Source organism: Scleropages formosus, chromosome 7 (assembly GCF_900964775.1).
Source record: "Scleropages formosus chromosome 7, fSclFor1.1, whole genome shotgun sequence".
Lineage (NCBI taxonomy): Eukaryota > Metazoa > Chordata > Actinopteri > Osteoglossiformes > Osteoglossidae > Scleropages > Scleropages formosus.
The window spans coordinates 22,631,352-22,775,530 of record NC_041812.1 but is presented as its reverse complement, the minus strand read 5'-3'; the positions used below and the strand labels follow the sequence as shown (position 1 = coordinate 22,775,530).

The following is a 144,179-nucleotide window of genomic DNA, read 5'->3' as shown; positions in this document are numbered from 1 at the left end:
TGAACAGGTTTTTTTTTTGTCCCATGAAAAAAATGCCTGTTTTCTTCCTATTTTTGCACGCTGAATTCAAATGTTTTCAGAATTTCTCTATCACCCATAGTTTTTATGTACCAGTATATTTATATATTATACTGTATAGTATGTTGATACCAGTACTATATGGGGAATTTGAAACAAAAAGTTTGCAAAGCACAGCTATTTTCATTGTTTGTAAAGTATAATATCTGATAATCAGTGATGGCAGTCAGTGATGAACATGGCGAAAGATTTCACCAAGACATTTTGGATATGGAAAAATGGTACCAAGGCAACTGGAGTCTCAGTATGTTGGCAGACTATTGCTGGACACTGAAGATGGATGTCCCTTTGGCCAAATACAGCCAAAAAGCATACACTCATACGTTTTACAAGTAAGTTTGTACATATTTCAGGTGTAATAACAGCCTTATTCATGAATAAGTAATATACATTTTTTTCAACACTTAATTGCTTTGTAACTCATAGAAAAATTCGAAAAACAGATCTTAATTCAGTGTAAATGGTAACTCCGGAGCGGGCTTAGTGTCTTATTCTTTTTGGAATGTGGTGAAAAGTGGTCTTAAATATCATCAGACCTCATTACTCTCACACAATCATCATAGGGCCTGGTGATTAAGGAACTTGAGGGGAAAGACCGACTTGCCTCATCTATTGAAAAAACACACCACTGTGTAAAGTTAGTGCAATCAGTTTGGGCGAAACTCGCAAAATAAAGACTATATTTAAAATACATGTGTGCAGATTTCTTTCTGCTATTTTTTTCCAGCTATTAAACATGGTTGAAATTTTGAATTACACTTCAAGATATTTAGTGGGCAGAATAAATGATGTACTACAAGGTCAACTGAAGTGTTAATGAAATTTCATCATTTAATCATAGCTGCCGCATTTTCTCTATTTATTCAAAAAGTTTACACATTGACTGACTGGATTCTGATGTCACACACACACACACACACACACACACACACACACACACAGACTACAACCACTTGTCCTGGTGAGCCAGAGCCTAATCTGGCAACACAGGGCATAAGGCTGGAGGGGGAGGGGACACACCCAGGACGGGACGCCAGCCTGCCGCAAAGCGCCCCAAACAGGACTCGAACCGCAGACCCTCCACACAGCAAGCCCCTGCGCCACCGCGGATTCTGAAATTAATGACTCATATTAAGTGAAATCATGCATGTTAATATGGTGATTAACTTACTTTTATTTATTCAGCAAATACCTATATCTAAAGCAACTTACAGTACGGGTGCTTTAAAGTGTTAAATATATTTATGTGTAAACTGGTTCGGGGCTCGCTGCTACGAGCTGTTCGTTCCCTGTATGACCGGAGCAAGAGCTTGGTTCACATTGCCGGCAGTAAGTCAGACCTGTTCCCGGTGCATGTTGGACTCCGCCAGGGCTGCCCTTTGTCACCGATTCTGTTCATTATCTTCATGGACAGAATTTCTAGGCGCAGCCAGGGAACGGAGGGTGTCTGTTTTGGTGGCCACACGATCTCGTCTCTGCTTTTTGCGGACGATGTGGTCCTGTTGGCTTCATCAGGTCAAGACTTGCAGCGTGTATTGGGGAGTTTTGCAGCCGAGTGCGAAGCGGCGGAGATGAGAAACAGCACCTCCAAATCCGAGGCCATGGTTCTCAGTCGGAAAAAGGTGGATTGCCCCCTCCGGGTTAGGGGGGAGTTGCTCCCTCAAGTGGAGGAGTTTAAGTATCTCGGGGTCTTGTTCACGAGTGAGGGAAAAATGGAGCGGCAGGTCGACGGACGGATCGGTGCGGCGTCCGCAGTAATGCGGTCATTGTACCGGTCTGTTGTGGTGAAGAGGGAGCTGAGTCGTAAGGCGAAGCTCTCAATTTACCGGTCGATCTACGTTCCTACCCTCACCTATGGTCATGAACTCTGGATCATGACCGAAAGAATGAGATCGCGGATACAAGCGGCAGAAATGAGTTTCCTCCGCAGAGTGGCTGGGCGCACCCTTAGGGACAGTGTGAGGAGCTCAGTCACCCGGGAGGAGCTCGGAGTAGAGCCGTTGCTCCTCCGCATCGAGAGGAGCCAGTTGAGGTGGCTCGGGCATCTGTTCCGGATGCCTCCTGGACGCCTCCCTGGGGAGGTGTTCCGGGCTTGTCCCACTGGGAGGAGGCCTCGGGGCAGACCCAGGACACGTTGGAGAGACTATGTCTCCCGGCTGGCCTGGGAACGCCTTGGGGTTCCCCCAGAGGAACTGGAGGAGGTGTGCGGGGAGAGGGAAGTCTGGAGGACTCTGCTCGGACTGCTGCCCCCGCGACCCGGCCCCGAATAGCGGAGGAAGGTGGTGGTGGTGTAAAGATAGAAAAAATTGTCGGCTTCGTATTAAGACATCTTTGAAGACAGTAAGGCAGACGGTACATATGCAGGACACTGATGCATAAATCGCAGCTGTGTTGAAATATAGCCCGTGAGCTGGGCTACACCCTGGACTAGACATCACTTCCATGTGTGACTATCACGCACATTCCCATGCTAAAGGATGTTTTTGGAGTCAAATTAGAAGAGCACATGTTAAAGATGCGCACTCAGCGAGAGCAGCGAGAGCTTCCGAGCCAAGGCCAGATCTGAGCTCACTGCCCACCATACCACTGTGTATTTGTCAGTTTTATAATTCTTTCAGCATACCAACCAAATGTGTTATACCACCGTGTTGTACATTTGTTCAGTATTTGTTTTAAAGACAAAGATTTGTCTGTGGTCAGTGCCATGATATTGCCTGAGCAGCATGAAACCCACAATTGAAAAATTACATGCTTGACTTTTATTCCCATTAATAGAGCATGCCCGATCGTTAACGATTAATGAGAAAATGCATTGAAAATATGGACACAGATTAATTTCTTTCATGCAAAGCACATTATTACTAAAATCAAAATGAGACATTTAGACTTATCGCTACAGAAATTAAAAAATGGATTAAAGCTCATGTTAAATCAAGTTGACGGGGCCTCTTGTAGTACTTCTGTGGAAATTAACCTATTGTACAGGACAAAGGATATAGTATTGTACAAAAGTACATTTTCTTGCATTCTCCAGTAATGTATCACATTCTAGGATGTACATGGACTAAAATTTTAAGAGAAATTAGCACTAATGTTTTTGATCCCTGCTCAGTCTGTGGGGCATTTGCATGTTCTCCCCATGTCTGCGTGGGTTTCCTCCGGGTGCTCTGGTTTCCTCCCACAGTCCATAGACATGCTGTTCAGGTTCACCCATAGTGTGTGTGTTCCACTGATCTATGGATGAGTGAACCATTGTAAGTAGTGTATCCAGCAGTGTAAGTCACCACGGTGAATAAGGTGTGTGGGCTCATAACACTGCATTGGAAGTCGCTTTGGACAAAAGCGTCTGCTAAGCGAATAAATGTAAATCCTACTGTATGTCCGAAGCAGAACACATAGCGCATCAATTGCTTTTCAGTAGATTGAGCGCTCCATTCTGCAACACAGCAATATCTATGAACAGTATCTTTAAACATGAGTGAAATGTTTCACGAGAACTTGGCACACCCCTGCGACATAATACAATGTCCGAATGTTTATCATTGAACAGGAAACAGCAAAGTATTTCATAAAACAGGACAAATGTTTTATTCAAAACCATGATTACAAATAAAATAGTCGACATTTTCAAACTTTCCGTTATTAATATTTTCAAGATAGTGATTGTCACAAGGAAGCGCTTTGGGTTTGCATCTGAGGCTTTGGAGCAGCATTGATACATTCGTACTGGTTAATACAACATCAAGGTTCATAATCTTGATCGTAGGCTTCATTCTCTGCGTTATATACAGGGGAACCTCGGAACTCGAACCGATGAACCTTTCAGGCTAAAACCTGTTGGACACGTGCCGCATATTTTTTCCCGTAAAACAAAGGGTGAGTAAGACGCGTATGGCTCGCTATGAGTCCGTCTTGCCTGAAAACTCGGAGTGAAGGTCTCGCTGAATTGTGCTGTGAATTTCCACGTGTTTTTGTGGGGTTCTTTTTTTTTTTTTTTTTTTAATCTTTTCTTAAATAAGCCATCATGGGTCCTAAGAAGGTTACTAGTGAAAGCAATCAGGCAAAAAAGGAAAATGGTGAGAGCCACAAATAGAGGTTAAAAAGGAAATAATTGAAAGACACGATAGAGGTGTTTGCGTGATTGATCTAGCTGCACAGTACACGTTGTCTGAACTGCTTGTCCCATTCGGGGTCGCGGGGAACCTGAGCCTAACCCGGCAACACGGCGTAAGGCTGGAGGGGGAGGGGACACACCCAGGACAGGACGCCAGTCCGTCACGAGGCACCCGAACGGGACATGAACCCCAGACCCACCGGAGAACAGGACCCGCTGCAACCCACTGCACCCCTCGCTGCACAGTATGGAATGCCTAAATCTACCATTTGCACTGAAAAATAAAGAGACCATCAGCAGCTAATGTTGCTAAAGGGTAAAGCTGATGTTCATGTATTTATGGGTTTTACACTTATTTATGGTTTTGGCATCAGGTGTATAGGTTTAAAAAGGCAATCATTAAGGTCTGGAGTAGATTAATCCAATTTACATTTTTTCTTATGGGAAAAATTGATTCAGAACTCGAACGCCCTTCTAGAACAAATTAATTTCGAGTTCTGAAGTTCCACTGTATTATTTTCTTATGCTTTGCAGCTTTTACATCAGAGAAACAGCATTTCTTTCCCACCTGAAGGTGCTATGACCTGCTATTAAAGGTACAATATACTACAGTGTGTGACTGGTTCGAAACTCCTAGCCTAGTTGTTCTGCGATTTGTCCACCAATTCTTTTACTCAGCACTCACATGTTTGAATTTGAAACATTCCCCCCGCCCCCCAAACAAAACATCTGTAAGCCAACATAGAACACAGTAAAAACTGTGTTCTATGTTGGCTTACTTTGCCATCATGGTCCACAGTACATGAAGATGGCAAACTTCAGTCCTGAGAGCTACACAGGGAGAGCCGCACTCTTACTCCTATGGCTGACCCATAATACTTAGTTGCAATTTTAAAAGATCCTTAGTAAACATGACCAGTAATCAAAGAATTTCTAGTGCAGCAAAAGATGAACAACCTGCACACCACCCACCCACGAGCCAGCTTTCATTTTTCCTTTCTCATGTCTACACCCTAAATAAAAAGGGTTTTATTTTATGATTTCCAAATGCTCATGTTGCAACATTTAATGCTAGGAGCAGTCGCGTATTGTTTAAAATGTCTAACCACTTTAATGTTATAACCCCTATCCTTGCATATAAAGGAAGTCCTTCTGTTTACAAGACAAACATTAAACCCTCATTAAAAAGGTAAAAGTATCATACATTATTGTTAAGGCATTTCTGACAAGTTTAATATAATAAAAATGCAACTAACTGCTGCTTCATTGTGTTTAAAAGTTACACGATCAGTACGCCAGGAGAAAAGGGGACAATGAACCAGTTGGAGGAACATTAAGTGCAAGTTCTTGTTGCACAAAATGTGGAATGGAAAATAATGAGACAGGTGTAGATAAGCAGTATATGTAAGTGCAGTTTCAATGGTCACAGCGAGAAACATGGCAGAACCAGGTGTGAAGACACCCTGTGCTCAGTTGGGGACCAGTAAAACCTGGGTGTCCCACCTAGGGTAGAAATGGACTGTTTGGCCTTTTAGGAAGCACACAGATCTGGAAGAAATACACACTGCTGTGCAGAATCAGTCTACTGTGTTTTCTGTGGTCATTTCAACAACAGCCTTACAGAAGCTACCAGCCTTCAATACTATGTTGAAAAGAAAAGTATTTTAGAGACAAACATTCATTAAAAAGTAGACTCATTTCTCACTAAAAATATAATTAAAGTAATGCATCTGGGTTTAAATGATCTACAGTCAACTTTTTTTTTTTTATACAGTCAACCAAGATTATATACTTTCCTTAAAAATATAACACAATTTGCATATACTGTTAAATCTCAATCAACTACACGTACACAGTCCGGACACTTGTCATTATCATTGCACATTTAAGTTCCTATCAGTTACTGAAAAGTTTAAATGAAGTTTGATTCTTCCATTTGTTGATGTGCCATCATGAAAGTTCAACCTAAAGACAAAATGAGCAGGTCTTTTTCCCCTCTACAAGCCCTGTATTCAACACCATGGTTCTCATTATCAGAAAGGGATCTTGAAAATCTTAGGGAGGTTAAAATAAAAGGATTAAGACATTACAGGGCCTAAGATGGTGCAAGCAAAAAGTTAGCAGAATCATAGCTGTCACCACTGTGAGCGAAAATGGAAGAGATTGTCATTGCTTTAACAGAATTTCCTCATTTGGTTTGGTTTACATTTCATAACACTAGCCTTCCTGTACTAAGTCACTATCAAAGTGACTTATCTTACAGTCTGGAGCCAAGTCTTGGTAGCACAGGGCACTAGGCAGGGGGAGAAAAAAAAAAAGGTAGATTTTTTTCCCTCTTTATATACAGCAAGGGTACAACTGTGTTTCAAACATAAATATAAAATTTGTGACAGTGTCCAACATAATTACCTTACTGACCGCTCAAGGGAACACCTGGATAAAAGGTATAGAATTAATACATGATCAAAAAAATAGAACACGGATCAAACCACTGACCAAATTAACATCTAGAACCTGCGTTTTAGGGACAACATAGTCTAGCAGATGAGTGTTAACCCTGTGGGGACCATGAATATGAGAGTCATAGCTTGACCACCTCATAATGAAGAGAAGGTCTTGAGGGAGAAGAACTTCTGTTGTGCTGGTCAACAGCAATCTTCTGTACAACAGCACGCTGCATATTTTGTCTGATTTTTTTTTAATATCACTATAAATTAAGTCTTTTGGCAGATGCAGATACTAAAGCTATATTGTAGAAATGAGCAGAGTAAAAACGGACTTGCATCCATTAAGGAATAGCCTCAGATGAGGAATCTGAATTGAAGGAATTATGACCCACTTGGTTCAGTTAACTTTTTATAGCTAAACATCCCACACTCTGCAGTTTCCCTAAGGTCGACACCATTCGTTTGCTGCAAACCATTACAACGTCAATGACGCGCTCATGTAAAATTATGGCAAAAGTACAATCGCAGATGGAATGCAATCTTTTGTGCGCTAGTAAAGCAAACGTTCCAAGGACGTACCTGTAAGCAAATATTTGACCCATTTAACACCAGAAATACCACAGCGTTTCTTCTGCTGCTACTTCCTTGCATTAGAAGGCCCCTCGATGGACAGCTTGACATCCTGAGGCACAAATGGGACTCTAGCAGCAGACAAGAGGGCTGCCTCCTCAGCCTTTATTGGATGCTTCAGGAAATCGGAGCATTCTTCAGGTTCCTTGTCCACCTGGAAGGGGGGGGGGGGGGTTAGACCCTGGGGGCAAAGTACCAGGTGGTCCCATGAGCTCTGAGATCCTACCTGAGGTGAGCCTGGCTTCAGGGCTGGTCCAGGCTGATCTCTGTCGCAGTGAGACAGACACACAGACGTCGTCTGCCTGTAGGCGAAGACATGGCAGGCCGTAGAGCTGTGCAGTGCGCCTGGGACTGCAGGAAGGCCAGCCCTGGCTGAAGACAGGAAACTCGGGTGGTACATTTATGGTGACCTTGCTCTGCTGCTAGCCCACGCTGAAGTCCAGGGCCACCAGGCTGGGACCTTGAGGATTCTGCCTGATGTCCACCACCACGCTGGAGTCAATCTTCCAGATCTTGCTCAGCTCAGCACTCCTCAGGAAGTCCTGCGTCTGCAGGTCCTCGATACGCTTCGGCTCCCCCATAGTCAGCTGGATGATGGACCCCTTTGTGAAGTGGGAGACAGTGGGGAAAACCAGGGGTGTCTCTCAGTCCAAGGAAAGAACAGGTCTGGGCTGCAACTGTGGTGAAGATGGTTGCCTGGCCACTGGCTGAACTGCAGGCCTCTCTGCGAGGGTCTCAATAGCTTCTGAGTTTCCTTTTGAGAACTTCTGAGAGCTTCTTTGACCATCTGGTTCCACAGAATGACCTGTATACCAGTGCTGGCTGCTCTGGTTGTCTGGATAGAAGTGGGTAGGGTGAAGACAAGTAGGCAGCTGGGCCAGAGAAGCAGCCCTGGCATCACACACAGCCTGTCCTGAGAGCCGGCTGTCCTTGCCACTACCCTGCTGAGCCCTGTGGGATGAGGTCAGGGAGCCATAAAACCCATGTTGGTGACCCTGGCAAGGACGAGGGGGGAAAAAAAAAAAAAAAAAAAAAAAACCCCCACCATCTGACCACCTTAAGAACCTTGAAAAAGGAAAAATAGTGATTCGGTTCTGCCATTCTGGGTATTTTCTACAACTACGCAACCATTTTAAGACAAATTTGAGATAAAAGCAACATCAGCCACACTGGATTATTATTGAAAATTACAATATTCTGAAACACCTTCCAGGGGGCGTGGTGACACAGTGGGTTGGACCAAGTCCTGCTCTCTGGTGGTTCTGGGGTTTGAGTCCCGCTTGCGGTGCCTTGTGACTGACTGGCGTCCCGTCCTGGGTGCGTCCCCTCCTCCTCCAGCCTTACGCCCTGTGGTGCCGGGTTGGGCTATGACTCCCCGTGACCCCGAATGGGACGAGCAGTTCAGAAAGTGTGAGAGAGAGAGACACACACACACACACACACACACACACACACACACACACACACACACACACACACCTTCCTCCCAACCCTCCCCGAAGCTGCCTCACCACACAGAGATTTCTGAACAGCTTTAGGTTGGACCGCAAATCAGAGCGCAAGTTCCCACCAGCATTTCGGTACTGCAAATGCATTGCACAACATGCCACACGCAGCAGCCTGTGCAGGAAGGAAGCGGAACGGTTGTGCAAGTTGGGTAACCTCATCTGACAGATGGCAAAGGCCCGGTGAGGAGCATGGGAGCCCCCCCCCCCTTAGGGACATTCTTCTTTCCTGTGCTTTTCATTGTGCCACAGACACCCATGTACTCACACAGAAGAGCACCTTTACACAAAGCCATGTGAGTGAAGACCATCTCAAGCCAAGGTTTTTAGGGGCCCGGTGAAAAATTAATATTTTTACCCCAACACACACATACAGGTTATGCAGAGTGTAACACTTAGTTGCTACTTGGAAGTGCTCCAAGTAAACTTTAAGAGCACTACACAAACACAGAGCCCTTTTGGGGTCTGTGCCCTGTCCTTCCAGATTAGGCACTGGACTGCCCCAACCCCAACTTTCTACAAGCGGTTTAAGGATGGTGAACGAGTATACAAACATGCAGAGTAGGTAAACAGGCATAAGGAGGAGGAGCATGAATGTAAGAGCCACAATATTAGAAAACTCAAAATGGAACATCTGGACCAGCCCTCATGTAAACAATTATGGACAACACAGACGTTGGCATCACTCGCTTCCAGGTCCGTAAGCGAGGAGAACTGCTGTCCTGGTGACGGCCTCTCTTCCTGCCTGCGGACTCTCCTCTGCTTCTGTGGCCCCTCTATGTGGTCCAGGAGCAACATCCTGTCGTCACCCATGGAGGCCTGGGGCTGCTGGGGGGGGGAATCAGCTCAGGTGGCAGCAGGATGGGGACCCTGCCTACAGGTCGCACCTTTTCAAAGGTATGAAGCAGTTGGTGGGACCAAGGAGAAGTGGAGACCCTGTCTACTTGAATGACTGATGGACAGGACACAAAGCTGGAAGCGTTATGGGGACGATAGATGGAAGAGTGGGGTGATCTCAAAGGACTGGGGACTAAACCTGGAGAAGCCACATGTGGAACAATACAGAAGGGGTTTAGGAAGTGCAAGGTGGAGTGAGGTATGGGAAAGGAGCCTATAGTGGGGTAGGAGGTCCCTGGGTTCTGAAACAGCGTAGTAGGGACAGCACTGACGGGAGAAATGTGGCTCTGGTACACATGAGGGTCTGAGGAAAAGCTAGAGATGACAGCTATGTTGTACAACAGGCCATTCCAGTCCATTGGCATGCCCACTCCACCGACGCTCTCCATCCTGAGATATGGCTCTGATTGACCTCTCGTTGACACCTCTGCTGCATCTTCTCCTTGGGTGTTGCCGCCCGTGGAGTCTACACTCTGGACGGCGATGCCCTCGTCTCTTCCGGTCCCCCTGCCCCCATGTGCCGCCTCTGCGGTACGGCTGCCGATCGGTCCCAGGTCCTACTTCTTAGGAGGAAGGCTCTCCCGGGTGCGCTCACGGTTGGGTTTCATCACGAACCGTTCATAACAAAGATCCCAGTACAGCAGGTGTCTCAAGGGCCCATGAGAACACAGCTAGGGAGCTCTGGCTAGTACCACCTAAGCAAGGAGAGAAATGGTGGACCCGTCGTAGCTGGAGAGTTTTTTTTTTTTTTTTAAAAATATAGCCAGTTATGGAAGATGAAAAGTGACATTTCCCCACACACTTGCAAAAACATACAAAATAAGGATGCTCATCAAAAATAAACAGACAAACTGAGTAAGTTTATGCAAAATGTACAGAATTTGACAACTGTTCCAACTGCCTCAAACATAAATGATTCAATTTGGAAAAATTGAAAAATTTTATTTGAAATTTGAGTTCTTTTGTCTGACAAAATAATGGCTAGAAATATTGGCTGAACTCAATGTGCCTTTCAGCTACCCCTGTAAACTGACATTAGTGGCTCTGACAGCAACAAGATCTGCGTTTTGATCCGATGAATCGATTCACACACCCACACAATTTTGAGACGCTTGCTTTCAAACAGCTAAAATATGGCAAACTCAAGTTTACCACATGTCCACAGCTGATTGGCCACTTGTAGTAAGAGGGATGTGAACCCATACTCTAAGTCATGGAGATTCTTTAAAGAGGTACCAGCGCACTTCAAAGGGTATGAATTTATTTTGTTTAATGCCCTATAGGCAGTTTATGGCAAGGCTATACTGCCACATCACACATTCATCATGTTTTGGTCTCTCTCTGGTACAATTCCTACAGCAATACATAATGCATCTGAGAACTGGCGATGGGAGCCACAAGTCCCATTGGCAATTCCAGGAAAGCAGTAACACTCGATGCAGCAGCTGGAATGGGGAATGACTAAGGAAGGGGGGGAAGAAAGAGAAGAAGAGAAAAAAAAAAAAAAAAAAAAAAAAAAAAAAAAAAAAAACCCCCAACAACAACCCCTACTGATGACTCAAGTCAGGTCCTTTTCCCCACTGGGATAATTATAGTGCATCATGGTGCAGCTATAATTTGTCCACAGTGACCTGAGCCAGACTGCTAAAGTGCAACAAGAGGAAGGTTATTTATCAAATGTCTTTGCCCTAAGGGGCTTACAATGTTGGATAATCAACTTTACACTGATTTATCTATTGGTACAGTACTCCTGTTACGACTCAATGCAAATACTTTGGCTCAAAAGGTACCAAAGCAGGATGTGGGATTCAAACCTACGAGTGCCAACACTGGAAGCCATGGCTCTAACCACTACGCCTCCTGCTGGTCTTGTGTGTGACTTTTGGCATTACCTGCTGCATCAATCCCCAAGACACTGCACACCTTCATGCTTCACTGTAGTATACTGTTAATACAATGCAATACACTGTGACTGTTCTGACACCGTGATGCACTGATACACTACAACTCAATGTCAACAACTGTTCGTCCGGAGCAGGGTCGCAGCAAGCCAGAGCCTATCCCGGAAACACAAGGCTGAAGGGGGAGGGGACACACCCTGGATGGGACGCCAGTCCATCGCAAGCAAGGCACCCCACGGAGGACTCGAACCCCAGACCTGCCATAATAATCATACAGCAGGCAGCAGACCAACACACTATTAATATACACTGTATTGCCACAGGTGTCCCTGCATGGCTCACTTGCTACCTGCTGGTGAAGATGAGATCAATGGTGACAACTGCTCGAAGGTCACAGTGTTTTTATTAAACTACGCTCGTCCCGACATGTGTGTGTCCACGGCACAGGGGGTTTCCTCTCGCCCCGCTCCTCTGCATTCTTCCTTAGAGTGCGCGCTCACAGTTCGGACCCCGATCCCGGACGTGTGTGAATGCTATCTGAGGATGAAGCGAACAGAAGACCGCGAGCCGTTCTGCGCCGCCCCCTGCAGCGGACTGAGCGAGTGCACTGTGGCCCTGCGAGCTTTGCAGCCCGGGAGGGAGCGAGAGGGAGGGGCTACGACACGAGGGGGAATTCCCCTTTTCGTGACGTCACGCGATACTACTCCCGGAAGGGCACGAGCTGCATCTGCTGAAACAGCAGCTACTACTAGCGCAGCAGCAGACAGTTCTACTTCGCAAACCAGGTAACAGTACTCTTTTTCGCCAACTTTTCTGTCTGTAAATACCGTGCCAATTAACATTCCTGGCTCCGACACACCTCTACTGTTCTTTGAGGCAAGATGATGACTTTTAGTACAACAAAATGTTGTCATCTCATCATCAGATCATCTGACCACTGGCACTGCGTCATCGTCGCGGAAACTGAGGAATTATAATTGAAATAACCGGAACACTGTGTGATATTAGGTACAGTTTTTTCCCTTTAAACGGTTCCTGTATGACTGTCTTATCGGTATGTGAGTGTATGTTTTCGGTTGTGAATGGACAAGTCCACATCCAGGGCAGAGACCATACGATACGATGTCGTGTCATCTAATGTGTCGTGACGTCACGTCTCGTGTCATGTCGCACCCCGTTTGAACGAGACGTCCTCCGTTGTGGTTGTGCAGGATGCTGGGCGGCGGGTTCAAGGCCGAGAGGCTGCGAGTTAATCTTCGTCTGGTGATCAACCGCCTCAAACTCCTGGAGAAGAAGAAAAGTGAGTTTCTTGACTTGTCACGCATTCCGCACACGTGAAGGGAAGGTATACATGATATCATATGTCGTCGGTCGGTTGGTCTTGTCACCTGATACTCAGCTCATCCTGAGCATCCATTGCCATGCATGGTGCCTGATCCTCAGCTTATAAACACAGCTGGAACTCTCTCAACTCGATTTGTTCGTCAATTCACAGTAACTTTCACAGCTAACTCACTGTCAATAAATACAGCCATCCTCGATTTAGTCGCTGTAGGGTTAGCTTCCCAAAAAGCTTCAGTTGAAGCTATAAATCATATAAAAAAAAAATTTCAGTAATCAGACATTTTTGAATAACTTCAGCATTAAGACTAAAGTGAATTACAATTAACTTCAATCAGTCAATTAATTAATTAATTAATGTAACTAATAATAGATAAAATTTGCTGTTTCCTAATCAATCCTTGACTGATTCATCCCTTAAGTGTCTAATGTTCTTCAGCTTCTAGCCACTGTCAACTGTCTTCGTTATCTACATGATCCAAAGGTTAATAACAAAGATGTCCCTTGATTTATTTAAGGGTCAGGTTCTGTCGTCTCAGACAAAGCCCGATATTTATTTAAAAAAACTAAAAAAATCTTGTTGCTAAAAAAATCAGTGTTGGACTACATTAAAATTAAAATTGCTGAAAATAAAAATACATAACCTCCACAAATATATTTCAATGAAGATTATCAGCCAATTCATCCTGGAAATGTGTAACATTCAGGATCTTGTTACTGATCACCAGTACTTAAACACGTGTCCTAAGTTGTAAACACTGTAGAAGGAAGTTCAATGAAAGCTGTCCTACAGTCCTATACAGGTGAATTTGACCATTATCTAATGGATAGATGCAGAAATGTAGGTAACATTCACTCTGCAGACAAAATTTTAGAAAGGATAAGCAATAAATTTAAAAAAATTTTTGTGTCTTCAACAATTCATAACTGACACTTTTGACACAAGGAGCCAAAGTCTTGTATTAAGGTAGTGGTTTGTACAATTTGTCCTATAAAAGCAACTGCAGTACTTTATATATGCATCACAGAAATTCTGTTACATCTCATTTCATTCCCACACAACTTGTCCTATGCAGCGGAGCTCGCCCAGAAATCACGGAAGGAAATTGCGGATTATCTGGCATCCGGAAAAGATGAGCGAGCGCGCATTCGCGTGGAGCACATCATCAGAGAGGACTATCTGGTGGAGGCCATGGAGATCCTGGAGCTGTACTGCGACTTGCTTCTCACCCGCTTTGGCCTCATCCAGTCCTTGAAGTGAGTGGGTTAGAGAGACCGTCAAGCACTCGTTCACATTTAATGTACCACTTATTGCTGTGTGGATGAGGGTCATAAAAGAATGTAAGTAAATATAAGTATTGAATTGTATTTCCCCGCGACCCGGCCCCGGATAAGCGGAGGAAGGTGGATGAATGAATTGTATTTCTGGCCAACATGGAAGCTGTTGTCCTGGTCTTAAAATTGCATACCTTCAAAGTCCTCATTTACCTCCTCCAAAGGTTGCTAATGAATACATACAAAGGTCATATATACAGCAATGAATATGATTTCTACATTTTTATTTGTTTATTTCGCCAATGCTTTTGCCAAAAGCAACTTACAGTTCTGTCCTACTAACAGTGATTTACATATTTATAGGGCTGGGTAATTTTTTATTTTTTTTTTCCATACTGTACAAGTTCAAGGTAAGTATCTTGCTCAAGGGTATTTACAGCAGGAGGTGGGGTTTGGACCTTTGTTCTTGGAGTCTAAAGGTGTTGGCTCTAACTTCTGTGCTACCTGGTGCCCTAAAAATAAAGTATTTCTATATGCACGGAATGAAGTGATCATTTGGTTTTACATCTATAATCCTCCATCACAGGAATCTAGATCCTGGGCTGCAGGAGGCGGTGTCTACGCTTATCTGGGCTGCACCTCGATTGCAGTCTGAAGTCACTGAGCTTAAGATTGTGAGTACAAGCTTGCTCAAGACACTTGTTTAAATTTTTGTAAAAACACTCACTTCTGGAGGCTTTATTTGGAACAGTCTTTTGCTGTTGCTTGGCATCATGTTCCAGTTTATGTCTGGATGCAGGTGTCTGACCAGCTGTGTGCGAAATACAGCAAGGAGTTTGGCAAGTTGTGCAGGACCAACGAGATTGGAACAGTCAGTGAACGGGTAGGCTTTCAGCAAACATCTCATGGTAATATATGCACGTGTGTGCGTATATCTGCATATAACATATTTTAATAGGTCCTGTATCTTCTAGTTATTTTTAGGCTATTCAGAAAAGCATATAATTCTCCACCTCCATTTTCTTCCTAAGCTCATGCATAAACTGGGCGTGGCAGCTCCTCCCAAGATCCTCGTGGAACGATATCTCATCGAGATTGCCAAGAACTACAACGTGCCCTACGAGGCAGATGCTATGGTCAACGTAAGGGAAATCGAATACTGTGGATCATATGCTAGCAGGCGCTACGCAGATCCTTGATCGCTGATTGTAGTGACTGTGTACCGTTCAAGAAGGGACTCATGGGAATGCGGTCTGCATGACCGTAATGGCGGCTGATAGTAAAGCAAGCTTGCTGTTTGACCTTCCATTTCTATTCCTTCTTTAGCCAGAGGTCTGTGAGGCAGAGGAAGCTAATCTGATTGACATGAAAAATGACAAGAAGCCGGGGAGTGGAGGGAGTGGGGGTGGCGGGGGTTTTATGGCACCCCCTGCAGCATCACCTATGCCTATTGGATTCAGCTTCCCACCTCCCAAAGGATCAGTAAGATTATTCATTTCTGTGTATGGTATAACATTGTATTTGCAACATGGTCACTACCACTGTAACTCAATGCCACATCATTCATTCCGACCTACCAATGCAAGATAAAGTTTTTATTTATATAATGTACAGTCTATAAGAAATGCTTGGTGTGTCATTTTTCTGCTCCTATGCTTTTGTTCAGTGGTATCTTAATTTTGCAGCAGCAGCCTATGAATGCACCTGTTGGTTTTGGCAACTTCCCGCCTCCAGCGATAGGAGGCCAAGCACCCCAGTTGCCCACCTGTCCCCCCAGCTATGAGTCTGTAAGTGCGAGAGACCCCACCCTGCAAATCAACTGGAAAGGCAGCCCCTTCCTCACTCAGGGAAGACAAGTTTGTTCGAGTATTAATGTTGCTTTGCTTGTTCTCTGCTGCTCTGTGGCGCTCTGTAGGGTTGACAGGGACAAAATATTAGCCATTGGTCATTATGGAATACTAGTGTTTATGTCCTCATGGTCCATTGTAATGGATTTTGTGTTTTCTGAATTTTTGTTTTCTATTTCGCTGCTCACTACACTGGCTCTGCAACTTACAAATGCAATTGGGAGCAGAAGGCTGTTTTTATGTCACTTTGCAGCTCCAGCATCACTTTTACCTCTAAATCACAATCAGAAAAAGGTTAATGAAATGGGTAGTCCTCAATTTTTGGTGGGTTACATTTTGTTAATTAATATATATAATAAACAAGCTACATGAATTTATGAGAATGGAAAATGGAGCAGCACAGTGGGGAAGTGAGTGGTGCTTCCGTCTCATAACACGTAGGTTGCTAGGGCATAGGTGATGTGTGTGTATGTGTGGGGGTTGCCCTGCAAAGGACTGGCATCCTATCCAGAGTGTACCTCCCCAGCCTTGCACCAAGTGATTCCAGGGTAGGCTCCAGACCACCTTGACCTTGACCAGGACAAGTGGTTAAAAAAAGTTAGTGAGTGAAAATAAAAATATTGTTTCCGCAAACTCCAATTTTTTTAGTGGTTAATACCACAAGGATGCACGATGCGTCTTCTTGTCACACTCAGCATTATTATCTTCATATTTTTATAACTGGGAACAGTAAGCATTTCTTTCTGGCGCCATTGCAGTCACCAACAGGAACTGTAAACATCATGAAGGCCACTTGAATTAACGTGGTCCCACACTCCTCCGCTGTTGGGTTGTGTTTCACTGCCATTTGTTGGCTTGGCAGGTAAATGTAGGTCATATAGGCTCAGCTGCAGGTAGAAATTTTAGGAAGTGGATTTCAGTAAATTTTCCAGGTAATTTCAGCAATTTTAACCAAAAGATCCCAGACTGTTTCACTCATTTCAGGTAGAATAATGAGAAATGTCCACAGACTAAAGAGAAGTGCTCAATCTCAGCCAGTGTACACACGTACTACGATACAGTGATAATACAGTTCTTTTGACACACAAACAACATTCATTCTCTCCTATGCCTTAAGGTATCTACAGCAATGCTGTTCATTCTTCTGACCTTTGTATTATGTCATGTGAAAATAGTCTCTGCACTCATTATCTAAATATGCATCTTTTCAGAACAACCTGTTGAGCAACCCTTCCACTCCTTCACAGGTGACAGGTAAGCTATTTTGATGAAACCTACTGCCTTGGGAAAAAGTATATTTTAGAATAAAGGGGGTAACAAGTAGAGATTTAAGGCTCCAGTCTTAGTATCAAACTTAATGAGTCACTCTTGGGGAAGAATCCTTTATTTTACCATGTGTTTTATGATGTGATGGTGTGCTGGATCTTTAAAGCTTGATGGGTCTTTCCTCAGGTATTGGCCCATCCTCCCAGTCCTTTGGCAGTGCTCCCCTCCCTGAGCTTCCCTCAGTGCCCAACACAGCCCCTGCTGGTCCCTACAGCAAAGATGCTTCAGCCTCTGATGACATCGACTTTGATGACCTAACACGCCGCTTTGAGGAGCTGAAAAAGAAAACTTAATCATACAGTCTTGACACTACATCTTTTGAAATGGGGAAAAACACTGATTCGGTTACCTTCTGACCTCGCTTGGAATACGGCTTCATTTTTACATCCTCGTGCAGCCTTAATTTGTTGAAACAAGCCTTTACCTTTACGGGGAAAGTTTTTTCATCCACACCACGGTTTACTTAAAGATGCCTTTTAGATCAAAATACACCTAGCAAATTTTTCCTCGACTTCAACTCCGCTGTTTTAAGCAAGAGTAAAATTTGTTTTTCTTTTTAAAAAATGTAAACTTCTGAGACATACTGGCCTTTTGCCACAATTTCTTTTTTGTAGTGCAGTGAACTAGCAATCCCAGACATCTTTGTATAATTCATATTTGCAATGCAAACAAGCAGATTTTTGTGAATAAGGAGTGCCACTCTCACCATAGCGCTACGGTTATGGAACCCTTCTCTGTATGTTGTTTACCGTATGTTACTTCAGGGAGGTGCATGGTTTTCATTCTTTAGTTTCTTGGTGTTTTCAGCAGTTCAGGGAGTCTTGCCAAGTGTATAATTTTTGGTCCCACTGTTACAAAACTTATGCTGAGATGCCATTACATATCATAAAAGAGCTTCCTTTAAAGGTGCATATTTTAATAGCAAAAGAAGGGACCTCGGAAAAACATTCAAAGCACTTAAATAGGTATTGTGGCTGTTGCCACAGGTGCGCTTTTGGGAAAGGTGTGGTTGGTGCCTGTATTAGTCATTTTAGTGACATTTTCCTGACATGCCTTATTAACTATAACGTACATATTAGAGCCAAAAGGAAAGAAAACTGGTATACAATTCAGTTCTCATTCTAAGATGACACTGCTTGACACAGTTGTCAAGCGGCTGACATGTATAAACCTGATTTGGAGATGGAGGGTAACTAGGGAGATTGCAATGAATCCAGAAATATTTTTATTGGGTGAATTTGATGATGTTTGCACAATTAATAGCAGGTGGGTGGTTGAAGTCTGTGTTTTTTTACTCCTGATTATTCCTCCATATTAGTCTGTTACATATTTGCACTTTGTGTGACATCACAATTTTGTTTGGTCATTTAACAGCTTATTTAAGAGAATAAATGTATAAGAAAATGTTTTCTGATCAATACTGCATTAATGACCAGTATATTACAATAAATGTATAATTTTTTAGTGGAAATCCAAATAAATGCAACAGTTCCACTAACTGCTGTGGAGTGTATACATACCTGTACTCAAGAATTGGCAGTACAGTGTATTAAAAATGGTTTGGATTTGAAAAAACTGTGGCAATTTGTTTTTTTATTGTACAGATCCAATTATAAGAAACTGTCATGAGTAGTCATACTAATTTGTTTCCTTTGGTCAGAATATTACAGGGAAAAATGTGAATATGGTGATTTGCATCCTCTGGTTTATCATTACCTCCCCCCAACAGGTACGTACAAACAAAAACTGAATTATGAAGAAAAAGTAGCAACTATTTTTTGTCTTCATAAATGTCACTAGAGGGCAGCAAAAATTTTGCTACAGTGGGCATGGTGCTGAAATTCCGTCAATTGCTGCAGATGTCAGACTTAAAGTCCAAGCCTGTATTGCTCCACAAGGGTGGTTGATGCTCAAGGACAATTTGGGGAGGGTCAGGGATGTATGTTGGGGAGAGCACTCGTTGCACAATGCGTCTGTCAGTGCTGGGCAACTCGCACCAGGAACATAGAAACTGCCTTCTGTTTGCCCTCTGAAATTGTCTGTCTGTCTGTCTGCTTTTTTGTCAATACATTCGCACTCAACAGGAAAACACCGAGCTCAGACCGTTGGGTTCAAACTCGTACGTTCTGAAATTAGCCCAATAGTTCGCAAGCTGGTGAACTGTTCCAAAAGACTATTTAAAAATCGAGACGTCCGCCCACTGTGGTAAAGACAAGTTAAAATATGACCAGTTAAGGGTAACGGGAATACAAACGATGGCAAAGTCCCGCAGAAAAGGCAGGACAAAGGACAATGAAGCCGGTGCGGCAAATTTGTAGCAATCTAAAATGAAAACGCATTCCGCTGTTGGAAAGCCAGAAAAGGCGAATCTCGAAGCACGCGCTCTCCGGGACAGCGGACGGCTGCAGGCCCTTGTGAGACGAAAGCAATATCGCTGGACGGTCACTGAGCAGCGGCGCACCCGAGGCAACGGCACTACGTGAGCACTGTGCTCTTTTACATTTGGCTGCAGGCAGCGTGGGGACATCCGGCTTGGACTGGACGCATAACTAGGCCACTTGCTAATTTGCTCCTGTCCCCTGTGTTATTAATACACACAAACTTACTCCGGAGGTGTGTTTACGTATTCGGTTGGCTCTGGACTGAAGCCTGAACTCTGCCCTAGGATCTGTGGACATGGGTAGCGAGCGATGGAGTGAATCTAAAACGACACATGAGGTTACACACACACACACACACATTTTCAGAACCGCTTGTCCCATACGGGGTAAGGCCGGAGGGGGAGGGGACACACCCAGGACGGGACGCCAGTCCGTCGCAAGGCACCCCAAGCGGGACTCGAACCACAGACCCACCGGAGAGCAGGACTGTGGTCCAACGCACTGCGCCCACGGGGAACCGGAGCCTACCCGGCAACACAGGGCGTAAGGCCAGAGGGGGAGGGGACACACCCAGGACGGGACGCCAGTCCGTCGCAAGGCACCCCAAGCGGGACTCGAACCACAGACCCACCGGAGAGCAGGACTGTGGTCCAACGCACTGCGCCCACGGGGAACCGGAGCCTACCCGGCAACACAGGGCGTAAGGCCAGAGGGGGAGGGGACACACCCAGGACGGGACGCCAGTCCGTCGCAAGGCACCCCAAGCGGGACTCGAACCCCAGACCCACCAGAGAGCAGGACCCGGTCCAACCCACTGCGCCACCGCGCCCCCCTCCACGTGAGGTTATTTCAGCAAAAACTTCCTAATACGCAAAGGGAATTTTAAACGATTGCAGTCCTCGTCTGTTGTTGAAGCCCATCGATGAAATTGGTCAGGTCTCTTAAATGGATGGAAATTCACTTTTAGAGATCTGTGCTTTTACAGGGAAGAGCCCGGAAAAATTAAATTTAAATGTAGTTTATGAAAAGTGCCGGTTATAATCTATTCTACTGATGACTCTGCATGATGTGCTGTATCCATAGCGTGCTGAATTGTAGAAAAAAGAAAAAAAAAAACATATCAATAAACATGTTTTGCATTTCATTGGTAGGACAGTTATTGAATGTTATATTGAAACAAGTGCGGGACATACAGCCATTAAAACATAAACATTGCTCCACTGAAGGTATGCATGAATTGCGTCCTTGGATTTTTGCAGGAAAGTGACGAGGAAGACACTTCGTTGCCATCAAGTCCATTTCGCCCTGTTCAGACTAATGACGCGTGGAGAAACAATGTCTCGCTGCGAGTCCCTGACGAACCAGGTCAGGAGACACAACACAAGTTTTACTGAGAATGGATGGATGTGTTCAATTTAATCACAGTATTCGAGGAGGCTTTTACTTTCACCTAATCGATTGTTTAATAGCTTTGCTATTAACTGCTCCTACAGAAACGAGGCAGTAGACGACGAATATGTCAAGGAATAATTCTGTTAGGAGGAATTGAAACGACACTCCTCCGAAAGAAAATGACGGAAATTATTGTTGGTGTCGATACGACCGAGATATCGCGATATTTCATCCCCGGAAGTGCCCTTGTTGCACGTGGACACACGGGTCAGCGCTGTCGGTGACTGATGGCAGGAGTCTTACTGAAGGTAAAACACGGCAGCACATGAACACATTTACACTGTTCGTGTGTGTCGGTACGCTTAAAAAGAGAAAGTTTTAGAACGCGTGCATAGAAAGCACTTAAAATGACTTCACTGTGGCATATGCTATTTATATAGTAATACAAGTTTAACGGGGATGTGTCGATCGTTGATCACCTGACTCAGTTTCTCGAGACGTCGACAGAACTTAACATTAACTAAATTACGTTGTTTCTCATAAATAATGTGAAGCACTTACTGTTTGGTCTTCTCTAACGTCTGCGCATATGATAACCGTTACTTAAGGTAGTAACTGAAGTGCATTTGATTTTTCCTCCCGGCTCTGACTGTCGTGTTAGTCACTTAACTTAACACTGAAGTTAAGGCGTGACGTCCCGGTGTGCTTTCCCGTCCCACAGAAGCGGCTCAAGGATGCTGCCCAGGTGCTCGGATGTGGGGGCTTCCTCTTTCTGTCCTACCTCACTGCACGTGGCGACGAGCGTTTCTATGCCAACCACCTTATGCCTGCGCTGCAAAGGATTGTGGGGCCTGAGAGAGCCCACGTGATGGCGGTGCGGCTCCTCTCTCTGGGCCTGGTACCCCGCACCGGATACAAGGACCCAGCTGCGCTGGTCAGTGTCTGCGGATGTTTGCCGGCGCGCGGGATGACCGATCGCGTTAAGGTGCTCGGGTGCATTCTGGGTATTTGTCTGCTTTCAGGAACTCGATGTCCTCGGCCGCAAGTTTCAGAACCCGGTTGGGATCGCAGCCGGCTTCGACAAGCACGGGGAGGCCGTGGACGGACTCTTCCGCATGGGATTTGGCTTCGTGGAAGTGGGGACGGTCACACCCCTGCCCCAAGAAGGGAACCCCAAGCCACGCGTGTTCAGACTGACCGCAGATCAGGCTGTGATCAATCGGTACGGGCACCGCTACCCCTTCGCCTGCATTCACGACAGTTGCTTTTATTCACGTATCGGACACTTTTCTCCAAAGCAACGCGCAATATTAGGTAGCGTTTAGTGGACACCTTTATCCAAAATGACTAGCAGTGTTACAAACACAACAGTAAATGCAACGTTACATATACACACAGAACAAAGTGTGGACAGTTTAAAGTCGTCAGTTCACCTGAAAGATGTCTTGGACTGTGGGAGGAAATGCACATGAACACGGGGAAGACATGCAAACTCCACACAGCCTGAATCGAGCCCTTTTCCAGTTGCACAGTCAAGGCCCTGTGAGGCACCAGCGCCATCCACTGGGCCACAGTGCTGTGACAGTGAAGCACAGCAGGTGGTATTTTTGGTTGCTGGCGGTACTTTATCGTCATCCTTTGTTTAGCTGATGCCTGTATCCGAAGTCAGTTACGCTCATCAACTTTACACTGATTTACCCATTTACGTAGCAGGGTACAGGCAGTCCCCCGAGTTACGAACGTCCGACTTACATACAACCCGTACTTATGAACCACCCCTTACTGACCGGAAGTTGATGGGTTTTTTTTTTTTTGGTCACCCTTAAGTAACAATCAAATGAATGCTTCATAATTAAGCCTCTTATATTAAAAATTCAAGTTATTGTATATACAATAGTTCGTAATAATAAATGGGCGCTACTTTGCAACACGCATCAAAACGTTGCAAGTCTACAGCGGTTTGTCGGCTCACGGGCGAGGCACGAGCCTGAGATGGAACAGACTTCTTTCTTTTCCTGTTAAGTGTTAATTCAGAATGAATTTAAAATAGTTTGTTTTTTTTTTTTTTTTTTTTTTTTTTTTTTAACCTTCCTAACCATGTCACCAAAGCGTAAATGTGATGCAAGTGATGGTGATTCAACGAAGAAAAGGGAAACGATCACGTTTGAAACGAAAGAGGAAATAATGAAGCGAAAGGTGAAACACCAACAAACAATGGAAAAGCAAACATTGAAGTCTTTTTAATGCTTTGCTCGTGCACACACACGCACTGTGAGAGAGCGCTCGGCTACAAAAGATAGTTTTTCCAAGTTGCGGAATCTCACTCCAGACAACCCTCCCTTCGTTCTCAAACCTACCTCTACCTCACTCTTTAAGTTCTGTCCCTCATCGTTCCCCAGTCCTGTTCCATGTCTCTTTGATAACGACCGCCCGCCTTGTCCCTTGACCACAACTTTGGATCCTCATCTCTGTTCAGTTCGCTGATCGACCGACCATTCGCCCATCCCCGACCACGAGAACATTTCTAGTCGTTTGATTCTGAATAAATGATCCAGCACTTGGGTCCACCCTCCTCCATCTCCTCTGTTCATCATGACAGTAGTAACATTTATTATTTCTTTCTATGTTTCTGTTATAAATACTGTAGTTACATTTATTATCATTACATTGTGTTATTACTGTATTGTTGTTAAAGATGTTTTTGTACCCAAAGTGTTTCTTAATGTTTTTTTATGCATAGAAAGGTACACAATATACAATGTACCAAGTCAAACATTTGACAAACTGACATCAGATACCCACCATACCTAAGTCTGTTCTGACTTGCGTCAAAATCCGACAAACACAGACTGAGGACACGGAACTCGTTCGTAATTCAGGGACTGCATGTAATATTTGCTGTATCAACTCAGGAGAAGTACTTTGTTCAGCAGTGCTGCAGCAAGAGGGGAATTCAGACCCTGGACTTTCAGATTGAGGCCCCATCCCTAACCCATTTTATTCTTTTTTTTCCTATGTCTATGAGTTAACAAACATTTACTTCAAAGATACTTAATCCTTTATGAATCATGTTTCTGGGTAATTCTGTAATTATTTTAACATGTGAAGAAAAAGAAATCAAAGGACTTAAGTAAATGGCTTGGGAAGAAAAAAACCTGATAGTGGCGTTAAAGTTTCACAAACGAAGAAATATTAATGTGTATATTAACTGTTCGTTAGTAAATATTTGTATGCAAAATGTAAATTCAGTCATCACATTCAGTTACCAGGGAGCATAAATCCAAGGCCGAAACCTTATACATTCTTTAGAAGTTAGCAGGAAATCATGCAATTAGTTGCCCGCAACATGATGGAAACGAGGTGTGATGCTTACAGATGACACATGACGAAGTGCATGTGGTCCTGGCGGCCATGGCTGAACCCCCTTATTTCTTTTGCAAGGTATGGATTTAACAGCTGTGGTCTTGCTGCTGTCCATGAAAGACTCAAGGCACGAGAGATGACCCAGTTGCGTCTTACCCAAGGTAACGATTCCAGTGCTGTACAGCAAACTTTTAAATACTTACTGAAAATGACGAGAAATTACAGTTAAAATGGTGTAGGCATCTAATTGAGTGATGTGAACCAACGTGGTGGTATCAGACTAGCTGTGCTTCGACAATCCTGTGTCTGTAGCTCTTTATCTGTTGTGCAATACTTTACGCTTGTTTAATTTCTTTTTGGAAAAAAGTGTCTGCTAAATGAAAACGTGTAAGATTAGTCGTATCGTAGCTCTCGGGAACAACTGTTTCAAGTCCACAGTGCAGCGCAAAAGTCTAAAGAAGGACATTACGGTCAGTAAGAAGTGCAGACCCCGAGAGTCCGATTGTCATTTATGAGACTAATATGCTCCAAATACATTATTTTGTTATAATGAATTAAAATGGTAGAATAATTTGTTTGGTTGATGTATAGAACTTCCGAGTAAATAGACGATGAGCAAGGTTGTTACAGACTAATCCAAGCAGTTGCCTACATAGCTTATGCTATGTTTACACTGTTTACACTGCAGTCACACACTTTGCTGAAGTGACACGAGTTCTGTTGCAGCCGGGCACCCCTTGGGCATCAACCTGGGCAAGAACAAACTCTCCCAGGATGCCGTCGCTGACTTTGTGGAGGGCGTGCGAACTCTGGGACCCTTGGCCGACTACCTGGTGGTGAATGTGAGCAGCCCCAACACGCCGGGACTCAGGGACCTGCAGGGCAAGGGGGAGCTGCGCCACCTACTGCTGAAGGTGAGGAAGTGCCTCATCTTAAGTTTGAAATGCTTCTCTTGAGCAAGCGGCCTAGCGGTTATAGCCGCTCTCTTGTAAACGCCCGATCGCCCATTGTACTGAACGGTGTAAGATCTGTGGTTCTGTCAACTTGGACCGGTTGTGTAGGTGCTGACGGAGCGGGACGGCCTGCCCTCTGGACGGCGACCACCTGTCCTGGTGAAGATCGCTCCAGACCTCTCCACCCAGGACAAGCAGGACATCGCAGAGGTCATTACAGAGGTGAGTGAGTGATGCAATGTGGCGCTCCGGTTTCTTTAATAATGCCTTCATAACTCCGTTTATCCATGTCCTTGGAAAACATTGATAAACAGTATGAAAACCTTATCCTTGTATGCTTGGGTTGAACTTTAATTATGAATGACATTTTGTTAGGCCTGTAAAAGCAGTGCATTTTCCACTGACTTATCAGTTCAACATTTATGGCAGAAGTTGCCTTTAAAGTTAATTTCACAAACGAACACTCTGATTTCTGATTGCTTCAGCTATTGTTCGTGCTGTTGCGTTAAACTGTCCTTGAAATGTTCACATGGAAAAAAGGGTTTTCTTCCAGTGGTAGGGTTTATTTTCACCATGCTGTGTGTTTTCATAAGTGAAGTTCTACAGAAAAAAAGTTTTTTGTCTGCAGAACTCAGGGTAGAGTGTTGGGTGCTGGCAGTATGGTTTTTAAATGGCCCGGTCTGACAAACATATCAAATATTATTTTTGTCAACACCATAAAACAAAAGAAACATTAGTATGCTTTTCTCCCTGGCTTTTACTTTTTAATTTACAATCCAGTCTAATGTTGTTGAGCAGTGGAATTTCAACCCTCCCTCTTCCCAAAGTAAAACCATCTCCCTTATGTTAGTTTGACTGCGTTCCTTAACGCATTGTCTGCTTTTCAGGTGGGAGTGGATGGCCTGATCGTGTCCAACACCACGGTGTCCCGGCCCAACACTCTGAAAGACCCCCAGCGAGTGGAAGTAGGGGGACTTAGCGGCGCCCCTCTCAGAGACATGTCCACAGCCTTGGTACGGGAGATGTACTGCTTAACTAAAGGTACACAAATATTGCTGTGGATGGTGTGTGTCTACAAAGAGGTAACACTAATCCACAAGTCATTATCTGCAATTCCGCAGTCCTAAAAGCTCTGGAAACCAGAGGTTTTTCATAAGTTCGGTGCTGAAGTTGGAAAAACAAAGCCTGATGACAATCACAATGGCAACACCGATGTTCCCTCTTCTCCAAGATCCTCAAGCAGCCAGATGTACTGAGCATTTATTGCGTGTATATTTACATGTATTTAGTTAGGTTCGAACCTAGATATGTTTTACTGAACAATTTCTGTAGAAATAAGAAGCAGTAGAGTATTTAGGGTCTGCATTTATCTCACCGTTTCTTCTTCTGCTGAAATATTAATGTTTTATTATGGGGTTCTGCCCCAGACCCCGCTGGGGGTGTTATGTAATACGCAGTATATGCACCATATTGCCTTTCTGAAATCTGGAAAATTCTGAATTCCAATACACATCTGACCCCAAAGGTTAGATAGGGGACTGTGGAACTGTACTTAGTCGTTTGGCAGTATTTTCGTTCAAAGCAGCTGACATTCAGAAACTTGCACGAGCGCTATAAATTCACCAGTCGTTGCCTAATAAATGTATTTTTGAAGATAGCGGGAAGCGTCCAGTTTATGCTTAAAATTAATTCCCCGGCAATTAACTCAGTAAATAGTCATCTGTTGAACCTAGCAACCCATGTGTATCAGAGATTAATTAAAAATTAATTTCCTCATCACCTCTCCAGGGAAGGTGCCCATTGTAGGTGTTGGGGGCATTGCCAGTGGGCAAGATGCCCTAGACAAGATTCGCGCAGGGGCGTCACTGGTCCAACTCTACACTTCATTTTCATATCAAGGACCACCCATTGTGACCAGGATCAAACGGGAACTGGAACAACTTTTAAAGTGAGTGATAAGATGAATACACCTTATGCCCCCCCCCCCCCCCCCCCCCCCCCTTCTTATTTTCATTTTAAAAGACAGTATAACTGAAGAGGAGGTACTCAAAATGTGTTATCCCCAGCTGGACTTTGTGTTTTTCAGCATATCTGTAACATTATCTCACCTCACTTATTTATGGTATGTGCACAAGACTAAGGTAGCTAAACCCAGGTGTCACTGTTGTTCTTGATGAAGCACTGCACCAAAATTTTTTTTTTTCTCTTTTTTTAAAACTTGGGACAGCCTCTTGCGTAGTGGTTAGAAAAACTGCCTTTGGACCTAAAGGTCACATGTTTGAGCCTCACCTCCGGTTGTAGTACCCTTGAGCAAGGTACTTAACTCTCATTTGCTCCAGTAAAATTACCCAGCTGTATAAATGGGTAAAGAATTGTAACCTTAACATTGTAAGTCGCTTTGGAGAAAAGCATCAGCTAAATGAATAAATGTAAATGGTTACAAGGCATTCTACATTAGTTTAGTTTATGTTTTACTTGTCTTTTCAATAATTTTTCAGTATTGAATAGCTTCTAAATCACACGTACATTATCTTTCAGAGAACAAGGTTTCACAAGCATCTCTGAAGCGGTGGGGGCCGACCATAGGGCTGTGGACACCAAACGGTAACTGTGGCATCCATACAGCTCCCAAACTAATCTATCTTGTCTTAAAGCAGCTGGATTTAAAAATCAAAATCAAAGCACATCTTTTGCACAGACGGAGAGCATGGCTCCTTGGATCTCCGTGCAGTTTGCTCTTCGCTTATTCGTATGTTGGAAGTTCAGAAGTGATTTGAGGAACACGCGCAGCACTCGGACTGAGGCAAGGCAGGACGTGTGGTTCAAACAGGGTACACCCAGCAAGCTGGACATGGAAAACAAAGCTAGCGGCTGGGGTCGTAAAAGACTGCCGGTATGAACAGCACATCTTGTAGAAGAGATCACAATTCCGATCTGATGAGGGAGGTGATTTTCCACAGTACCAGAGGACCATGTGAGTAACACCTGAGCTGCAGCTGTGTGGGAGGAACCTGCCAGGGGAGTGGAAAGAAGAAAACGCTCAAGTGTCTGATGAACGTGTGAACTGCTGCTGAAAAGTACTGAAGACACGATGCCTCATTTCCTCATCACATTCGTTCATTAAAAAAACAACGAGAAAAAAAAAACACTTTGCAGCAAGTTCCAGCAGTCACACTTTGGACTTATATTTACTTTTATATAAAAATGTAAGAGGAAAAAAAGTGAGATTAGGTAAAGTTGTCAAAAAATGTAATGTGAAAATGATCTAAAGCCTTGTGACTATATCTGGGAGTGTTCTGTGTTTAATTCTTAAATAGAAGTACTGCAATGTGCATGTGTTTAAAAAATGATTCCTGTACTAAACATTGTGTACACGTGTTTAAGGTAGTTCAGAAGTGCAGCCCCCCTTTTTGGGACAATCTTACATTTTTTTCCTAATAAAATTGGGGTCTACTTTATACACAGATTGTATAAACCGACTTTAAATATACAAATTCAAACTCGTGGAAATTCCTCTAATATGAGATGAATGAACGACTGAACTGCAGGTTTGTGCGTGTCTGTGCGACATCGCTCTGATGTATTGACAGGTGAACGGACTAGCGTATCCACGCGCTATAAGTTGTGTTGGACGCGTAAAGGTGTCGGCTAAATATTAATCTTTGTAAGTCACTGGAGTAGAGCATTACGAAAACATGGAAGTGCCCTGCGGTGACCGTTTCGCATCTATAGCCTGTTTCCGCCCCCTGTAACGAGGAGGATGCTCTGTCCTCGGACCAGAGTTTCGGGTCTCGCCATGGCTTCTGTTCCTCCAAAATCGACGGCGGTACCGGTGCTGCCAAGCTTTGCAGCAGCCGGCTCTTTGCTCGCGGTGGTTATTATTATTATTCTCCTCGTGGCCGACGCTTTGACTTTCCCCTGAACGGTAAGCGACGACATCGTGCTGGTCTCCAGGCCCTGTGTGCTTTTTAATATTCTGCAACTACCCTGTTTACTCTCCTGTGCTTTAAATATTCATTTGGCCTGCTTTACCCTGAACAGCTCCACTTCTCCCTTGTCCTTATCTTCAGAAAATTAAAGCTGGGATACTAAATATGACATTTATAGGTCCCTGAGCTCTCGCTAAAACCTAGAGCTCTCAAAACTATGCTTTTCTCCTTCGGAGACTTAAACATAATTATTAGATTGGAATATATTCTAGTCATACGTGAGAATACATTGACTACCGAGCAAAAAAATGGTCTCTGTACGACCTTTCCTACGTACTTTTGAATGATGGATTAAAAATTAAAACGTTTTTGATTACTTAGCCTCCCAGTCATGCTTTGCCTCCATATACAAATAGAAAGATGTTCACGATGAACATAAATGTATAATGAGGGAGTGGTGTTTCTCAGGCAAAAGCTTCCTTAAGTGCTCTGAGCTCTAAGCACACGACCCCCTAATGAACTCCTTGCGTGATGGAACAAACGAGAAAGAAGGGATGGCGTCGGTTCGTTTCGCAGCACGTGGCTGCTGGGTGTATCTGCGAAAGATCGTTTTCTGTCTGAAACGCACCTCGTCTCAGCACCGCGACCGGCTCCGTCAGCCCGGCGAGAGGCTTTCGCGCAGGCGAGGGCTCCGTTGTGGACACGCTTACCGACCGGCCAAACTTGGACTTTTACCGCGGCCTTGCGGAGAGCGCACAGCAGCGCGAGGGGAAAGAGCGCATTCGCACGCCCCGGACCGGATGTGTCAGTAATTGAGCAGCAGCTCAACTGTTATGGCCGCATCGCCGCGTGACACGAGTGGAGCCGGAAAGGATTCGTCACCGAAAAGCCACAAAAAGAGCACAGACGACGGCCACGTGGTTCTGGAATGGGAATCGCTGCAGGAGTCGGCGAAGTGCTGCCCCTCTGCAAATTCGACACAAAGCCGCACCTTGTCAAAATACACCTGCTGGGACGTTCCCCACAGAAATGTGCTTTTGCAGTTCTTGGAGATGTTACGTTGCCCTGGTTCGCGAACCGGCCGCTGGACAGGGGATGCAGACGACAAATTCTCAGCAATTCTAGCAGTGGGCCCTGGTGCTTCGTTGTTGCTTTCCAGCAGAAAGGCAAGCGACGGCCATGAAGTACCCGCTATCCAAAATGAGTTCTCTGGATCAAGAAAAAATATTTTAAGTTCTTCAATGAGTTGTACAAATAGAGCTGTAACCTATAATAAACTGACAAATTGAGTTACTATGAAAGCAAGCCTTGAGATAATTCGTTGTCACTGCCGATTGTTCTAAAAACACCATTAAAAATACTAAACTGAAGCTCTACTGTTACGAGCTTTATTTATTAGAATCAGTTCTGCCTTTTCGCAAGCCTTAGGTCGCTCAGCATCCCTGGTGTTTTATTATGACAATGTATTGCTGAATGCGTAAAGGGAACTGGGACATTTTATTAGGGATATTTTGCATAACACTACAGCATTTTAATAAAAACAATTGAAGAAAAAACTGATCTCGCTTCAGTATCGAACATCATGCCGCTTAATGTAAATTTCATTGCCTTTTTTTGGAGTATTAAAAAAAAAAAATTGTGCTCCTGCCTAGATAAGATATGCACATAATAGGAGCGATGAGATAAACCATATGGAGCAGCTCAAACCAGCTGAAAGGTTTATACACGGTTTGGTTTCTCGTGCATAATCTTGAAAGCGTGCTCTCCGTTGCCGGATTGCCTGAAGTCGTGCCGTTTACGGAACGGATCCGGAAGTGGGTCGGTGTTTTTGGCTCTTAACACGGCACAGAGTGGCTAATTTTAGGATCTTTAAAAACAAGGACACGAGCATCCGGGCTCGTGGCATCACCTGTCCGTGAAGAAGAGCACAGCTTTGGAGCTTAGATGCGACACGAGGCTTCAGTACCGACTCCTCCCGGCGAATGATCTACAGATGATGAGCAAAGTTTGAGGAGCTGCCGCCTTGTCTTCTCTCCAGAAGCACCGGTACAGGTGGCCTTCTGAGGTACACCGAATAGTACCTTGTTGCACCTATCAATACCCTGTTGTACCGAATGCAACCCTGTGGTGCCTAGTGGAGCCAGGAAAAACTGCAGTTCTTCTCAGCATCTCATGCTCTATGTGCAACCGAGACGATGCCCGCAGGAACATTCCGGATCTCGTGCACACGCTCACCTCTGCGTAAGCACAGCGTTGGAGCTTCCCCATTGGGTTCGTCTTGCTCAAGTCAGTCTGTTAACAACGTATACTGCTACGCATGCTTGATAGAATTACAGGGATCATGTGATTTATTTAAGTATAGATCACACAAGTTTACCAATGAAATGACATTTTCTTTCATCTAAAGTTATTAATCAATCCATCCATCCAGTTTTATTAACCGCCTGTCCTTGGGGGGGGGGGGGGGTGTACATGCTGGACAGACCCTCCATTGCAGGGTGGCCACACACACAGTCACCCATTCACACACTACAAGCAATTTAGACTCACAAAAGTCCACTGGAACTGCAGGAGGAAACCAGAGCACCCAGAAGAAACCCACACAGATACTAGGAGAACATACAAACTCCACACAGACTGATGAGGAATGAAACCCACGTTCTCCCACACCACCCAGACACTGAGTGCCACTAAGGTTATTAATCTGCTTAGTAAAAGCCAATCATTAAATAAATAGGTTAAAAAAAAAGACTGAATATGTTTGACCACAGTATATTTCCACAGAATACACACACACACACACACATTTTCAGAACCGCTTGTCCCATATGGGGTCACGGGGAACCGGAGCCAACCCAGTAACACAGGGCGCAAGGCCGGAGGGGGAGGGGACACACCCAGGACGGGACGCCAGTCCATCGCAAGGCACCCCAAGCGGGACTCAAACCCCAGACCCACCGGAGAGCAGGACTGTGGTCCAACCCACTGCGCCACCGCGCCCCCTGTTTCCACAGAATATTAAATAAAACTTTTATTTTTTATATAGGGGGCATGGTAGTGCAGCAGATTTGGCCAGGTCCTGCTCTCTGGTGGGTCTGGGGTTTGAGTCCCATTTGGGGTGCCTTGTGATGGACTAGCGTCCCGTCCTGGGTGTGTCTCCTCCTCCTCCTCCAGCCTTGTGCTCTGTGTTGCCGGGTTAGGCTCCGGTTTGCTGCGACCCCGCTTGGGATAAGCGGTTTCAGCCTCTGTGTGTGTGTGTGTGTGTGTGTATTTTTTATATACTTGAACACAAATGAAAAAAACGCAGTCCAGCAAAACAGCAGGATCAGCAACTATTTCCATGCCCCTTCTACAGTTTATTATTCTTCCCCTTACGTAGCTGAAAACTGTAACGTCAGTCTTGTACACCAGAAAGCTGCTCACATTCATTCACCCCTTTATGCAGTCTAGTCATTTTTACCGTATCCCTAGAGAGTAAGCACCGCGCTTTAGGGTACTTCAGCAGCGGGGTTAGCTCAACATGCGTGAAGCGCCACGCCACCTGCTGGCCCTTCACGATGGACCACATCGACGCTGCGTTTTCGATAGCTGCGGTTTTCGTCGTCAAAAGTCGTCGAGGCTCTTTCCTCCTCTGAGTCTAAAAGCAGGCCGTCGCATCTCCGAAGTGGCTCCGTCGTGCTTCTCGCGATCCCGATTGTGCCCTCACCTGTGGGAAAGGATGATTATTGCCTCCTGGAAGAGTGTCACCTCCCCGCGCTGCGCAGAGAGTCATCCGGAACATTCCGCGGCGACGCACGAGTTCGCTCAACGCACCCGTTTCATCGGCGTTTCGATCCAGATTTATTCGGAGGCGAAACAATTCCAGCATTTATGCACAAATACTAATTATTGCAGCTCGTTCACATTTATTCATTCAACTGATACTTTTCTCTGAACTAACTTACTTACAGTGTTACTGCCGCTGATTTACCCAGCAGGGTCAGTTCTACTGTATGAATTCAGGGCAAGTACCCTGATCAAGAGCACTAGAGCAGGAGGTGGGATTGGAACCTGGGTCCGTCTTTAGAAACGTTGATTATGTTTCGGAAACTGAATATTGGGTGTGCATTATAACACGACAATATAACACGACTATGATACCGAACAAGACCGTGCGCATAAACACGTGCCGCTCCGCTGTTTCAGCATCCTGCAGTTGCACTACTTGCTCGACGCAGTTTGAGAGGCCGCTTTTTACCATCAACGTTTTACCTTCCGAAAGTCGAGCGGGTCGATTTAGCACATTCGGCGACTGCCCGTCCAAAGCGCGATGACATTTCCCGCCTCGCTGCACAAACTCAACCAGCTGAATCCACTTTACTCTGCTAAAGTGCCCCAACCCCCCGGAGAACATGGAGCAGCACCCAACTGGGACAGGGCGACAGTCACATCCGTTCATTTACATGACACTTTCCTCCAGAGCAACTTAGAGTGTTAAGCCGCTTCTAATTATTAACCCGTTCATACAGGAGGGTAATTTTACCGTTTCGCTTCGGGGTAAGTACCTTGATGAGGGCTACTGCAGCCAGAGGTGCGATTCAAACCTGGGACCTTTGAGTCCAAAGGGTATTGCTCTAGCCGCTACGCCACCTGCTGCCCCCGGTGGTACTGCTAATGGTTGCAGCTGCACTTCGGTACAGTTTTAATGTCAGTGTGGCCTAGAGGATGGAGGGAATGGAGAAACGCTGCAGAAAGTGAGTACCTGTGGCCAGCCGCCTGAGCCCACCGCGCACACACACACACACACACACACACACACACACACACACACACACACACACACACACACACACACCGGTGTGTTTACAGCCCCACTCCGGCTGCTCCAACGTCCCAGAGCAGCGCTCACACGACCTTCCCAACCTGGAATTTTCTTGGGAAGTGAGGTATCGCTGAGACTGGATCCACAGCTTTCGCTCTCCAAAAAACATCAGATTTCATTTTCAGGATTCATTCTGCATCTGTTGAGCACACATTCTTACACTAGAATCGAAGTAGAACATTAAAATTTATTGAAATGCTGAGACACTTTCCTCCCGAGCGGCAGACATCTACAAGAAGAATACAAAGAGTGCAGTGCACCAGCAGAAGGAGAGATCTGGATGTAGACGCGTGATTGTTGAGTAGTCAGTTTGCCACGTATCACCGAATAAAAGTATCCATTTCATGCGTAGCTACATACAGAGTTTTCTAAAATATTAAAATGAAAACGTACGTGTATATGTTTATCGAGCACACAGGAGATCGGAGGAGCGGATCCGAAAAAGGGTGAGTTTCGGGGCCCTTCTTGAATGTTGCGAGGGATTCGGCAGTTCTGAGTGAGACAGAGAGGTGATTCCACCGCACCAGAGCTAGAATCAAGAACCTTTGTGCTTCTTGGTTTTGGACCTCTTGTGCGTCGGGTCACCAAGCGGGGAGAGCTTTAGGTCAATGTTTAGTTCGCCATTTAGTCGTCACCTCTGTCCAAAGTGAATTGCAGTGATTCACGTATTTATGCAGCAGGGCATTATACCGTTCTGTACTTCAGTACAGGGTACTTAAGGACAGTGCGGCAGCAGTGGCAGTAGGGTTCAAACCAGTAACCTTTCAGTTAGATGTGAACATCCCTAACTGCTACACTGTCCTCATAAGCCCTTACATGCCACTCTCATTTAGAGTGACAATTTTCTACCTGTTTACTCTGATGAATGTTTCACTGGAGCAATTCAAGTTAACTGCACTGCCTAAGGGTACAACAGAATGGCTTCTCCTGGGTATTAAACTGGTAACATTCTGGTCACATTTATTCATTTAAGTAGTGCCTTATAATGTTGACATTACAATTATTTACAGAGCAAGGTAACTTTTTACTGGCTCAATTCGAAGTAAGAACCTTGATCAAGGGTACTACAGCAGGAGTTGAGACTTGAACCCACATCCTTTGGGCCCTAAGGCAGGGGATCTAAACACTACACCACCGCCTACCGTCGTTACTCACAAGTCTATTTCCTTAATCACCACACAGCTACATTAGATTATTCAAAATAAATCAGCCAGATTTATAAAACACATGTAAAGTCCACTGAAAACACTACCGGGGTCTTTCGGACCACTACCGCAAGGTAGCGCTACGTCAGCAACGTGCCACACGTGCAGAAGAGCGTTGGAGAAATGTCTCCAGCCATGACAGCGCGCACCGTGGGTTTGCAGGCGTGCGGCACGTGCAAATTTGAATATTTTGGAATTTTGAAATTATTACAGCATCTGTGTTCGGATCAGCGTGGGCGTGTGAATCGATTCACCGGATCAAAACACGGATCTTGTCGCTGTCACAGCCGCGATGTCACTTTGGAGGGGCGGCTGAAGTCGCACGCTGAGTTCGGCCAACATTTCTGCCACTTGTCAGACAAAAGAAGTGTCAAATTTCAAAGAAAATTTTCTCACTCGTAACTAACGGTGCTGTCGACATGTACATCATAAATACGGCACGCGTACAAATATAGAAATGTATAAACACACATATAAATACGCACAGCTGAAGAAACTTGTTCGAACGGTGTTTTAATTTTCAACCGAGCCACCAGATTTCACTTCTCGGTCACCACACCCGTGGCTCCGCTGAAAAATCAGTTGCGCACGCGTGCCAAGCGACCGCACGGTCTCCCCGGGGGCGACGCTCGAGCGAAATCGCAACGCGGAGGCCGGGCTTCCTCAGCTCTTGTCCTCCAGCAAGGGCGGGCGGCCGGGCCGCAGGAGCAGGGTCACGCCTCTGCGGAAGCGCCGGTCCCGCGCGCTGTAGATGATCACGTTGCAGCAGCTGTTGGCTGTCAGCATCCAGAAGGCGAAGAAGGAGAAGCCGCACCAGGCGTGGCCCGCCACGTTGCCCAGCACGAACACGGCGATGGGCGTGAAGGAAGCGGCGAACGCAAACGTCAGGATGCTGATGGTCTTCGCCGCCTTGATGTCCGAGAAGGAAGGCGGGTGCGGGCAGCCGTTCGCTTGGGGCCCGCCCTCCGACAGGAGCTTGCGCTTGCGGGTGTAGCGGCGGATGCTGCTGAAGGACAGGACGTTGATGGCCAGCGTTCCGCTCAGCAGGGTGAAGTCGAAGGCAGGGAAGAGCAGCATGACGCTGCTGTCCGACGGGAGGCTGGACTCGGCCAACAGGGGCGCGTAGTTGCACATGCGGCTGCACGCGTTGTACTCGAGCGTGAAGCTGTCGCTCAGGCAGAGCGGCGCCAGCGCCAGCAGGAAACTGCCGGCCCAGGAGAGCGCGACGAGCAGCAGCGTCCGCCGGCGGGTCACCAGGCCGTCCTTGTGCAGCGGCCGCAGGATGGCCACGCTGCGCTCCAGCGTCATCAGGAAGATGGTGCTGATGGACACGAAGGTGCAGCCGGCGAACACGGGGCCGATGAGCTTGCAGGGCTGCCAGGAGCCGGGCGAGCTGCCCGTGGAGAGTGCCGGATCTTTCTGGAACCACGACGGGGGCACCGCGGCCGCCAGCAAGGAGATCTCCGTATACACGGAGAAGGGCACCACCAGCACTCCCACCATCATGTCTGCCAAAGCCAGAGACACTGCAAGAGTCGGAGACGAAAAGATTATTGACGTCGGTTCCTTGCTGCTCTTTCGTGGGGATCCAAGAGGTGCTCATCGCTGCGCAGTTCAGCCCGGAGCTGCATCTGTTCTACCGGTTTGTTAAAGATCTCTCTCAAACTGCGTTTATCCCAGTATCACAAACTCACTTTCCCAGTGTCCGGTTCGTCGCTTATGTGATCTGTGATTATTGTCAGTCCGTCTGGATTTTTCGCTTATCCAGTCAGGGACGTCCATTCCGAAGCCACGACATCCGGTCTGGCACAATAAGCTGACCCACGCTTGAAAGTTGGGCCGAGCGCCCGAGTGAGAGTGACCGTGAGATGCACTGCATTGTGGGAATGCTGTACCCGTGCTCTCAGCTCTGTTCTGGCACTCTTTTATTTACAAGTTATTCATTTACTTAACCGTGACATGTAGCCCTCATCTTGCTCTAGCCAGTCCACGCACACAATCACAGTAACATTTACTTTATGAAATCACTACTTAGAAAAATGTGTTTAATACAGTATATAGAATTGTTAATTATATTTCAGTTGGGTGGGAGGACTGCTCTGCACTGCACCTTCCCGATGTGTCGCGGCCTAATTCGATGAAACACCGACACCTTGATGAAATACCCATTTTGGCACCCCGCAATTGATGTGGTGGTTGGGGGAGGAAATTAAGCCCGAGTCTTGAGCCATGGAGATGTATGATGGCAATGCTGGATGTTTTTCTCTGTGGCTTCATGGTGAAGGCGGTTGGACTGGGTCCTTGGGTACAGCTGTTGTAATACATGCATGGGGTGTAACATCTTGAGCTGTGTATGTTGAAAGTCAAATGTTGGTATATTATTTTTAAAGTGTTTACACAATGTATGCCATAACATTAGGCATGGGGAACGTGGAGTTGGAACAAATTGAACAAATTTTGCGTATTAAAAATAACGGAGCGATCAATTTCATGGGGGTGCAGTGGCGCAGCAAGTTTGACTGGGTCCTGCTCTCCAGTGGGTCTGGGGTTCGAGTCCCGCTTGGAGTGCCTTGCGACAGACTGGCGTCCCGTCCTGTGTGTCCCCCCTCCCCCTCCGGCCTTAGGCCCTGTGTTGCCGGGTTAGGCTCCGATTCACCGCGACCCCGTATGGGACAAGCGGTTTCAGATGGTGTGTGTGTAATTTCATTATTTCTCAGTCTGTATTCAGGAATGAATTAGAGGTGGAATAGGTGCACTTATGAGCACCAACATTTTTTACTGGTACATCTATATCATAAGATCACATCTCTGTGCTGTTTCTGTTGCATTTGTTGTTTTGCCTTCCCTACAATGAGCCTCTGAATAACTCAGAATGAACGACTCAAAATCGGTTTGTCTCAGCAATTTCTTGTTTGATTGTACCCGAGACTCTCTCGAGGATCGTGAAAGGAAATCGTTTTTTAAGAATCCGCGAAGGAAGAGCGAGGTGTTTTTCTTTTAAAACGGCTGACGTTATTACGGCTGAACCGTGATTATGTTCCGCGTTCTTCTTTCAAGGGCGTCCGCAGACAATTAAACTGAAAAGCATATGCACCGAAAGCGAAATAAAGGTGAATTAACGTTTGATGTATGATGGATCCTAGATCAAAATTTGATTAAGAGAAACCCTTGCATCTGTAAGATAGATGTACACTTTTCTAACCTGCATTCAGGTGGAAAAATGCTGGGGAAACAGAGGCTGACAATCGACACATAATTGATTGGGAACAACTATCCATTTTGTGTGCCGCGGGTTTCTCATTTGCCGTACCGCTCGTAAATCATGACTAAATCCGACACAAAGCACATATTCGCTAAGACCGCTTACTTGTGTTAATGAACATTCACGAAATGAATAAAAAACGCACTCGGGGAATGGATGACAACCTAGTTGTAGAGTAAGAATTTAGATGTGAGGCATCACTGTGCTTGAAGGATGACTGATGAAGAACAAAGTTGTTTGAACCCAGTGTTTCAGTGTCTGTGTGTGTTTGTGTGTCTCTGCGAGAACTCCCATCACCTTTGAGGTAGCCCTGCGGGGTGCGCCACTGCCGGGTCTGTACGAACACGGTGAGCGTGACCGCGTTGGCCGCCACGATGGCCGTGGCCAGGCTCACCATGAAGACCACGGTCAGGGTGCGGCTCAGCAGGCTGCAGCAGCAGAAGGAGCAGCCCGGTGCCTCCAGCCCAGGGGAGACGCTCGAGTTCCCCGCAAAGGCAGACATGGTGGGGACCTGAGGAGCCTCCTCAGAGTGTCAGGCCTGCGGACAAGCGGAGGAAGAGAGAACCTGAATTAAACACCCCCAGGGCACTTACCAGTACCACGGCCAGTACACAGTGAACACCGACAAGCTCAGTGATGGATGTGCCTTCGTTTCAATACGCAAACATACTGCATGTATGACTATGCTGCTCTGGAACCGCCAAGACATGGGAATTTGAGAATTTTGTTCCTACAAGGAATAATACCTCCCATCCAAGGTGCACACTGCTCTGCCTTGTGCCCAATACTTCCAGGATAGGCTCTGTTTCACCCTGACCCTGGTCAGGACAAAGTGGTTGTTGAAATTGGATGGATGGATGGATGGATGGATGGATGGATGGATGCTTCCAAGTTTTTTTTTAAATGGGGGCATACGGTGGCACAGTGGGTTTGGCCGGGTCCTGCTCTCTGGCGGATCTGGGGTTTGAGACCCGCTTGGGGTGCCTTGCAATGGACTGGCATCCCGTCCTGGGTGTGTCCCCTCCCCCTCCAGCCTTGCACCCTGTGTTGCCGGGTTAGACTCCGGTTCGCCGCGACCCCTCTCTGGATGAGCGGTTTCAGGCAGTGCGTGTGTGTTTTTTGAAACAGCCGTATTCCACTTTCCAGCCAATTTTGTTTGCACAGTGAATTCTCAAGGCAAATCTAAATAGTCCTGCTTTCACATTAAATCTCTCCTGCTTTGCCACGAGTGCCCCTTCCGCTCCAGAAGGTGGTTCCGACCCCCTGCCCTCCCGCTGCTCAAATCATTGTCTCTGATTGCTATAAATATTGCCAATGGATACAAGGGCCACCATGAAACATGAAGAACACAATGTTTTACGCCTCCGAAACAGTGTTTGGTAAGACGTTTCGAAGCACTGCGTCGAATGATGACTTAAAGCCATTATATACATTGAAGTGTCAAACCATGATGGTGTAGGAGTGTAATTTGCACTGATTTTCTCCACACGCCAGTTTTGTTAAGTCTGAATAATGTCTGGATAACTGAAATTAAGATGAATAAGACCACAGCTAATAAGTATTTTCAAAATAAATACGAATGTGGGTATTTGCACAAGCCTTCTGGGAAACGGAATGAACAGAATAAACAACGCGAAAGCACGTACCACGAGAATAAAAACATCGTTCACCTCCGAGCTCCTGAGGGCCCCAGAAAAGACCCTCGGATGCGGTTCATTTTTACACAAGACATCTAATTAAAGGAACCGTACTGGTTAACACAACTATGCAAATGGGAATTATATTATCTGTGAAAAAGCAATACCCGCATAAAGCAGTGGCAGATACGCGGTGTTGGAAGTTCATACTGACATCTGCAACAAATTGGGGAGCATACAATAAGAAACATGGTAATTATGGTTTTTTTTTTTTTTTTTTAAAGATTTTCTTAGTAATTTCCTCTTGTCTTTAAAACGCCATCAAATATTTAAGTGTAAAGTTCACTTCTAGACGGAGAATAAATGGCTAAAATGTCCCATAAAAAGAAATAATGAATATTTAATGACTTTTCAACATTTCTGGGGAGGTAAAAGGTGGACGCGGCCTCATTTACGTTCTCAAGCATTATAAAAGAAAAAAAAAAAAAACTACCTCGGGAACGTGTTCAAGTGAGCGGTTAAAAAAAGGCCCCCGACAGAGCAATAAAAATGCACGTGTGAAAGAGTGCACCGTAACGCAGTGCAGGACCCTTCAAAAGAACACAATACACACTTTTTACAGTTAAACATTGTGTGCGTGTGTGTAAATACAGTAAGAGGAGTTTTTAATGAAGTGGTTTATTATTACCGATATTATTTTATATTGAAATATTTTATTTTGGGGGGTGCGGTGGCGCAGTGGGTTGGACCACAGTCCTGCTCTCCGGTGGGTCTGGGGTTCGAGTCCCGCTTGGGGTGCCTTGCGATGGACTGGCGTCCCGTCCTGGGTGTGTCCCCTTCCCCTCCGGCCTTACGCCCTGTGTTGCCGGGTAGGCTCCGGTCCCCCGTGACCCCGTATGGGATAAGCGGTTCTGCAAATGTGTGTGTGTGTGTATTTTATTTTGACCGCAGATGCACTGTTCCGCCAGTCACACGGTGCCCTTCGCTATATATTTCCAACGAGCTTGTCAGGTATGAATATTCCGTCTCAGCGAAAAGTCCTGGGGAACCGGGGAAGGGGCTCATCGCCTACGCGACCCGCCTGGCCTGCGGGGAGCTGTGAACGCCACTCGGACGGGAGCTGAGGGAGGCGGGGCCGGGGACGGGTGAGACCGGCCCGGGGCTTTGACGGGGGAGGGGGGCGTTCGTCCGGAACAGCGAACTCGGCAGCTCGGGCTCCTGGAAGCAAAGAGCGTCGTCGTGCCCGACGGCTGCCGTGTGAGCGGAGAGGAGGGAGGATGTCGGCGTCCACCGGAGCGGCTCCGGGTCCCGAGCACCTCCCTCGATCCTCAGGACTCAGCCTGGGACCATGAAAATTGGAGGGTGAGTGTGAGGCCCAGCGGGGAACCTAAAGAGCAGTATGGTATTGCAACGTCTTACAGGATCTCCTCCAAGTACAGGGTAAACGGGGTGCAGGAAAAAGGTAAACGAAGGTCTGGCCATGTGCAGCAATGAGCATTTACTAAAATAAGGTACAGCAAAGGTCGTGGGGTACATGTGCACGCGGCAAGCGCCTTTAAACTTTACCGGCGATTCCACATAAGGACCAGGAGCAGATTAATTTACACTTTTATTGGTGTCCTGTATTCAAAGTACAGATCAATAATTGGGCAGTTATCCATTTTAAAGCTTAAGTTCTGCTTCCGCCTGCTGGGTGTCATTTATGGATCATTTGGGGCATTAAACGGCAATTTAAGGCGATCTATGTTTCCGGAATAAGCCCCGCTCTTCAAAAATTCCAGCACTAGGCAATAAAAAGAACCTTTTGTTGTTTAAACAAAGCAGACACTGAGTTTTTCCCAAAGGGCACACATGACATGTGAGCGAAGGCAAGAACCGCTCACCTGCGCGTAGCTGAAAGCGTCGAGTCGTCCGTCTCCTGTGTCCATCCACGTCCCTTTCCGAGGTCAGCCGAGTCGCTGGACTGCCCGAGACGGAGGGAGAGACGACCGGCACGACCGCTTGGAAGAGACAAACGTACTGAGCCGGGATCCCATTCCGCTCCGAGCACATATATCTCTTCCTCTCTCGATGCCGGTCTCACCCTCGGTCTCCAGCTCTTCTGCCCGTTGCTCGCCCCCCCTCCCTCCTCTCAGCCGTTCCCCACGCACAACGGTACCGCCAGGTTCTCGTTCTCCTCACCCTTGTTTCTCCTCCAGGTCGTGGGCGGACTCGGCGAGACTTGACCGTCACACGCTGTCCAGCAGCCCTCCGTCCGTCTCTCACCGTCCAGCGCCGCTGTCCGCTGTCTCCGCTGCTTCCCCTCTTTCCCCGTGAGCCTCCAGCTCCCGCCTTCCCGTCATCCGCCGTCCGTCCGTGTCCTCGCGTCTCTCCCGTCCCCGGTCGGCCCGGAGGCGCCACACCTGCGAGCGGCTCCAGGTGGCCGTGCTCATATCTGAATTTACCGCGCTACGCGTGTGGACGTCCCTTGCAGTGTCTGTGAGCCACATCGCAGCTGAATTAATTCGCCCTTCTCACATCTTGTTGTCTTACAAGAATCAGCAAAACAATAAATATTCCTTCTGTTAATTGTCCTTCTAGGCCGCCGCGAGTCGACCGGCACCCGGGAGCAAACGTGGAAACGGCGCAGTTTCCGCCCCGAGGGCGCCGCAGCTCACCTCGCAGGTGGGGCACAGAGGGCGGCGATGTACCACTCGTAGGAGTTATGGACAAATATTAACCGGACATATTAAGCGTGCTTGACGTGCCCTGTCGTTACGATCTGTGGCAATGTTAAAACTGAACGTGGGCTCATCACATCAGGATAGATGCTGCCTCATATTCGGTCGAGAAATATGAACCATTCTGTAACCTGGTTACAGCTGTCAATAAACCAGGTGAGTATATATAAGAAAGCTCACTGTAAACCTGTGTGTAGTTTATGAATCTTTTATGCTCCGAGATCAAAGATGTGAAAATGTGTAGCGGGTAAAAAGAGCAGTTTGGTCCAGGAACCCTGCGTGTCCCTAGATGAGATGCTGTACGGCGCCATCAGACGAGCTGAATTCAAAGGGGACGTGAAGTGATCATGGAAATCTTAGTACTTTGGTAATAAATGATCTTACATAGATGGAAGATGGAATCAGGCTTGACATCAACAAGTGTTTATTACATTTACATGAATTGTACATAAATTGTACTTTTGCTGAGATGTACGTCGCTTTGGACAAAAGCGTCTGCTAAATGAATAAATGTAAATGTAATAAACGGTGCCTGATGTCAAGCCTGATTCCATCTTATTAACATTCATTTGCCTGCAGAAGCTCAGAAAGAGCCAAAAGACCAAAACAGAAAGGTTACTACTTTTCTCCACCAACATCATCGACTTTCCTGCTCGGTATCTGATTTGTCCCTCTCTGAAGGTACCGCGAAAGGGGGCGCGGTGGCGCGGTGGGTTGGACCACGGTCCTGCTCTCCGGTGGGTCTGGGGTTCGAGTCCCGCTTGGGGTGCCTTGTGGCGGACTGGCGTCCCGTCCTGGGTGTGTCCCCCTCCCCTTTCGGCCTTACGCCCTGTGTTACCGGGTAGGCTCCGGTTCCCCGTGACCCCGTATGGGACAAGCGGTTCTGAAAATGTGTGTGTGTGTGTGTGTGTGAAGGTACCGTGGTGCCAGAAGGAAAGTTGAAGGCCAAAGATAAAGACCAAATATGATTTTGTGCTTTGTGGAAGAACAGTCACAATTCATTAAACTGCTTAAGGGATGTAAATAAAACGAATGCTGGACTCCTCTTGGATGGTGCTGTCCTTGTCCGTGCTTTATGTATGTCGATTTGCCCATAAGCTGCACTTTATGTCATGTTGCGTTGGCAAAAAGCTTCACTTATAATGTGATTTGGTGTCTCCCCCAAAAGTGATGTGCTGTGAACCTCAGAGTAAATATGAACCCGGATTTTTTTAAAATATTTTCTGTACAGGGCAAAAAGTGTGTAACAGATGCGCTGCCTGGGCATTTTGTGAACTACATTTACCAAGTACCACATTCAAGAGAGACAATCAGTTCTACTTAAAGGGTCATTTAAAGTTTATTCATCATGGCTAAGATGCCTGGCTAAGCAGATTTAAAGGCCTTTGGTGCTGAATTATTAAAGGCCTTCGTGACAATGTTTCTGAGTTTGTATATTGTATCTCAGGAAGCTTTGATTCTCACGGAGTCATATTTCTTTACGTGGTGCAAAACTACTCTTTTGGACTTTTACACTTTGGAGCACTCTGCACTAGAATGAGCCATTGTTTTCCCCACTACACTGAATTACACTTTTAACGGAACGGCATCACCGGTCCGTGTCACGCTCCGCTACTCCAGTCCTCGATGTCCATGGCAGCATTAGCGTACAGCTACACCACTTGTTCAACATACACCCTTTTTTCATTTCCTCTCTCCTAACGCCTGATAAGGTCAGATATATCTATTTTTAATTCTGTGTTCACTTAAATGTTTTCAAAAATTTGTTGTGGAGCAAACGCCACCTGCATTTCCCCAAATCACCATTAGTTGGCAGCAAACACAACCAGACAAAGTGAAAAAGTAAATTTTTTTATTAGTTATAGCTTTAGCTGAGATTTTTATTTTATGGGATATAATGTGTGATTTTATTGAGAGACTCTTGAACAATTTGACTTATGATCAGAGTTCCCATGTCAGATGTGTTTGTAAGTTGAGGACCCAGCGAATATTGTACTTCAGAATTTCTCAGGCCAGTAACAAATGCCACTGCACTGCCTAAATCTTCTGATTAATTTCAAAACTTATTTAATCACCAGACAACTTCTAATATTTTTTGTTCCCACTGAACCAGTGAAAGAGCCCAAATGCCTTTAAATCAGAGACAATGATGCAAAAAAGAAAAGAACGAACAGCAGTGAGAACATACTGCTTTAATAACAGTGTAGCAGAGACAAGGTGCTGGAGCTTAAGGGCATCATGCATATTAACCAGATGATGTTCATGTAAACAAGAGAGACAAACTAGGGGTGAAAACAGGACAAAGGTCCTTCAGAAAACTCTGCAGAAGCCTGGCAGAGGTGTGTTGAAGATGTGGCCAAAACCACACACAAGGATGGGGGGAAGGTCATTCGGTGACTCATAGGAACCAAGGTATTAAACTGAAGAGATCGGGAAGAAAATGGTTTTTTTTCCAGCTTCTACAACTGTACTAAGCTCAGCCTTTTGCAGGAGTACCTAGAATATATATGCTAAGGTTTCCAGTTCTAGGGAAGACAAGGCTCTTATCTACTGGCTGCTTTGGCAACTTGTTGAAAAAAATGAATGCTTTTCGAAGGCATTACTATGCATTTCGCATGTATTGTATGCAAAGAGGGGGGGTGCGGTGGCGCAGTGGGTTGGACCGCAGTCCTACTCTCCGGTGGGTCTGGGGTTCGAGTCCCGCTTGGGGTGCCTTGTGACGGACTGGCGTCCCGTCCTGGGTGCGTCCCCTTCCCCCTCTGGCCTTACGCCCTGTGTTGCCGGGTAGGCTCCGGTTCCCCGTGACCCCGTAAGGGACAAGCGGTTCTGAAAATGTGTGTGTGTGTGTGTGTATGCAAAGAGGATTCCTCTTGAACACACGATATTCGGGTTTCCAGTTTTGAAGTTTCCTCCGCTTCTGCCCACCTGGTAGAAGGCTCTTAAAACTACCTCATCCGGACTCATTTCTCCCCGATCTCTTAAATGCATGATAATGTGTAAATGTTTACGCTCAACAACTTTGCGAGTATAACTGTTGAATAACGGATAAATCTTTATGCAGCTGCTCGTGTGATGTGCGCCGGTTCATCTGGTGGGACGTCTCGAACTGTGCTTTGGAATCACACGTCTGCATCTATGTCTCTCTTCCTGCTAACGTAACGCACACGTTGTATTTTCTGAGATGTACGTCGCTATGGAAAAAAGTGTCTGCTAAATGGATAAATGTAAATGTAAATGTTTTACAGCCAAATGCAGCACAAAAAAGTGCCCCATATCAGCATCTAAAACAGTAAATATTCTGAGAAATTACCGACTGGGGGTTATCAGACGCTTTTGATCTAATTAGGAATAAGAGCACTCATTTTCCTCGCAAAATTGCCTACTACTGACAACATCAGAGATTACAAATAAATCTTCTCACCTTTCCACCACGGAGATCAGTTTCCTCCTGTCAAACTAAAAACACGTCACATTCACTTGGTATGAAAGCAGATATAGCTGTCGGGTAAATTGCATTAATCTGTAGGAGAGAAATACGTGCAATTTTTGGAAGCACATTTGCACCAAAGCAAAGTCTAATCCTGTCTAATATGATCTAATACTGCATTCCTATGTGTCAGGCGAGATCTCCAGCAAACAGTCGCTTACAGGTGGAGTACATGGAGTAAACGGAGTGCCGAGCAATTCAATAAGAGGAAAGCAGGCCCAACGATTTCGGACAAAGTCTTTTTTACGCTTCCCTGACCTGTCGCTTTCGACTGCTGCCCACCTTCAGATTGGATCCAGATGAGGTTCTCCCTCGGGGAGATGGAGCGACCGTCATTGTGTCTCCGGAGTTCCCTCTGACAGGAGCACACAGATTCTAAAACGGCACTAGAACGTTCCGAGAAACAAAACTGAAAAGAATTAAAAGGGTGACGTAAAAACAGGAATGAACCTATTGCAGTACAACTAACAACAGTAAACGTACTGTAGCTGAAGAAGAAAAATGCGATCATGACTAAATCGGTGACATCAAGTCTTGCTCTTAGTCTTCAACTCAGGCAAAGAAATCCCCTCCCCCCACACCAAGAATCTAAATTAGCGTTTTATTTATGCACTCAAAAAACCCCTAAGCTTAGTAAAAATTCAGAACAACACATTCTTCAGCCTATAACTGAGAAAGGCTTCCTGTTGTGAGGGCCATGTTAGGAACACCTTGCCTTGCTAGTATGTTTTACCTCTTTGCTCAGCACTTCTCCACAGCTCTTCAGCTGCTCTACTGAACCCCATAGTCAGTTAACTTGATATTAAAGCTCTTGGCTTTTCTTGTAGGGCCTGAGCTCAAGTGACCTTTTCCAAAGGTCATTTGCAGAAGCTCACTTCATCACCACCGGTGCAGCCCGATAGATGAGGTCACAGGTTCGACTTGAGCTTCAGATCAGTCACATTCCGGTCAGAAAACCTCTCTGCAACTTCTTACCACCAAATCCTCCGGCAAAGAGAAGCTCCTCATTTCCCACAGGAGAAGTGTGCGTGTAATCTTCAGTGGCTTTCACACGCTCGAGCGCGACACGATCAAAATTTTTATAATCCAAGTGTTACCTTCTGCGATGCTTATTGATGACCACATCAGAATCCAATAAGCTCATTTCTGTAAAACAACTGACATGCTTTCCTTACTGAGTTATCGATAAGGTGGTCTTGAGGTGTGGATGGGTGAGGTGATACATGAAACACCTTTCAAATATCAGTAAATTCTGTATTGCAGTATAACAGACTTCTGATATGTTCGTATGACCACTTACATTGATACGTATTCATTTGGCCAACATTTTTCTCCAAAGTGCCCCCTGGGCGCCTCCCTTTGGACGTATACCGGGCACGGCCAACTGGGACGAGGCCCCGAGGTCGGCCCAGGACCCGCTGGAGGGATTATATCTCACAGTTGGCCTGGGAACGGCTGGGGATCCCCCAGGCTGAGCTGGAGGAAGTTGCGGGGGACAGGGGCGGCTGGGCCTCTCTGCTCTCCCTGTTGCCACCGCGATCCTAGTAGGACAAGCAGGTTAAGAAAATGGATGGATGGATGGATTTTCTCCAGAGTGACTTAGAGTGTTAAGCTGCTTATACTGATTTACCCATTTATAGAGCGCAGGTAATTTTTACTGTACCAGTTCAGGGTTTGTGCCTTGAGCAGGGCTCTAACCACTACTGCCCAAGAGTAAAAAATAAAAACTGTTACTAGTACATTGCTGGTGGTTAGGGTTAGGGCACCTCAGAAAATAACTGGAATATTGCATTTGGTGAGGATCCAAGTTGAGCTTCATCTTGCTTCTAAGTCAAATTTGGCAACTGTGTAATGTTAGAAGTGTAAAAATAGTGGTTAATTTATGCATGAATGAAGTATGCCTGTCCAGTCTGCCCGGCTAATGTACTAAATGCTCTGGGAACATAAGTATTTAACCACATTTGGGCTTACTTTGTTTTTCCGGACAAAAATGAAATTGTCCAAAAAATCAAATGTTGGAAATTACAGGCTCTCCGGTGACCATTCATTACCATTTAGCCCGGTATATTGTGTAACCTGGCAAAAGATTATTGGTAACTGTACAGAAAACAGGAAATGATAGCAAGAGGAAACATCACAGCCGCTTCTTCGTGTCCCTTTGGGTAGTGTTTCATACCGAGCAGGATATTTAAGAGAATAAGGCAAAAATCTGAAAGAAAATTTGTTCTGATTCTGTACCGACATTATGGAAAAGATCCAAATGCCATTACTTTCCGATGCACCTTTTCAAGGTTGAGCTCTTAGCTTTACTTTTTACAGTTTTCTTGCTGGAATCCTTAGGGAAACAACTCAAACAGGTTTTAAACTATTTTTACATATGTGCAGACATCACTGTCATGTCATGTACAGATACCCTTTCATGGAGAGAAGGTTATAATATTTTAAGAAACTGGTGGACTTGCTTGTGAAATAGAAGAGAAAATGCAGATAGAGAAGCCAGACATGTTTTAAAAATTTATTTACGAACATAATCTCTGAGGGACAACAGCTTTCTGTACATGCAACTGTAGAAAATAACAAATTTAGATTTTATTTATTCTCAGTTTTGATTATTTTTAGATTTTTCCTCGTTTTCTTTTTGCAGGATATCGACACAGCTGGAGGTTGACAGCACCGAACGTGTGACAGTACTGACGAGCGTATCGACAGACAGCCCTCTGAGCTGCTCCAACAATATGTACACAACCAGACTACATTGTACAAAAAAATTACATGGTTACGTCAGCGCCAGCAAGTGCACCACCTCATCGCTGTCAGAACCCACATTCTACGCAACTTTAGACTAGTATAAAGAGAAGGGTGCAAAATGGGAGGTATTTACAGCTATATACAATGTCTCGTTTTATGCATTACAAGAGGAAAATTTACACAGCTGAGACTTTGACTCCAACATACCACAGGTGTCAGAAAGATAATAAATATGTAATTTAAAAAAAAAGTTATCCATGCTTTATTTTCAATTATTTTCTAACACAGCTACAGTCCGGTTAAGATTTAAAAAAAAAAAAAAAAAAAAAAAAAAAAAAAAAAAGAAGGCTTGAAATTGTGATAATTCGTAATGAAGATCTAACCGGTCTGGTCTAAAATAAAAGGATCAATGTCTTTTAAAAAGGAGGTAAGATGTTGCAGACTGAGTAGAAATCACAAAACAGCCAAGCTCAATGGTAAGTGCCTGGGATGTGAGTGGAAAGTGAGGTCACATTTTATTTTCTAAGAAGCTGATAACCCTGAATAACTAAGCAGCATGTATGTGTGTATTTTAATATACTAACAAGTAATAGGACGACGACAGCCTTTTTATGCTGTGTTTGATAAGTCACGGAAGAGCGAGGATCTGAACCCTAAAGCACCAGACTCATTTTCAAGAGAGCTTCAATAAGGGACATTAAAACCAAATGTGTCAGCAGGTGTGTAAGAACTGGCTATCCATACTAGCTGAGCATGGCCAGTATAGCTATTATATAACTATCAAATAAAGAATGTGTTAAAATATCATTTTTGCGCATACTGGCACAGAATTTAACCCGCTACTGATGATGATTAAGTAATCTACCGACAAGTCTTCACAATTTCAAGCCTTTGGTATTAGAGAAATAGTCCAATAAAAGGAACGTAGTAAAAGGCAGGGGTCAAACCATTAAACAGAACTACACATTACAAAATTATAAAAAAAAGTCTTGTAAACAAGGAAGGAGGACATAGTGATGGTATACATTCTGTTGATAAGCACTGTGATTAACATGCTACAATTGTAGAGACTACATCAACATCCAAATCAAAACACACTAACCAAAAATAGACATACAAAATCTAAACCAATCAGAAACCTGCAGGCTCTTAATTTGGTGTGCGTATTTTGGTATTCAGAATAATTCTAGTTTTTTTTGTTTCCCAACCGGGGTATGTATAGAAAAATGAAAATATAAGCCCAAAACGTGCATGTGTTACAACAAAAGGGAACAGCTCACCTCTCTTGGTAGAGTTATCCATTGTTTCAGGTCCACTGCACACATACTTCACAAAAGTTATACCACATACGTACAATGAGCATTAAGTCTGTGTGCAAATTATTCTCCACACTAAATTCCAAGTTGAACATAAGATGTAAGAATCGAAACACAATAAGCAGTGGGACACCGGGCACACGGACAACCAAAGCGGTAAGGTACTCGGCAGTAAAATTAACTCCAACGCCAAATACGTCAAGCCACATGAGATCTTTCCACAGGTAGCCATTAGAGTTCCACAAAAAAAAGAGAACATCTTTCCCTCCACCATGATTTGCACCTTTCTGTCTTGTGTAAGAACATAATGAATATCCTTGCATTGGAAATGAACTTTGACAATCTTAACCTCATTTGAATCCAACAGTAAAATGTACACACAAGAATGTGACGCATTCAGTACCCTCGAAGACAGTACAATTCAAAACAAACGGCAAAGATAAACTGAGCATTCTGGTAAATCTGAATATTAAACATACCTTTTTAACTGCTAAAGGATAACAGGTACAACAATGCTAAACTCAAAATAAAAGTTTTTTTTTTTTAAAAAAAAAAAAAAGAAAAGAAAAAAGTTACAAGTGGAACATGCCTGCTCTCTCACTGAGCACTGCCTGCTGTCGGCACATAATGAACTGTATTCTTAAACAAATTAAAGCATAACCATGGAGTTGAGGTCATGGGAGTTGACTGCGAATTTCATACAAATCCTATTAAAAAAAGCACACATTTGCCATTGGAAAAGTCAAAAATATTTGTTAGTTCTTATAACTGAGGTACGTAATAAAAAACTAATGCTTTTAAAAAAAGACAACAGCTCTAGAGTAACCTTGGATGCTGTTTTCTCCAAGGTCAACGTTTTATGCTGGTTATACGCTGGAACTGACATGACCAGTTTCTGCACTTCAACCCATTTTTTCAGCACCAGGTCTACCTGCACACGAGCGCTGAGAGCCTCCGATCCCCTTTCTCAGCCGCTCTCAGTACAGAGACGGACATGTACAGCGGCTCAGCCGTATACAACGCTAACTTTTCGTTCCAACTTCTGTCATTGCAAAATTTAAAAGTGACTAAACGGGACTAGGAATGCCTATTCCCACTTTATCCAAAGTTCAATCTATTTTGTCGATGACTTCCAGATTTCTTAATTTGCCAATACTTATTTACAAGATGCATGCAGTTCAATATGTACACAGTAACCAAGGTCTATGGACTACATGCAGCTTGTAAATGTATACTGCATTTCTGGACGAATATGTGGAATTATTACAAATTTCCAGTGTCTTCACAGCTACATTGTTCCCAATGCTAAATGCTGACATTAGGCAAGGGAATCATTCTGTGCGGAAAAAAAGACTTAAAAAAATAAGCTATCGATCACTGATGTTGCTGATGTACAGGTGACCTGATGTAGATCGGTTGGGAGGTTGGAACAAAGTTTTACTAAAACTAACTTTAGAAACCTAATTCAAGCTTAGACAAGCATTTAAAACATGGCCCAAGTTCTCCACCACTAAGGAGTGCTATCCTGGTGGACACATTTTGACTACATATGTTCTTAGAACCTTTTACACATCACAGGAAGTTCTTCCACAGCTAGAAAAAGCAAAGCATAGAAACTGTAAAACCTCTATACACTCCACCGTCAAATGATGCAAGATTTTGCTTGAAACACTAATTGGCCAAAAGCTGTAAACTGCATCTCTGGAAATAAGAGGCAGCGGACGACCAAAAAAGACTCAGGGAATTAAAAACTGAAAATTGTTGCCTTAGGTAACAATAGTTTGCACCAATGCATATTCTGTGCCCAGAACTGCTGATAGCTACACAACAGTATCTCAGAAATTCTTTGACAATTACAGTGCCACATGTCGAATACCTTAACGATCCATTCAAATCCCAATTTAATATTTTTTCTACTGAAAAGAAACAAGGGAGTTGATTTTTATAGTTTTCAATTTGGCTACTGATCAGTTGCCTGGGTTACCTTGGTTTCACTTGCACAACGTAATAGATTAAACAGTGACTGTAAAAGGCATTTTCTTGGTTTTGATTTTCTTTTTAATTAGTTCTGTAATAAAGCAAACATAAAACAGCATTACTAATCTTTAAATAAGTTAACCATTCTGCTACATCCAAGGACTACAACTGTAGATTGTACACTGAGTACTGTGCAGGAAAGGATATTTTTTTTCTATAACTCTGTTACGAAGATTAAGATGTTTTGACTGCTTCTGACCTGCCTTGACCAGCCCTGGCCAGAACATGGAGCTTTACTGTGACTCTGTGCATGGGAGACGGTCTTTGAAATACTGAAAACGTGTACACATTTTGGCCCATTGTTTAGGGAAAGTGCTGCCCAACAGTGAACTGTACATACAAAGATACTTATTATTATTATTATCATCATTATTTTTTTTTTTTTTTTTACATTTAACTGAGAGTGATGTTACAATACAAGTTATTTACAACTGTGCAGTAATGTGTGGCAAAATAAATTATCTAGAAGGCAGCAAGAATACATTGGTTAACATATAAAAACTGTACAGAATTTACGGGATACATCTTTTTCAGTTTTTTAAATTTTTTTCCTTTAAACTATTATTGGCTCTGTAGTGTTTCAAGTCACTTTCGCAGAAAGAGACACAATGAAATGCCCAAGTAAAGAAATAGACAAAAAAGATAATCTATGTTTTCAAAGTCTCTGCCCCTTCAATCACAAAACATTCTTTTTTTGTTGTTGTTGTCTGTAGTAAACAAGTCTGAGAAAAACGGCGAAAGTCAGTGCTAACAGAACCTGCAGGTAAAGTCAAGATCCGACATCCACGCCGATGCTCTCGTTCCCAGGTCCTCTCTGCCTTTGCAGGGTCTCCTCCACTCCGACACGAGCCTACGGGATGCAGACACCCGCCTTCTGCGTTTCCATCGTGGGGCTACTTCCAGGCACCAGGTGCCCTGGGTGCTGTGGAGAATGGCGCCACCTGCTGCCCTGCCGATTTACGGCTACATGGAAGGGTGGGGAGGACAGGCAGCATGTGTCCCTCCGCAATGGCTCTCCTTGCTCCCCACCCCTCCACTGTACCAAGAAAAAAACCCAAGGTTGCTTCTGTCCACTCTCACCCTTTCATTTTGCATCTCAAGTTTTTTTCTTCATTCCTTGCCTCCATTTTCTTTATGTGAAAGGAACCAAAAAAGGAGAAACTTCATCCCTTTTCTGGGGGGAAAAAATCTAACAGAAAAGTTTTCCTTGAAGCAAGGTCATTTTTGCCTTTTCTGAACAAAAGGCATAAAAACCAGACAGGGTGAAAGTGCAAGTTGTGTTTTTTCCTGGTAAAAAGACACTTTCTCCTCTCGCGGAAGAAAATCATTCTTAAGTTTCATTTTGTTTTAAACACATAAAAAAACCCCTTTCTAACCGGCTAGCCCTTACCATACGTTCTGAGCAACGTCTTTTTGAACAGTGACATCTTTGCACGTGTCACCATCAGGCCGGCAGCAGCACAAAGTCGTCATTGACGTCTACCATTGGCACATAGAAGGAAGGGACCTCATTCACACACAGAGACTTGTGGCCTGCTGGGTCCAGCTCCTGCACCTTCAGCTGCCACTCCATCCTCTGAACAGCATTGAGAGCCGCTGCTTCATGCTGCTGTCGCATTAACAAGCAAGTCTGTGAGGGTGACAAAAAAGGCTGCACTTAATGCAAGCAACAAAGTGCTAATTAACAAAAGACCTGATGTGGGCATAACAATGGTCCTTACTCTTAACGGTTAGAATACTACAGAAGATGTGCACTTTAATGCAACAAAAATGCACACTTCCTGTTAACATTTAGGGCAAAAACACTAAATGGTCAACATCCTCACGCCCACTCAGGAAAAACTTGATTTCAGACTAAGATCACAAACTCTTCACCTTCATACGATCGTATTTATCATCTACATCTTGAATCCAGGAAATAAACTGACGGGCGTTGAAGCGATCTCTCACCGACTTGTTCTCGTCTCCCTATGGGAAACAAACATTTGCAATGATGAAACAAACATTCTGAGGTGTAACTGGTATATGATGATCAACCAAACCTGCAGCACTGGAAAGTCCAATTTCAGTGACCAAAGTAAATGAGACAAAAATTTAAACAAGCCTGAGCCATCTAAAAGGAATTAAAGGTATTTAGAGTCAGAAGACGGTGGCCTGATGATGGTTTGGGACTGCAGTGATTGAGCGCCGTAGACCCACCTGGCTCTCGGACGGCATGTTGTACACCTCCGAGTCCAACAGCATGGTGCAGGCGCTGAAGGGCACCGCTTGGTTGGCGATGGTCCTTGCTGCTCTGCAGTGGACTCGCAGGACTTCCTGTTCACATGACACAATGAGCTTCTCCTGCAGGAAGGTGAGGTGGGAGGGAGAGGAACAACCAGACAGAAGGTGAGAATGTCACTGACATGTAAATTCATGATTTTTGCTTTGAGGAATTTTTATCCATATACTCTGCTTTTCAGGAAGACTGACACTGCTACAAATAAAAGCCTTTTGCTTAGTGATTGAACAAAACACACTGGAAATTACAGTTTACTAGTGCTTACCCGCTCGATACTGTGCTGTAACCTCAGCTTTCCTCTGACTGCCTCCTGCTGTCTGAAGAGCTCCTTCAAGGGCTCAGACAAAGATGGAGGCGGTGCAATCTAAGCAACACGCAGAAATGGTTAACTACAAATTCACCATATATTGAAATAGATCTATATTATCTATATGTACCCGTTTCAACAAAGTGAGAGCTTAAAAATAATTAAAAAGCAAATGCAACAAAAGCAAAGTGCTATAGTGTAAAACACGGGATTTAAATACAAGATTCCTTAACCTAAATACAAACCATTACTAAACTTTTGCAGAACATTTCTAATAGTGCAAACGAAGGCATTACATAAGTACTGATATGCCTTTTAATCCATAATTTAGTTGTTCCCTAGAAAAATCAGAGGGCATCCAAATATATAGGCGAATGGTAGTGAATAAACCACAGCTGAGATATATTAAGACTTTCCCTAGCTCCTGTGTTTGAAAATAAACGTTTTTGCAGCCCGCTACCCTAGTAAGATGCGTGAGCAGTGCGTTAAAGAATGACAATCCATTAATTACAGAAATTCACAAACAGGCACTTGATTCAATCAAAATTTAATTAAGCTGCCATTTAAGGTCCTATACACGAAAAAGCAATTCGGAAGATGAGGACCAAGACCTACCACAGGTATGTGAAGCTTGCTGAGAGGCTTGCCATCCAGCAAATAGGAACCTGTGTAAGTTACATACTCATCGTAGCACTGAGGCGCCTGAGGAGTAATGTAGCAAAGAATTTTCCGCTTCTCCTCAATCTTCTTTCGGATCTGCAGGTACTCAAAGTAAGGGTTAGAGCGGTCGCTCTGATAGGGTTCGATGTCATCCAGCTTGATGGCATTGACGATGACGGCCAGCGTCTGCTGGATCATCTCCCGAGTCTGCTGCATAGCAGTGTTGACCAGCTGCACCTGCACCTGCTGCTGGCTGGACTTGGGAAACTTCCGCTTGCGAGGATGCTGTGCCTGGCCGTCGTCCTCCTCCACCGCTCGACCTTTGTTCTTGCTGACCGCAGGCGTAGTTGCGGGAGCAGTGGGCAGGGAGGCGAGGGGCTCTTTTTCCTTTTCTGAGAGGGCAGAGGAGGTGGACGAAGTGAAGGTGTTGTGAGATGGGGTGGATGATGCTGTACTTGCAGTGTTTTGTTTGTTTTGATTAGCCAGCATCTGAGCCCGGTTCCTAGTGATTCTCTGGGGGATCTCTTCCAGTTTCTTGGGAACCTCAGTCACCGTTTTTGGTACAACAGGTTCCAGAGGTTCTGTTGTCTGGACCCTGTTGGGCTGGGTGTCAGACAGGACAGGATCACACTGAGCCACTTCGTTAGTGACAACAGCCTCTTCCTCTTTGTCCGAGTTTACAGGAGTCACAGCATCAGGACATGACGCGCAAGATGACTGAGCTGGCTCCTCTGTCAACACACATTCTTGTTTGGTATTGTCAAGAGTCAGTGCTGTACTTCGGTCTTCTTCATCTGGTTCAAACACATCCTTGTTTTCTGAGGCTGAAAATTTGATGGAGTCATTCTCAGGAACCTTTTGATGTTTTGGTTCCAGTGCACTTTCTGATCTGCTCTCATCTGCTAAAGCGCTACCACCTTCGCAAATGACAGTGCTCTGTTCAGATACACTGAGTTTGACAGCAGAAGGACAGCACGGCACTTTGGCCAGGTCAGAGAGGTCCAGCTCCAACACATCTGGGTCACGTTTCACCTCGTTAGATGTGGAAGGCTCTTTGTATTCAGGCATCTTAAGTTCTGTGATGTCTGGACTTTCGATTTCTTTCTCTTGTAAAGGTAATTCTGGCAGAGAGAAGGAACCCAACTCATCCAAGTCTTCAACAGCAGGATCAAATGGATCTGCCCATGGAACTACTGGCTCTTGGTTCACAGGAGGGGCCATGCTACTCTCAGGTATGAAAGTGCTGGCGTCTGGCAGGCTATCAGTTTTCAGGTGGACTAGTTCTGAAACCATCTGATTTTCCTTGGGTACAGGTTTGCAAACATTGAAAAATGACTCCAGGCTTGAGGAGGACATCAAATTTGATTCTGTTTCAACAGCTGGTGTAATTGCTTTTAAGGGAATGAGGACTTCATCCACATTATCTTTATTTATCTCACAGTCAGGCACGGGGTCTTGTGGGGGGGAGAATGTCCTAGAGAAGGCAGAGTAGGGCAAAGTGGATGGCGTAAGACACGGCAAAGAAGCTGAGAGATGCTGCTGCAAACTGTCATCTTGATGAGGGAAAGGGACAGCCTTGGGGGCTGATGACACATCCAAGAACGGTCTGAGAGGAGATTTCATAAGGACCTCAGAGTTCACAGCCCAGCTGATGGAGTGATCACCACAGTTTTGCATTATACCTATAGAAGCTTGAGGAGAAGTTAGTGAAAGCACATCCTTTGAAATTCTTCCTGGAGATTCACTCCAATCCTTTTTCAAGGGATCCTCAGCACAAAGTGTGAAAGACTGATCATCTCTTGTCTGCTCTGATTCTTGAGCTACATTATCCTCTGGTTCTTCCATCTTGTCATTTTTGTTCTTCTCTTCCTTCTCTTCACCATCATGTTCTTCCTCCTCCACAACTGGTGGCAGGAAGTAAGCCCCAGTGATGTTATCAGTGGGCATAAGACTGGGCTCACTTTGTGGTGACAGAGCAAGTGAATGATGTGGTTCTGATATTTCGTCAATGTCTAGAGGTGGCAGAGCTGCAGGAGCTGGAGTAGGAGGAGCAGCAATATCTAGACATGGCTCTTGAGGGTCTTGCCTGTGTACAGGAGTTGATGGATTTAGTAAAAAACTACTGCAGATACTCTCTGGCAGGTGTTCACTATGGTCTGTGTCAGAAATCGCAGCTGAGCCTCCATCCAGTGTAGGCTGGGCTGGCTCAAGCCTTGGAGAGGCCATGCCAACGTGTGGAGAAAAACAAGGAGGTGAAAGACAGTCATTCTTGCCAGGTGGTTCTGACTTGTCCTCTGGAGCAGGTGAGCCCGATGACTTTAACTCAGAAGTGGCAGGCACACTATGCTGCCTCAGGAACTTTTCAGCATCCACTCTGAATTCATCTTCCAAAGTCCTCCTGACATCTACAGAAGCTGAAAGACTGAGAACAGGCATCTGAACATTTTTCACTGGCGTTACACAACTGTTTTCCTGAAGAGGGTGTGGTGTGTTAGTATACCTGTCAAAGAAAGATGGAGAACAGGCATTCATGGACATGGACATGGCAGATGTGTTCTGACAGTCTATGCTATCAAACATAAGATCTGGATAGTCCTCTGCACTGCATGATGGAGTACGGGGAGTTTGCATGATTTCTTCATAGCTGGGACATGAGATCACTGAAGTTGGTGTGGGAACACCAGTCGGTCTGTTCTGATCAGGCCTTGGAGAAGCTGGGAGGTTCTCTTTCAACTGATGTTCTGTCAGCCAATCTTTCGAATTCTGACTGTCGACAGGCTGCATCTTTCTATCTGGTGATATTATTTGAGCTGAAGGGCCCACATCTTTGGGCTTCTTTTCTTTTAACACTGTATCTATAGGCGCTGGTTTTTTAGAAGACAGATCAGCACGATTCTTTTTCAGGTCTTCACTAGATTTTGTTTTATCTTTCAGTTTTGGGTCTCCAGACCTTTGTCTCAACTTTTCAATCTGCTTCATTCTCTCCTTGTGTCTCTTATGGCGCTCTTCAAACTCCTGGTCCTTCTGGCTCAGCATTTTCCCAAAACTTGTAAGCCGCAGGTCTCCATCGATAAGAAGTTTTTCCCTTGGACGACAATCTTTTCGAGGTGCCTCCTTGGATTGAGTTATCTTATCATTCTCCTCTTTAGTCTTGGACTTCATGTAATCAGTTCTTTCTCTGTCTGAAATTTCCTTAGTTCTGTCTTTGTGTTTAGTATCAAATTTACCATCTTCTTTGGATTTCTCTTTCAAACTGTTTACTTGAAGGCTCTCCTTCAATCCAGATTTCACCTCTTCCTTTGAGTGTCTGAAAGGAGGAAATCCATCTGTGTACTTGTGTTTCTCCTCTTTTACTTTCTCCTTATATTTTTCCTTTTTCTTCTTGTCTTTTACCTTGTCACTGGTGATAAAATTGCAGACTTTTTCTCTGTCCGATTTTTTGGACATCTCCTTTTCAAACTCTATGGTCTTATCTAAATCATCTTCACCATCTGGCTTAGCCCCAAAGGGAAAGGTATATGGATCAGCTTCTAAAGGCATGGGCTCCTTTTCAAAAGGTAGGCTCTCCCTGCGCCCATAAGTATCTTTAATTTCCTCCATCTTCTCCCGTTTGTCAGATTTATCCTTTTTCATTTTTTCTTTCTCCTTGTCATGACTCTTTTTAGATGATGAGGAGGAATGCCTGTGTCTCTCCTTTTCTCTAAACTTGTCCTGAGGATAAGGCAAGGATACAGAGTCCCTTCTCTCTTCATTTATGTCCTGCAGACTGATGCTGGATGAGTCACAGAGGTTGCTAGGTACTGGCTCATGGCCGCGGTCTGTGAAGCTGTCTGACGATATGTCACTTATTTTGTCATTGGAGTCATCCTTATAATCATTTAATGCCTCCTCTTCTAGTTTCTCCAGAAGGGATTTTTCATTTTCACCACTCCCTTTGGAGGACTTCTTGTCTTTTATGTAATCTTTCTCAAATTTGTCTTTGTGTTTACTTTTGGGTTTATCCTCACTAAAATGTCTCTTGTCAAACAGTTTTTGTTTGTTTTTCTTTTCTTGGGTTGAATCAACAGAACCTCGATCTTTTCGATCTTTTTGCTTCCCATCTGCATAGTCCTTCTCTTTTCTGTCTTTGTATTTTTCCACAGAAGCCTTTCTTTCTCTTCCACAATCAAAAACAGTTTTATCTTTTTTCTTATCTTTGTAATCCTTTTCTTTTTGTTTCTCTGTAGAGTGCTGTTTTCCTTCTGTTGAAAACTTGGTGTGTTTCTCAGTTTGGAAGTGCTCTGTGTCATCCATATCAGGTGTAGGATCCTTCCTGTGGTAATCAGACAGGCCATGGGAATCGGTGAATTTAACCATTCCACCACTGTAATCATTCTCATCTTCACTCTCATCCGTAAAGATGTCAGCAATGTTGGAAAACCAGGTCTTTTCCCTTGCCTTTTCAGATTTTTTCTCTTCTTTTCTCAACTCAAAGAAGTCCTTGTCCCTATCAGCAAGCCTATCCAAGGAACCCTTTTCTTTCTCTTTGCTTTGTTCCATTTTCTTCTCCTTGTCTTTATTATGGGAATCTTTGTGTTTGTCTTTTGTTACCTCTCTTTTGTCTTTTGAGCCTTTATCCATGTCTTTATCTTTAGTTTTGTCAAGAAAACTCTTCTCTTTCTCCAGGTCTGTAAAATTTCTGTCTTTTTCTTTAAGTTTTTCTTTGTGTTTTTCATTTTTAGGCCTCTCTCTCTTTTCAGTACCATCCCCCCTTTTGTCTTTTTCCTTTCCAGAGTGGTTCCTCTCCCTGGTTTCTAGAAGTTTACTAACAGCCTCATTTTCAGATTTATCTTTTAAAAAAGTTTCATTTCCATAGTCCTCTCTCAAGATGTCTTCTTGTTTAATTCTTGAGTCCCTCCTGTCTTTTGTGAAATCATACGAATCTTTTCTGTCCCTGCTAATGTCAATAGAATCTCTGTCTTTTTTGTCTTTGATACTTTCTAGAGATTCTTTTCTTTTCTTTTCTTTTTCTGAGTAGCTGGAGTTAAGTTTCTGTTTATCTGTCACATCCTTTTTCTTTTCACTTGGTTTATCAGAAGAATCCCTTTCCTTTTTCTTGGGTAGGACCTCTTTTTCATTGCGCTTTTCACTATGGTCTGTTTTTCTATCTTTAATTTTGTTTTCCTTCCTTCTATCTCTGCTTTCCTCCTTGACTGTTTCCACAATGAGTTTTACTGAGTTGTTTGCTTTGTACTCCTTGTATTCCTTGATTGGCATATCCCAACTATCTTCTGCACAGAGAGAGGATTCAGAAGAGAGGTCTGTCATCCACTGGTCATAGGGGTCATCTGAGGTGCTAAGCTTGCTGTCTTCCAAGTCTAAAAAACGGTTCTTCGTATCATAGTCCTCATAACCAAGCTCCTCTTTGGATGCCTTTTCTTTTTTAGATTTTTCTTTCTCATCCTTTATGTTTCTATCTTTTTCTGTTCTTAAATATTTTTCCTCCTTTTCGTTCTTTTTGTCTGCTTTAGAAGACTTATCCTTGGACTTTTTCTTTTTTTCGTCCTTGTGGGTCTTTTGCTTCTCTTCTTTAAATTTATCCTTGAGGCTCTTTTCCTTATCCGTCTTCAACAATTTATCCTTATCCTCTTTGCTGGTCTTCTCCTTGGTGAAATCTTTTGTTTTTTTGTATTTCTCCTCTTTAGCAGCTCTGCCTGTTTCTTGTGCTGGAGTCCAATCCTTGTCCTCAGACTTGCCCTTGTAGAAGCGATCTTCCTTTTTGAAATGCTCTTTGTCCTGCTTAGAAAGCTTGACTTTGTTTTCTGTTGAAGACTCCGCCTCCATAATGACTGACTTTTGCCGTGTGTCGTCAAAGTCAAAGGAAAAGCTCTTCACAAACTTTTCATTCATATCTTGGTTAAGCACCAAGCTGGGAGCCTTTCCCTTCTCTTTATTTTTGTGTTTGTGTTTTACTTTATGCTTTTTCAACACTTTGCCATCTTTGTCTGCCTTGGCGATTGCCCCTTCTGTGTTGGAGTTCTTATGAAAGTCTGACATTTTTTTATCCAAAGCATTTGTGAGCACATTGTTCTTCTTCTGATTCTCCTGCACTTTTTTCTTTATCTGTTTCAAAGACTCCACACTTGAGTCTGTGGATGAATAGTCAGATTCACTGGACAATCTTGTTCTCAGGGAGTCTGACAGAGAGCTGCTATCAGACCAAGTTGGGGAGGACACAGTCTTCCACCCATCTGTCCTCCACTGCTTTGGGTGCTGCTCTGCTAAAGACTGTGTAAGCTTTTGGGAACAAAGGCTCCCATGAGAAGAGGATGCAGAAAAGGCTGAGAGTGAACTCAGAACAGATGATTCTTTAAGGCTCAAAGCAGAAGAGTCCTTTACGCAGTTTGAACTCTGCACAGAGCCCTTATCATCCTCACTCTCTAAGTCACCACTATCTGACTCAGAGGAGCAGAACTTGTCATTCACTTTGCCAAACCGAACCTCCTTGTTGGTATTATTTTTTGTTTCCTTCTTTCTCTTCTTCTTAACTTTATTTTTTTCTTTCTGCTGCTTGGAAGTCAATGTGGCTGACTCCCGGGTCTTGGTGTTGGTTGTTGGCACTGTCTGCCGTGTTGTGGGGGGTGAAGAGAAACATAATGTTCGGTCATCCTCATCAGAGCTGTTTGTGTCAGAGAGGATCCGTCTCGAAGTTTTCTTTGGTGTTAGCGAGTTGGTTTTGGAATACGTTTTGACCTCCATCTTAGGGATGGAAATGAAGCTGTTGCTTTTGCCCCCTGTGTCCTTGCGGAATTCTTTCTTGAGAAGGTGCTTGTCATCGAGTGGAGGCACCCTCTCCTCCTCGTCATCTTCATCAAACTCATACTCATCCTTGATAGGAATGGCTATTGTTTTAGGTGGGTCAAGACTTTTTCCTTTCAACTTCAGACCTTTCTCGAACTCAGAGTCTGTGTTATTGCCGTCAACAGAGCTTGATGGAGCGAATGATGGAGCATCTTCCTCTTCCGAGGAATCTGTCAAAATTTACAAACATGCAGGATGAACAAAAGCATTAAAAAAAAAAGTTTATTCAGTTTCACAGACTATTACACAAACCTGAAGAACTTTCTTCACTTGATGTGTATGTGCCTTTTCCAAGCAAAAGATTTAACATTGTCGGCGAGTTGGCAACTTTCAATGGTGTTTCACCCCTTCGGTTACTTTGACGAGGGTCGGCTCCATATCGCAATAGCAACTTCACCACCTAAAGAAACACCAGATTTATTATGCTGCAGTGTGATATGTACTCTATATCGACACACACAAAAAATTTGCCATTTCATTACGAAACATTTTAAATGACCATAATTTATACTTCGATATATCAAACAATGAAACATGACATCAGAAAGCTGACCTTATAATGACCATTGTTGGAAGCATCGTGTAAAGGAGTGTCATCATCCAGGCCCTTCGTGTTGACCTCAGCACCGGCTGCCAGCAGCTGCTTGGCCACATCGTAGTAACCCCTGTTGCACGCCTCATGAAGAGCAGTCCACCCTGACAGTCAAAAATCAACAGTCGAAACATGTAAAATTTGCAAGGCAACATGACTTACATTACATAACTACCAGTTTGGCAGGGATGCTAAGAAAACAACAGCAGTCCTTATTAGGTCTGATAATGTAAATCACTAACAAGGTTTTGGTAGCAGGTACATATTAAAATATTACAATAAATTTAGCCATTACAAATATTAAATATATCTTCTGCTCAGCCTTAACTGCCACACAGTATGATATATATCAACTGTTATGCTTTCTTGAGAGCACCCCTACTTACTTGCTTTGCCTACCCACCACCACCTTAACTCCTCCAGTTCCATGCTTGCTTTTGGAATGCAAAGGTACACTGAACTTGATGCAACGCCTGAGGACATCAAGACAAAGGAACTGCTGGAGCCTGCAGAGAGGGTGCTGCTCACCTGCAAAATCTTTAACATTCACGTCAGCGCCCTCGTTGATGAGCTCCTTGACGCGGCGTGCCTCGCCACGGATGGCTGCCCGATGCAGCCGTGTCTCACCCCGTTCATTGCGCTTATTCACTTTGTCTTTGGTTTTGGACGCAGAGTTTGGCGTTCCCTTCTGACCCAGACTGGACTGGGACTGGTGCTTTGGTGTAGTGTCTGGAGAAAAATAATGACCATTGTTACTCCAATGCAGATCAATACTGCAGATAAAATAACTTTGTGCCTCTGTGGCAAAACCACACTGAACCAGCATGTGGAGCTCTTGCACAGGACAAAATGAGCAAAGGAAAGGATGTTTCCCATTGCCAGGCTGCATGTACAGCACTTCTCAATTCCCAGATCCAGCCAGCTTACTTTATTTAAATTACTTAGCTTGCTGGACGTTCTCCTGAACTCAAAGAAAAATGTACAAATCTACAACAACTGAAAATTGCACCCATTGCCCATAATGCTTTTCTTTGCAGAAGGTGGCACTATGACTTGCATAATGTTTTAATGTACTGAAAAGACAATCATCTGTTTCAAGTACAGATTTCGTGAGATAGTCTGTCAAATCCTGAGCTCTATGTGTACTGCGGTTAGGCTTTGAACTCTTAATTGCAGGGAAAAAGCCATACTGGATTCAGTGGGAAAAAAGGGTTATACGAGGTAAAGATTTTTCCTGCCTTGTGTAAGTTTCCAAATATTTTACACTGTAGCTTTCACATTCTTACAGAAAGCAAAGCTTAGGACAGCACAGGGGCAATTATAAGGAAAACTCAGACAGGAGAACAAGGTTTTATGCTAATTAAATTTAAGAGAGGTGAAAAAGAGGACCTGTGAAGCAGCACAGAGGTCTACACTGACCTGGACTGTTGACCGACTCCTCAGCAGTCATCTGCATGAGAAGGGCCACCTGCTGCCGCTCTGACAGGGGGTACCCTGCCCGGAGGCCTGGCACGCCCATCCCGAACAGCAAACCTGACTTCCTGGTGTTGGTAGGCTCCTTTTTGATCCGCTTCGGGCCTTGCTTTTCTGTAAGGAGGGGAGGAGACAAAAATAAGACCTCAAGTCTGCAACATGGCCTGAGACTGCTAATGACCTGTCTGCATGCTGCTCCATGGGACTGAAACGATCATCACAAAACAGTTCAAGATAGTAATAAGATACAGCCAATGCTATGGACGGTTGCTAATTACGGAGGTGTACACAGTGTATTTAACGGACAGAATAGTACTCAGTGTTATGGACTGGGACTGAGATCTGCAACCTGTACTATGAAGTAAGACTAATGAATTTTAGGAAGCAGTTTCGAAACACTAGCAGATGAGAACCACTAGGACTCAAACACTTATGTTAACAATAAATCAAATGCAATAGGTCCAGTTATCACACTTCAAAAGAAGTGTGTAATCAGAGAAAGATCTAGAGTCGTGCTTGCAGTAATACACAACGTGATTATTTGCTCAAGGCCATAAAACATAATTAATAGGAGTCAGAAACACGGCAGCAAATGCTTCCGATCGCAAGAGCTTTGGTGGGATTACTTTGCACAGGAAAAAAAAAAACTGTCAAATGCTCACCAACATCTGCAAAAGCTTATGCTAAACATCCTCCCCACACACACACACACAGTAAATGTGTTTGGATACATTCCTTCTACTCAGGCTGGAACAATACAGAGGAGTCTGAACATGTTCTCAGGCAGAGGATGTTGAGGGACAGAAAAAACAGACACTGCGGCATTTGGCTACACAGCTATCAGCTGTGTTACCACACAGGTTTGTGAGCCCACCATAAAGCACCACACAGTTCTTGTAGGGGCTGGACTACTAACATAAGGTTATGAAGAAATTAAGACCTGGACCGTAGATTCTTCATACACATTGCAAAAACTATCATACAAACACTCAGTCCATACCATGAACGCATCTGTGTGGGGGTGTGCATGTAATGAATAAAAACTGAGTTACGACAACAACAAGAAAAAAAAAGAGTAAAGATCAAATCTTATGTCAGTGGATTCCAGAGGAGCAACGAATTGCAATTTCTTCAAAAGTCCATACTCTCTAAAAACATGGACTGCAGTAATGGTCAGATAGGGAAGAGAACTAGAGAAATGTGACTGGTGCGAAAAAGTTGTTCTAAACACAAGCTAACTACAACCTCTACCATCTCCGCACACAATTAGCCTGGGTAAATGACCCGTGATACCCCAACTGGAGAAACAATTACAAGCGGAATGTGTTCAATGTGGCCCTTTAAACACATTAAAGTCCGATTTTCTTATTATCCTCACTAGACAGGACAGGAACTGTAGCCTTGTAGATGAGGGGACTGGGGAAAGCAAAGATTAGCAGAAAACTGCAAACGTAACAAATTGCATAGGGAGTCTGGGCTAAACTTGACATGGGAAGCAAAAGACTGACGGTGACTATGTGAGCCCAGAGTGATCCTTCAACACCTCTCCAACAGAAAGTACAGCCAAATAAAGTGAGATAGCATGGTATAACTAGCTCATCATAATGCCTGCGTATCCTAAGCACAGCTGACACTTGGGTTTGTGGTGGACTGGGTGGGTTGGGAAGATGAAGGGAAAAAAAAGCTTCTCATATACAATACTTGCAACTGCAAGGGGGGGAAAAAAGGTGAAAGAACTTGACCTTGCAAGATGGAAGCAGTCAAACCTGTTTGCCGGAATAAACCACCCGAAGATGCAGAGAATGCAGACATTAAAGCTGCACTTCCCTACAGAGTACTGCATGAAAAAAATAAAACCAGCACCATTTTGCTCAACGTACTGAACAGGCTAGCTCAGATAGTCCTGTTTGACGGGTTAACGGCTTTAGTCACGTAACCCAATTTACTCTTCCTCATGTAAAACCGAAAATGAATCCCATGCAACCATTTCACAATTGGTTGTCTGCAGTACTTTGGAGATGAGGGGACCCATGGGAAAGCATAACATTCCCTGTGTGTGATGTTGACTGTACTGGCCTGAGCACTGGGAGGGTATGGAGAATCTGGGTCAGCAGCTGGGGGGGGGGGGGCTGACCAAGCCTTTCTACCGTCCACACTAACGGCAAGGTGTAGATGCAACTGCCTCCCATAGTTATTCATGGCGACCATCGGCTGTGAGATCCCTCCTCTGGGATGTGTGGCCAGGAGCCATTTGTTTGACTACAGCCAGAAATAAGGTCCTGGAACCACAGCCCTTGACTGGCAAACAGGAAATAAAGGAACTATGGGCAGGAAGTAGCCACAGGATGTTATGTATGTCTTCTGCACTGCTGCAAAAAGGAAATGAAGCTGGTGCAGCTTCCTTATTTGAGTGAACTCCTTCTGAGAGAGAAGCAGACTACACAAGGAAATATTTAGCAGGATTAAGTGCCAGAGTGTTAGCTACTTAACCTCTTTATCAACATAATTTGCACACCACTGAAGCCAGGGAATTGAACATCCACTGATCTGCACCTAATGACAGCTATAACATAACTCCCACAAAGCTATCGGCACACTGTATACAACAAAGCCCTAATGTGTTTAGCAATGGGAAAGGGCAGTAGTCTTGACTGCTGTACAGTTATAACAGAAAACAACCAATCCACATTTTTCACAACAGTTAAGTAAATAAGAGGGGAAATATGTTGATAGAATAGCTAAAATAAATGCTCGTAGCATGTGTGCCTGATGAGAATAAGAGCAGTTGAGGCTCCTTACACTTCCTTGCCCAACCAACACTGTCACCCTGGCTACAGGCATGGTCCTAGGCAGAACTCCTGTTACTGGTCTCACTCTGAAGCTCTTGGGCTGATGAAGCCTTACCTGTCCTCATCTGTGTGACCCGATCTGCCACAGCCACAGCCACAGCCACAGTCCCCTGGCTCTAAGTCAGGCTAAGGGGCTTTTGCGTGCTTAGCAACACATGCCAGTTCCCCAAAACTGCAGTACAGCCAAGAACGCCATCATTTTCTAACTTTCCAGTTATATCGGCACTCTCAGCCTAAATTTCCTGCCCTAACCCACGTACACACAGAGCCAGTGCAGAGAAAACAAGGGGGCAGCATTCTAGAAAGACAGTTCTCATCCGACTTTTTAGCAACAACAAAAATAAAATATGCCCCGAATAGCCAGACACTTTACTCAAAAAACAATTTTTCATATTTTTACAGCTGCATACTTAAGAAAAAGACAATATGCGGTTATTTTGTTTTTCAAAGAAAGTTATACTAGTCAGACTTTAAGCAGCTATGTTCAGATCAGATGCTGATTTTAACCTCTTTATTACCCTACTCCAGGGGGTGCGGTGGCGCAGTGGGTTGGACCGCGGTCCTACTCTCCGGTGGGTCTGGGGTTCGAGTCCCGCTTGGGGTGCCTTGTGACGGACTGGCGTCCCGTCCTGGGTGTGTCCCCTTCCCCCTCCGGCCTTACGCCCTGTGTTGCCGGGTAGGCTCCGGTTCCCCGTGACCCCGTCAGGGACGAGCGGTTCTGAAAATGTGTGTGTGTGTGTGTGTGTGTGTGTGTATTACCCTGCTGCATGATGTGACTTAGCCTGACAAAGAATGAAAACTCAGCTTCACAGCAGACTAAAAGTAGGAAGGTGGGTTTCAATGTTTTCATATAGCAAGCACCTCCACTTCCAAGATACGATGACACAGACCCATATTTGTCTAGACTAAGGGAAACAAAGGAAGCTGCAGAGGGAAGGATCATTGCAGACAACTAAACATTTAGGCTTAGTTCTATTAAAAAAAAGAACATCTTTCTCCATATATCCCATTACAGCAGGACTGGAAGGAAGGCTTTTCTTAACATCTGTAGACCCCAAGTTGAAGGAGTTAAATGGCATTAAACGGCAGGCCATCTTTTGCTCCTCTTCTCAGATGGTGACATGCAACTTCAACAGAAACATGAGATTTTCCAATCTTATCAGACATACAAAAAACCAGCATCAGCCTCTACAACACACATAAACAACCGGTAGTCACACATCTGAAGCTTAGAGAAGATCCAGGAAGAGCTGCACAAAATTCAAGAGGAGCGCAGGCTTGGTGGAAGAAGGGGGGTAAATAGAAGGAATATGTAGGAAAACAGGTCAAGGAAGAGGGGAGCTGAAAGAGCAGTGCAGCAATGATAGAGATGGGGGTTGCTGAGTGAACATTTTGGGCAAGGAGAATCTACTACTGCCCTCAAAAAATGTCCAACGGGAGTTCAACGAGCATGTGCCACTTGCACTTAAAATCGAAGGCTTTAAAAACCTTTTCCATATGGCACCAGTTTGTTGCAGATTATGGCAAAGAACAATGATACGAGTCGTCCCTGGCTTGCGTCAACAATAACAGTGAAGAACTGACAGTTATGCCCCTGCTGCAAATCTGGGACCCCACCCTACATTTACATGACAATGAATAATCTGCTCATTGTTTCGAAAACACAAGATCAGACCCTATGGCAGTTTTCCCAGAGGCCATGGTTGAGCTCTATAGTGTTAGTAAAGCTATGCTGCTATCATCCAGTCAATAAATTAGTTCTAAAACAGAAACCATTCTGCTTACTGGATGAAAAAGGTCAAATTTCTTCTGGCTAAAACAAAAAAGACATACAAAAACAAATCACGTAAAAGTGCGAGCAGACATGTCACTGCATCTGAAATATGGAAATGAAAGAGGCAGCATACACAGCTTCCATGCCTGTCATAGCACTTGATGGACCAAACTGTGTGGACACACTCCCATCCTCACCATTGACTATTCCCACTCATTACAGCTCATTTGCAGACCTCCCAGCATGTCGTCCCACTTCCCCAGTTGAACCTTACCAGAGTCTGAATCTTTGTCTCCATTGGCTCCGACAGTAAAGGGCAGCTTCCTCTTGGGAGCCTTCTCTTTCATCTCCTTAACGCCATCGCTGCGGTCTAGTTTAATAGTCTTGCTTGAGGAGACTTTCTCTTTATCCTGCAAAGTAAGGGGACATACCACAATGTCAGTCTGTGCATACTGTCCTCCCCTTGTCATTGTAATCACAATTCCATATTTCAAACCTGTGCAGGACGCAGGATTCTACACAGAACACAAGTGCAATGGAATCAGGGTATAGGCAGGGGGTGTATGGAGTGCAACAGTTCAAAGTGTAATTGCAATATTAATCTTAACCAGGATTTCTGTGCCCCACTCTGGTGATGAGCACTGTTCAGTGCTAAGGACTGTGGGATGTGGGGCAGCTGTACTTTTCGGACTGCAGCTCCTTAACACCATCTACTCTGAACATGCTGCTTCCTGCAACCTGAAATGCACGAACAGAAGGGCTCACTGTGTCCTTTGTCTGTCTAAGTGTGAAACTAAGCTGGATAAATTGCTCTGGGTACAAGTGCTAGCTGAGCAACCAAATTGTCATATTATGTAAGACCGTCCCCTTGCGCTTAACGGATATTGCGAAGAACTTGGAGTGTAATCGGGATGACCTGTAACTGTCATGCAACACTCTTCAGTGCCCCGAGAAGATGCATCAGGGACCATCTGAAGGGCCAAGCTTCTGGAATCGGTGGAACATTCAACGAACATGTAATATTAATGCAGATTTCAGTAAATGTCCTCATCTTCTCTCTGAATAAATCTAACCATCCAATGCCTTATACAGAACACGAGACCTGGATTTAGTATTGTTAATTATATTATTAAGACATTATAATAAATTCAGTATAATCTACAAGGAAAGAGAAGCTTACTGTTCAATAACACTTTTATTATAGTCCATTTTTTTATTGGGGGGGGACCTGGCCTGATAAAATTATTTTGTGTTATGTGCTTCTTCACCACAGCACCAGGAATACAGAGGGCAGCGCTGTGAGAAATGAAATATTTCTCACAGCGCTGCCCTCTGTATTCCTGGCATGCAGAGCTGTTCCTTATCCTTGATCAGTCACGAGAGTATGAGGTCACTCTGTGCATGCTACTTCCTGTTACTGAACCTGGCTGCATCGCTAACGTGATGCAGAAGGGGGGAGCAGAGAGAATGAGAGCGAGAGTGAGAGACTCAGAGGCGTGTCTTGTTTGCAGTTTAAGATACACACACACACACACACACACACACACACACACACACACACACACACACACACACTTGCAGCAGGGAGGAGGGGCAGGCTCATGTACACGACAGCAGTCAGCCGAGCTGCCCCTGGCAAGCAGCCATGTTTATGAGTCTCCTAGCAACGCTCCGCCCCTTGGTGTCTGATGCAACCAGGGCTGGAATGCTGTACATACACGGTGAAGGTAGCTCGAGCGCTACTGCTGTTCCTGCTTGTCCTAGCAGCTCTGTTGCCAATGCGGCACCAGACTAGCAAAAAAGCCTCCCAAACGAACTTCAGAGCACCTGTTAGCAAAGACCCCCCCCTTTGCTGACAAACAGAAAAACCGGCTGGCAGAGACCTCCACTGCTAAATGAATAAATGCAGCCCTACTGTTGTGTTTGTACTGCGTAACCTGCCAAGAGCTGTATCTCCCACAGTTACAGGACGAAATTTATGAACAACTTCACTTTCAAGTTTATTTTAGGACCACAGAACTATAAAGGAAGGCAGACTATTTACAAAAAAGAAAGACTTTAACAGCTGTTGTTAATCCACATTTCGAAGTTCCACAAATGGGAACGAATGCTCTAAGATATACAGTTGCAAAATAATATTAGTTTTGTCACTGTAACATTAACATTGTAAGTCGCTTTGGAGGAACGCATCAGCTAAATGAATAAATGTAAATGTAAACTCTTCTGTATGGGAGAACATGAAAGGAGACATCATCATGATGTCACTGAGACAAGTGAAACGGGGCAACTCCACATCAGTAAGAGCTTTGAAGGGGACGGGGCTAAAAAGAGGAATGACCTCCATCCTGCACGGCGACAGCAGATGGGAACATGATCAGAAAGTGTGATGTGGTATCCAGTAAGGATCCAGTTCTGTAGGAGAACGTAAAGGTGACAAGGTAGCAGCACCAGCTCCTAAACCTCAGATGACCCCTGTTAGCAAATTCAGGGCTACAGATGGCGGTCGGCAGAGGAGTAAAGTGATATCATCCAATGACTCACCCTTTAGTGTGTCCTAAGTAAGAGGATATGTGGGCATGACAGGCCACAGCCCGTGAAGTTTCACCTGTACTTGGTTTCATTCCTTTCCCAGTGATGAAGGCACCCTTCTCTAAAATTTCTCTACTACTCATTCATTCGGCATTTAAAGGTCCACCAACAGGTTGCCCTCCCACGAAACGGGAATTTTCTGGTGGCAGACAGGCTGTTTGTTGGATGAAAAATGTCTCTCTCAACTGCTCCTGCTATAGTAACCTTGATCAAAGTAGTTACCCAGAACTGTTCCAGTAAGAATACCCTGCTGTATAAAGGGGTAAATTACTGTTGACGGAGGCATTAAAAGTGGCCTTGGACAAAGATATCAACTAAATAAAGGTTAATAACAACAATAATAAGGATGATGATGATGGTTGTGTGAGAAAAATTGGAGGTCCCAGATAGAAGTGATGAGATTCAGAATAAATAAAACAAAATAATGACAGGGAGTTCAAGACACCTTTCTTGTTGCAGAACAACCTGACAGTACTCCATATCTTCACAGATAATGCTCAACCCACTACCCATACGTGCTATCTGTGAAACAGTTTCACTGTCAGGTTTCAAGAGATCTAACGTACTCCATTTCCAACCATCATTCAACCAAAAAATGCTCTGTCAGGCCTTGCATCACCAGGAATAAATTTCACTGAAAGTGAAAAATAAACTGATAGCAACACAACTGGCTAAGCCCTGGCACATCTGAACTCCCACATGAAACTGAGCTTTGTCAGCTTACATGGAACAACAAAATCTTCTTGAAGAAGCTTGCTGTTTGAATGAAATGGAAGGTGTTGAGAAGAAATCATGGGTTGCCATGGACACAAGCCTCCGCTGTGGAGGTGTTAGAGAAAAGAGACAAACATGCTTACCTTCTTCCCGGTTTGCTTCTCCACCATGTCGGTGTTGAGTGAGAAGTCCTCCAGTTGGGGGATTTTAGGACCCCCACCCTTGGGCATCGTTTAGCTTTCGCCACGCCAAACCTCATTCACGCTTCCATTGCGTCGTCATCGACTGTCTGCTGGGAAGGAAGAGACAAAAACATTAAGGCCTGTGTGACAGAAAGCAACCATGGCAAAACGTAAAGCTGGAGAGAGTTGCTTTCATTATGCTGGGCTCTTGCTTTTTGTTGGGTTGCATAAGCAAATACAAAAGATGTCTGCAATATGCTGTAATACGGTTCAGAAAATGTGGCATGGTGGCACAGCGAGTAGCGCTGCTGTCTCACAGTGCCTGGGTGGTGCGAGAGAACGTGGGTTCGATCCCCGCTCAGTTTGTGTGGAGTTTGCGTGTTCTCCCCGTGTCTGTGTGGGTTTTGTTTGGGTGCTCTGGTTTCCTCCCACAGTTCAAAGACATGCTGCTCAGGTTCATCCATAGTGTGTGTGTCACAAAGAGTGTGTTCCACTGACGTATGGATGAGTGACCCATTGTAAGTAGTGTACCTAGCAGTGTAAGTCACCTTGGTGAATAAGGTGTGTGGGGTGGTGACACTACATACAGTTCATTAGAAGTCGCTTTGGAGAAAAGTGTCTGCTAAATAAATAAATGTAAATGTAATGTAATGCAAGACTAATGCACCGAGTCATTAAGTAATGTGGAATGTGGACTTTAGGTGCGTAACCAAATCTGCTATGACAACACGTGATTTTGCTTTTAAACTAAAAGAACGATTGAATTTGAAAATGAAGATGAGGGAAAACGGTACTTTCCAGATATCTAAGCCAGCATTTACAAAATGAAGCACTTAAAAGCATGTATCCCAGCAACCCCAGCATTATCTCTGTTCAGACTGCGCTGCCATGATGAACCATGCAGACACATAAATACAAGCTACACTCGCTCAGACATTGACAGAATGGAAGGATTAATGCTTCAACCTGACAGCAAAGCATCTTGCCAGAATGGAGACAACATTTATAGTGGGGAACCAGTTAGGTAAGGCAGCTGACACAATAACTTCCAGAAGCAAAGGCGATCTGTGTGCCATAAGAGGCCTTACATATGGAGCTAAGGGGTTTCTTGAGAGCACTAGGGTGCATAATGCCATTTGCAGAACAACTCGAGAGTGCCGTGACTCTCACCCATCAAGCCCACCTAGTCTGACCCCAGACACTAAGCCTGGCTCTGGCTTCTGCATAACCAGGTATACCTCCAACACTGTTCTCCAATCTCTGCCTGCCAGTGCCCTTTCTCCTTTGGATCACATGCACAACATGCACTGGAGCAGAACGAATAAATGATGTCTAGGGAGCATCAGGGTTATTTCTCCTCTGCAGTAAAGTCTTTCTGGGCCAGGGCAGCACAGTCTGAACCTGGCAAGAGATGGATCATCCCAATCCTCCCCAGTAAGCACTGGCACGCTACACAGCAAGCCTCCCTCTCCATACACACACTGCAGCTCCTCAGTCCAAAGAGCTATTTTTAACCTCAAGTCAACAACACAGATAATGTAACACTTCGGTCCCCCAGCATCTGGGAAAGGGAAGTAGTGTTGCATTCACACTGTGTGCATCTTCAACAAAGTACCAGAGAAGATGAAATATCATATGATAGAGCATATTCTTTTCACACAAATTGGACCTCAAATTGAGCCTTTAGATATCCTGGAAAGAATGCAGATTCTTTGATGTAGAAAAAAGAAATTTAAAGAATTAACAAGAAGGCCCCCCAGCTCTGACCAAGAGTACTAACAATATCATCCTTAAAGCAGCAAAGAAAATGTCCACATTTTAGGGAGATTCAGTCATTAACAGATTAAAATCCAAATGTAATTGATCAAATTAATGCTCCTGCTGCTTCATCGATTGATCTCCTACCCCTGAACAATATGCCCATTGAGTGTTTAGGCAGTTTGTGCACACCTGGTTGCAAAGACTTCTGCTGACTTTTGCCCTTTCATCTCACCAGTGACAAACACCAGTTAGGTTCTCCATGTTCTGCCCTTATTAGAAGTTATAACACATCCGGGGCGTGTGTGTATGCATTTGTGTGTTCAGCGCCTAGAGCAGGTGACATTTGCAGTACGCGGAATCTCCAGTCTGCTTTCCTGCTTCCTCCGCCTTCCCTCTGTGCCTGTATTGCTAAGTGCCAACCCTAGGTCATACTCACACAGTTCCCCCCAACTGCCGCAGTCACTCAGGACTTATGGTGGCACTGTTCTGACAGACACACACGTATGCTACTCTGGACTGGTCAGCTCAGATAACAGGCCATTCTTGATCAGTGTTCCACAAGTAATACAGACGGATGGGTGGTAGTGTAGTGGTTAGAGCTATTGCCTTTGGACCCAAAGGTTACAGGTTCAAGTCTCACCTCCAGCTGTAATACCCTTGAGCAATGTACTTACCTGAAATTGCTCCAGTAAAAATGACCCTGCTGTATAAATGGGTAAATAATTGTAAGCATCTTAACAATGTAAGTTGATTTGGAGAAAAGTATCAGCTAAATAATGAAAATATGTGCCTTCTAAGTTCTACGAGTAATATTTAACTTTATTACACACATGTCATTTCCTAATTTTTCTAATTCCTTCCTGTCCCTCCAAATCCTATAAAACAGTACAATGGCTTGGAAGACTTCTAACGCACTGGAACACGCAACCAGAGAGCTGATCCCCAGCTGTTTGAGCTCTGCAGAAACGGACACTCCCGATGTCCTCAACTCCTCTCAGTTTGAAGAGCAAAGACAGCTTTTTCATTAGCTAAGTCAAGAAAACTCCCTCCTCATACAACTGGCCCCATGACCTAAGGCTCCCTCCAAAGACTATAAACCTGCAACTATTTTCATCACATAAAACATTTACTTCACTTTAAATAGCTGACAATCATATAACATTACACATCATAACAGAGATGAATAAGGCTCAGTGTAATTACGGTGCTGCATGGACAGCATTAGAACATTATGCGACTCGTGCCCATGATGGAGCTCAGCAGCCCAGGATGCTAATCAGCTTTATTGTGGAATGACTGAAATTAAAGCATCTGAACCACCTGACCGGGTTCGCAGTGGGAGCCCGCCCCACTAGATCTAAACCAAGATGAAGGGAACCACTGTTCTTGCAACGCTTGTCTCGTGACACCAATTTAGAAAACTAACATGCTGAATAACTGCAGCTATGCAAACTTATATCCCATTGTCAGTCACTTATAAAACTGGAGTCCTGGGCCCACCTTCATCCATTTAACGCCACGAGTGCAACTACTATTCGAACCTTGAGAAAAGTTCCTAACTTCAATGAACATCCAGATCTATGATGAAAAAAAATGCTACGCAAACTGCTCTGCGTCGATGCATGTGCTAACCAGCAGATTATGTAACAGCAGCAGCTACAACAGCAACAAATGAGAGGAAAGCCACTCCTTTAGCCATCTGCAACAGCACCGCAAAAAAAGCAAGCAACGTGCTATTCAGGATGAAGTTATTTTTATTTTTTTACCACAATGGTTCTGGGTATGTATTGTAGAAGAATTCTTAAAGCACTCCAATTGTTTGGGGGAGGTAAACAAACCAGAGGCTAGAAAGATCCATCTACAGTGCATCTCCAGAGAATACATTTACAGTAATGATGAGTTCAGATTTTCCACTGCAAGTGCTGGGCCTTTTTATAGCAAGAGATTATCATGTGACTGGGTGATCATGCAGCAGTGGGAAAGCACCTAGTACTCTAGGCTGAGGCCCAGCCGCTGTAAGGAGACACTGGCCTAGGGACGGAGGGCGAGGGTGGGGCTCTGCTTACTGTCTATCTGCTGATTCTCCACTGAGGAGAGGACAAAGGTCTTACTGGCTGAGTCAGTCAGCCTTTGGTCTATCTCTCTCACTCACACTCACACACACACCTTCAAGGCCCTGCCAGCCTGTGATGCTGACCGCAACACTTTTTGATAAAATGTTGTGCTGCAGAACCATCTCCCGAGAGAGACGAACGCTGTCCTCGCACCCCCTTGCTGCCTTGGGTCACACGTCGTAACATCCGCCCGCGCTCTCGCATTCTGAGCACGCAGTGCTGAAGCTGTGCTCAATCTGTATGCAGAAGATGGTCACACACGTACACACAGTCTCTGAGCAGGCAACGTTACAGTTGCCTTCATTCAGTATGCAGGAGGTGCGCGCACACAAGCCCCTTTGCTCATTATAAAAACGCAGCCCACAAGCAACTGTCTTACACAATATGGCTCTTTCCTTTATGAGTTCAGCAGAGTATCTGGACACTATTTCTTCTTCCGACGCCGCAGGTCATCTAAATTCTGCTTAACAAATGCGCAGCTGTACTGTGAGGCCGGGAAGGTGCACTTCATATGCAGACAATTACAGTGCCACCAGAGCGCCAATGTGCACTGAGCCTATTTACATGTAATATATGGGGTGATGCAGAAGGCACCGTTTGGTGTGCAAATACAGTGTTGAGGAAGCCTGCAATCAGCCTGCTGCGATATCCAGGCAACCGGGCCCAGATTGGCATTAAAGCCTGTGACCTGTGCAAATTCATTTCATTAGGCCCTTTATTTTGTGTGTGTTGGGGAGGGGGGCAAACAAGAAGCATGGAAATGTATGACGCTTGTCATTAAGAGCAGGACCAGGGAACTTCTCCCTGTTCAGGCCCCGGGAGCAGGAGTGCTCAGATGAACCTTGTGCCACAGATAGTGAGTAGAGCAAAGCGGAGCAGACGAGACCTTGTCCCCTACATGTAGCGAATAGCACATACATGGCACAGGCTGCTTCTACAGATTCATTCCTTCGGCTAAAAGGAAACGGAGAATTTAACATGGCGACCAAAAACAGCCTTTAAAAGTCAGTGCCACTGAAACTGATCATTAAAGTGACACACAGACTCTGCCCCCTGTGGAGATGCCAGTCGAATCAAACAACAAGCATGGTGGCCATGATCAGTGACCTGGGCCTCAGTGTGTCAGATGTCCTTGGAGGGAAAAGGGGGGGCAGCTTCCTGGCTGTCCTATTCCCTCTCCCACAGCAGGATCACGGCCTGCCATCTCTCCCTCAAACAGAGTTGCTGCAGGGGGGGTGGGGTACACAGCCACAATAAGACACATACAGGGCTTGTTGCCTAGCAACCAGTGAACGGAGCAGGCAGGGGGAAGCTGGCCAGTAGAGAGCTCCCGTAGTAATCAGAATGCGCTGTTCCGTGCACACCAGCCCCAGCCGCTTCCCGGCTCCGGTTCCTAGTTTCCGTCCCTCTTCTTGTTGTTCCTATCTGTCCCCACACTCTACACATACTCTCATGATCAGAGAGACAAGTTTCCAATCGTGCTACATCCTGCACTACACTTCAATTTACAGACATGTGTATTACACAAGCTAATTTAAAGTTGTAATTTTTTTTTCATATGCCGCTAAACAAAAAGAAGCTCCTGATTTCGAGTGTGGCTTTTGCTCGTATTTCTACAACCCTGACAGTTCCCTCCTCCAAAGGGTGAGCCAACCTGCCGACTTTTAGCAGCGAAGTTATACATGCAATTTCTGCTGAACCGTCCAGAGCGCACCCTCAGATAGGTAGATATTCCGGCAACACGGCCTGTGCAGGGCTTTCTTTGCGGTGTGCAGATAATGTGTGGTGAGAGTGTGTTTTTGGTACCTAAAATTCTGCTTTGTATTTCCAGTTTAACAACCAGTCAGCATAATGTAGACTGAAACATCATGCATACGCTGTCAGAAACACAAAGCAAACATTTGTTTTGTGATACTCCAAGTTTAAAATGCCAGCCTAGCCACAGAAAATAGCGGGTGTCCACTTTTTTCCCCAATCATACATGCACACACAAAGCATTTTACTGAAACCACTGACAACTGCGTGATGGTATAAACGAACGTGTGAACACGCGCGAATGGCAACCATGCACCGCTACAGCTCTGAGGATGGTCAAGGCAGACGTGTGTGCCGTCTTAATGGAATCATTACTCATTTAGGATCACCGCGAGTCCCATTACCTCACGAGGCTAGGGGCTTTCCTGCAGCTCTAACCAAATTAGCAAGCATGTAAATGCACAGTGCTGGGAGGGCTTGAGAAGGCACACAAAAATAACCACAGCACTTAAGCGTGATGGCCTGAGCTGGGATAACATGACCACTGAAGCCTAGATGGGAGATGGCAACAATGCTGGACACCAATACGGGAATGACAAGAGCCGAGTAAGGTGGGATTATACTGCATGGCTGTCTTCCCAAAACATAAGCAAGAGGCCATGTGAGGACTTCCAATGAGAGTCAGACTGAGGATGGTGCTCATAATCCCTCACACAGCTTCCCATCCTCTGTGGATGAGCGTATGCACACATGTATGCTGCATCCACTCCGTTCCGGCAGTGGGGTCTCGGTGAACAACACACTCGCCTTATTTTAACGACAGGTCTTTTCGGCCGTAGGTCTACTTGGTGCCTTGAGCAATTCCAACTCTTTTTAATCAATGCTAAAGGACACGTTAGGTCACTAAATCATTAAATAAAACAATGATAAATCTTACAAGAACTCTGCTAACTGAAAGAATGCTCAGAGTCTCTAGTCTGGCATAGACAGCTACCGCTGTAACTGTTTATAATTTTTTTTTAATGAAAAAATGAAATTATTTACAGGAATTAAACTTCCAAAAATGCAGTTAACGAAGGCAATGACACAGAGTGCCATATAAAGCCAGAAATTTGTCAATGGTTCAGAAGAGATGATCAACAGCGCACAACAGGGATGAAGTGAGTGTAACCTGTACCACTATAGCGCAAAAGACTACAGAAAAAGAACAGTACTGGGGGAGGGAGGGAAGTGTTTTCCAATGTGTATAAAAGACTGTTTTCGAGTTTGAGAGTGCGGCAGCTTAAGAACAGTATAAAAATCTGTCACCCCTCATAAGAGGACACATTTAATCTGTCAGTGGAACTCAACATCAAAGGGCTGTGTCATTTTGCACTGCGTGATGAGGATATTATTAGGAAGAGAGCCAGATATGCCGATAGATCACCGAATCCCAGGGCGAGGCGCCGGTTTGTGCTATTTTAACAAGCAGCCGTGATGAACAGTGATAAAGATGACATTATTTACTACTCTTTTCTCCATTACCCAAGGAACCAGAGGAAATACGCACGACACTAAATTTACTTTCCTGAAAAACAATAAGTGTCTCTCACCACACCAAGGCCTAGGCTGCTTGGAGATTAAAATCGAAAGTTTAAATCTTTCAGACTGGTGCAGGGCCCCAGCTGAGTGTTGCTTTGAGCTTTGCGGAAGCATCGAAGGCTGAAGTTTTCCTCCTGTACACTGGGCTGTTTCAGATGATAAGAGGACACTGATAATTGGATCTTTCTTGGTCCTCCATCTCCTGTGGAAAGAGTGATTTGTGCCCAGGGACTTGCAGGTTGCTGGCCAGGCCGCTGGCATAGACTGGTTCTTCTTATTACCCCTCAACATAGCTGTGCCAACCATACTGTCTGTCTCAGGCTAGTGGATTCCAGGTGAAGCCTTCAACAACATCTCAACCTGGCCAGAGGCTAATACAAAAACATGCAAGCCAGCATGCAAGTCCCTTCCAGGAAACGGCTCTATCCAAACCCTAGTATCAGAGCTGCTCTTGGACACACTAACACCAGTACTCCTCCTGGTGTGTATCCTCATGCTGCACATAGTCAATGGCAGGACACGTCAACATCCCAGCATTCTCAGGTAAGCTTTTCCCTACTGAGGCATATCATTGCTCTTTATCTGGACTGTCAACTTACAGAGAGAAACTTCCACAGCTGTCAGATCGTGCCAGTTATAGCAGTCAGGATGCCAAGGCAGTACTAACCATCTAACCCAGTACACCGCAAGAGTTCTGTACATAGGAGCACACACATTAATTCTCCAGACTTTTCCAATCCACTGCCTTAATGCTCCAACAGACAACATAAATTGAGGGAGAAAAAAGCATTAAGAGAGAAAACAAATAAGTAGCAAATAGGGGTATCCCCGTTACATCAGCCCAATTCATTACTAAAAATGGTCCGTATACTGTTCTGTCCTGTTATTTTAAATAGGTGGGGTTTAATTATGGGTTCATGTACTTTGCAGACAAGCCAAAATATTCCCAATACTTAAAACAGTCATGAAACAGTAATAGAACATTAGAATAAGATATTAAGATAATAAAGAAGGAAATTAGCACAGACTAAATTAGGGCAGAAATTTTATTTATTAAACTACTATACAGTAAGTACATAAGTAAACATACAAAAGACCCATACAGTACATTTACATTTATTCATTAAGCAAATGCTTTTCTCCAAAGTGATGTACATCTCAGAGAAAAATACAAAGAGTGCATTGTATCAACAGGAGAGATTTGGTTGCAAATGCATGATTCCAGAGTACAGCGAATTTGCGCCATACCACAGTATAAGCCAGTGTACATTACACGAGTAGCTGTATACAGGTTGTTTCAATTAAATTTTTATGGAAAAATTAAGCATAACGAACACATAAACATTTATTTAGCACTTACAAGATCAGAGGAGAAGTGGGCCAGAAAGATGTGAATATTGAGACCCCTCAAATGTAGAAGCACGTGAACAACATAGAAAAAAACACTTCTCAAAACTGTAATTAAACAACTTGAAAAATAATGCGAAATTAAGAAGCGATTATCATACATTGCTGAAAACTCTGTGCTTGATTGGTTCATGACTTCTATATCAAAAAATCTGCCTCAAACACCTGCAAAAAGTACATAATACCGGGAGCAGTCGGTCTGTATACCAAACATGGATACAATTTTTCTATGGGTATTATATTAAAAGTTTGTAAACCATATATTGGTGTATACATTTACTGGAATACGTTGGTCAAAAAATGAAACGAGAATAATCTTGCAGTGGCATTTAACTACGAGCACAAAAATTACCACAGTGTGGTAATGACCACAAATGACCACAAAATGAGAAAATTAAGTAACACCAGAAAACACAAACTGGCTTGGATCACACAGTGGAGATGGCCGTCTTCCTTTCAGGCTAATATACCTGTCATGACTCCTCCCAATATGATGTATATAACACTGTGTAGCACAGTGCATCACATGACTGGATAACTTTCAGAGGATTAGTAAATAATTATAGTATATTTAACTTTTTAACTGGTACTAAATGGACTGACGTTACTTGAGCTTATTCGAAAGATGACCTGCACTATACTGTCATCCCTAGAATTTCACTCTGCCCTCTATCTTAAGTGATAGTGGACAACTGCCAATGGACCCAAAAGCTGGTTTTCGCAACAGCAACGTGAGGAAATCTTACACCTTTGGAACTTAAAACTATCTCTGACTAAAGAAATGCTGTTCTTCTCCAATTCCTTCCAACATCTACAACTATGCTCAAAACTTGCAGGGGTCTGCATAGCCTCACTTTCTGCTCTCGAGACATGGGTTTTAGAGCTGAAGTACCCGAGCTGCCCCCGAGTGACTGGATGGGGAGGTTGAAATGGAGGCAGCTGGATGTAAAGTTCAGACAAGCGAGTTCCGGGGACCAAAGGGAATTTTAATGGTACGAGCACAGCAGTGGCGGGGGCTGTCTCTCGGATGAATTATATATCAATTGGAGGATGAAAGGCTCCTCCTCGTGGGAGCAGCTGAGAGGCGGAGGTGGTAGGGATGCCAGAGTGGCCCCTCATATTTTTGGACTGCCAGGTAGGTCCCATAGCTGGGCACACATTTTTTAAATCCCTAGAGTCTGCAAATTGCTGAGCTGACAGCAAAACAGCAAACGTCCAACCAAAACGAGCAGTGTAATCTAACTGGCTCAAGTGATTTTTTCCCCCTGCCGAAAGATAATTAACAACATGAGAACATCTCCGGCGATCCCTTGCAAGTACATCAGAGCCGCTGCTGAAACCGTACCGGGAGATTAATAGAGAATGATGTAGCTGAATATTTTATGAAGCCACTGACGTCGTGTGTCTCTTTCTCCAAGAAAGGCGCTGATGTGAGACTGCTGGATTTGAATTCCACTGGAGTATGTCCACACACTGCCTCAACCTGCCCTGTTCTGGAGTCCTGCTGCTGAGACATGCAGCCACTCTGTGCAACTCAGTTACCCAAGGCCAATCGAAAGGTGTGGAACAAATTTCCCTCAGCTTCAGACTTAATACTGAGTGAAGGAGTGGACCAAATTCCCTTGGACGCAGAGAAAAAGTCATAGGCAGTCATGCCAAAAATTAAAACAGGAAGGTTAAAAAAAAAAAAAAAAAAAAAATTGCAAGCGCACCCAAATACAACTCTTGTCAGGTTTGCACTGTGTATGTATGCATGAAAATATAATCCTTTCTAGGCATTTGACTGTTTGTGATGGGGGGGGGGGGGGGGCTGAAAAAAGTCAAGAATAATCCAGAATAAACTGTATTTTAAATGTTTTCAATTTACAGTTTTGACAAAAACCTGTGTAAACCCAGAAAACAAAAAGACACATAAAACAAAAACATTTTACAGTGACTGAAATACTTTAAACAATCAAACAGATGCAAATGTGCATTTCAGGACTTGCAGTACAATAAGAAAGAACAGTCTCAGTACCAAAGTTTTGGCGCCACGTCTTGGTACTTTAAATTCCTTAATGTGGTATGCAGGAAAACATGAGAAATGTATGTCCCATGTCATACCCTGTCTACACTGTATGCAGGGGACACTGGAGGCCCCTTTATAGCTGCTGTATTCACTCACTTCTCTTACTAACCAGTCCAAACAGTTTCTCAGTTTCTATTTCATAAATTGTTAAAATGTGGTTAAAATTAGATTTTGGGTCTTTTTTCCATTTGCAATAGAAGGATCTACTGCATTCAGTCTGAATTACTTCTCATCTAACATGACATTGTTCATTCTTTATGGGTTCACAAAAATTGCGCCTACTTTGTAGTAGTGCGCGTGCACACACACACACACACACACACACACACACACACACACAGTGATGGGGCTGGTGTGTGACTGAATGAGACCCATCACCATGACTCAACACCGCTCCTGTCCCAGCTGCTGTCCACTAACGTCTGGATAGGACAGGCTTGGGGCTGAAGCTCACATGGTACTGGCATTACTCCCAGAGATTCCCCTCCAGACATAGGCTCAACTGAATGAGCCCTATGCCATTTTCACACAGCAGGAAAACAGCATCACAAATTGCCTTGCCGAACTGATGGAGCAAATCTGCCAGACTGAAAGGCTTGGACGAGCACATCTACAACACCGTAGATGTAATATGTGGAAAAACTTTACTTTTCATTGACTGTACACCCAGAACATGTAAAACACCTGATGATTAATTAGTTATTAAGCTTGAGCTTGGCAAAATTCACAAGTGGACAACCTTTTTGGCATACAAATGGCATAAAAGAACAGAAGTCTGTCACAGAACTACATGTGCAATACTATTGACAACTGGCAGATTTATTCATGATACGGTGCAAGAGATGTGATTTTTCTGACAAAATCTCGGACAGCATACTTAATAGTTTAAAATACAAAATAAAAGTCACAAAGTTAAATCTACCAGTTGTGTCACAAATAGAGCATTTTGTTAGAAAACCAATTTGTACCAGAATGCAGGGAAAAAACCAAAGGGAAACTCAATGAAGACAAGGAGTAAAAAACAAACAATCAATCTAGAATCCATTTATCTGGGGAGCTATTTTGGCATTGACACAACACAATAGTACATACTAATCAGCAACCTTGGAGATTTATTTGCAACCAACAGAAAGCTGCAAATCAAGTTTCAACGTAACATGTTCAACATTTTTTTCCAGGTGCAGCTGGATATTGCAAGGTTAAGCTATTACAAATTGGTACAGATACAGAATACATTGACAGCAGTCATTTTCACTTCTAATAGCTCTAATGGGAATATTGCTTGCAGTAAGTTTCGGTCTTTTAAAAGCGAGAAAACTACAGAAATCCCCATGGAACACTGAAATGTTGTGTATATCGCCCCTGCATGTATTGTATACTCTATATTGTATGTAGCCGCTACCAAAATAAATTTCACGTCGGGATTAATGTAGTTCATTCATTTGGCTTGCACTGAAATGCACACCTCTGAAATTACACACAGCCACCATGACACATATAGCTAACCCCTTGTAGCTACACAGCCACATCTGTCAAATACTTCAGACAAGACATACTATGCAGTCTTAAGTCTTATAACGGCACAGTTGTTTGTCACTGCATACATAAATGAAACACTGCAACAAATCATAATTCCAGATGGATATTATTTTAATACCTTCATTAGGCCTTTGTAAAAAAAAAAAAAAAAAAAAAAAATTAAATAAATAAATAAAGGCAAACATCAAGGATAGAAACTCTCTCAGGTACTCGCACACAAGTTTGTAAAGCTGGCATACAGCAAGTGGGGGGGAAAAAAAAAAAAGATGTACTTGCTGCACTGGCAGTCTTACTTGTCTATAAACTTTACATACAAAACAATAAGAATGTATTTAACCAACTGAGCTGTATGTTAAACCAATTAAATTTAGGTAAGTAAGCCGCATAAACCATATTTAAGGCAAATATACTGTATTAATGTGAGCTAGCACAGGGCTGTGTGCAGCAAAAGGTGCGAACTCAAAAGATTTCCATCCATATACTTCATTCCTCATCAAAGAATTATGTCTACATCTCAAACGCCTTTTCAGCTCATTGTGAAAACCAATCCAGCAAACATTACATAATCTCTGGACTATTTTACAGCACAAAATAGTGGTAAGTACTGCCTGCACAAGGCACTTAAAAAAACAGCTGTTTTACCATGTCTGTAAAAAGCACTGTAACTCTTCTTGTTGATACTAGAGCTGCTAGTCAACACAACACTAAAGTGCACTATAAGAGCCAATTCTGTCACTCAACCAGCAATTAAGGTCCATAGATCAGCCTGAGAAAGTCGAATGTCACCTCAGTGTCTAAGCACACAAATACTTCTTTACGTTATGCATCACAATTCAAAGGTCTACCACAAATGTTTAAATATGAGATGTGGCTAATATCACATAAGCATCAAGAAAACATTAGGCCTACATATATTTCACGGTATTTAGGATTAGAATTTTTCCTTCATCCACTAGTTTATCAATCATTTAGGTGGCGGTACATTTTGTTGACAGTGCCATGGAGGTGAAATCCTGGCAAACCAACCAGCAGGTCTCCCAAAGCAATCACTGATCACAGACATAAATCAGCAGCAAAAGATTGTTGCTCACTGTACAGTTCACCTTCAAACTGCTGCACTAGGAATACATAGGGGAAAAGATAAATATTAAATCACCTATTTCATCATTTGTAGCAAGGCTGTCTAATATCAATATATTGTTTCTATTACATGCATTTCAAGCTTCAAAATAAAAGTAGGCAATATTAATCTAGTCTTCTCCTAAAATAAAAACTGGTATGCTGTTGCCAAGAGCAACAATGACAGTGTGTTATGACCCTTCACTACTACTGCATTACTGATGTGGGACAGAACTCATCATGCTCTGTATGCTGATGAGCCATATTTACAAATAGCACCTGAATCATGAAATCTGGCAGAGAGCTTTCCAAAGCACACTCCTTTCAGTTCAACACAAAAATCCAAACTTAGTCCCTAGAAGTGTACAGGAATTGGACTTGGAGTATAACCACCTTAAGCACAAACACAACACTTTCACAGGTGTTACTCAGATGTGTGCGGAGGGGGGGGAATCTAGAATTTTAACTTTTGACATAATTAGCTTATGACATGCTCCTGTATGCAACACCCTGGTTTTATTGATGACTGATGTGCTCCTGCTGCTTCATGCGGCATGCCTCCCTGTGCATGAGTCTCACTACGAGATGTACTGCTCTCCCCTCCTCCCTCTGCCAGGAGCTAGGCCTCCCCAGAATCCACAAAGCTCTGCTCCTGCTCTGCCTGGAATTTCCTGTTGACGACCCACAGCTAACGCTTGATACTTTCATGGAAAATCGTACAAGCTCTGTGTATATTGTATTTGAGCAGAAAGAATTCGAGTGTCAGTGAATAAAGGTGGCAGGAGGTTGAAGGAAAAAAGACAAAATATTGCTGAAACAGAGTGTACAGAAAACCACTGCTTGTACATGTTATACAAATAAAAATGCTAAAGTTTAGCTAAACAGGTTGTCAAGTGACATGCTGTATTTCACTTAAAACAGGCAGGAAACTGCAACAATATGCAGTGGACTGCAGCTCCGGCTAGGTGGACAAGATAACAGGCTGGAATTAGATATGCTGAAGGGCTTTAATGCTGGCTGGTCAGACTGGGGAGGGGGGTAGCAGGTGATGCTAAAAATATTAGAAAAATGATCTGCTAAGTCTGGAGAGTCACATTGAAGACTCAAGATGCTAAGGGGGGGGGTCTGTGTGAGGATGTGCAGAGGACAAGTGGGGCACGGTGGCACTAAGGAAAGTGAAATGCGATATTCTTAAGGGAGTGTGATGACCGCACACCCTGCAACTCAAGTTCCCCAATGAGGTTTCCTTTTGTCTCTCATCCAGCCCCACCCCACCTCCCCAGTGTGTTTATTTTGTCCTATCAATGTCATATGCTGCCTTCTTCAGTATCCAAATGCACGCACACAGCCAGTCAAGCACAGATGGTGAGAAGATCCATCTATTTAGTTCCATTTAAAGTTTACTTCGCTCCCCGTGATCATGACATGAATGACAATATACAACCCAGAACACCTCATACAAAAAAACAGCTTATAGGAACTCGGGTGGGGGGAGGGAGGAGGAGAGATGGGGAAGGAGTTTGGAGTGGGTGGGGGAAAGTAGGGCAGAGCTCTGTGCCATTTTCCACTCCACTCCTTCATTCCTCGGCTCTGGCGACAGCTGTCTGCCCCCATTGCAGCCCCTCTTTCAGACTTCCTTTGTGGACGACTGTTCCCAGCCGCTCCTGGACACGGGGGGGAGGGGGCAGTTGGGGGTTTGCAAAACAGTGCTTGGGCCTTGGAAGGACCCAAAAACGCACGGAAGGCTGCACCCTGTGACAGAAGGGACACATTCATATGTAGATTCTGAACCAAGTAAGAAGAGTGAAAAGAACTACTGCCACCCCTCCACCATCCTGGAAACCAGTGAGATGGACAGAGAACATCTAAATAAGACACAGGTCAAAGCAAGGTAGAAACTACCAAGTAAGTCACAGATGAAGGAAAACAGTTTATCAGACTTAATATCATAACTGCTCAACAGGTAAACAGAGCTTGAGGCTTAGCAGGCCATTGTCAAGAGTCTCATCAGTCTAAACCATTCAGCCTTGGACAAAACAGCAGTAAGCAGCAACCAGCAGTTTAACTCATTACCCAGCAGACCATTTCCAGGAACCCTCTGATTCACCACTGATTTATTGCAGGAAGTGTTTCTCTGGACCTAGTCCAGTAGTGAAAGATCACTGGGTGCAAAAACGGTGAACATGGAGTGAGAGTCAATAAACTACCCTTAAAGAGCAAAACATGTGCAGTGTGTCATCCTTCTCACATTAGGATGGGTTCTAGCCCAGTAGCAGCATTCGTAGTTCTAGCCCACCTTCCTGCAGCTAATCCTGTTAGCAAGCGGACACTTTCACTCTGGTAACTTTGCTTTGACAAAGACTCAGCACAGCTGGAAGCCTGCTCCAGCTGCAAAAGGAAAGGACCACATGCAAAACACAGATCCTTGCTTAAACTGTCATCTCTCTTCCTTCAGTTACGTTAGCTTCGTATTTTCTAAATTTTGATTTAAAAATAACCTGCCCGACAAAGTTAGAGAAAAGAGAATGTTCACGAAAGTTGCCGGTACTGAAAGCAAACTGGTGAAGTTAAACAAGAACTCTGGACATTAAAGTTCTGTTTACATTCCAGTTTAGAAACAATGATATAAATATTCATAGCTTTGTTCCGTCTGAAAAGGAAAGGGAAGATGTCTGATCTTCCTATCTCTCTCCCTCCCACACCATCAACAGCAGCAGAAATTCAACAGATTCTCAAATCTAACAGTTTCTTCAATTTTATAAGCATTTGACCACAGCCGCTTATTTTATTTATTTTATTTATTTTTTACACATTTTATAAATATGCACACATTTATTTAAGCATTTGGAAGATAAAAATGTTGTACTACCAGCTCCCTGTTAATCAGCCAGATAAAGTTCCACGTGGAAGCATCACACAGGTTTGTAGTTTCAAAGCAGACCTTTATGTAGCTCTGAACAGCTTATTACACAGTATCTCATTTCACCCAGGATCTTCAAAAAGCTTCCTGTAGTGTGACTCAGGACCGTTACACAGCTGGAATCAGGAGAAACGTAGGAACAGTCAAAGCCCTGAAAAAGAACAGCAACATGCATTTCTGCACCCGTGACAATGCAGGTATAACATTTTTGACAATGATAAGAAATCATGACTGTTTGTCTTAGTTATTAATTTAGCTGATGCTGTTCTCCAAAGCGAAATTAGGTGTTAAGATATTTACAGTTATTTGCCCATTTCTAAAGCTCGGGAATTTTTGCTGGTGCAATTTAGTGTGAGCACCTTATTCAAGGGTACTACAGCTGGAGGTCAGATTCAAACCTGCAACCTTTAGAGGTGTTGCCTTTGGACCCAATTACCACACTACCAGCTGTCTTACTTTACATAGTCTTCCAATTGTCATAATTTTGCAACTAACAACCAAATAAAGTATTAGGGTATTCACCATCTGCAACATACCGAAACAGTTTCTGATTTATTTAAGGATTTGTCAGTATCCTAAAAAAATTAATTAAATTGCATGTGATGCGTCACATTAAGCAGCCAGAGCATTAACTAGAGGGATCTCTTTGATTTCCATATCCCTTAGAGCATGAGGGAAGGAAGGGGGGAGGGAAGAAAACAAAACATGCTTATCTGAACTGTTTAAAATGAGTCATGACCTACATAAGCTATGTGGAAAAGTCTTGCCTGCTGCAAAACTGAGTGTTTCTCAGGGCAGCCTCCTTCCTGCAAGCATCCATCTCTGGCTCTCAGGTAACACTGGGCAGGAGGAGCAAGAAAGGAAGTCAGATGTCAGCTCCCTATCTGAAGGAAACGGTCAATGTTTCAACCAGTGGCTTGAGTTTCATGCAGCTTATGTACGTTACAAAATCTAACATGCATTAGCACAACTCTGTGCTAAAAGTGTGTGAATGGTTGTGCAGTTCATATACTGCTGTGCTGCAGCAATGACATCTAAAAGAAGGAAAAAAAAAAATTGGGCAGACAGTGAGACAAGTGACTTCATATTTAACCAGCAAGCTATCACAGAAACTTTTCAGTGTGCTTTTACCATCTACCAGAATCTTTCCAGAACCATATTTCAAACATTTCTTAAATGTCCAATAAAGCCGGAGTGGTGAAAACCCAAGCTTTCAGTGTGCATATGGTCAACCTGGACAGAACAATTTCTCAAGCAGATCACAACAGAGGGCAAAAGCTCAGCTTTGTTGGGTCAGGCTCTATGCGGTTATGAGTCCATTGAAATGATTTCTTGGCCATACTGCTTCATGATATGCAAAATCAGCAGTATACACTACCACTAGCTTGCATGGAGGACCAGTCTGACTTGGTACAGCCTACAGAGGTGCCTGGAACATGTACATTCCAATTTAACTAAAATACATCGGTAGCCAAACAGCTCAATTTTTTGTCTACTACATTTTTTTGCTTATTCTGTGCATCTTACCCTACAAGAGGTTCAGTGGGCTACAGTGCATTATATCTTTTCATGCTCCACCCACATCATAAAGCATAAAACTTATACAATAAGAATTAAAACTTTATATCAGGTCTGCCATTAAGTGTGTCATCCTTGAATATTTGTTGCCATTTCTCCCAAAGTGATGGTATATACTGACCCTCCACAAAACAAAACTGAAAAAAAAAAATTGCTAATGGCTGCTAATTATGTGGTCATTTTACTTACATTTTCTTTGCATGATCCTAACAAAGATGTAACATACTGTACAACTGCACAAGCAGTTAACCCCACATAGGTGATGAGCGAAAAAACTACTGCAATCCTGAGTGATCGGTTCAGAACAGATTTTCAACGCAAGAACAAAGTAAAAACAGTCATGGAGACATTTAAGAAAATTAGAGCATAAATTCATTTAACTATGTACAGAAACTGACAGACTCGATCACAATCAGATTAAAGGCCATCTAACCCCATAACTGCTAACAGCAGTAGCCAATGCTATTTTTATTAACAGATACTTTTCACGAAAGTGACTTATAATGTGAAGCTGCTCACGATTTCCCCCATTTAAATAGCAGTGTGGTTTTTACCAGAGCAATTCATGGTAAGTACCTTGTTTAAGGGTAGTACGGCAGGAGGTAGGTTATGAACTTGGGTCTTGAAAGTATAAACATTACCTCAAGTCACTTGAATCACTCACGCTAGATTCTTTCTAGACTGAGGACGGATTCAAGGTTTGTGCAAAACCTGTGTTACTCGTGGTATTTACACAAGCTGACTTGTGAGGGAACAGTGCAGGCCTTGACATAAGGAAGGTTTGGGAAACATTTGCTGTGGTCTGTCTCTCAGGGTCTTGTGTTCAACCGTCAGGAGAAGTTTAAATAAAGGGTGCTGAGGATATTGCTGTTCCTTTTTGTGCTGCAGCTGCCGTGCGCGTGACCCACAACCACACGAACAGCTTTAACAACAGGAATATGCTTAATTTAGCATAAATAAAGCCTTAATGCTGTGATCAAATGAAGATCTAAACATTTGTTACTAATGCTACATAGCACCTCTATCAGTATGATGTGCCCTCCAGAATTATTGGCATCTTTGCTAAAGATAAGCATACTAGCTTGGCTTATGATTAGCTTGATCTTACACCCAAATTAGGAGGGAAATCTAACCATTTACGCATTTAGCAGACACTTTTGTCCAAAGCACTTTTCACTGAAGTAAAATTAAAATTACAACGATGTGGTGTATTAATTATATATTACATGTGTATTAAGAAGGGACAGCTGGTAGCATAGTGGTGAGAGCTGCTAGATCCACAGGTTACAGGTTCGACCCCCACCTCTGGCTAAAGTACCCTTTAGCAAGGTACTTGCCGTAAAAGATACCCTTCAGTAAAAATTACCGAGCTGTATAAATGGGTAAATAATTGTAAGTGCCTTAACATTGTAAGTCACTTGGGAGAAGTGTCAGCTACATGAATAAATGGAAATACGTGAAGATCTGGTGCACTGAAATTGGGATGTTCTTTGCACCGTATTGAATGGTTTGAATATTGGAAGCACAAGCATGGCTGTGAAGAGTCAGGGGCCTGCGCAAGCAGCACAAATACTGCATGTGGGGCAGTGCCAGACATAAGGAGAAGATGTAGAATAGTGGCGGCATGTTGACCAACACACAGGGTGACTTCAACAGGCCAAGTAGTGGCTTTCCAAGAAAGTGGAGGAAGGTGACATTCTCCCATCCTCTGAACTGTTGGGACTCACTGTATCACACGCTGCTATCTTACCACACACACACACACACACACACACACACAACGAACGTAGCGCACAAGCATACATCAGCGTATTCATACTATATAAACAAAAAAAAGTTAGACTGATATTTGACATTCTACACGTAGGGGACGACAGTAATTCTACATGACACTTTAAAATTTGCGCAGGCTTTATAATGCATTGTTCAGTTAGACTTCAGCAAATTCATTTTGTGGCTGCATACAGACATTGCACAATTTACTGGTACATTAGAGAACAGACCATATTTTGCAAACTGGGTAAATTAAAATTAGGTACACACTTCACCTCCACACAACAGTTAGAAAATGACAAGCTGTACATACGTCAGCTACCCAGGATTATCAAACAAGAGCACCATTAAACACCTGCTAACAGTAATACAATCACCCAACGTACACAGGACTTAGAGGTAACAACAGCCTACTGATTAATGCATTCATTCATTGATATGACATTTTTTCTCAAAAGCTGCTTACAACATTACTAGGATGTGGGATTCAAACCTGGGTCTCTTGATTGCAAACCTCTAACCATGATGGGACCTGCTAGTTCTCTCTTACCTTCATCAGTTCAATCGATTTAGGAGGGAGTTGGCACTAAGTTTAATGGGATTACATACCATCATTTTTCAATCTTAAATTCTCTGAACCAAAGTCATCGTATAAAACATCTGGCGTCTAAAGATGAGTTGTGCTTACAGACCATTAAATACTACACAGCCGTACTGCATGCAAAGGCTACATCTAACATAGTGCAACATGCAGAGATAAGAAATATTTATGAAATATATCATTAAATCGTTCTTAGTTGATCCAAAACAAAATTTATCACCAATACAGCTGAATACTTTCTGAGAATAATTTGAGGTTAGTACCTTACCCAAAGCTAACAAAACACATCTCCTCCTGAGATTTGAAATGGCTTTTTTGTTGCACAGAAATGGACGGTATTTCCAAAAATGTGCGTACAGAACTCAGAGAATGCAGTTACTTACTCCAGCATGGCTTACAGAAAGATCCTCCGAATTGCCCCGGCCCACAAAAGCATTTGAGGAGCTTTGTAGGAGTACCTGCAAGTGTCACATCATCTACAATGCTTTTCCACTGGTGTATGCGTGCTCGCATTTGTGCATGGCAGTGGTGGAAAATGGTAAAAAAGAATCAGCCCAAGGGCAACACCTGCCTCTGTGCTCTGTAGAGGATGCCTGAGGAGGAGGAGGAGGAGAAGAAGAGTGGGTCTATGGAAAGAGGAGAGGAAGCAATGGCTAGCAGACAGAGTGGGTGGGAGGTGCAGACTCTTGAAGAACGAATAGGCCCTGTTTGTCATGGCGTGTGAGGCTCCAGGCTATGAGGAACAAGCCAACCTCAAGCATCACCAAATGGAAATTGCCAGTGGAAATTTAACCCCACATCATCCCAAAATGCACTGCACTGCATAATTACAACAGTTAAATAATTACCACATGTCGAACACAGAGCACAGGACAAATGAGGTCAATGCGCTAGCAACCAAAAGTTAAGTTATGCATCATCAGCTGCCCTTCAAGGGTCGTGAATACAACTTGATCTATTTGAAGAGTGTTTTACAACCGCAGTAGGGAGCAGAGGCGTCATACCGTGCCAGAGTCCTCGTCGCCACGGAGTGCTTGGCCGACAGAGCAATGAACGACGAGCCAAACACAACATAAACAGCGCACTTAGCATCTGATTTCGAGCATAAAACCCAAGTTATATTTCTCTAAATGAATGTCCACAACATGAGGTCAGAAAAAGCAGCATCTAATACACCACAGTGTTCAGGAATTTGTTTGTTTACCAGGCAGACCTCTTAGACCCCCAGCACACAGTAAATCCAAACAGCTCAAGCACTTGGCAAAAACAGCCTGTACACAGATGTATTTCTGCCCCCAGACTGGAGTCCTTGCTTGTGTTAACACAGATGTTTACATGTTTAGTGAGATCATGTCTTGATGTGAAGGAACAGAAAAGAAATGCACTAAACTGGGACTTGGATGAACAAGCATGAGCTGCTTTCACATACAAAGGAAATGGGAGCGGATCAGAAGAGAGTGAGGTCTTCGTTATAGTTCCATTAGAAGGTAATCGTGGTAAAAAGCTTTCCATAGTGCAAAATAATATGACACGTTCACAGAGGCTTCTGAGGCACTGAAAGATGTGGAGCTAGAGCAGTAAATGGTATGCATTTCACTGTACGAGTGAGAGCACACCTACACCAGCGCGCGCATGAGTGTAAGAGACAGTGTTTGAAAGCAGAAGACAAGGATCAGCTGATGCAGTGGGCCTGTGAAAACAGCTTTCGCGGGGCTTCATTGTTGCCTGCGGAACCTGGGCTGGCCCGCTACCCCCATTGCCAAACTGGCTACATTCCAGCTCCCTACTCCCCTAACTGCGGCAGCGCAGATGGTAGCTCTGTGACCTCGCTGCTCCTGCCTCCTTGTTTTGATCCTGCCGTCCCTGATTGTTCGGGCTAATCCCACACTCCGAGTGCTTGGCGGTGTGCCAGGACTGTTATTAAGCACACAAAGGCTTTTCATTCTGGCTACCGTCACTGCTACCCCCCCCCACACACACACACACACACACCGAGGCCAGCTCTGCCGCTTTTAGCTCCGCCACTCTCCCCAGGCAAGTCTGATCAGACAGCTCCAGTGTGGCACACATACATATAAACTAGCCACTCCCTCCTAGTGCTGGTGTTTCCCTTGCTCTTAATTACTCCTTGCTTGGTGAAAGGTAATTTTTCTTCTTACTAGATGACAGGGAAAATTAATGGTCCTCTCTAGCTGGGAAGGGGGACCACTGTCTAGTCTGCTCAAGAATCAGCCCCCCCCCCCAAAAACACACACACACACACACACACACACACACACACACACACACACACACACACACACACACACAAGCTCTGTCTATTAGTAAGCTCAATTTGGAGACTTCCAAACTGACAAACGCTGGACGTGGTTGCCAAGCAACCTGCACACGCCACACAGCAGGGCCACAGTCAATAGGACAGTTTCAGTGAGGCCACATGTGCCCACAGGACGACCCTGGAGCTGAAGTTCATACAAAGGAACATTGAACAGTTTTACACAGGATCAATGAAGATGGGGTTAAAAAAGGTTTAAAAAGTATTATCACCTTGTTTCATTTTCACTCTTTACTAAACTTACATTTTAACATTTGTTTTTATTTTAATGGTAGTGTATAAGAATTCCAGAGGACATAAAAGATGTTTTAAGGATTATATACATGTATCTCTTGAGGCAGATGTGAGACAGGTTAGAATGGAGTAGCCACACAGATTTCCAGTCCAGTTACTACTCAGCTCTCTGTCCTTCAGAAACATGGGCTTTCTGCAAAAAAAAAAAAACACACACTAACCCACAGCCTCTTTTCCAAAGGGAGAAGACGATGAACAAGTAATTTCCTTCTGTCAATTTTCAGTGAAATTTTTCCTAACCTGAAGAGTAAAAAATATAAGGAGTTACAGGGCACAGCTAGTTTTAACAGCAGGAAATGTTTCCATAGTAGCACCTCATCAGGGCTAATTCCTGTTGAAGGGGGAGTGGTAGAGGAAGAAAGGAGGGAATACGGATGTAATGTGTCACATCCTGGCTAACAGAAATGTACTGAGGTCTAGGACCAGACAAGAGACTACCGCAAAAAGATTACACTGAGAAAATGTAACCATGAAATAAACTTACCCTTTCACAAACATAACCAGCAGCAAACATCTGAGTAAGTCTGAGCGACAGACAGTTAAAATTTAACACTGACTAGCATAACGACATCCAAAGGCCTATATGCATTTATTCATTTAGCTGATGCTTTCTATATTGTTGGAAGCTTTTAATATTCCTTACTTAATAATAAAGAAATGAAGGATACATTTGCTACATTTGTCAACTTGAAATTTTAAAAGTCAAACTTTTCAGGCACAACTTTAAACTCACCGGAGAAAGCACTAAGGCTGCATTAACCTTAAGACCACAATGACAATAAAACACGGCCTCTGCCTAAGTCAGCAGGTGATCAAAGCTGAACAGAGGACACCTGGTGATTGTGTTGGACTGTGGGAAGCCCCGAGGACAACCGTTTCATTGTCCTCAAGAAATTACATACTCACAACACTGGTATTACAGGTACTTCCCATCCAACTGCATAGTGCATGGTGCTCAGGGGGGCCAAGTATTCAAATTTTGCACATATAACAAGGTAGAAGAGGACTTGTAAAGGGAGTGGAGGAAAAAACAATACAATGGGAACGATGACACACTTTCCAAGGCTGGCAGTCAGCGTGTAACTGTCCGTGCAAGCAGACGTGTGTGGAGCCAGTCTCATCACCATGGATCTGTCGTTACACTGTCCCTAGTACTCTGCCATCAATCAGGCAGTGGACAAGCTGAAAAAGATAACATACCACAACCCAAAAGGCATTAGAACATTTCACTCATTTTTTTTTTTAATAGGCAAAGGCTGAAATATTCCTTCAATGCAACACTAACTTTTTAGCTAATCTTAATAAAAACTACATACTGCAACAAAGACAAACCAAATCCTTAAGAAGAGATCAGTGTCTCAATATTTACTATGCACCAGGATTATGCACCAATGACAAATGTAATATTTGTTCATTGTGTTGTATGATGTGTATGTTTCACTTGCTGCAAGGAAAGTAAATGAAGAAACAAATGAACAAAAGTAATTTTGTAAATCAGAATCTATTAGAAATTAGAAGAATCTATCAGCCATTTAACATGAAATGGCACACTCCCTGACTTACCACTTGTTACTGTACAATACCAAAGTGTACAGTGTGAATAAACTGTTCTGTCAAAAGCCTATAGTACCAGTTTTCTATAGCCTTTTATTGATGTACTTATAGAAATGCAGATTTCCACATATTTAATCTGGTCTGTGGCATTTTTACCTTCAAGCTGCAGGTGGCCATTTTCAGCTCCTATAGGGATTTAATGACAGAGCCATAAAAAACAAAAAGGTTCCCACCGTGCATCAAAGCAACTGCGACAAATGACTCTTCACTGCATTCAAGCTGCTTCTCTGCAGAAACAGCAATGCAGTGAACATAAGAGGGAGACCAAAAGGAGGACAGTGTGACAGTGCTTCCCTCTCCCTTACCAGACAGGTGAGGACATGAGATGAGGTGAGGGGCAGCTAGGGACACCTCCCCCTCCCACAAACTGCCTAGACCCACCATGCCAGAGGGCAGGCTGGAAGGCACCATTATGAGCACCCAATGAAGAATGACTGCTAACACCTACTGCAGCTTGTCCCGTGCCTCCTGCACTTCATTGCTGTTTACCATAGTAGCAATATTCAAACAGTGGCCAGGCCACTGTAAAGTTGGGTTCCTCCCATTTTCAGTTATATTTTGTTTGTTTAAATTTATTCATCTAGCAGATGGTCATGCTCAGGAGCCTCATACCATGATGCAGCACAGTCATGCTAAGTCACAAACAGTCAAAACCAACCCTAATGATCTATTTATGAGTAGTTGTGTGTATGGGGCTGGTATTAACCACCGACAATGGGTTCCTGTTTCCAGAAAGCAATGAACTGTGACAACACATTCAATGTACTGTGCGAGATCTTGCTGTCTTGCTGGGAATGATACCGGGAACAGCAGTATTCCCATTCACATTGGGGTGCTGCTGTCATACCTCTATGGTCATTATATATACCTGTTAGCCTGAATGTCCTCACTGAAAATCCATAACATTAAAAGGATCCGTCAGGTTCTTTTTGCTGCATGCAACCTCAAGTGGTACCCGATTCAATGTCAGCCAAGCTCGTTTTCCTGTTATTCCCTCTCTCAGAGCTGCTTGCAAACCCAGCCTCGCAGAATTAGCAGCACCCCACCTCTGTATCGGCTGATGACATCACTTTGGCTCAGCTGAGCTAAATTTAACTGCTTGTATGCTCTCTATCCCCCAGCTTGCAGTCAGTGTCCAGATGGGGCTCACACCACTTGCTTTCATTCAGGCCTGTAACAGTGGTTAGACGGTTGGGGGTTTAGTAGGGAAACTACAAAGACCCAAAAAAAAAAGAAAGAAAAAAAAAAGACAGGAGCCACTGAAAACAGAGGAAGGAAGTTGAGACTGTGCACCTTTCCTCCTTGTCACACTAACTTATCCTAATTCACTCAATGGTTCTACATCAACCTAGAGCTCTGCATCGTATGTGTCTGTAGTGGACCAAACATCCCGAGCAAGATAAGGCTGTTCACTCTCTGCTAGTCTGCCCGGAAGCAGAGCTTCCTATATAATAACTATGTCGAAGGAGGAAGGAAACATGAACATGGCATTACCTTTCCCTGAACTTTAAAACGGGTAGAAAATGTACATGATTTATTTTTTTGTTCTTCTTTCGCATGTATCTAGGGACTCAGGTCAGCAATTAGCTGAGTCTTCCTGTCAGTTTTCCCCATCACCCATATAACCATTGCCCACAGCTCACAAACAGTAACTGTGATTCTGTCTGCCAAACCAAAAGACTGAGCCAGGGAGCTTCAAGATGTGAAGCCAGAAGGGTATGGCAGGATGGGTGGGCTGACATCGCTCCCTCAGAAAATTATCTTTGATCAAAACTGAAAACTCCACTGGGCTCCATGACCCTAAATCCAGAAACAAAGCCACAGGGCCTGGAGGATTTGTGCTTACATAATTTTTATACTCTCCACAGAGCTATATGACTTAGCAGGAAGCTCGAGATCTTTGACATGATCCTTTCTGCTTATTAGCTATTCAAGAGGGTTCTTCTGCAGTAAACATGCAGCACTGCATTCACAGGCCAGAATGTGAGCACAGCCTGCCCACAGAACTGGTGGAGAGGCAGCAACACTGATAATGAGCAGCAGCTACAATGACATCGGCTCAGCCAAGACTGTACAGCACCAGTAAAGTCTAAAGTCAGCTTAACATTTCTCTAGTTCAAGAACTGTCAAAACTCAAGACACCCACTATTCCTTAGTCCTTCTTAATTCTACCTTCAAACCACACAAGCTGTTGAATATCAGTGCTCGTAGTTTCAAATCTGCCAGAAAACTGTGCATTTGCCTTGGAGAGAGGGCATGGAAACAGGTGGCACTTCCAGAGAAGACTGCTCACCAAGTTGCCCATGGAGAGTCCAGATATCTAACTTGCTCATTGCTGTCCCTTGAATGTACGCTACACCATTGCCATGGTAACAGCAATGCACTCACCTTTTGGGAAGTGTGTAGGAGAAGGTGGTATTGCTTGGACTAATTACAACTTCTCTTGGTAAACTACAAACAAAAGTGAAGAAAATGTAGCATGGAAACCAACTACCCCACCGTATTAGTCATCGCTGAAAAATACTAATTTCTTCCATTTTCATATGCTGTACACATTCCTGAGGATGATTTCAGCACCACATGACTAGTGGCACAATATAAAATTCAGCATTACGCAGCTATAAATAATTTGGCCAATGCTTTCAGCGGTACCATCATGGTACCCATCAGGACATACCACTACAGCTGCTCCTTGTGCCAAATCTCAGCTTGGTTCAGACAACCTTTCTGTCCATCTGCACATTTCACTGCATCGAGAGCAACTGGTCAGCAGCAGCCTGGATGTACGGACAGGAGGCGAGGCAGCAGGCTGGCTGCTGTTCCAACATACCTGGCTGCTCCCTCCCCCTTTCCGTAACACAGTGCTGGACCTATTCCAATCCCAATAATGCTGAACAGGTGAGACTGCTGTGGAGCAAACATCCCACTGCTCGGGCATTACCCGAACAGTTGATGTCCACAACAGCAAGACAGCAGAGAAGACTGACAGCATGATACTGCACTGGGGCACTTCTGTGCATTCCCAGAAACACAGCTCAAATCATATGAATGGTTGGCTTAACTCTGTCGCAGGCTTGCAAGTCTTTAATCCTAATCAACATTCATCTGAGCATCTCTATCTGAATGGAGATTGCACTGGAGAAAGTGGCAGCACTTTCAGATGCTTTCACTGACTGGTACAGTTACCACACTCCCCACAGCCCGTAAGAACTTTAACACTACAGAAATACATGCCAGAAACAGTTTAAAATGATTAGACACACTTTTATCAAGCAAATATCCAACTATCCACTATATAGCAAATTGACAATGAAGAACCACAGACCTCGAAGAGGTGCGGGCCCTTACTAGCATCGTAGAACATAGAAGGCCTGGTGTTCCAAAGGCTTTGTGTTGCTCCTGGCCCACGTTGATGCCAAGAACAACTCAATTTCAGAGCTACTGCTTGCCTATGATGGGGATGAGAAATATAATTCCACACGATTTCAGTCTAGAATATGTAACTTTCTCCTGCGTTGAGTCATTTCTTGCTGGATCCATGAAAACAATCTGGACCTGGGGCACTCTGAATCCTCAATACTGAGTAAACTGACAAACGACATCCTCTACCCTCCACCCCCGTGCAGACACACACTCAGAGACACATTGCTGGTAAATAAAAAGTCCATAATTTAAAAGCTGCATTAATACCTAAAAGTCTGAATTGCATAAGTTTCCATCCTTTTCCCCAGCAACTCCTGGTCCAATAATAGACTTGGACAACCTAGATGTTCAAACATGTAAGCAGCCTATGGAAAAAAAGTGACGATACTCCACATGTATGTGGGATTAAGCTTTGCAATAACATTCCAAAACATGCATACACAGGGAATATGGCGCACTGCAAAACAAAAAGTGAAAACCAGGAACGTGCCCTGAACTACTGATCAAGTAATATCTGCATTTTCATACATACACGCACGGAATCTGGTTTTCAAGTTAGCGAGTTTACCTATTATTTCCAAATTGAAAGTAGCCCCAAACACTGATGAACAAACATGATTTCTTGATCTCCTTACCTAAAGAGAGCATATTCACTGTTTTAATCTTCAAAGAGTCTCTAATCTTTGATATCAAGTATGTCACTTCTGCCCTATCAATACAGCAGCCTTTACTGAAATCTGAAGACATTTTTTCCCCAGAAATGGGACAAATGGACCAACAGTGAGGGTCTTCTTTGGCCCTGTTTGAAAATCCCTTGAATACCAGAGAATCAGAATAGGATCCTGGAAAAAAAGAACACTTTGTCTTGAGAGAAGTACAGAAGAAAGGAGCAAAAGTTTATGTGCACGTGAATGAGCACATTCTCACTAGGATCTATAAGAAGGCTAGTCCACAGAGATGAGGAAGGCACCTGGGCTTCTATGCTCACACTGGCATAAGTGCTGATCTGGAGCATACCCATTAGAGACAACTGAGAAGAGCTCATTGCTCCGATACACCTCCCCATCCAAAAGGTTCAAACGTGCATGCGGTGTGATTCTTGTATCAGCACTTGTGCAAGTGACACAGACCCTGCGTATGTTTGTGTGAGTGAGAGAAAGAGTGGGGAAAGAAATATGACCGTGCACTTGCACACTGACAGAAACCAAATGGGGTTTAAACAGAAGAGCACATTTGGTTGCTTTTATTTCGAAGGAAACCATTTTTCTGGCCATATCAGATTGGATATGGCACACCACCATCTGTGTCTATATTAAAGGCAGACCCTTACAGGCCATACAATGAAAGGAATGGTTGCTTGGAGCTGGCTGGAGCTGGAAGCAATATTGTATATCCTACCGCACACCTGGAAACGCTCACGGCTGCACTGTCCCAGCAGGGGGAACATCGCTTCATAGCACATGGACCAGAGACACCAGGTGTCCAACACAATGGAAAGGGAAATGTAAATGGAGAGTTGTACATTATGCTATTGGGATATCGTTTGCAGCCCTTCCACAGCAAGTTCCCACCTTGTGAATCAAGCCACATGTAATGGTGTATCACTAATTCAAACAAAATCACACTTATACAAAACTTACTAAGTAAAACAAAGGCCTATAATTTAAAAATTAAAATGACATACATTTTCAGAACAGGTTACTGAATTCCCATATTCAAACAGGAAGTCATCTCACCATAACCGTTGCAGAAAGATTAGCAAAATCAGTATTCATTTAGGAGATGCTTTTCTCCAAAGCGACGTACATCTCAGAAAATACAATGTGTGTGTTACGCTAGAGACAGACTTAGATGCAAACCCGTTAATTATAAAGTACAGTTAGTTTGTTACATATGAACCACTGCGTGAAGGTTTATCCGTTGTATAACAGGTATGATTTCAAAATTATAGTGCATGAACATTTACACGTTACATGAACGTAAGAGATCATGGGCTAAGTGAGTCCCGAAGAGGTGAGTTTTAAGACCTTTTTAAATGTGGACAAATTCAGCAGTTCTGAATGAGAGGGGGAGGTTGTTCCACCACACTGGAGCCAGAACAGAGAAGCTTCGAGCTTTTGGACCTTTTGTGGGTGGAATCACCAAGCAGGCAGATGTGGAGGACTGAAGCAGTCTGGTTGCGGTGAAATATTATAGCAGTAGTACTTATATTACTATATGTAACACAGTATAAATACTGATATGTGTGTGTGTATATAAGCATTTTGAAATTATGAATGTCAAAAAATCCTTTCTAATTTTTCACAGACTAAAAGTCCGCATATACAACTTAATGGTAACCCAGGCTGCTGTGGCTCAGAAGGTATGGCCGGTTTGTCGTGGTATGAAATGGAGGGGTTAAGTCCACATGGACTCGTGCAGCCTTGTCTCTTCCGGGCTGGCGTATGGCCCTCTGTGCAGCTGACCGACTCCCCCTCCTGCTCCACCCCCACTGGCGTGACACACAGGAGGTGCTAAACACAGAACGGAGTCCTTGTACTGTGATCCAAAGGACTCACGCTGTCTCTGCTGCAGTGCATGAAGGGTAGAATCTGTCAATGGGAAATTCACTCCCACATGGTTATCCACTTGCACCGGCATAAATCTACAGGGTAGATGAAGAATTCGTACAGCCCCCTTAAACACGAAATGGAAGAAATAACCCCACTGGCTGCATGCTGTGATGGGACAGGGAACATGCTGCACACTGCCTGCCAGCAAAGTGTGAAGCCATGTGTTGGTAAAGTGTATGTGTGTTTGTCATTCTGGCTGCACTTTGACCATAGCGAAATCAGGCAATAAAAAGTAAAGAGCCTACTATTTACAATGCCTTACACTGAAGAGTGAAACAGGAAGTGGATGGAAAAAGTACAGTCTGATTTTAAATTTTAAAAAAATCCTTGCTGAACAACAGCTGGCCTACTCCCACAAAAGTAACATTAGTATTAGTTAATGTGGCCTTTGGACCAAACATTATCAGCTTGCTGTGGCACACAATACATTCAAGCGGGAAAAGGGGATCGGATGCAAGTACAATTAGGATTCCAAGCACGAATCCTCCCCAGCAAACAAGTTGAGGCAGATTGGGAGATCTCTTCAGCAGGCCAGCTGGAGCCAGTCAAAGCCAGGAACTGGGGGACAGAGAGGCCTCACATGAAGTGGCCGCCCTGGCTCTGAACCTCACAACACAGGAACACCTGGATCTGGAGCGTTGTGGGTCTGTTAACCCCTTCAGCGACTACGTGTCGCTCGCACAAGGGGAAACAAGCTGTGCACCCTCCCTGTTTCCCTTCATTCCTCCCAGGGGAGTGACAGCCCTTTAGACACCAGTACTAACTGGACTGCAGTGTGAGCTGCAGACACACAGCTGAGAGAGAGGCAGACAGATGTGTTCCAGGTAAAGGGGGGAGGATTATTTCAGGGTCTGAAGTCAGTGCTCCATGAACCTCAGGCAGATGTGTCTTCTCCAGCATACAATGCAAAGGCAACATCCAGTTTTTTTTTTTTTTTTTTTTAAAGTGAATAAGTGACTAAGGGTATGACATCTGCATACTGAAACTGAAGAGTTGCAAGCAAACAAGAGTTTCTGTAAACATTGAGCAAACTGGGAATCTTATTTGCATTGTGCAAACTGTCCTCTCCAGTAAGTTTTGAGTTCCCCTCAAGGTCAGACTCACTATTGTCTATTGACTCCTCTGGCACCCCTGGAAAACTCTGCCCCTCTGTGCAACAACTCTGCATCATCCTGACGGTGTTTTGTCATTTCTTGCTGGCTGCAGCCATGTCCTTTTTGCTTGTTTTCACATAAAGTCATGTACTTTTATTCTCAAACTTCTGCCTAAGTCTAATATGAATGCTGATCTAAATGTGTCTATAAATTAATAAACGTTACTAACAAATAACTAAACTCTACTGAAAGCTGAGAGGGAAGAGACTGAAGCTTCATGCAGTGAGGACTCCAAAGGATCAAACTTGTAAGACAATGGGATTTTTCAACTATTTCTGGACCTGTCAACACTGCTAACTTAACAGCGGCACAGTGGGTAGCACCGCTGTCTCACGGCGCCTGGGTGGTGCGAAAGAACGTGGGTTCGATCCCCGCTCAGTCTGTGTGGAGTCTGCATGTTCTCCCCGTGTCTGTGCAGGTTTTGTCCAGGTGCTCTGGTTTCCTCCCACAGTCCAAAGACATGCTACTCAGGTTCCCCCACAGTGTGTGAGTGACAGAGGGAGTGTTCCACTGATGTATGGATGAGTGACCCATTGTAAGTAGTGTATTTAGCAGTGTAAGTCACCCTGGTGAATAAGGTGTGTGGGCTAGTAACAGCACATAGTATTCACTAAGTTGCTTTGGAGAAAAGCATCTCTTAAGTGAATAAATGTAACCTAAACTACACTTTGTTAATTGAAAATGAATTTTTAAAAATTACAAATACACACACACACACACACACACACACACACACACACACACACACACACACACACACACACACACACACACACACATTTTCAGAACCGCTTGTCCCTTACGGGGTCACGGGGAACCGGAGCCTACCCGGGAACACAGGGGCGTAAGGCCAGAGGAGGAGGGAACACACCCAGGACGGGACGCCAGTCCGTCGCAAGGCACCCCAAGCGGGACTTGAACCCCAGACCCACCGGACAGCAGGACTGTGGTCCAACCCACTGTGCCACCGCACCCCCAATTACAAATATATTTAATTCATTTAAGTATTCTTATATATTATTAGTAGTATTATAACAATTTGTCCATTAATACAGCTGTGTTTTTACTGAGGCAATTCAGGGTAAGTACCTTGATCAAGGAAACTAGAGCAGGAGATGGGATTTGAACCTGGGTCCTTCAAGTGCTGGGGAGCAGCTCTAATCGCTGCACTATTTGCTATCCACTCACCATTTCAAATTTCCTTTGTAAATTTGACAGCACAGCTGGAATTTAACTAAATTTGTCCAAATTATAAAGAGCAATAAATGGAATCACTACACAGATTATCACTGGGGACATGCACAATAAAGAGTTTTGTAAGTATACAACTTAAAAAGGGCACACAGGCAGTATTTTTATGTGTTTCATCATTAAGTCTGCTGAAGCTGAATGCTGCCACAATTAAACAAACAGATTCACATACAGAGAAGATACAGAACTTGTTGGCTGAGTGCACTGCAGAGCCCTCAAAGCACAGAGCATATCTTTATACCAAATAATGGACCAAATATGGGAAGCCTGTAAGGGCTCTGGTACAATGGCTCACCAGGCCAATCAGTGTTGCAGACACCTTTGGAAACTGGATCAATGCTCAAGACGAGAGGACAGCATTGAAAGAAGCACTGGCTCCAAATCAGCTACAGAAAGCACTGATAGAAACTCAGCTGTTTCAAAAATCACAACCTTTCAAAACTAGTTCAAACTGCAAAACTAGTCTGAGAATACCTGACTGTATTTGGAATTATTTTTAATATGCATCTCATGGGCCCCAATTTCCATCCTGGGCTTGTACTTCTCATTAGCTGATACCACCCACTCATCCCTCTCCAATGACGGGGCTTTAAAGTGAGAACCGATATAACCCTGGTCTGCTGCCACGAGAGGTAAGGGGGGGGGGGGGGGGGTCCTGAGTGTCTCACAAATGAGCTTGTCGCCACCCTTGGACTGGATTCACAGGAGATGGACTTCATTCCAGTACAGCACTGAAGAAGAAGCAATCTACAATATCTCATATCAAAACCCTTACCCAGCTCTCAGGTTCTCTCCGTGGCATTAATTATACAATTATAAAGACTGGCGAACACTCTTCATAATGCAGACAGGCAGCATCTGCAGTAGCATCCAGAAACTACACATAAGTGATAAAACAAATGATTTGTCAGGATAAGCATAATTGGCCATGAGGCTGGATAATCCTGATGAGCTGGATAAGAATAACCCACAAAGCAGCCTAGCACACTTCAAGTGTTCACTGATTCGGAATCAAAAAATGCCAGCTGCTGAGATAAATAAGCTTGCAGTAACTTCATACCTTGCATCACGCTGTTAGAGCTAATCCCCTTCCAAAACCAAGACCACAAAAAAAAAAATAAATAAAAAAATAAATAAAATTATGGAATAAGAATTGGAAGTAATACTTAAGTTCTGTGTCCTGTGAAACTTAAGACCATGTTTTCTTGTTTCACAGCATTAAAGAGGCATATTAAAACATTTCACAAAAGAAGGACTGTACGGCCTGCTGTCCTACTGAGGATGTACCTTTGCGTCCTGTATTTCTAGGATAAGCGTCAAACTACGGCTACCGTAGTTAGAAAGGTGGTTCCCAATAGTGAGTGGGCAACCTTAAGGTACTAAGGCCTTTACCACTGACATACCACAGCACGGAGTAAAAAGGTGTTCTGGCATTTAGGTCAAAATGGCATCAGCCATGGCATATCAACTTTATGCTGTCTTTACAACACAAAGACCCACGTGAGATTGATGGCATCAAAATAAAGTAGCAGCTGCTGAGAAATGGAATAATTTTCATACTTCAGGATAACTGGTAGACAAACTTTGAACACAAAGCAACATAACACTATTTCTCCTGGGTAGGTGGTCTCATTTCAGACCTGGCAGTCTGCACATCACATGTCTCAGGGGTAAAAGGAGGAGGCGGGGGGGACACACAATACTGCTAGAAACTCATCGTCAATGTTAGCAACAGCTGAGCTTGGGGTAGACGATGCTTTTGGCATAAGAACGTAAACAAGAAAGAACTCCAAAAACAGTTAGAAATGTACCACATATTCAAGTATGCCTCCCATAATACATGTTCATTCATCCACCATCTCAATTAAACAAGCGAATCAAGGAACAAAACACAACCAAGATTTAAAAACCTAGAACTCAAGTTTATCCACAGATACTGAACCTATTATGGTCCCAGGATTATTGTTACATGTCCTTACAAACTTCTAACTCAGCCTCTGATATGGCCCTACTCAGACTTGAATTGGCGTCAAAGAGACACTGAACTGTGGTGTACACGTAACACCCATGACCGTTCTGCTTGGTCCCATTCTGTGGGACGGCTAGAGCAGAGAGTTCGTACTTAACTTGGCAAAACACATTATGTAGTAAAGCTCTTCATCGTCTGCGAGTTTCTGCTCACGCGCGCTCCTATATGGTCACATGGCAGAAGGGCTGCAATGTTACAGTCTTGCAAAAAACTATAGTCTAGACCAGAGAGGTAGAGAAGGCTGCTTAAATAGCAGCTAAGCTGGACTAAGTCAAACACAAAGGAATTCACAAAACAGCACTTTCATTCAGTGTAAAACTACTTGTTAACTCAAAAAAAGCTAATAAGTACAATTTATTTCCACAACTGGTCAAATTTTATGGAAACCTCTAAGTTCTTAAAGCTCACAAAAGACCACAGGACAGACAACAAAGCTGGGACTTGTGGTATGCTGAGGAGTCTCAGGAGTTGCTGAGGAGCAATGCAATGAGGTCCCTCACTGCTGCACAGAGTGCTGCTTGTTTGGAGTACACAGACCCTTTCACCAGGGTATCAGTGTGTGGCCTGTGAGGTAGGGAGGAAGGAGAGAGGTGCTAGAGTCAGACAAGAGCAGGCATCTCCGTGTGCCATGAAGATTATATAACGTGACTGATGGCAGCAGCGGCACTGGTTGGGGGCCAGTGGGCTCTCCTGCTGGAACATTGGACCTGCTATAGGAGGCAGTTATAAGGAGCAGTGCTAAAATGACACGTTGAGATGAGCAATGGGAAGGGACACTTGGTCCGTACATCAACATGGATCGGCACACCCCTACAAGAAGATGCTGCTGCAAATACAGGATTCAGGAAAGGCTGCTGCAGATTGGGAGCTGAGAAGTGTTCTGTGCAGCCCTTTCAGTCAACCTGCCTTTGCTTGAATCTGCATGTTGGAAGCATGTATGCCTGGAAAAGCACATGAGTAAGATCAGGTGAAAGACACAAAGTTGGACAGGCCCTCAATGGAAAAACTTGTGATGAAACCCCCTCAATTCAGAATGTACATTTGGTCTGGGTCCAGAAGAAAATGGTACCAGCTCTCAACCTGGTGGATCATTTGACTTGGGCTGAAAAATATAACCAGTGGACAAGACAAAAACTGGCTTTGCTGCACGACTTGTTACTGAAGGAGCTGGTGACAGGAGCACCATGCATATGGACATGGCATTTCTGAATGTGTTGTGAGGGAGAGGATGGGGGCTGTGACTGACTTTCCTAGCAGACTGGGAGGAGGACGGGGGCTACTGGAATAAACTACACACATGCATGAAGGTACACGTTCAATAAAGGACAAAGTATATAGCCTGGGCTAGCGCCAAGATTTGCTCTTAATGCATGCATTCCAGAGAAGAAGCAGCAGGCTCCGTGTGGCCTGTTATTACTAGTACAGCTCAAATATTCAACTCTGTCTTGCACTCAATGCCCTCTCTTGCTCTGCCCCTCTCTCCCAGTTTCTCTCACACACAGGGTGAGCCCCAACGGTCCAGATATTATCAGCACCAGCACCGGCCTTCACACACAATACAGTTGCTAACATTTATTCATTTAGGACTCTCTGCCCATTTATACCTCCCTTCTATTTTCTTTCCAGTGGGACACTATCATGTACAACTAATAGCTGGAGTTGGATGGGCTCAGAGTAAGGCACATTTCTTGAAAGAACAGGTCACACGCTGCAAACAAATGGGCCCAAACAGAAAGCCCAATCATAGCCACAATCGAAAACACAAGCAATGCACAGGAAAGCTGCAAAGCAAATAGAAATCTAAGGAGATTAAAAGCTTAGTCTTACAGACAAAGATCACCCATAATAGATCCAGCTGATCATTACCTTTGCAACACACATCTGCAAAATTCAGAGAATAATCTCCTATACCCTTCCAAGATATGGAGTTCTAGGAATCCCATTTACAATGGAATTGTGTGATAGACATCTACTCTATATTTTACATGTCATAATGGTGCTAAAGAAGTCCTTGCCTCTGTGCACAAGTAGTGCATAATGATGTAAAAGAGTCCTACACTCAGTAGAAGTGACATGAACCAACTATTCTCCAATCTTGCACTGAAAGACGGTCAAAGCCGCAAGACGGCAGAGTTTGTCAACCCTGGTGTAATATTACCTCATCACCGAGGGGCTTGCATTTCCACAGCCAGGAGCAAATACAAAGAGCAGGAAATAGCACAGGAAAAAGGCAGGTACTCACTGATTCCATGGTTGTCTGCACTGGAGAGAGCTTTAATATCCAACAAAAGGCTACAGCAGTGGAGTCAGGAGGAAAAAACCTACAAACCAAATCAAAGTTAAAAAAAAGCATATTAGACAACAACAGCCTGTTTTGAAAATTTCTCATGCAGAGAGGCCACTTTGGCAAGGAAATAAATGTGCTCTCAGCTTTAACAAATCAACCCTGAAACATTTCAAAGACCGTCATCTTGATGAACAATAAGGGGTATAACTCACCCCATTGCCTCAATTCCCCTATCTGGATTAAACCTCAGCTTCATAATATTCATATGAAAACACTTGTGTGGCAGCCAGAGAGTATTCTGAAGTCTAAATTTCACCAGCAGTTCAGCTACAAGTCATTAATAACTCAAAATTACTTGGGAACAGCAAAAAAAAAAAAAAAAAAGTTAAAATTCTCTAAAACATCTTATGTCAGCATCAATGGCTTTGATACGGAAGGGGGGGGGGGGGGGGATTCTCCAATCTAATTTCTTTCTGTACAGCAAAGTGGTTGCCTGGAATCCTTAACAGGGGTAGAAGAATGATCTACTCTCAGTACTCTCAGAACCCTGGTGAGGGGAAATTTTCAACAATCTTCACCTTGCAATGCCATGATAAATACTGGGAAGACAGAAAAAGAATCAAATTCATCAGGCCAGGCTAGACCATAGGCTTTCAGGTCTCTCCATCCACAATTCCTGCAGATTTACATTTATTCATTTAGCTGACACTTTTCTCCAAAGTAACATATAATGTTATGCCAAGAAGAATTGTTTACACATCTATACAACAAGCAACTTTTTACAGGTATGACATACGGTAAGTACCTTGCTCACAGGTTCTACAGCTGGACATAGGAATCAAACCTGCGACCTTTGAGCCCCAAGGCAACAGCTCTAACCACTACACTAACAGGTGTCTCAGATGCTAGTGAAGTGCATCAAACAATGACCAGGGCTCCAAGAGCCAAACTTTGCACCAGGGGCTGAAAGCTAAACAGGAACTGGACAGGATTTTGACACTGGTTTTTTTTTTGCCAATCATGACTCGGAGTCTTCAAATCCTATGAAATAACTTTATAAATTACCCAGGCAGAGCTTCACTGGAACGAGCTAACTGCATGGCAGCATAGAGAGAGTGATCCAGGAGCTACAACCAAAACCATGAATCCTTACAGGACCCAAAACAGTTGTCTGGTGGGAGAAAACGGGCTATTTTAGGCCGTTCTTTAGTGCAGAGGCTCATGGCTTCAGATAGGCTCTGCCCCAAGATGGAAGGGTACTTAAAGCCCTGGGGCTTGGCTTCTGAACTCCATTTTCCTGCCGTCCTGTTCCATTTCACACGGCTCTGCCGGGTCCTGTAGGATTTCACACTAAAGGTTTGCTTTCATGCCCTCCAGCAGGCCGGAGGCACGGAGGGCTTCCCTGGTGCATTTCAGGCTCCACATTTAGCATTTCTCGCACAGTGTGTCCGCTTCTTCCGATGCAGGCAGAGGGGAAACTGCTCTGCGGCAGGGCCTTCAGTGAAAGATGCACCCTGCATATTCCCTCCAACCCCAATATTTACAACCAACAAGTTTAAAAAAAAGCAACAAGTATCATAAGTTAAACATTACCAACATTTTTTCAAAGGATGCTCATTATTGTGACATTTCATAAACAAGTACAGCCAAACTTGAGGCTTAAAAACATACATGCGTAGATGAGGAATTAAAATGGCCATTTGATACATGCTGTCCTACAAAGTTTCCTGACTGACAGTCCACACGGAAACAAACACTAACACAAACACTTGCTGCTTTTTACTACTCCAGAATTGAGAAGTCCTTTACATTAAAGTTGTCAAAATGGCAGAATGACCTCTAACCAGCAGACAAAGGACAAGGTCTTTTCTACTGTCTTGAGCCACTTCACACTTGTAATTTTCATGTTAAGACACCTTGAAGTACAGGTGGGATTTGAATTGGTTACATATTGCTCCTTCAATGAGGAGTCCAGTCAATCTGCCGGGACACATTAACTCCAAACTAGTAGCAACAGCCACTAAACCATCATTCAGAAAAGGCAGAATAGAAGCAGGACATATTTTAATACACAACCTGCCTACTATCCACAAACAGCACAGCTAGAGGGAGGCCACAGCAGGTTTTAATTAAACTTGAGCCTCTGCTTGTCAGGGTGGTCCCAGGCACCCGGGTGGGCAAATTTCACAATCTAAACAATGTTCAAACAAAGAAACGCATTCCCCCATTTGATTTAGAAACAATTTGCGAAGGCGCTACAAAGATTTGTTCTGGCTTGTTTGTAGTTGAAGGAGGACTAGAGATGAATTTGAAGTGTTTATGCTTCTATAACCAGGCCCCTTGCACTCAAGATGTGTGGAACCAGTGTACATAAAAAAAAAAAAAAAAAAAAAAAAAAAAAAAAACAAGGAGGAAGGCATGTCTTATGACCCATCTCAATAAAACCATTATGGGCCATTAAAATCATTCCTGTGCCATGCCTCCTCCAGCGCAAACTTCACTAAATGTTATCGTGCTACAACTCTAACCCAAGCAACTACACATACAGTCTTTCAAACTGACTGTCCAGAGCCACCAGGAATGACAAGACACCTTATCTGATGGCTTGGGGTAAGTGCACAGACACACTTCATGCTGCAAGCAAGGACTGCTTCCTAGGAGGGAAACTGGAGCGCACAATGCAGCCAGCTGCCTGGTAGAGGAGCAGCCTTGCAGTGCTCCTGCATTATTGATCAGCTCTCCTCCTCCTCACCTCCTACACCTCTCGTCTCCATTTATGCATGCAGCCCGCGATCTCATCTAGAGCCACTTTCATGGCTGCGACAGTGAGCAGTACACAGAGCAGAGCAGGCCGGCCTGGGCCATCAGTGGTATACAGACACAGCACAGAGTGGGCCAGCAGTACAGCCCTGTGACCTACTTATACAGCTTGAGTGGCAATAGGATTTGGTTGGAGAGCAGATGACATTTTCAAAAGAGAGGAAAAAACTGAAGCCAGCCTTTTTTCTGCAAAGTGATTCAAATACAAATCCTTTATTAAGTTTTTCATGGGAGAAAAACAGACAGACGTGATTACCTCCGATATCAAAAGATAGAAAATTTAGAACAGTAGCTCATTTATCAAGTTATGGATGATCATGACACCGATTGTCTAATGGGGAGACGGGAAAGTTCTGACTGTTAGGGATACACTGCACATCTGGAGTAAGACATTGAGGAGAACCTCTATGGATCCAAGCAGGGACCCCGTGAAGGGAGCAAGAGGAGGAGTATATGTCATGGAGAAGCAGGCCCACTTCCTGTCACAGCTGTCAGCTCTGTTTATCCAGCTCTGCCCAGTTTCCTTCACATGTTTCGCAAACAACTGACAGTCTCCCGTCGTCAAGGCAACTGCTGCGCTATACAGAGAAGAAAAAACCCCACAGTGCGACATTCGTACACTAGCCTTCATTTAAAATGTATGCTGTACCCTACAAGCAGAGCTGTTTTTACAGCAGAATCCTGAAAAACCGCCTGCTGCTTTCCTCTGATAAAATATAGTTGCTGCTCTTTTAAGCCTGGTCTCCAACGTGGCCCTGACAGAGGAATGGTGAGGTAAAGAGTAGGAAGATCTTTTGCTCTGTATGCATCACCACACCACCCTACAGTTCATTACACAACAGCAGCCCCCCTCACAGCTCCATGCATGCAGTTATGAAAATCCTGGATGTACTCCTGCATTTGCCTGCTGTAGAATGTGGTACTGGGACCCTGTCTGAAGCACAGGTAATAAAGCTCCCTCCTCCACAGTAGCATCATTAGATGTAAAACCAGACAACAGTGTAAATGTGGTTGCTTTTCATTAACAAGGCAACAAGGCACTACACACATTTCAGATTGACCCCCCCCCCAAAAAAAAAAACTGGTTCGTAATCATTTTAAAATCAAGCAGGACAGAAAGGTATCAATTGCCAAACGGTGAGTAGGCAGTCTCGAAGCAGAAAGAAGCCCTTTGTTGCTCTGCATGCAAGGATGTATACGGTCAACCTGTCCTCATCCCATTGGTTCAGTGACTCACATGCCATCGTAGTATCTCTGCAGACATTAGGTGGCGGGGGGGGGGGCATGCTACCCATCCTTCCACATTTCACTAGTGCTAAAGCATAGGTCTTATTTTCACTTTAATGTGAACTATACGTGTCCTGAAATGTTTCACTTTGAATTCCTCAGACCTCTTCCTTCTGTTAAGGGAGAAGGGATCCAGCCAATGTAAAGAACATACTGTATCCGACACACCCAGGAACTGTTTCAAACCCGGTACACCAATACATGTAATCTGCTCTTTGTCAACCTGCGTAATCCCTTAGTCAAAGTTTCACTAGAACCAAAACCTGACTGTCAATGTATCCACAACCTCAGCAATGACATTTAACACAGTTTGTCATACCTGAATGAATAACTTGCTCACAAATAAACCCAGTATTTTCATGATTGGGGGGGGGGAGTACCATTCTTTTCTGACTAAAGGGACACAAGGTCTGAAAGCCTGTACAGACAGAGATTAAGGACATTCCAGCACTGTGGCTTTCAGAGTGGAACACATCAGCAGGTCAGCAGGTTCATGAGAAATCACAACATAATGAAGAAAAAGAGTTCTAAGAACATTCTACTTTCATAAAAGGAGAAATTTTTTTTTAAAAAACATCTAATTTATTTACTCTCCTTAAAGATTAAGCCATGCTGCAATAAAAAATAAACACACCTGGCAGTTTAATGATTTATTCCTTGACTACTTTCACCACCACATGGGTTTACAATAGTACTGCCAAGGACTCAAGGCAGAAAGGAGAGAGCTAGCATTTCCTCACAGGCATGCTTAACGTCACACAGCTGCACAGATATCCAAAGCTTCACAGAAAGAAGCCAAATCAAAACCATGCCCTGGATTTTTCTGACGGGCACATCAAGCAGCCAATACCGCTCTAACTGGTTCCGTCTTTCCTTTGACAGCCAGTACAGAAGCACAGTAACGTGTCCTTATGATGTCTGTCCACAGATCGTCCCACAGCTACATTTCTGGAACGATCTGTGGATAGGTACAATATGATACGTAATGAACCTGACAGAGAAATAGAACTTATCGAGAACCCCCGCAGCCCAATGAGGTGTTCTAAGGATGATTCTGTAGAAACGCGCAGGTGTACAAATGGGTAAAGTGTAAAATGACATGTTACGTCACTTCAGATAACCTGCTAGGGCTAAAAACAGAACACCTGAAGACTGCCATGTTTGTGTCACACTACAGGGCACTCAAATTTTAACACAAGTCACAAAGAGCCCTTTGGCACAGTGTCAAAATGAGAATATATATTCATTTTAATAAGACAACTAGTCTATTTTTATTTTCACCTCTTCAGTTTCCCCATTACACTTTTCTGTGTAACACAGGGTTGACAGCAAACAAAGGCATTCTGTACAGTATTACAGGTCATAAGAAATTTAATGGATGGATTAAACCAGAAATGCCCCCCCAGCTGGTCGCCTGTCTTTGTTGTTCACTTGTTCTCATGGCAAATGAACATGCTGGCAGAGAGACAAGCAAGGCTGACTACCAGAAATCCTTGTGATTCCTGCATTTCCACCACTTCCAGAAAACTGCCAGTGAAAAAAAACTAAAAGTAAGAAAGCCATCAGTAAAAAAAAAAAAAAAAAACAGTAAAAACAATCTTTTTCTAAATAAAATTCAGTTATATCTAAATTTGTCTAAAGCAATGTACCATGGATGGTGCATGCTAAACATCTTACAGATAGGAAGAAAAACAAACATCCATAAACATATGAAAAGCTAGAAGAATAAAGGCTTCATAGTTAAGGGTTTGGCACATAGCTCTGCCTTGCGGTGTAACAGAGAAGCTGGTGGGAGTCCAGGGCTGTGCCTGTGCAGTCACCAGCATTTTCAGCACTGATTTCTTGGAAACAAACAGAAGCAAAATGGAAAGAAAACGTTCCCAAACTTTTATACAATCCAGAGGCCATTGCTACTCAGTGGATTAGCATCATGCACTGTTGGGAACGATGCAGAAAATGCTCCGCAGGCTCTGATCGGAACAATCGAGATTGGTTAATGAATCTTTCTGGCTCCTTTTTGATCATTATCACATGGCCCAAACTTAAACTAAAGCTTAACTGGGGAAAATGACAAATCGCGATCTAACCACGAGCCTACCTTCTGTACCTCATTGTTAAATCCTCGTTTCGATCATCCCATCTGAAAAGAACTACATCACTGCTGTCAAAGATCTTAAACCATAAAAAAAGTTTCAATTTTATGGAGACTCAAATAGCCTTTGAGTTCTTACCTACATTTCGAACCCTCTACAAACTTACCCTTGCATACTGTCCTATTTCACTCTGAGAACTGTGTATTTACACCTGCTCTTCAAGATGACATGACTACACAACATACAGTATAGTACTAAAGAAGTTCAAGCATCATGCTGTTATTCTAAAGAAACTAAGCAAACACTTGCTACCCACTGATGTCCATGAGCCCATATTTGTGAATGAGGGGTGGCATAAACACCTGAACACCCACCTGAAGGGAGCATGGGGAGGGGTGGCTGCTGCATCATAACAATCCAAGGGGTTGAATACAGAAAGCAGACCAGCACAGTTGGAACGTCCTGCCTTGATTATAAGCACTCCTAAATATAAACTGAAAAGTACAATTCTGCACAATTTAATTATTCAGGATGTAAATTCAGCAGCCTGTGCTTAAAATGGAGAACAGCTAAAGCCTTGTACCTGAAATATTTATCACTGAAATGTGATTTACAAAAAGTAATGCAGAGCTGAAATAAAGACTCTGCATCACACATGCAGTTAACCTGACTGCTGATTATAGACATAGAAAGCAAACTTGGTCTGGGCAGCTGGTAGTCTAGTGGTTCACGCTACTACCTTTGGATCCAAAGGTCACAGGTTCGATCCCCACCTCTGGCTGTAGTACACTTCAGCAAGGCACTTACCCTAAAATTGCTCCAGTAATTAGCCAGGTGTATAAAATTTTATGCTAGGCTGTAGTCAACAGTCTTCTTTCTTTGTCTGATGTACGCAGTTATTTCTTTGCCTTATGTCTGTGTTCAAGCACTCTGTGTCACAGCGTGAGAAGAGTACTCTATCAAAATGAATTGAAAAATGGGTAATTTTAACCTTATAAGTCGCTTTGGATAAAAATGTCAGCTAAATGAATCAATGAACGTAATGTAAACTTTCTACAAAAAACAACTAATTTTTGTACACATCAGAAAGAGCCACGTCATGCATGCAGACCAAAAAAAAAAAAAAAACCTCCAAGATAAATCAGAAGTTGGGCCCCACACATATGGAGCACTGAGCCTGGCTGGAGATCTAGGCCACAGACCTGCACTGTGGTTCATCTGATAAGAACCTGCCCTGCTCAGATTGGGTTCACCAGCGTGCTGCATTTCCACAGGAGGACCACCAGACACAGAGAGCCTTGTTGAACCACAATGCAGTCAGCAGGATGGAATCGAGTTCTCTGCAGCTTCTTTTGAAAAGAAAAGAAAAAAACTGCAATCCACGGTACTTTGTAAAGGAAGACCCTTAAAAAAGCCTCCACTGGACTGTAAAAGACCTGGCGATATAAGGAACTCCAGACAATGCTCAAAGTGCTGGATTCCTGACTGAAAGCCATGTGATTGGGCTGCACTCTCATTTCACATAAGCGATACTAAATATTCTGTGCACAAACAAACAAAAATAAAACCTGTATAAAAGCTGGATGTTGAAATTTAAAACATACCACAAAAGGTGGTTTGCAGTTCTGGGGTAATAGGAAACTAGGCTTATTTTGGTACAAAACAGTGAGGATGGTGGCGCAATATTCATTTCATACTGGTTACACCTGTTTCCTTCATCCAACGTATAACGTGAGGCTGGTTTGTTCATGCTTGTATACATAGTTGACTGTTAAAAACAACCTCTCAGTATTCAAAGGTGTACCTGTTCTGACTGACATCATTGTGCTCTGCAGCAGAATTGTGTTGGCAGCAAGCGGACTGATAAAATTGCTGGTACCAGGTGGCTCCATAAGATGTAGTCTCCCCACCAGTGCTGTGACCTCCCTCTATGGAGTCAAATGCCACAATCAAGAGCCTGAAATTAGAGCAACACATCTGCATTTATTCATTAAGGTAACACTTTTTTTCCCCCCAAAATTACTTACAATTTAACCTACCTACAATTATTTATCCATGTATACAGCTAGGTAATTCTACTAGAGCAATTTGGGGTAAGTACCTTGCTCAAGGGTGCTACAGCCAAAGGTGGGAGTTGAACCAGTGACCTTCAGGCCCAAAGGCAGCAGCTCTAACCACTACACTACCAGCTGTCCCTTTTGGCACTGAAAATGTGGAATAATACTATCACCTAGCAGGTACACCATACATAACAGCCCAGCTCATTTTCAGCTAGTGACAAACTGCTTCACTAGGTTTACTTTTTCACTTAGTGTGACAACCCACATCCAACCTCTTTACTGCCACCCTTATGAATAAGATGTGCACAGAGATATATGGAGAAAGCAGTATCAAAGTTAAAGGTATAGAGTAGCAACAGTTGTCATGAGGATTCTGAGTTGGTTCCGTTTTCAACCCTACACTCCCATCTGTGCACATATAGAGAGAAAAAAAGCTTTAGCTCCAAGTATGCAGCACAACTGAAGAGAGCACATTTATTACAGTTTTATGCAGACATCAAAAATCACTGCCAGATAGTGAAAACTGAGTTATGAAACAGACATACCCCCCCCATGGGGCAGCATGTAACGTAGCAGTTAGAGATATAGTCTTATAGCTTCAAGACTGCCAGTTAAAGCCCCACTGCCAACTGTTGCAGTAGTACGTTTGAGAAAGGTACTTAGCCTGAATTACCAGAGTAAAAATATCCACCCGTTAAAAAAGAGAGAAAAAAGTTAAAACGCTAAGCTGTTTTGCCCAGAAATTTCAACTATGCAACAAATTAAAATACATATTTCTCACTGCAAATGAGCCACCTCCACAGGGGTAAAGTGCACTGGAATAGTTGTTTCCAAAGAGCAGAGTCCAGCTGGAGCAGGTGGCTGGGTGAGGAAGAGTCACAACTTGCCCTTACAAAGAATTCAGTTGTTCTCATGATGGGGAGTGGCATCAGACCAGCTCCACAAGACTGACATGAGCAGTGTCAGTCACTGCACATCCGCATTTCAACATCGTTGTGAGGAATAAGACAGGGAGGACGTAAAAGGCTGGTACAGCTCCACGTTGCCATAATATGTCTGGGTTGAGTATGCATGGATGAGTAACCCCTTGTAAGTAGTGTATTTAGCAATGTAGTCACCTCGGTGAATAAGGTGTGTGGGCTAATAACACTACATAGTATCCGTTGTAAGTCGCTTTGGACAAAAGCATCTGCTAAGTGAATAAATGTCAATGAGTTATGGGCCCCTATCACTACGTTAAGGATCTCGGCGTGCCCTTCATTCATGGCAGACAGCAGGCACAAAAAGCATGTAGCTCATAACACTTGCAGGCACACGAACTCTACTGGCAAGGCCTACTGGGCATGCATTACATGAGGTCAATCCCAGTGCATAATTAAAATGGCCTGGAAAAGGGAGAAAATGGCTAAACATAGCTTGGTGCACACACCCAGTACAACGTTAAAAACAGCTGAAGCTTTTTTTTTAAAAATTCTTTTCATAGGTAAAATAAACAAGTGAGTTATCCTGCATGTTGTGCACAGAACACCTTACAAATGAGATATTTAACAATGAACCTGTCAGCAAGGGTACGAGATCAGCGTGAAAAGCTGGCAATCTCTTTCATCAGTTAGAGGCGTGCCTCGAAGGGCCCCCCCAACAGCTCCTTCCTTGCTTCCTGTGCCCGAATCACCATGGAAATGGTCTGATTCAATAGCCCCAGCTGCCCCATCAATAGGGGGCTGCAGTTAAAAGGCCAGAATACCTGGGACTAAGCCAGACTGCCCCACCCCCACAACCCATCACAAGAGGAGTGGCAAGGCTGAGGACGACTAGGGACAATGCTGCAAGGCAAATGGGAAAAGGGGGACAAAAAGCCAAAAATTCCACCCTTGAGAAAAGCCTCAGTGGTTTCTTCCAACAGATCAGTGTCTTATAAAAATAGCTGCACTGATAGTTTCTGTGTTTATCAACAGCACCAGTACACTTCATCATTGGCCACGGCGGCAGCAGCAGATTCCTTCTTCGATCCACTACAAAGCCTTCCTGGACAGAAAAGCCAGTCATGGCAGCTGAGGAAGCCCATCCCATCTGAGATCAATTTCCACTAAAAAAAAGTTCCAGGAATGCAGCACAGCGTTTAAATATGGCCCTCCCTACAGAGGTGAAACGCAAAATTAAACACGCTTGCTCATTACTGTGGAGGAAGCCAAACTTAGCTGTAAACATTTATGGGGGAGGGATGATTTAGAGGAAATATTCTCAAATTCTTAGTGCAAAAAATGTGTAAGATGATACATGGACAATAAATCAAATTCTTGACCCATAAAAAAACATTTTCTGCGACCCCCAAGCTATTTGTAATTATCTCATCTCTATAAGCAGATTTGCTATAAGACCATCGGCTCCTAAACAACCAGCACCAAAACCCTGTGGGTCACCAAACAGGAAACCCCCAACTTTCAAAGAAACGCATACGAAACAACTGCCTCACTGACTTTAGAATACTTGATTCAGCCTCTTCAAAGCTAAAGTTTTGATTCCCTTCTACACATTTTTCTGAATAATCACACATTTTCTAAGCAGAATTATTTAAACCTGTATTGTGATATTAATTCCTAATGCGCTGTGCTTAAACGTGTCCCGAGCAGCCCGTGTGCAGTGGCATTGCTGAGGTGTATTAGGGGAGAGCACCCTGCTTTGAAGCACTGGAGTGCTCTGAAATGAGATTACAGAGAGCACTACGCCAGAGGATGGAGACATAAGCTATGCATGGGACAAGATGAAATACCAAACCATAAAATCTTTAAATCCCCAATTCTGCATCCCTACCCCAGGATACAACAAAGTAGTGGGGGCAAAGCTATTCTGTTCGCGAAGGGGGGAGGGGGTTTGAAAAAGGGTTTAAATGGCATTTGGCTGCCCGAGGAGATTTAGTGCGACGTAGGCTATAAAAGATTTACACTGCTGTGGAAAACACAAGCGCGCAGGATGAGCCAACAGCTATTCCTTTTGTCAGACAGACAGACAGAAAAAGATAATGGAAGACAGCAGGACCATTAACCTGTAACCGAGTGTGAGGAATTTCGGCGGTTTCCAAAAAAAATCTACAATCCCCAAGGCGATGCTGAAGACCTGACATTTCTGGCTTTCCCTTACAATGAAACACTGGGCAGAATAATCTGCTGCAGCCCATTCCAGTCATCAACGTCATACATTATGTGACCCATTCGGAACATCTGGACATAGTTTGTCAGGATCGCCATGGCAGTCAGAAAGGGCAGAAAGCAGCCACAGCAATACCTAAATTCGTTAACACATTCAGAACACAGTGAAATTAACAACAATGGAAACGTTGTCTTCTACTTTGCTCAGTCAAACACATGCAGACTATTGAAACAAACTGTCTACCAATACCATATTGCAGGAAACAATCCTAGGCTTCTGTGCTACTTTGCCTCCCTTTTCTTAAGGACCACTATTGTTCCCTGAACCAGGCTTACATTTCTACCCTCTGCATGTAGGGCATCCCATTACAAGGAACACTAGAAGGGGGGGAGACAAGGAGAACATCTGCAGATGACAGGGCCTGGGCCTTATCTGTGGCCTGCCCTGAAGGTGGGTGGTGGGTTGGTAGGGGACAAAAGTCATACTATATGTAGTGACACAAGATGTTTTGCATCTAGCAAGCATAGCCTGAAACAAGACCAACAAACAGGAAACAGGCTCCAAAAAATGCTTAGTTCACAGGACCCTTGACCCTTTGATGAATGAACCAAATTCCTTTTGTCAAAGCATCTACTAAACTCACACAAAAACTGATCAGGAAATCTGTGCTGTAGCAAGACCTGTCTTACATCAATCAGTTTATGACCCTTGCACTCCTAGCAGTAAAATAAATCTACACAAAAGATAGCTGGATTACTTGATAACAAGAGAAATACAGTAATCAGACAAAGTCTGGAGAAAATTATAGACATCATCGCAAAATGGACAACTACAGACAACTACATTAAAATTAAGTTGTTACAGCAACATAAAGCTTTCTGTTACAAAAATGACAGATGCCAGACAGCACAGTATGTTTGAAACCACAAAGCATTTGTTCCACTAAAAGCTTCAGAGAATCAACTACAGAAATGCATCAAGTCAGAGGGTAGTAAGTGTAAGCTACTATTTAGAATGTAGACTTATTTTGGTGGTGGTAACCATCAGAGGAGATGGCTTGGTGAAGCTGTTTCAGCGTTCGCTCGATCTGCGAGGGGGCTCACGCCTGCAGGAAGGTGAGGTTTGAGCCCACACTGACGTGTGTTTGAGAGAAATCAGAAGTTAAAGAGGCGAGGGTGTGCATACTGAAGAATACAGGTTTGACTGCAAAAAGAAGTTGTAATATATAAAATACTTACGAAAGCCACGCTACCTCGCAGGGCAGGGGGTGGTCTAATATTGCTCTCAAATGTACGAGAGTAAAAAAAAAAACGAAAGATCAACAAACATTTGTTCTCTATTACGACTTATATAATAACCCATGATGCTTCCCAATCACGCATTAAAAAAAAAAAACTGACAGGTTAATGTTTTGCAGAGAACTTTAAGTGCAAATGAATCAGCGTCTCCTGCATACACTAGTAACCACAACGTTGCTAGTCTGGATTTACGATATCAAAATTAGTCAGCTTCATTATTTGCTAGAGCAGATTGTTTATTATATTCTGCAGTGGCTGGCCATACGAAGTGCTGTTGCTACGTAGCTATTAGGGGGGAAAAAAATACGACATTTAACACGCACTGCACAAATTAAAGCGATGAGCTATCGCAGGCCCTCGAGAACGACATGTTGACGGGTTTACCTTTGGATGTTGCTACAACAGCTATTGATTTCACTACGCCGTCCTCAACTCCTAAAGCGCAGAAGCAGCAGGAGCACCAAGAGCGAGCCAATAATCCCTAGAATACTGCTGCCTGGTTAAGACACGTGTCAATCCCTTTTGGCTGAACTAGCTGCTTCACATCTCAGGTACAACGTGAACATTCTCAGAAGGGGGTACACCAGGGTGCTGTGTGGCTGGAGTGTGAGGAACCTTGAGATTAACAGAAACAGCCCAGAATGGGCTACCCTGGCTAGTCTAGATCATAAAGGCACTCACTTTTCATTGACACAACAAGAATTAGTGATTCAGCGTTACAATCTGTATAGGACAGAAGGTCAAACACAGAGGGCAAAAGCAATAATCAAGCCAAGGATCTGCAACGTGGATGTCCGCTGCCTGCGCAAAAAAAATCTCACATTTTCATTCTGCTCAACTCATGATTTGTTGTGCTCCCCCACCCCCCTTCTCACCATGGTCACGCCAAACAGAAGCACCACCACCACCATCATACCAACTGCATCATCTTGTGCAAAAGCTGCATTCTGATTATTTGTTTAATATTTTTCACGAGAAATCATGTCCACAACCCTGAAGGTTTATGTTTAAAAAAAAAAAAAAAAACTCCAGAGAACATAATACTTGTGTAAATCTTTAACACGAGCAGAGCGCGAGGCCTCGGTCGGAGCTGTAAGTCACTTAAAGATAACAGATTTGTTACTAGATTCTATGCGTCTATACAAATACAACAGACAGAGGAGTGCCATTGGAGACCCCCCTGCTAAACACACACAGAAGTGTCGAACCACAGAGACACACGGCAATGAATGACTAACTGCTAGATGATTGTTTCTGTCTGACATTTTTTTCACCGAAACTCGCGCACAGCACCAGCAGCAGCAGCAGCAGGGCGGCTGCGGAGCCCTTCGTGGAATGAAACCACCACCAGTCACTCACTGGCACTCGCGGCACTGACTGGAAATGACCATTTTTCCATATTACTGCATCAGCGAAGGCCAGCTAGTAACACGTAAAATCATTTTAACTATTCGCCAACACGACGAGCTCCGTCCGTGGAATAATAAAGCCGCGAAAGGGTATAAAAGCAGCGAAGCCACCGTGTGTGTGTGTGTGTGTGCGCTGAGGCAGCCCGCGGTTCCCCCACGTCCGTGTGTCCGCTTAGTTCACACAGACCCGGGCCGGAGGAGCAGAGCGGCGCTGCGGGGCCACACGGGCAACCCGCAACCGCCTAGCAGTAAAAAAGCGCGTTCGAAAAACGATTCTCACCTTGGACGGGATCCGCAGTCTGACACCGGTGTAACGGCACTGTGCCTCAGGTCTAAGGGCGCCCGAGGCCGCGCTTCGCCGCCGCGTACCGCTCAGGGGCGGAAAACATCCCGGAAACTTCCGAGCGAGGCGGCGCGCAGCGCGCGCACGGCCGCACCGCCGCCGCGCATTTCCCTCTCTAATTCCCCTCAGCGTTCAGCCTCGAAGAAGAACGTGCATTACGGCGCCGGATGCATCGGCAGCGCCAATAAAGCAGTGCTCCTCGACTTGTTGGTGTAAAAATGTTTTTTTTTTTTTTTATTTCTTTCTTTCTTTTTTTTTTCTTTCTTCCTCTGCGTCCCGTGTGGCTAAGCGACAATTCGGCAAGCACTTCGAAGGCGGCCTCCGTCCCAGTCTGCGCTGCGGACCGCGGAGGAAGCGAGGCGGGTTGAAACGAGAGCAGTGATTGGACGCGAAGGGCTAGCGCAGTGCAAGCCGACCGCTCATTGGCTGTGATATTTGTGCCGTCGTTGTTTCGTATGCGTATAAAGGTGACGCCATGCAGGCGCTCAAGGAAGCGCATCCATTAGAAAGGAGCACTGGTTTATTTTACTTTCTCGGTTTCAAAACCAAGTTGACCAGTAATAGCATGCAATACAATTTTACGGTACTGGTCCTCTCTACATTAGAACGCTATTCGAGATTTGAAATAAGGTGCAGGGTTGATATTACTTAAGGAGAAGACGACAACAACATTGTTAAAAATAATCTGTATTATTCATAGAGACGTAAACCTAATTTCTCTATGAAAACAAATTTGTATGACCTTAGAAAAATATAACTCAAATTTAATGGCTCCGTTGCTTAGTAAACATGCATGGAAATGTTTAGTCTATTGTAAAAAAAGATTTTTGTATGAAGTTTGTTGAATTTATTACATGCATGTTTCCGATTAATTTTTAGTAAACAATTAAATGTTTATAGAAAAGTTCAGGAGTTTCAACAGTGAATATATTATTTTCTATGTTCGCTCAAAATTTTCAAATATAGAAATGGCGCCATCTGCTGTTGGATAAGTTAAGACGACGCATACAACGGGGATTACACAGTTCGAGGCGGAAAATATAAATTTCTTGCCCGGTAAAACAGCTGACTTTACACAATTTCCTCGCTTGACCTGATGAGGTACATGGCGCTAAGGCCAGAAAGAACAGTGAGTCGCGCCCGCACTTCACAACACGTCCTTCTCCAGTTCACCAGTAGGTGGCGCCAGAGTCCTCTGTGCGATTTGGGCCCTGCCAGAGAGACACAGATGGATGGAGTCCAGTCAATACCTTTCATGTGCAGTTTCACAATGAAGCTGATATTCTTTACAGATCTATACATATAACTTATCTTGGATAGAATTAACCGTCACGTATCACGCTTATTCTGCCAGAGACATTTATGTTCAAATAATGAATGTGCTCCGATTATTATTAATGCTTAACTGACACTTTTGACCACCGTACCTGATACAATGCCAGATAATTTAACTTTACAACTCTTTAAAGAGCAGGGTATTCTTACTGGAGAAATACAGGATTTGAATTAACTACCTTTACATACAAGGCAACAGTACTGCCCACCACTCTTCCTGCTGCCCAGACAAACGGAACCGCAAAGGTGCTAATTGATGGACGTAACATCCAGTCAACCTGTGTGATAATTAACCAATAAGCTGAAATATATGGCTTCTCTGTATACAAAGGTCTCCCCACACACACACACTGAAACCACTGAAACCACTTGTCCCGAGCAGGGTCGTGGCAAACCGGAGCCTAACCCAGCAACACAAGGCGTAAGGCTGGAGGGGGGTGGGACACACCCAGGACGGGATGCCAGTCCATTGCAAGACACCCAAGCGGAACTCGAACCCCAGGCCCACCAGAGAGCGGGCACAGGCCAACAACGCTGTGCCACCGCACCTCCCCTGTTGTGCACTCATTTTTTTATAATTACAGTTTCAGAACAGTTCTTATGCAGTACTCAACTTCTAAGGCTGGTTGAATTTAATGCATAAAAAAGCTGAACACTGTAATTAAAGTCAAGGGCACTTGAAGACCTCTCCACCCATAGAACAGCCTTATGTGTTAAGCCTGTGGTGCAGGAACAAGGGTGTAAGCATCTTAATGGAAGCAATAGAGCAACAGAACACATGTTAAACATCCCACAAGTCGCTGAAGACAAAACCCTGACCAATATCCTGAGGAGGGGCACAAGTCAATAAATGGGTCGGTTGTACCAGGCAGCGTTCTGGGTTAGCGTGTCTCTCTCTGAGAAACATCATTTATACTTACGCCAGTTTATAACTCAAGCCAGTTCATAGAAAACTGGGCACCATAAGGTTCAGCACTTGATAACTACCCAGGGCCTGAATTTTACATCTCATATTGATGTAGCAGAGAACTTCATGGCCAAGGACCTGGACTTCTGACCAAAACGTCTCTGTTTGAATACCTGAGAGGGCCCTGTTGTTATACCCTCTCCTTGTTACCAAAGTATTTAACCTACATTTTTTTCCAGTGGAAATATCCAAGTGTATGAATGGTTTTTGGTTCTGGCTCCAGTGTGCTGGAACAAACCCCCTTTGTTCCTCAGAGCTACTGAATCCCTCCTAGTATTTAAGAAAGGTCTCAAACCCATCCCTTTTAGAGTGACTTTGCTCCTGATCTTCTGACAGCTACTCAACTGAGTCCAGCACCACCTGCTCTGACCATCTATGAATTTTGAATATGATTTTGACTGTTACTTGTACAGGTGCTGCTTGAGTGATGCAAACAAGCACCACGGTGGTATCAGACAAACAAGCTGTGCATCAATAATCATGAGTCTGTGTCAAAAGATCTTTGTCTGAATGCACTTTTCTACACTTTGAGTTGTACGTTGCTTTGGACTAAAGCATCTGGCAAACACATTCAAATTATATTTATTCACTTAGCAGACGCTTTTCTCCAAAGCGACTTACAATGGATACTATATGTAGTGTTATCAGCTCACACACCTTATTCACCAGGGTGACTTAGACTGCTAGATACACTACTTACAATGGGTCACTCATCCATACATCAGTGGAACACACTCTCTCTGTGTCACTCACACACTATGGGGGAACTGGAGCAGCATGTCTTTGGACTGTGGGAGGAAACCAGAGCACCCAGAGGAAACCCACCCAGAGAACATGCAAACTCCACACAGACTGAGTGGGGATCAAACCCATGTCCTTTCGCACCACCAGGCCCTGTGAGACAGCAGTGCTGCTCGCTGTGCCACCGTGCCGCCCACTACATTCATGTAGTTTGTAAGTCCCAGTCAGGAAGAAGACAGCATCGTACACAGACACTTAGCGTCACTCAGAGCTTTAACGGACATGTAATTCCAGCTATATTGACACGAGTCTCGGAAGATCACAATAATTTGTATAACAAGTAATTACAGGATTCAACAAAACTGTCAGTCAGTCACATTGTTTAGTCAAAGGCTTAATTAGGCACAGGATCTCCAGGTGGGGATATAATAATTCTCAGGTGTGCTAATTGGACCCCCGATGGAAGCTGGTAAAGGAGGTAACCAAAAGTGAGTCGAGACAACACACAAACGCACACGTGCAGACACTTACTGTACATTTACCTTGGTGTAGTGGGCGACTTTCGGAAAGCCCAGATAAGACCCAAGATTAGGCCAGCTTTTACATGCAGTATCTCAAGACTATCAGGACCTAAAAGCACATAAATTATTGAGTAATGGAGTGTATCTGTCGCCGAGCCGGAGAGAGCACAGGTGACGCAGCACAACTCCGGCCGGATGAACGGAGGAAGTTTACTGCTGCACAATCGAAAAGCACTATTACGTTAGCTGTGTATTTACTTTTTTCTTTCAATCGTAGGAGCGAAAGCAAATCACATCCTCCCCTGACACACTGGTCTGAATCACACAATATAATTTCAGGTATGTCTGAGTTTTTATTGTACCCAGTACCTGTTCTATACCTCCTGGTGGTTTTGCAGTAATCAAAAGCGCAGCCTGTGTCCCTTCCAATTATCCTTATTAATTGTTGTTATTAACTTTTATTTTCTTACAGCATTGTCCAAGGCAACTAATGATTCCAGAAAAGGAGCTTCAGAAGGATGCACCCTTTTATATAGCAGGGTTCCCTTCCCGTATCAGTTCATGGGATTTGACCCAATGACCCTTGCACTGAAAGACAGTAGACAAAACCATTATGGTTCCTGCTGTCCCCTCAAAAAACGTGGTGGGGCTTCTTATCCTCATTGCATTGTCTGTAACAGATCACGTAGCAATAATTTCTCACGGACAGTTGTACCGATACCCTGCTGCATGAGCTGCACATTTTATGCCCCCTTTTCTCATTTTTCCACTGTTGTTAGTGTTACTGTACCCTTTTTGATTGCACTGAACACATAAGGTGTACTGCATGAGTAACAAAACACCCCATCTGTTTTCCATAACACACGCACGCACACACGCACGTCTACAACTGCTTGTCCTGAGCGGGGTGGCTGCGAACTGGAGCCTAACCCAGTAACACAGGGTGCAAGGGTGGAGGGGGAGGGGACACACCCAGGATGGGTTCCCAGTCCATCACAAGGCACCCCAAGCAGACTCTGTCCAGAGTTAACCCACGAAAAGCTGCAGGTCCTGACCACGCTACTGGCCGGGTGCTCAGAGAATGTGCTGTTCAACTTGCAGATGTCGACATGGACGTCTTCAACGTTTCCCCAAGCCAAGCAGTTGTCCCTGTGTGCTTCAAGACAACCAGCATCATCCCTGTGCCAAAGAAATTATCTGTGTCCTGCCTGAATGACTACTGACCGCTTGCACTTATACCTACCATTATGAAGTGCTTCTAGCAGCTAGTCATGAAACACAAAGATCAGTTTTCCCACCGCACTGGACCCATTCCGGTACGCCTACCATCCCAACCGCTCAACAGAGGACGCCATGTCTGCTACCATCCACCTTTCTCTGACCCATCTGGACAAAAAGGACAACTACGTAAGGATGCTGTTCATAGCCTCCAGTTCGGCATTCAACACAATCATCCCTCAGAAACTGATAAAGCTGAGCCTGCTGGGTCTGGCTCCGCCTCCAGCACCGCCACATTGAACACCAGCGCGTCCACTCCTGTTTACCCCGCTGACTCTTGACTGTGCTGCAAAGTACACTTCAAATCATATCAAGTTTACTGATGACGCTACAGGTGTGGGCCTCATCAGCAACAATGATGAGTCAGCTCGCAGAATGCTGTAGGGACAACAATCTATCTCTTGATGTTTAGACTAAAGAGATGATTGTCGACTTCAGGAGGATCCTAGTAGACCACTCATCACTTCACATCAACGGAACAATTGTGGAGAGAGTCAAAAGCTCCCTGTTTCTTGGCGTGCACATGGAGGACCTCTCCTGGACTCTCAACACCACCTGCCTAGCTCAGAAGGCCCAGCACTGGCTCCACTTCTTACAGCGGCTGAAGAGAGGCAAACTCCCCCCTCCCATCCTCGCTACCTTCTACAGAGAGACTATAGAGAGCGTCTTGACCAGCTGTCTCACCGTGTGGTACGGGAACTGCACAGTCCCTGACCACAAGACCCTACAGTGAGTGGTAAGAAGAGCTGAAAAGATCATCGGAGTTCCTCTTCCCGCCGTCGACTCCACATACGAAAACCGCTGCATCCGCAAGGTCACCAGCATTGTGGACGTCCCCTCTCACCCCTCTCATAGACTCTTCGCCCTGTTGCCGTCTGACAGGAGGTACACGAGCATCCATGCCACCACCGGCAGACTCCGCAAGTTTGTTTCCTGAGGCAGTCAGTCTACTCAGCACCCAGCTGCCTCCCAATACTCACCTGGCACAGTCAAACAGTGAACTCGGCACTACACTACACCACAACTGCCTCCAGCTCACAGCCATACCCACGTCCTGTCCTGTGTATTTATTTATTGTCTTGCGCTATGTTCGGTGTTGCACTATGGTCTCCGAAGAAACGACATTTCGTTCCACTGTACACAAGCTGTATGGAGGAATGACAATAAAAACAACTTGAACCTGAAGCAGGAGTCGAACCCCAGACCCACCAGAGAGCAGACCCATTTAAACCCTCTGCCCCCCTCCCCCCCCAGCTCTGCACGGTCAATTATGGATACATTCCCACCACCAGGGGGGAGTAAAATACCACCTCTAGGGTGGGGTTTCAAATGAAACGAGTCTGGAAAACAGGAGCCATATTTACAGGATGTTTTCACCCCCGTTGACCTTGCTGGGTCTTCAGAGCTCTCCTTTCTTTTTCTTAGAGCAGAAGTACTCAAGTGCTGCGTTATGCACGATACGCTTGGCGTATAAATCCCGCGCTCGTTTTGAAATACACGGCTGTGTGCGGCGAGCTACAGCGGGCGGGAGGAAATGGAAACGGAGCCCTTCCCTTTGTTCCCGCCGCCTTCGGTTGCTCGCTCGCTTTCTTCCCTTTGCTCTTGTAATACTACGCTTTCGCGCTATTATAATATATGCAGAAGGATAACATTTTTAAAGGTCATTATATTGGTTTCTCAACACACTTCTGAAACTTAAAGTACTAAACCTGCGAATGTATTAAAAACTTTGCTGAATTTATTGACAGCACTGGAAGGCAATGCTCGGAATATCCAGCTTGGTGGATAAAATATTTCTTCCTCTTCTTTTACTCTCTTTTAGCTCTCTAATCTCTCAGATCTATCACATTTACATAATTTCCATATTGCCGGAACTATCGGTTTTGGCGTTACATAAGATGGTAAGCAAACGGTTCAATGTGTTGCAAGGCTTTGATATAGATGATAGGTTATATAAAGCATAGATGTATAACCTACATCTTTTTATTTCGTGGTGGGGGTAATGAACTGGAAGACATGATGTGTCGTGTGGTGTGACAGCGCTGTTGTCAGTGCTATCTCCTCAGCCCCAAGACCACGAGTGTGTCCTTCAGGCCCTGGTACGGCCGCCTCTCGACGGCGCCTGTGGGCGGGGCTCCAGGCTTCGAACCCGCACCCAGTGATTCATGATTAATGCACCCATTCAAAATTTCTTCAGGAATTTCTTCTACCCTGCTTGTGGTTTGCTTCCATCATGAGACGGGAGACCTGAATGCAATCCAGACTGAAAGTCAACCAGATGGAAAATGGCCAGATTAAAAAACAGATTTAACTGAAGATTATACAAATGATCTGATAAGAGTGAAGAAGTTTAGTTTACGGTCATTCAACGTACTTATGTGTGCCGAGAAATGCTGTTTTATTGATCTATGTTATGGGTAAGAAGAAGTGCATGCAGATGCTGACAGCATGTAGAACAGAAGAAGCCAGATGTGTCCAATTACATTACATTTACATTTATTCATTTAGCAGACACTTTTGTCCAAAGCGACGTACATCTCAGCAAAAGTATAATTTATGCATTACATTAAGAGAAGGAGACATAGCTGCAAACATGAAAGTCTCAAGCAAACGTAGTTTGTTCCCTACCACTTGCTACACTGAGGTTCATTGTTCAAGTAGGTGCATAAGACACAGACAAATCCAAATAAACACACCAATTTTTTATTTTTTTTTTTAAATTTTTTTAAATATTATAAGATGCACAAATAAGCATACAATACCAGAGTAATGGCTGAATAAAGGTTGTATCTGGGGATGCTTCCGGAGGTACGATGCGTGAACAGTTACAGCATAGATGATCTGAAGAGATCTTGGGCAAAGTGGATCTGGAAAAGGTGGGTTTTCAGGCCCTTCTTGAAAACAGAGAGAGTTTCCGCAGTTCTGAGTGACAGGGGAAGGTCATTCCACCACAACGGACCCGGAACCGAGAACCTCCGAGCTTTGCCTTTCATGCACGGGACCACCAAGCGAGCAGAAGTAGATGAGCGAAGGGGCCTGGCTGGGGTGTACCGGTTGATCAAGTCCTGTAAATAGCTGGGAGCAGTTCTATTGATGCATTTGTACACAGTGACCAGGATTTTGAATTTGATACAGGCAGCTATAGGAAGCCAGTGCAGAAAGATGAGTAGAGGAGATACATGGGAGCTCTTTGGCAAATTAAACACAACTCGTGCAGCAGCATTCTATAGAAGCTGCAGAGGTTTGACGGCATTTGCAGGAAGGCCACACAGAAGAGAGTTGCAGCAGTCCAGACGGGAAGTGACCATGGCCTGGACAAGTAGTTGGGCAGAGTCAGTAGTGAGGTAGGGATTGATCCTACGAATAATATGCAGAATGTATCTACAGGATTGGGTTGTGGCTTCGATATGTTGAGAGAATGACAGACTCGCATCAGTCGTAACTCCCAGACTCTTAGCAAAGGAGCTAGGCGAAATGAGTGAGTTGTCCAGTTCGATCGAGAGGTCGTGAGAGGAGGACAGGCCAGCTGGGAGGTAAAGAATCTCTGTTTTGGAGAGATTGAGTTGGAGGTGGTGATCATACATCCATGAAAAGATGTCCGACAGGCAGGCAGCAATGCATAAGGAGATGTCAGACGCACCAGGTGGAAAGGAGAGGAAGAGCTGAATATCATCAGCATAGCAGTGGTATTTGAATCCATGGGAGGTTATGACCGGACCGAGTCCGAGGTGTAGATAGAGAAGAGAGGACCCAATACGAGCCCAGCAGAACACCGGTTGAGAGAGGCAGAGGAGAAGAACGAGAGCTCCGCCAGACCACTTGATAGGATCTGTCAGAAAGGTATGACTCAAACCATCTTAGTGCTGCACCTTTGATCCCAAGCTGGTTAAGAGAAGAGAGTAGAATCCGGTGATTTACAGTGTCGAATGATGCAGACAGATCGAGGAGGATGAGGACCGAGGAGAGGGAGGCAGCTCTAGCAGCTTGGAAAGCGTCAGATACTGCCAGAAGGGCGGTCTCCGTGGAGTGACCAACTTTGAAACCAGACTGATAACCATCAAGGAGATGGTTCTGAGTGAGGAAATCGGACAGTTGATCACAGGCAGCCCCCTCAAGGGTTTTGGACAGGAAGGAGAGGAGAGAGACCAGTCTGAAGCTACAACCCGGTCCTGCAGATACATCCTGCAATTGTTTTTACTGTAGAAAAGGGACAAAAATGCATTACATAAAGAACGGTGAAATTTTTCAGCTTCTAGCTTTTGATGGGCTGGTAGTTATATTACATTAAATCTATGATATATCCATGGACAAACATATTGCTTTTTGGTATCTCCGTAGCACTAAGATAATTAAATCTCAGTTTTTTTTTTTAAATTGTGCATGGTATGTCTTATAATATAATATCTTATGTCTTTATAATTTATGTCATAAGCTGCTGTTTCTTGCATTTGCACTAATAGTTATTTTGTAAATTTGTAATTTGTCTTGTGTCTTTTTTCCTTATATCTTTATAATTTATGTCATAAGCTGCTGGGAGGATTCACAGAGTAAGAATTTCATTGTATAGTGTAACAAACTGTTTACTGTACATATGACAATAAACTCTTGAATCTTGAATCTTGGTAAACCTGAGTAAACAGCAGCAATGGTGCTGAACTTGAAGGGCCATAGCAAAGTAAAATGAACCGGTACCCTGAAGCACAAAGTCGTCAAGCAACGTTCTGTAGGAATCACACGGTGGACTTTTGGGAACCTTTGTTCTCAGAATAAGCAGTTTAGGTTGAATAAACTGCATTTTTCCACAATGTAGCACAGGCTGTTCCTTTAGCAAGATTCAATTGCCACAATCATGAGCAATTTAGTTTTACACCATCCTCTGATATCACTTGGTAAAAAGAAAAAATTACTTTGGTTGCCAAAATGTTTTAATCAATTATCAAGGATTCCACATTGTTTGCAAACGTCCAGTGTCAGTGTCAAGTCTAAGTTCTTGTTCCATGCCATTCCAATTATTTTATGATCTATTTATTTATATATATTTTCCCTTTAATCCAATACTATTTCCATACTATACAAAATTTCTGCAAACCTAATGAAAGTGATTGTAATATATTTGGCAAATATGTTATACAGGAAAAATTTTGATAATCACTGGTCAGATACTGTTGTGTTGTGCAGGTAAGTGGAATTACAGACATGCTTTACCCTGTTTTGTGCATACAATATGCTACGAAGGAGAAAATATTCTAAAATAAATGTGATAAAAAAAAACATTAATTTTCACTACAGCTCATAAAGGCATCAATACTGGCGTCTCACACAATTGCGCGGTACGAAAAAACGTTTGTATGTATCGTGCTATTGATCGGTGGAAACGTGTTGAAAGCTGGTGCAGCAAGTCAAGACAGTGTGATGAAAAGAAACGCACGGGAGCACTGCCAACAAAGGGCGGATGCCGTTTGTTTATAGAACGTGTGGCGCGAGCATCACTTGCATCCATTATGTGGAGTGAGTAACACCGTAGAGAGAGGGATGAGAAAGGAGATGTCAGTGAAATTGGGGAAATAAGGAAAGTTTGCTGGAGTGCATAGGGCAGCCCCTTGACCCCCCAACAGACACACACACACACACACACACACACACACACACACACGCTGCTTGGCCCAAGGCAGGTAGCAAGGCAATGAGCAGAATTTAGGGATGACAGTTGCCACAGCGTTGAGCCTAATCTTTCCCATCAGCTGTCAGAGAGCAAGCCGTCAGGGTGGAAACTTGCTCCCCGAACCCAACGCTCAGCAGCCCCCGCCCCATGTAGGGCCCACACACTCTACCGGCAATGTCAGCTTGTCAGTCCGCATATGCTCGTCTGCCACAGAGGGCTGGCGGGACTGGATGTTGACATCCTGTGTCTTTTCTCCGTCACTCCAGACCAGTCTTCACGCTGGCTTTGGGCCCCCAACCCCTCTCTCAGGACTTTTATACCAGCCTTTTTTCTCCATGCCCATCTCACCTGTGTCCTAGAAGCTCCCTAATGGGCACGTTTTACCCACAGTCTGAGTTACCTGCCTCTAGTCTGCTTTCGATGTTCCCCACATTTGTCATAATAGAACAATGGAAATTGAAATTAATTCGATTTCCTTTTCTTCGTCTTGTTGGCATCACTTGCATCAGCATCCTGGAGAGGCAAGGCATTTTTACCAGTTGCGATAACGAATGGGGGAAGCTGAAGGGTTACTGCTGTCACTGTGGCAATATACTGTTTCTCACCGCAAGCACCACACAATCTACTTGTTTCATTGCAGCACCTTCATCGTGATACCCCGAGAGACGCCCATTCAAATTACGAGATTTTGACTTTACGATGAGTTTCCTTTAATACCCCTTCCACTTAATAAAGTGTTTCCAGAGGCTACATCGGTTTTGTCTCACACGGTGTTAGGTTTGGGGGGTGTGGTGGCGCAACAGGTTTGACTGGGTCCTGCTTTCCGGTGGGTCTGTGGTTCGAGTCCTGATTTGGGTGCCTTGCGATGGACTGGAGCCCCGTCTTGGGTGTGTCCCCTCCACCTTCAGCCTTATGCCCTGTGTATTGCCAGGTTAGGCTCCGACTTGCCGCAACCCCGCTTGGGACAAGCGGTTCCAGACAATGTGTGTGTGTCTTAGGTTCCCAACTTCCATCAGCCCTTCTTTGCTGGTTTCACCTGTTCTAATCGTGGTGATCGTGGCCCGATTTGGACTGTCCAAACCACGTCATCTTGTTCTCTGAGTGTGGACCATTTACATTGTTTTCATCGAGTTCATTGATTTCCTTCTGGCTTTTTGCATTAAAGGTTAACACATAACTTGAATAACTTGAATAACATAAACACCGAGTGTCATACGTACGTATACATGTTTTGTTTCTGAGTGCTAAGTATGCTAAAAAGTAGGTATGAAAGAGCTGAAGGTAGAGAGTATTGCAGCTTGTTAAACTGTGTTATGATAACTATCAGCCAATGAAGTCATTGTATAAAGGCTAAATGTGTGAAGTGTTTGTCATTTGCTTTCCAAAAAAAAAAGAAAAACACATCAGGCTAGCCAGTCCTCTTCTCCTACTTCAAATGTCGTGCTACTTCCCAAAATTTCTATTTTTGCTGGTAGCAATAGAGTAGACCTTTTCCAGGGTCTGTAGAACACGAGAAAGCGGAAAGGAAAGACTGAGAACCACGTGGGCCTGATGAGCAACTGGTCTTAAAAGTTGAATGACCAATGAATGACCAACGAACGACCAACAAAAGGCTCGCCGCTTGAGGAGAAATTTCAGTGCAGGTTTAGATCCAATGGCTCCTTCTGGAAGGTTTAATGCCAGAGCTGCTTCCGTAAATATCCGTCTTTTAAATGCGCGATCACACACGTTCATAGGCCGATGCGTTTCTTTAGCTAAAAGATACACATATTTGTAGCTCATTTTCTTAGCTGCATGCCAGGTTTGTGTAGCAAAACTCCGTACAGGGCTTCAGAACGTCCTTCGGCAGACCGCGCCCTTCCCGCTCGCCTCTACTCCATTTCATCTGCGGTTTCAAAACAATAAAATAAAAGCAATGTGTCTTGTTCAGGCACTAAATAGCTGTCTGCCCACCCCCGTTCCCCCCAGGAAGGGGCTGCACGCTCACTGACTCGCCCATTTATCACAAGCATTCAGGTATCTGCAGAGTGGCCTCCGACTCCGACACATGACAATGATGAATCGTTTCTCCGGTCCACGATGCGCGAGAGGTAAAGGGCAGAGAGGACCCTGTCACACAAGCTAAAATGTTCTCAAAACTGCCGGTGCCGCCGCGAGTGTCACGGTGGACCTCAAAGCAGTTCCCGTCGGCGTTCGTCCGCTCCTCGTACAGAGTCCCCGAGCTGCGACCCCCCCCCGGAGGACGACCCGCAGTGGCTGGAGAGCACCGCGACACCTTTGGATGGAATTGACCTGTAAACTCTTGCTGGCAGTTACGCCACGCGGCGACAGAGCGAAGAGCGGCTTCTGAAGGGTGGTCGCGGCTCCGGGCGAAGCCCGCATTGCAGCTACGGTGCTAAGTGGGACAAGGGCAGGGACACGTGGCCCCCGAGTGCCCGGCTGACCACTGGCTGACAGCAGAAGGGCGGCCGGATGGACCGAGGGACCGTTTGCGCTCGGGAACCCGGAGGACGCCAGGGGGACACGGCTATTGTGTCTGGAGGCCCTTTCCAGAGACGCCGCCGCTCAAGCGCCGCCAACCCTGAGTCTAACACTTAGTGGCAGCAGGACGGAGAGACAGATGTTCCCTGCCAGTGGCACGGTGGCAGACAAGCTCTGCTCTCTGCCCGTGTGTGTGTGTGTGTGTGAGAGAACGCAGAAAACAAGAGACCTGCTCTGAATGGGGGAGGATGGCAAAATACGAATAAATCAAAACAAAGTGATTTGGCTCCTCCTCTAACGAAGTGTGCCGACCGCCGCCAGAACACGTCATCCGGGCCGATCAAGAAACGATTCCTGCCCGAAAACAGAGCCGCGATCTACGTAATGCGTGCAAAAAGAAATCCCCCAAGTCCCGAGGATTAATGTGTTTTTGTGGCAACGCTGAGCGCTTCGCACTGCATTTCAATGTCAGTCTCACCTACTACTCACATTTGGGACATTTATTGCATTGTAATTACCTGTAATTGGAGTTGCTGGGAGGCATTCTTTTATTGGCTTACCGTTCATTTCCAAAGGCCACACGTGAATTTACAAGCTTTGCGCCGCAAAGAAGTTACGGCTTTTCACCGAATGTCTGGTAACGGATGTTTCCGCTGGACTTCAGCTTAGCATGAAGTCTGTATGCGAGAGTCAGTGTTTTATTCTTTATTCTCAGGTATTTCTGGCACACAGGACTGTAGCCACACGCACTTACCTCCGGGATTATTGCCTGCCTACCTGATTGGTGAGGGCCAGGCACAGTGATACTTCTGGAGGACAGGAGATGCCGTGCAATGTGGATGCAGATGCTGCCCGACACTCCGGCTTTACTCTATGTCTTTTAAAAAGATCTCCCCAAGTCCACTCCGCACACCCTGAAACCTGGTCACTCCTCGACCCGGCGAGCCACGGCAGTTTAAGCTACGGCAAATTTCTGCGACAGCCTAATTAATTCCTTAAAATAGCCTCCTCCAATTAAAACCGCTTGCCGGATCCTTTCACCCGCAGCCTGCGTTGGACAGCTAATAACGGCTGAAGTGCAGAAGTCGGGGCCACCATGCAGGGCCGCTCATTTCTCCTCCCCGTTGCCACTTTTACAGACAGATAAAATGGCTGCTGCTGAATAATTAATTCCCCTGGCCATTAAAAAGGCATTAGAATGCATTTTGCCGCTCTCTGATTCATGCCTTGTAGCGCGTGCTGGACGGCGCACCTGTGCTCCCTCGTGCGAAATATGAAGGGGTCCTGTCTAAATGTCAGCTCGAAGTAAGAGTGGGCCGACGCCGAGGCGCGGGGCTGGATTTATCATGGGGCGGCAGGACAGGACAGGCCTGGAACTCGTTCCATAGGGCAACGTGATCCTTTTCCCTTCGCAGGACAAACTGGTGACTAAAGGGAGCCAGTAAAAATCCAGGGCCGATGCAACGGGAATCCCACCCGAGCAGAGTCATTGCTACGCTTCGGCTATGAAGGGACTCGGAAGCGGCAGGTCATTACAGATGCCACGCGCCCTAAGGTGGCACCAGGCTGTGGAAGATGCCATGAACAGGCAGGAGGAATATGTCATTGGATGAGACAAGGCAAGTCTCATAGAGTGTGTCATCCCCCCTGCGTGGACAGATGCTCTAGATCATGGATGGACAGCGTATTTTTCATTATAACACGAATGAGAAGTGACATTCGCCGCACCATCCAACATCTGAGAGATTGGATTGCTCAGCTGAAAATGAAAAAAAAAACTAACACCTTGTTTGGACAAGTTCATGGAAAATGGACTCATTGCGACGATTCGGTTGCAACTGCTTTAGATGCAAATGCGGGAAAAAAAAATAAAAAAATGTTCAAATTGAGAAATGGAGAAAAGAAAACAAAGAATGGAAAAAACTCCAGTCTTTTTTCCTCTGACCGATCGCAGAAATGTCGGTGGGATCTCTGAACTCGATGCGCGTCCGCGCCTCTAACCCGACGTCAGCAGCTGGAGAGCCGTGTTTTGGCCTGGCAAATTGATTCACGCACCCACATTGACGCAGATACAAGATAGTTTCCTCGCTTTCAAGGAGGCAAATACGACAAATTCGAGTTCTCCGCTTTCATGGCTATTTCGGCAACAGAGTCCCTCTGGTTTACGAAAGCCCGGGTTCGACCTCGTGGGTAGGTAGGTGGCGTTCCGCAGGTCCCGGCCGAGAGGGGTCACGCCCGCAGATTCCTTAGGAAAGCCGGGACTCCAGGCCAGGGGCTGAGTTAAGCTGGTTCGAGGGCCACGGAGAGCGAGATAAATATGAGCGGCGGATTGTGCCGGAGCAGCGTGTCCGGTCAATAACAAATACCTTCCATTTCGGTGCCGAGCCGCGGCACCTGCTGACTCACTGATTTAACGCCAGATTGGTAGCGCGTCTATTTATCAGTGAACAATGATCCTCTCAGCGGGCAAAATGATCTATGCGATAACAAGATCAAATAGAATACGCCTAATGGAGGCAGCACACAAGCGTCCCTCACGAAAACAAATTACCGTGTCTTTGGAAAGGACTCCCCGGGGAGCGTCGGCCCGGCGAAGAGGAGCTCGTCTTTTAGAGCATATGTCGGAGCGTTTCATCTCAGCGGGCGGAAGGATCTCCGAGCGCGGTCTGCGGGCTCTCCTGCCCAGGCGTGGCGCGGCGGCCCAGGTGCCGCCGAGAATTTGTCCCTCTCATCATCCGTCAGAGGAATCGATCAAATTTCCCAGCAGGTTTTATTAATGACCTTGCCAGCTGCGCATGTCTCGGGGTGCCCCGCACCCGTTCAACGCCATCGATCGTGAGCCGCGCTGCCTGCTGTTCATTCTCCCATGACCTTGTCACCCGCCGCCGCCGGGGTCTCGCACTTATAGGGGCAGGGTCACGCTCGTTGTACATTGATCACTGTAGGAGCTCTAAAATGGACCCAGAAAGAAGAAGGGTCATCCCAAGAAAGGAAGCGATGCGCACACACACACACATTCAGAGATTATTTATTTTCTGAACGTGAACAGACATCGGGAGGTCGGCCCTTCTTCGGCATCTCATCTCCTGCAAACCCTTCGAGTCCCCAGTGTCAGTATTTGGTGGTGGGAGCCGAATGCAAGAAAGGAAGGGGTTGGATAAGACAACAGGGAGCTCCAGTAGGGAAGGACACCATTTCATACGTGACCCTTGCAGTGCAGTGGGTTTTTTTTTTTTTTTGGTTGCAACCTTGAATACAAGCCAGTTCTGACCTGGTGACCCTAAATGTTGCTACCTACACTGTTAATGACCAATCATTCTGATACGCTGTGTTTCTTCATATAGTTCTGCTCAACACCAACACAACGGTTTTGAAAGGGTTTAACAATAAATGAAGACTAGGATGATGTAGCCAATAGTTTGTATGAAACTGAAATCTGAGCCTGAGGTAAAAGAACGAAATTGCAGCTGTCTAATTGCAAATTGTCTATATATGAGAAAGTCAAATTTCTTATATACAAATTGAGTTTTTTTTGGAACGTTCCTCAATGATGCAGAATATAACAGAATTTCAGCAGCCTACTATAACAAGCAGTGGTGTGGTGGTGCAGCCGGTTGGACCGGCTCCTGCTCTCCGGTGGGTCTGGGGTTCGAGTCCCGCTTGGGGTTCCTTGCGACAGACCAGCATCCTGTCCTGGGTGTGTCCACTCCCCCTCTAGCCTTTTGCCCTTCGTTGCCGGGCCAGGCTCTGGCTCCCCGCGACCCCTGTAAGGGCCGAGTGGTTTCAGATGATGTGTGTGCTCCAATGATAAAACTCAAATGGGACAGTTACTTTATGTAATAAAAACCGAATTGAGAAAAAAGTGCAATTAATTAAGCTCAGAACACCAAACTTACAGTGCCCCCTATAATATCCCATAGTAAGAGCACTGCTTTACAACAGGCTCCTCTGTGGTTTGCTCTACACTCAGGTGCTGGACCAAACACATTTGATTTATTAGGTGTACAGTATACTATATGTATGCATTATTATCCACAACTGTTCTACTATAATTTTCAGTAACCTTTCATATGATGCCAGTGAAGTAATCCACCAAACAATGTCATCATCATCATCATCATCATCATCTGAAACCACTTGCCCCATGCGGGGTCACAGGGAGCTGGAGCCTAACCTGGCAGCACAGGTTGTAAGGCTAGAGGGAGAGGGGGCACACCCAGGATGGGATACCAGTCCGTCGCAAGGCGCTCCAAGCGGGACTCGAACCCCAGACCTACCGGAGAGTAGGACCCGGTCAAACCCACTGAGGCAATGCACCCCCGTGTCCCCCCTCCGAACAATGTCCCATTTCTTATTTTGAGATCATCCTGGAACACCGTCCTCACCCACTTCTAGGCCTTGGTCCTGGGTTTGGAACCACCGCTACTCCGCGAGAGCCACCAAATAGTGTTAAGCAGAGCTCTGAAGCAGGGTGTGTAACCCAGGGTAAAGGTACACAGCTAGGGTAAAGCTGCCGCGTCTCTGCAGCCAGTGTTGCGTCATTGCCTATGGTACAGCTCATGCTCCAGCCCTAAGCTTCTCTCTTTAAAGCATTTTCCGAAATTCTCCACACTTCCTCTTGATGTCTGCCCATGACTTCAAACAAGACCCGTTTAATCAATGATGTGCAACGTTCGCAGACAAACGCAATATGAGCCCGTCAGCAAATAATTTCTCACACCTTTCATGTGGCGCTACTCAAGGAATTTTAAAAAAAAAAAAAAAAAAAAAAAGGCAGCAGTTACAAAGTAAAGTAAGTGTGGAGCTACATGTGAATGTAGAGCAGACAGTAGATTCAATTATGGAGTTATCAATAATGGGAATTCACTTTAAACCTGAGACCGTTTAAATTATTGAACGATGCCGCGCAGCTGAATCTGCCATCAGACTGAAGAAATGGAGGAGAATTCCAATGGCCTCCCAGTGGTCTTGGGGCGAATGGAGAGGTCGATGCCCTTGACCGTGGTAATCGCGGCGGGCCCGGGACCCGCCAACCTCCACCGTTTTACCCGCCTGCTGCGTGTAGAATGATGGGGTGGGGGTGCAGTGCGGTGCAGCGGGGCTCGCGCTCCATCAGAGCCCCAGGTGAGCAGAGGGAGGCTCCTACGGTGCCCTCTCCCCCAGCTTATCCATCTTGCCCCCCCAGCCCTGGGATCCATTCGCAGCTTCACTCTCTTAATGGGGTCCTCGGTGGCTGCGGCCATTACCGGGGGGGGAGGGGGGACTTACCTGTCTACTTCAGTCCAGCCCCCCTTCACAGCATCTTCTCCTGCTTCCAATCCATCACTTGCACATTTCATTTACTGTGCTGCATTGGCATAGATTTTTATACGCTTGTATATGGATGAAGTTTTGTAACAGAAACGAGTAGTAATAACAACGCAAAGTAAAAGTACAGCTGCCTTTCAAACAGAAGGATCCAGGTTTGAATCTAATCTCCTGCTGCAGGTACCTGCCTGTAAGAGACGAGGCAGGAGACAGGAGATGCAGTCGCCCGTAGCTGTGGGCTTTTATTTGCTAGACAGCGGAGAAGGACGGAGATGGGAAAGGGGGAGCGGGGAACAGGTAGGGGAAGGTTTCGTGCTGGCTGGGAGAGTCGGGTCGATCGGGACGTGGGCTTCGTGTCAGGGATCGGGTCGGCGGTCGTCTCGGTCTGGTTCTCCTCCTCGGTCTCTTCTCTCTACTGCTGGGCACCGGGGAAGAAATAGGGGATGAAATCAGCCCCAGCCGTGGCTGCTTTAACCCCGTCTCCGCCCCCTCCCCGGGCGGCCTCGGCGTGCTACACCGCCCTAAACTGATAGAGTAAAAATTACCCTGCTGTGCGAGTAAATCAGTGCAAGCAGGTTAATATTGTAAGTTGCTTCAGTGTGTCATATATATTAATAAAGGAAGGTAATATATAAACAACTAAATACCTCAACTAGAAACTCTGTGTGTGTGGGGTCACAGACACTACAGCAGGAGTGGGATTCACAACTTGGTCCTTCACATAATAGAGCCACTAGTTAAACTACTACACCACCAGCTGCTCCAACCCCGATACTCTCACACACACTTTGCTTTTCTCATCTCTGAGCAGGACGGCGGAGCCGAGGTGTCGAGTGTGTGACATGTTCCTGCGACGCGTGTTTCCTAAGTGCTGCTGCTGGACGGAACCAGATCTGAGAAAGGCCCCGTGGCTCGAACCGCAGCCCGGCGCCCGCATCCTCCGACGACCCTTTCTTTTGTTGTCCCGTCTGCTGCAGGTCTGGTGACGCGGTGACACACGGCGCGCGTATGGCAGCGTGGCGCAGCCCCCCCCCCCCAGCATAATCCTCGTGGCCCCAGACGGGACGCCTCGTTCCATTGACGGGAAGTGACACGGGCTGGCGGCTCCCGGGCTGCTCGAGATGCGCCCCGGCAGGGCCTTCTGTTCGCCGCTTCCTCGGCCAGGGCTGGCTCGGCAGGGACCCGGATGGGGGTCTACGGCCGCTTCCGCGGCGACACGCTGCAAAAGCCTCGTGGAGGGAGTGGAGAGTGTCGCAATTATCCACGAGAAGCACCTTGAGGTTTTTCCTTCGCATTTCATTA

At 44.5% G+C, this 144,179-nt stretch overlaps 4 protein-coding genes across 11 annotated transcripts; 2 read left to right on the top strand and 2 right to left on the bottom strand.

Annotated features, from left to right (window-relative positions):
- Window positions 1-12,256: 12,256 nt before the first annotated feature.
- On the top strand, window positions 12,257-18,936 carry LOC108926199 (IST1 homolog). 5 transcript variants are annotated; one of them, XM_018738775.2, is made up of 11 exons: window positions 12,257-12,357; window positions 12,498-12,580; window positions 12,784-12,872; window positions 13,990-14,170; window positions 14,775-14,862; window positions 14,988-15,071; window positions 15,220-15,330; window positions 15,515-15,670; window positions 15,877-15,975; window positions 17,247-17,289; window positions 17,488-18,936. In XM_018738775.2, the coding sequence occupies exons 3-11, from the start codon at window positions 12,785-12,787 to the stop codon at window positions 17,652-17,654; spliced, it is 1,017 nt and encodes a 338-aa protein (XP_018594291.1). In that variant the 5' UTR covers window positions 12,257-12,357; window positions 12,498-12,580; window position 12,784; the 3' UTR covers window positions 17,655-18,936. The 5 variants fall into 5 exon arrangements, with proteins under 5 accessions (XP_018594291.1, XP_018594292.1, XP_018594288.1 ...); XM_018738776.2 differs by having other exon boundaries at window positions 15,874-15,975; window positions 17,283-17,289; XM_018738772.2 differs by having other exon boundaries at window positions 15,874-15,975.
- Window positions 18,937-21,378: 2,442 nt separating this feature from the next.
- On the top strand, window positions 21,379-29,497 carry dhodh (dihydroorotate dehydrogenase). Its single transcript, XM_018738853.2, has 9 exons — window positions 21,379-21,442; window positions 21,856-22,068; window positions 22,157-22,356; window positions 24,576-24,658; window positions 25,224-25,411; window positions 25,559-25,672; window positions 26,338-26,491; window positions 27,239-27,398; window positions 27,989-29,497. The coding sequence occupies exons 1-9, from the start codon at window positions 21,422-21,424 to the stop codon at window positions 28,056-28,058; spliced, it is 1,203 nt and encodes a 400-aa protein (XP_018594369.1). The 5' UTR covers window positions 21,379-21,421; the 3' UTR covers window positions 28,059-29,497.
- A 6,611-nt stretch (window positions 29,498-36,108) lies between these two features.
- On the bottom strand, window positions 36,109-39,209 carry LOC108926227 (adenosine receptor A3-like). The gene is made up of 2 exons (XM_029253544.1): window positions 39,005-39,209; window positions 36,109-36,971 (listed from the first exon to the last, which is right to left on the bottom strand). Exons 1-2 carry the CDS (start codon window positions 39,207-39,209, stop codon window positions 36,109-36,111), a joined length of 1,068 nt encoding a protein of 355 aa, XP_029109377.1.
- Window positions 39,210-53,015: 13,806 nt separating this feature from the next.
- LOC108926303 (ankyrin repeat domain-containing protein 11-like) lies at window positions 53,016-124,916 on the bottom strand. Of its 4 annotated transcripts, none has more exons than XM_018738902.2 (13): window positions 124,523-124,916; window positions 110,084-110,162; window positions 72,875-73,023; window positions 69,703-69,838; window positions 64,752-64,919; window positions 63,861-64,061; window positions 63,294-63,436; window positions 62,993-63,140; window positions 55,856-62,910; window positions 55,199-55,297; window positions 54,852-54,995; window positions 54,528-54,620; window positions 53,016-54,282 (listed from the first exon to the last, which is right to left on the bottom strand). In XM_018738902.2, the coding sequence occupies exons 3-13, from the start codon at window positions 72,959-72,961 to the stop codon at window positions 54,097-54,099; spliced, it is 8,460 nt and encodes a 2,819-aa protein (XP_018594418.2). In that variant the 5' UTR covers window positions 72,962-73,023; window positions 110,084-110,162; window positions 124,523-124,916; the 3' UTR covers window positions 53,016-54,096. The 4 variants fall into 4 exon arrangements, with proteins under 4 accessions (XP_018594418.2, XP_018594419.2, XP_018594420.2 ...); XM_018738903.2 differs by having other exon boundaries at window positions 72,875-73,020; XM_018738904.2 differs by lacking the exon at window positions 110,084-110,162.
- Between the last annotated feature and the right edge of the window lie 19,263 nt (window positions 124,917-144,179).

Coding starts and splice junctions, on each gene's coding strand:
- dhodh (XM_018738853.2), top strand. CDS start 21,422: ATGGCAGGAGTCTTACTGAAG. Junction 22,357..24,575: donor GATCAGGCTGTGATCAATCG/GTACGGGCACCG, acceptor TTCTTTTGCAAG/GTATGGATTTAACAGCTGTG. Junction 25,673..26,337: donor TCGCAGAGGTCATTACAGAG/GTGAGTGAGTGA, acceptor TCTGCTTTTCAG/GTGGGAGTGGATGGCCTGAT.
- LOC108926303 (XM_018738902.2), bottom strand. CDS start 72,961: ATGCCCAAGGGTGGGGGTCCTAAAATCCCCCAACTGGAGGACTTCTCA. Junction 55,298..55,855: donor GCAAGCTTCACATACCTGTG/GTAGGTCTTGGT, acceptor CGTGTTGCTTAG/ATTGCACCGCCTCCATCTTT. Junction 54,283..54,527: donor ATAAATACGATCGTATGAAG/GTGAAGAGTTTG, acceptor TCACCCTCACAG/ACTTGCTTGTTAATGCGACA.
- LOC108926227 (XM_029253544.1), bottom strand. CDS start 39,209: ATGTCTGCCTTTGCGGGGAACTCGAGCGTCTCCCCTGGGCTGGAGGCA. Junction 36,972..39,004: donor CCCGCAGGGCTACCTCAAAG/GTGATGGGAGTT, acceptor CGACTCTTGCAG/TGTCTCTGGCTTTGGCAGAC.
- LOC108926199 (XM_018738772.2), top strand. CDS start 12,785: ATGCTGGGCGGCGGGTTCAAGGCCGAGAGGCTGCGAGTTAATCTTCGT. Junction 15,331..15,514: donor AGGCAGATGCTATGGTCAAC/GTAAGGGAAATC, acceptor TTCCTTCTTTAG/CCAGAGGTCTGTGAGGCAGA. Junction 15,976..17,246: donor GTCCCCCCAGCTATGAGTCT/GTAAGTGCGAGA, acceptor GCATCTTTTCAG/AACAACCTGTTGAGCAACCC.